General features: G+C 42.7%; 3 protein-coding genes across 13 annotated transcripts; 1 reads left to right on the forward strand and 2 right to left on the reverse strand.

Moving 5' to 3' along the window:
- The first annotated feature begins 21,974 nt into the window (after nucleotides 1–21,974).
- On the forward strand, nucleotides 21,975–42,435 carry TMPRSS2 (transmembrane serine protease 2). Of its 9 annotated transcripts, XM_039729517.1 has the most exons (14): nucleotides 23,001–23,111; nucleotides 23,972–24,175; nucleotides 29,229–29,385; nucleotides 30,586–30,656; nucleotides 31,472–31,673; nucleotides 32,004–32,087; nucleotides 33,258–33,377; nucleotides 34,731–34,860; nucleotides 35,281–35,391; nucleotides 38,988–39,163; nucleotides 40,347–40,442; nucleotides 41,044–41,186; nucleotides 41,940–42,092; nucleotides 42,280–42,435. In XM_039729517.1, the coding sequence occupies exons 4-14, from the start codon at nucleotides 30,642–30,644 to the stop codon at nucleotides 42,289–42,291; spliced, it is 1,242 nt and encodes a 413-aa protein (XP_039585451.1). In that variant the 5' UTR covers nucleotides 23,001–23,111; nucleotides 23,972–24,175; nucleotides 29,229–29,385; nucleotides 30,586–30,641; the 3' UTR covers nucleotides 42,292–42,435. The 9 variants fall into 9 exon arrangements, with proteins under 9 accessions (XP_039585454.1, XP_039585455.1, XP_039585459.1 ...); XM_039729520.1 differs by lacking the exons at nucleotides 23,001–23,111; nucleotides 23,972–24,175 and adding an exon at nucleotides 21,975–22,113; XM_039729521.1 differs by lacking the exons at nucleotides 23,001–23,111; nucleotides 23,972–24,175 and adding an exon at nucleotides 22,187–22,242.
- Nucleotides 42,436–45,635: 3,200 nt separating this feature from the next.
- LOC120511886 (interferon-induced GTP-binding protein Mx-like) lies at nucleotides 45,636–65,926 on the reverse strand. Of its 3 annotated transcripts, none has more exons than XM_039729494.1 (14): nucleotides 65,819–65,926; nucleotides 61,959–62,280; nucleotides 60,259–60,451; nucleotides 59,337–59,474; nucleotides 57,357–57,511; nucleotides 55,903–56,041; nucleotides 55,206–55,404; nucleotides 53,944–54,022; nucleotides 52,882–53,004; nucleotides 51,997–52,138; nucleotides 50,059–50,217; nucleotides 49,469–49,545; nucleotides 47,943–48,182; nucleotides 45,636–46,157 (listed from the first exon to the last, which is right to left on the reverse strand). In XM_039729494.1, the coding sequence occupies exons 2-14, from the start codon at nucleotides 62,238–62,240 to the stop codon at nucleotides 45,924–45,926; spliced, it is 2,160 nt and encodes a 719-aa protein (XP_039585428.1). In that variant the 5' UTR covers nucleotides 62,241–62,280; nucleotides 65,819–65,926; the 3' UTR covers nucleotides 45,636–45,923. The 3 variants fall into 3 exon arrangements, with proteins under 3 accessions (XP_039585428.1, XP_039585426.1, XP_039585427.1); XM_039729492.1 differs by having other exon boundaries at nucleotides 60,259–60,454; XM_039729493.1 differs by lacking the exon at nucleotides 65,819–65,926 and adding an exon at nucleotides 62,767–62,790 and having other exon boundaries at nucleotides 60,259–60,454.
- Nucleotides 65,927–81,243: 15,317 nt separating this feature from the next.
- On the reverse strand, nucleotides 81,244–92,350 carry FAM3B (FAM3 metabolism regulating signaling molecule B). The gene is made up of 8 exons (XM_039729423.1): nucleotides 92,087–92,350; nucleotides 87,478–87,615; nucleotides 86,520–86,643; nucleotides 85,776–85,834; nucleotides 84,249–84,299; nucleotides 83,511–83,598; nucleotides 82,663–82,795; nucleotides 81,244–81,377 (listed from the first exon to the last, which is right to left on the reverse strand). The coding sequence occupies exons 1-8, from the start codon at nucleotides 92,103–92,105 to the stop codon at nucleotides 81,288–81,290; spliced, it is 702 nt and encodes a 233-aa protein (XP_039585357.1). The 5' UTR covers nucleotides 92,106–92,350; the 3' UTR covers nucleotides 81,244–81,287.
- Nucleotides 92,351–102,645: the final 10,295 nt, after the last annotated feature.

Consider the following 102,645-nt stretch of genomic DNA (forward strand, 5'->3'; position numbering starts at 1 on the left):
CCGCGGAGCTGAAATATTTGATTTTTCATTGATATAATTGTGATATGAAGGGCACTCCACAGCTCAAGGCGTCTTCAGTCAGACGAGGGCAGTGTTACAAAACAGGTCAGTTCCCAGAGCTGCCCTTCCCTGCTCCTCCTCCCTGTGCAGCTGTTGGTTCTGAAATTAGCTGGGCTAGAAGTAAACAAGCTAAAAAATAAAAAGGGAAAAAGAAAGGAGGAGGAGGTTTATGCCAGCTCATAGCAGAGTTTACATCAAGGCCACACTGGCATATCTGCAGAGATGCTGTGGCCAGGGAGAGACCAGCCATGGACAAGGAGGATTTCTGAGGCAGAACTTCTCTGCCACAGGCAACATGTTTCTGCAGCCCAAAATTTGTGTTTTTGCTTTTAGGCCTGAAATTTGAAATTGGATTGATCTGGCACCTACGGCAAATTAGAATTTCTTTGTGTGTACCTCACTCTTTTATTTAAATCTCTACCCCCTTCCTTTATGTCCTTAGAAAGTGGTGGAGCTGTCCTTCACAAGTCCTTGGAGCAGTAATTTCTTTCTTTGAATATGCAAGTGACAAAGATGACAATTCCCGCCTCAGTGCAGTCGTGGAAGCCAATCTCTAGCACATGATAAATGTAACATATTTAGTGAACTTTCTTAGAGAAAAGAGGGAGTTGGTCAAATCTGACAGAGCAATCTTTGCCAACATAGAAGTGAAGTTGTGCATATTCAGGATATTTAACTTTTGTAAAAGCTAATTTATGACTAATAGTTCATTTTCAGTGCAGTACTCTGAATTTGCCATTGGTAATAATACAAAAACTGCAGCTAATTTCACAGGGAACATCCTTATTTACCAGGTTAATTCAGGCTGAGGATATTTAATTCTGCCAGTCTAGTCCTCAAGTGGCTTATTCTACAGAGGAGGAGCTGAAAAATACTGACAAGTGGCCTCAGAAGCAGTGGGTAACTGGAATACAAACTAAGGAGAATGGCAAAACTCATCTAGCACTCCTGCAATGGACTACAAGTTGGATTAGCAGGGTCCATCCATGAGGATGACACGGATGATCTGGTGTTTAGGCTGAGGTTATAGGCTGGACTTTACCAGAAACCCCTGGTCACAGTTTCCACAGACATGAATTTCATTCAATAATTGAGCAAAATCAGTTTCTTCCTCTTTCTCCCTCTTTCCTCTACACCCAGAGCCATGCTTCCAAATTCAGTTCCAAGACAGGGAAGCAAACAGTGCTTGAGTTATTAACAGTTGCTTGATCACCTCATTTTAATGTCAAACTTCATCTCAGCATGATTTTTCTTCCATGAAAGCAGCTATCAAATGCTGGAATTCAAATACTCAACATATAAAATGGATGGGATTAATACTAACACAAATAAGAAATGAAATAACAATGTGGTTGTTAATCAGAGGAATTTTTACCTAACAGTTTACTCACAGGCAGAAAGTTGTATCTGTAAATTACACAGAGGCAATCTATTAACAGTATCTCCTCCATGAAATATTGATTTGAGGTTATTTCTCCATCATTTGCCAGGTGGTCCCCAAAGGCCACCTTGGCAGTTGCTAAGGCACAACTCCACAGCTCAGGGAGAGCAGCCCTGAGCCCACTGGTCATGTGCACAGTGACATGATTTGGGGTTTATAAACATTTATGCAGTTTGTGTGCTTTCAAAAGCAGAATAATTGATTGAATTCTGTTTGGTCTGCAGATTGTGTCCAGGGTAGGTACATCAAAGGAGTAAAAATGAACATGGTTTGGATGCAAAATCCTGAAGTGATGCAGAAACTACTACACCTTCCAGCTTCCATGCACGAGAAGAATTACCAGAATTTACACTCCTCTTTGGCTTCAACAGCTTTAAGCTAAACAAGGTTACAGTATTTCCCTGGAAGTTCTAGGAGGGAGGTTTTGTTCCTGATCTTTCCCACTACTCTCCTTGGGGCTTTCTTGAATTGTACTCAGTCGGTTCCTGAATACAAAATTCCAGTGATGGAGCAGGGAGGAAAGATTCCTTCCCCCATTTGCAGGCACTGCTCCCGTTTATACTTCCAGACTTCTTTATTTTATGTTTATTTTATTTTCATAAAACCATGGCATTGCTGACTGATGCTCCACTTTTGACCTCCTGTAGACCTAGGAGTCTTTTCTATACAATTTGCCACTGTTTTGACAGTGAACCACTGCAAACTGCTCATGGCATGGCTGTCCAAGCAAGTTTTTACTTCCACTCAGCAGCAGTAGATCTAGCGAGATTAAAATAATTGAATGGATTCCCTTTGGAAATGTAATCAAATAAATGGTTAACAATAATGCAAATATGGAATTGTCATGATAAAGCAGTGCTATATCTCTGCTTGTGCCCTAAAGCAGGATATTAATCTTAAAAGAAGAAAATACGAAAAGTGTAGCATCCAAAAAATATTTCAAAAGCCTAACTCAGGTTAGGATAGAATACTAAAAGGGGGAATGAGTCCCAAATACTGGTGTCTAAACTACTTTTATTGGCTAAGACTCCACTGTACAATGTGCAGTATTGGGAGGGCAATTCAGCTTAGCCTGATGGAGCAGCTCAGCTCACATGAAGTCACCGACAGGTCAGGAAACTAAAATTTAGGCATCTGTGTCTGGAATCATGCCCAACCCCTGCCATTCTGTCTGTCTGTCAATGTCCTCTCCAAAAAAACCTGTCCCCAGTCATGAGAGTTGCCATGCAGACCTCACAATTGTTGGGTTGAAAGGTGGAATTCTCTTTCCTAAAACCCAATCCCATTCCCTGAAAATTCCAGACAAACCAAACCACTACTGAGCCAGAAGGAAACCACAAAACCAGCAACAGAAACACCAGGAGCTGATGTGTTTCTATTTAGACACACATCACCCCCATTCTTCTGGCTGAAGACCCTTGCCTTTGTTCACATCTGGAGCAATCCCCAGTGGGGATGCAAAGGGCACCAGTGTGGAGGTGGAGAAATGTAAATCCCCCCTTAACCCTCTTTTGGGAGGGGGAGGGAAGGGGCTGTGTAGGTTGAAGCAGGAAGCAGGATTTATCACCTCAGCTAAAATTCCATTAACCATTAACTCAGGGGAGAATCCAGGCTATAGGGGCTCTCCAGAGTCACAAAAAGAGGGAAAACATGGGCCCCAACACAGTTATCCTCCAAAGGGCATGGATATGGCTCCACACAGGGCTGGGCAGAGCTGAGGAAATGAATGGCATTTTGAAAATCTTTTAGCTTATTTCTTCCCCTAATATTTCTATGTTATTCTATATTTATAGTTAATATTTGCAGCTATTTTTATAGCTAGCCTGCGGTTTAAGATAACATGTTTTCCTTATGCTTCAGAGATTATAAACTATGCTATTTGTTCTCCCAATTGTGACCAGCAGGTTGAGCAGCACTGAAGGAGAGGAAGAAAAATGGAGCAGCTCCAAAACCCCAATGCCAACAGTCCAAATGTATGTGATAAAATACTGCAAGATATCTCCAAGCTTTTTTCTTACCCATTCTCCCACGCATCCATTTAGATTAAAATACAAGGGAAACCAAGCAACACTTGATGGATTTCCCAGCTTCTGGAGAGAGAACACTGCCTGTGCAGCATTTTTGGATGAGAGGTGCTGACATAAGTCCTGCTGATCAATAAGTGCTTGTTGGTGCACTGGCCACATTGGAGAGATGAAAAACCACAGCACTGCTGTGTAGAACACATGTTCAGGCCAAGTGTGGCCAGATTTCTCCAGTCCTTATCTTTCCCTTTTTTTTTTCTTTTTTTTTTTGTTAGAAGGCCTAGCGGTTCCTTATTTGTATAAAAGATAATCTACCTTGATGAAAAACCACAGCACTGCTGTGTAGAACACATGTTCAGGCCAAGTGTGGCCAGATTTCTCCAGTCCTTATCTTTCCTTTTTTTTTTTCTTTTTTTTTGTTAGAAGGCCTAGCAGTTCCTTATTTGTATAAAAGATAATCTCACACCTTTGTGTCTGGATCCTGTTTATTGTGTTTATCGTCACAAAGCCAGGCAGGTAACTACTGTCTGCTGCCCATTTAATAGCTGAGAGGAGGAAACCAAATAAAAATGAGGTCAAGCCTTGTGGAACCAAACCCAAATCAAATTTTTAGCACCACTGTAGCCCCCCCCAAGCCCCCATCAGCTGCCGTCCCTGCCTGTGTAGCTCTTTGCTGTGTCACCTGGAGCCCTTGGTCATGAGGAAGTGCAGAGGTCCCCTGCCAGTTCCAAGCATCCCAGAACTTTCCTCCTGGGCCAGAGTGAGTTTTTGCAGATCATCTGATCCAGAAGGTCGATGTAATAAATAGGTGTGATTTGTGCTGATAAAATTGAAGCAGTAATCAATATTGACACAGTAATTAATATTTGGAAATAATAAAACAGTTAAAGGTGTGATGCCAAGAAAGAACGGAAGAAGAGGGGTTCCCCCTGCCCTTCTCCTGTGGATGTTCAGAACAGGAAGAAGCAAGAGATAACTATTACTGAATTTAGTTGGAAGAAGAGGAAAATTTGCTTGGACATCCAGGAAAATGCTAATTATATAAGATTCAGTGCTTTGATGCTTGTATGATATTAGCTTTGGGTTACATTATAGCAGCTTAACGCACATGTGTAATCCAAAAGGTGAATCAAAGGACGCTGAGGAAGAGGAGAAGCCTTCATCAGGGACAACCCCCAAAGAGTGGTACAACCACCTAAAAAATGGTGGAGCATGCGTGGTAAAGGTGATGATGAGGGTAGAGATACAAGTGTGACAAATCAAAAATGGGAGGAGATGGTGATGATGTACACCATAAAAAGGGGAATTTTGGCTTGGCAAGCTTGCACGTGAGGTGACAGGGGTCAAGCCCTGCCCTCCATACCCCACACCGTTATTTTTGCTTATGTGCTATTATCAGAACCAAAATTATCCCTACCACATTATACTATCAATATTTTGAGTGTATTCAATTTCATATATTTTAAGCCACTTAATTAAAATTGCTGCTACATTTAATTTTGTTTGGTTTTCTTTTATGATGGGATAATTGGGCAAATATAACATCAGTGAGGTGGGAAATGCTGGCTGGGACGTGGACAGGGACAAAGACTTCAGCCCACCTGCTGTGTGATTTGTGGCCTTGAGTGTGGATTTTCCCTGTGCCAGGATGGTGGTTACTCCACAGGTATAAAGAGGTGCTCATTCTCTTATCAGTGACCTTCCTTGGGACATCTTTATCCTCATGTTTCTTTCCTTTAGATTGTTGCAGAATCTAGAAGATTCCAGCCCCCTTCCATCCTGCTTTCCTGGGAAAATGAAGACAAGCAGAGAGGAGAAGAGGAAGCTGAGGCCATACCTTACCCCCCTGCATGGGAGCACCTTGGCACTCACACCCACTCCTGGAGGTGTCTCCAAACACACAATCCCATGTTTTCCACTGGTATTGGTACAGTCCACTTGCACACATGACATATCCTAGTAACGACTTCACTTTGTTTGAAATGTGCATTAAATTTGTTCCCTGTAACTTGAACTGCTGTGAGCCCCAAAACCCAGCACGTGATGGGCACAGTTGGCTGGCAACATGCCTGAGAGGAACAGAGTTGTTGTGCAAGTGCTAATTATAAGATTATAAAATAAAAGCCCTTCAGTAGCAAAACAGCCCAACGGAAATGTCACTGTTCAAACTTTTGATTTATTCCTATAACGAGGCATGAAAGGGCACCTTCAACTCAGTTTTATGTTTAACTGTTAATATCCTTTATCATGTTATGGTAATTCCTTAGGCAACCAGACAGATATGAAAAACATGTTGCCTTCCTTATGGCTGATGGTGAACTTTTGTTCTCTAACAGCAGCCCACAAACAAAATTACTGTATTGAATGTGTAAGATAATATTCAAAATTATTTTATTATTATGAATTTTTTGCTTAACTTTGTGCCTAAACTGGGCTGTTAGGTGCTTTGCCTTCTTAATCAAATTAATTTGGACAGAAAACTGATGAGAAATAAAAGCTCTGGAGAGATTATAGGCTAAAACAAGAAAGATCTTCTTAGGTCCTAAAAATATAATAGATAAAGGAAACATGGAGAAAGGGATTTACTATTTTCCCTGAAATTCAGATTAGGTTTTCCTCCTATTACATTCCACAGACATGCCCTTGCAGCAAGCTCTGCAAGGAGCTCCTGTCCATGCCTTTGGTACTCTCTTGTCTTCAAATTTATGCTCACTTGAATGCATTATTTCTTGGGTTGTTCTGTGCAGGGCCAGGAGCTGGACTCGATGAACCTTGTGGGTCCCTTGCAGCTCAGAATATTCTGTGATTCTGTGAAAGGCAGGTCACTGAGTATTGCCCATGGCTCATGGGAGGGTCAGGCAGCCCTGGCTACTCAGGGCTTGTGCAACTGAGTGTTCAGAATTTCTACCCCAAAACCTCTCTGGGTCCCAGCCTGACCAGACTCATGCTGGTATCTCCTTCTTCTGGTACCTACTCAGAGATTCCAATGTTTCAACCTGTGCCCATTGCCTCTTGTCCTTGTGCCCTTCTGAGAAGAGCCCGGCTCCATCCTCTGCAACCTCCTGTGGGCTAGGCCCAGGCAGTGATAAATCCCCTTGTGCTGGGAATTTAAATTCTCTTCGGAGTTTGAACAGCCACAGCTCACCCTGACTCTTCTTGTACATCCTGTGCTCCAGGCCATTGACTGTTTTGGTGGCCCTGTGCTGGACTTTCTCCTAAAAATCCATATCTTGACCTGGGAGCCCCAAACTGGGCCCATGGCCTCACTAGTGCTGAGCCATGGTCCTTCTGAACAGCAGCCCAGTGCATTGACAGCTTCCACAGCAGGAATTTTATTGCTCCCTGTCATGCTGTCCTGGTCATTAATAAAGCTTAAACCACTCCTGGTCTGAGTATTGATCCCTCAGGCACGCTGGACTTTGGATCACTGACGGATTACAAACAATGCTCTGAGCCCAGCAGCCTGGCCACCTTCCCACCCACCTTATCATCCATTTATCCAGTCCATATCTCACTAGTTTGGCAATAAAGATATGGAAGGAAACACTGTGAAAGGCCTTGCTGGAGTTTAGGATATGGTGCCCACTCCTTTCATACACAGAGCTTGTCGTGCCATCTCTGAAAGTGTTTGGGCTGGCAGGGCACAGTCCCCCCTGGGTACATCCATCAACCTCTTGTCCTTCCTGTGTCTGGAAGTGGTTTCTTAAGAGGATTTGTTGTGTGACATCCCCAGGGACTGCTCTGGGGCTGACCATCCTCTAACCCCCCAGCTGCTCCTTGTCCTTCCTCAGGCTGGGTGTTTTATTTGGCTTTTTCCAGTCATCAGGAGCCTCACAGTGAGTGACAGAGTGGCCTTGCAGTGACAGAGGCCACTTCTCCAGCTCCATAGATGCCTCCCATGGACTTGTATATGGCTGATTAGCCAAAGCCCTGACTAATTCTGTGTTCTGGGTGTGTGGTTTTGCTCCTACAGGCTCTGATAAGAGGCTCAGACTCCTGAAGGGCCAGAGAACCAACCTGAGCAGTGATGAACCAGGCAAAAAATGGCACTGAGCACCTCAGCCCTCACGGGGCCCCAAGCCCCAGGCCAGCATCTTCCCTAGCCTTCATTTCACTGCAAAATCTACTTAAAGGAAGAACTTTTGTCCCTCTCATCCCTTGCTAGATTCAACTCCAGCTGAGCTTTGGTTTTGCCAACCATATCCCTGCACACTCTGCAATGCCTTGGGGCACCAACCAGGTGGCCTGTCCCTGCTTTCTCCTTCTGTGTACTCCCCTTTTTTTTGGTATCTCTTTGGTTTTTTTCTGGTATCTATATCTTTGAATTAAGATCACCATACTAAAAATTCGAGCTTTAAAATATTTTACACAAGCACCCCACTGCAAAATCACACAGTCAATAGAGCCTTTTCATCCCAGGTACCAGCAGAAATAAAGTTTTCTGATTTTTTTTTTCCCCATTCTGTTTCTGATTACCTCCCATCTTAATTTAATTCTGTTATTTTTAGTTCATGTCTTCATTTTCTCTAAGCCTGCTAATATCACCTTTCCCCCCAGTGTTTTGCTGCAAATAAATCCTTGTGTAATTGCATTGCCTTTAATTGGTTACCCCTGGGGTTCGTTTCATCTGGTTTCCAACAATATGAATTTACTACATTTAACTGCATCCATAATTAATATTAATAAACATACATTTTTATTAATAAACATAAATTTTTAAAAGCTTGTGGTGCTATCCAGTCTGATAAGTCTTTACCAGCTGTTTTCTTCCTATATAATTATCATTCTTCAGCATAGTTAATTGTGTAACATTTGCATTTTGGCCTTATAATTTTAGAGTTTCTGAATGTGTTACTGGATGCAGGTTTTGGGGGGAGCAGGAAAATAAAGTCCAATCTCCTCTTCCCAAAATCTCACTTCACTGTTCTCTCACACACACCCATAAAATAAATCAAAGTCTCTCCTTCCACTATGGCCTGCAGTTATTATTCTGACGCCTGTGATTCATTCAGTTCACTCATGCAACAGCATGCAGATGCATTTGAGATGTAAATGCATTAATCTTATAAAAACTATTCCTTGATAATTTAAGGACTTATGGCCAAACAAAGGACCTACAATAACAGGAGTGGTAATAGGCACAGTACTTTGTGCATCCAGCTTCATTTCAAAAGAACCATAAATAGTGTATGCAACAACAAAAGAAAAACTGAATAATGAATGACAAAGTTCACACCTCTCGCTGTCATTTTGATCATTAATTTTTATTTGCTATCAGGAGTTAGGTGGAGGCAAACCCACATACTTTCATCCTTTCAATTTTCTTTCTGCTATTAAATATATTTATGTATATTTATGCAGAAAAGCTCTTTCACTAAATAGTTTTGAGCAGTTAGAATAGCAAAAACTTTTACACTGAACCCACACACTTTGTTTTCCCTTCACAAATCTGGATCTATGTGTCTACTTCAGTATCTATCTAGGATTCAAACATGCAAGTATTTTGTCCTCTCTACAGCCCTTTTTCATATTCAGTAAAACAACTGACTTAACTTTTTTCTAAATAGCTTTCCAGTTTCAGTTTTTAAAACCTTTTGCATCTTAGGTAAGTCTTAGTACTGGTAAGTCAAAGAAACAAGAAATAAATTTTAGTGAGAAAAAATGAAGAAAATCTCACAGACTTTATTTCAATATTTAGGAATTAACCGAATGGTATTAAAAAATTACATTTCACAATTATCTTAAGTGGGTTTTGAATTAAATTTGACTTTCTGAAGTCCCTTTTCTGAGAGCTGAATCAATCTTAAGGGTTTTGACCAGAAAATGAAGGGGAGAAGGGAAAAGATACATGAAGCTGAAGTTCTCAACTTTGTAAATTATGTTCTACCTTCTAACATTTAAGACATTTTTCTGAGAGGTCTTACAAGTAGCCTGATTTTTTTTTCTTTCTAAATTTTGTTATGGCTTTAATTAAGCTGTGTCTGCCCCAGCTCATTAGCCACAGAGTCTCAGAATCATCAAGGTTGGGAGACAGCAGTGAGATTTTCCAGTCCCACTGCCAGCCCAGGGAGGTCTGGGTAAGTTTGGGAAGGAAGTGGGACCACAAGAACCTCATGAAGTTCAACAAGGCCAATGCTGCACCTGGCCGGGGCATTTGGGAATCATGGAATCACAGGATCCTCGAGGCTGGAAGGCACTTTCAAGACCACCCAGTTCCACCATCAACCCCATAATCACAGCTAAAACGTGTCCCAACGTGCCACATCCTCCTGAACATTCCAGCAGTGATTCACTGTGTCCTTAACAGGGATTTTGCTCGGAGCACCTTGGGTTTTTTGGGTATTTTCAACATCTGAAAGCACAGCCCTCATCCCAAGCTCCACATGACCTGTGCCAGCAAGATCCCACCTCCCAGTTCCCGTCACAGGAATGTCTGGCTCCTTATCTATGCCATGAAAAAATTCCCCAGGCTGGAAAGCAGAGGTCTCTGCAGGCTCACTTGACTGTCCCCTGCATTCCCCACCCCGTCCCAGTGGAGCCCCAGCCAGGGGCCAGGCTTTGCCCTGAGAAATTTCAGTTCTCAGAGCCAACATTGCAGGTATTAACTGTACCTCACCTGTGTTGCAATCAAGGGCAAAAATGCACCTTTGCAATCCTAAACTTGTGCTTTTAGGCAAGATGTTCCACCAGATTAAGTGCAGGAGGAAAGGGTCAGGTATAAACTATGCATGCTTGTCCTCACTGAGCTATGTGAGGTCAGCCTTTGCTGATAAGGATGAAGATACACTGTATTCCTTTAAAAATGGGGTGCCTTATGAAGAAATAAACTGGATTTCAAAGGAGCCAGCTTCTGCCATTTATTTTTCAGAGCATTCATTGCTGTCATTTCAGCACAGTCTGTGAGGAGCTGAGTGCCCACTGCAGTTAGAGAGCTGATCATATGAATAATCTCTAAGATTTAATATTAAAATGTTGTTATATAATAACCAAATGGACTTGGCAGAAGTTCACAACAAATTGCAAGTGAAGAGGGTTCTGAAACCCCCTGTCCTATGGACATCACACTCAGAGAGAAGCTTTCCCCCTTTTCTTGTGTTGATAGGTGTTGTTTTGTTTGGTTTTTTTAAATGGAATTACATTTTTAGGGGGGCCAGAATGGAGCAATGGTCTCGTAAATTTAAGATCAGGAAAACATGTCAGGAAGAGAAAGAGGTGGGTTAAAAGAGAAGGAAACTGGACAGTTCCATGCTGGTTTTGTTGGAGAAGCAAACGGTGGATGTGGGTCACACAGAAATGAGGGAGGTGTTCAGGTCAGCAAGCAGCTCGTGTCCACATCCTGCCAGCGCCTCTCAACCTCTGTTAACATGACAAAAAACCTCCTTTCTAAGGGATGAATGACACTAAAAGCCCCAAAGAACCAAAGTGATGCAGGCACCGGTGGTACCATGCTGTCCTGGCATCTCACACCCCGGACAAATTGTCTAAGGAAAACCTATGCAAGAGGGTCTCCTGCAACCTTATGTTTAGCAGAATAGGTAAGAAATGCACAAAAAGCTCACACTAGCTTTAGCCTCATTAACCCAGATACCCAAAAAACCAAAAACCAAACAAAAAGCCCCAGCCAAAACCAAGAAAAAAAATCTATCCCAGGACACAAAATAACTGCTTTTCTGTTTGTTTCTCATGTAGCTTTACTGAAACAAGTTTTTCAAGTCATCTTGGGGCAGACTGTTTTATGCAATACCCCATGAAATGTTTTTCATCTTGTTTTTTTCTTAGCTGCTGCACTGTCAGTATGAAAAGCCTGTTGCAACTGCCTGCCCCTTTGATGCTAATAGAGCCAGGCTGCCTCCCCAGGAGTGTGTCTGCCCATCAGTCAGTCTCTGGAAAATGTGGAGGATTTTTTGTAGTCAACTCTTTATGTCTTCCATGTCTCAAACCATCCTGCAGGAGCCCGTTCCCTAATTTCACTTGTGTATTGTTTTGAAGTCCTAATTTCACTCTTGTGTATTGTTTTGAGGTCAGATGCTCTGGGACAAAACTAAACAGAGGACACATTTGATGCAGGAGGTGTCAAGAGTCAGCAGGGCTCTTTCCTAAACAAAAAAATTTAATTTTTTCTTCCAAGATCCTGAAAGCTGTGTTTTTTTGCAGTGGTATCCACCACACATCTGTCACTGCAGATGTGAAAGGCAGCACGACATGAGATGGACCATCCATGAATGCCCATGGGCAAAAAGAGGAATTTAGCTCCCTCTTTATCCTGAGGAACTGGGCTTTAAACCAGACAATTCCTTGGAAAAACACAGGCTGTGCTTGAGTGTTCCCTTCAGGAGATCTCAGATTCAGCTGTGGGTCTCTACACACTGAACAGCAGCTGTGAGGAGAAGGAGATCAGACAATCTCTTAATTAAAACCAGGATCATGATGTACCTGAGCTTTCCCAGGCATTTCAGTAACTTTTGAAGTCAGGCCTGAGTAAATGTCAGGCTGGCACAAGGTACTGACATTCCTGAAGAACATGGAAAAGCAAGGCCAAGGATGGAGGAGCCTGCCAGCTCCACAATTGCTCTCAGACTGAACACAGCTCTTAATTTCTGGACACACTTCTTAAAAAGCTCCAGGGGCTTTACAGTGTGTGCTTTCCTGGGTGCAGTCATAAAAGCATTGGCAAAGGTTTCACACAAGCACAGAGAGTGCTCTGTGTGCCCCAGGAAGGAGAACCAGCTCCTTCTTGATTTGCCGTGGGTTTTCACTCCTGAATAGCTCGTCTGTTTTCTTTTTCCAGGCAAGGTTTCAACAGGGCACATCAGATATTCGGCAGAGTTCTTTCATGCTCAGTCTTGGGAGGAATGGGTTAAAAAGCAGAAGAGTGGAGGAGGGCTGTAAATCAGCCCAGGTGACCTTGCAGCTGGAATAACCCTTGATAAGCCTGTGCAAACAGCAGGGCCAGAGATCCCCTGGCATGGGCATGGGTTAAATGATGTCTGTGTCTCCTCTTGTGAGCCATCCCTTTGGGGATCCCCTGGTGACAGAGGTAATGGAGATCAGTTTATTATTTGTGTTTTAGTGATAAATTCGTGGCTGTTTGTGATCGTCCTGGCTGCCTGCCTGTGCTGACACACTCACACACCCCGAGCTGACAGAAGCACCACGATGCAGCTGGAATAACCCTTGATAAGCCTGTGCAAACAGCAGGGCCAGAGATCCCCTGGCATGGGCATGGGTTAAATGATGTCTGTGTCTCCTCTTGTGAGCCATCCCTTTGGGGATCCCCTGGTGACAGAGGTAATGGAGATCAGTTTATTATTTGTGTTTTAGTGATAAATTTGTGACTGACAGAAGCACCACGCCAGGCTAGGGGACAGCTCTGGATTCCAGGTTTAACATCCACCTGACTCTGAGCTCTTCCACAGCACTTCCACTGGCTAAACCAGGATTTTTACAGCTCTACCAGGCCTCCCCACCAGCTTCTGAACATCCCCTTTGGTGCAAACTTCTACCACAGGTCTGGTTTTGTAAATGACAAACCCCCCTGGGGGGGAATCCCATGGAAGCCTGTGCCATTTCCTAGCATCGTTTGCAGCAGTAATGCCACAGCTGTACACTGTGCCACTCAAACTCCTCTCAGCGTACATTTTATGGTTCAATCAAAACACTCTGCTGACCCAGAACTTGTGGGTGGCAGCCAATCACCCCGGGTGGCTCAGCCAGGAGGCTTTTGTGTGTTCCACGCAGAGCCCAGGAGGGAAAATCAAGCTTCTGATCCATAACCCCACTAGACAATAGTCTCAATGGAAGGTAATTTGCAACTCCCAGGGGACAGAAATAGTGGCCTGGGAACAGTATGTGCTGTGAGGAGTGGAGTGTTATGCATAAAAAGTGCATTTCCAGCCCTGGCTGGAACACTGTTCCTTCCAGGGACTTCAAGGGATGCCCACATTTAGGAGGTAGCTCCAGACAGCCTAAAAAAAGCATCAATGTTCTTGTGGGCACTTGACCAGAGAAAAAAAACAGAGAGAACCTTAAGAACATCAAAGTGAAATCAGGGTGCCTCAATGTATATTTTTTTTTGTCCCTAAAGAATCATACTTACACAGCTGCTCCTCATGCTCTGTAACCACTTTTCTCTGAAACCCAGGCAGCCCCTTTACATATCACAGCAACCCTTTTTCTGAAAGCCACACCAAAAAATTGCCTTCTTGCAGCTTTTAAACCAATCTGTGCCCAGGTAAGTGTCTGAGCTCCTGCTGTGAAGGAAGACTCAATCTTTCAGGCAGCTCTGAGAGGGATGCAGGTTTCCTTTTTAGCCTTTTATTATGTTCACTTTCCTTTTATTCGGGCGATGGGAGAGCAGTTGGGACATCTCTCTGAACAAGACAGCAGTGATGTGGGTGTAACCCCACTGCTTTCGCTTTTCAGTTTTAGCTTTGGGTGCATTTTGTGCACAACAGCATCCACAAGAACGGACAGACAACTTCAGGGGTGCTTCACAGGACTGCTCACCTTCTGCCCTGGGTCACGGGATGTCCCCAGGCAAGAGGATTGTCCCTCTCTCACAGGACAAGCTGGCTAAGCTCAGCTGAAATAATTTCTGCTCGCCTGCTTTCCTCCTGCAGAAGGGAGCGCCTGAAGCAGCTGTTAAGGGATTATTGCTGCTGCTCCCGGGAGCCCTTTGAGGATGAATCCAGGCAGGAACACCGGCATTAGTATTCCCTGTACACATGCAAATAGGTGAAATCCCACCACACTCAAAACCTGCTGTTCTTGCCCCATTTCGAGCCTGACAAACAGCCTGACCTCCCACCTAGGTAAGAGTGAAGGTTGGAGCTTTTGCGGTCCCCTCACACGTGCTACAATTTCAGATTACATAAAATTTCCCTTCTCTGGGTGCACAGGATGCAGGAGACCCAGTGGCCTCCTTGAAATCCTTTCCTAAGTGACTAACTCTGAGTGCCTGAAGGTCAAGCAGTTTGTGCTGATGAAATGACTCATGGGCATCTGGGCTGATTTGTCACCTTTAGCATATCTAAGAAATTCCAAGTCTTCTCGGACAGGGATCAAACAAGTGCTGAAGTACAGACACACTCCTGGTTTGTTAGCTCCCAGTCTGCCGTGCTGGGGCGTGCAATGAGATGCTAAAATCTGGCTATTTTGTGAATTCTTTGCCTTAAGGTCTTTTGACAGTTCCCAGCACTTAAAGGGTAACTTCTTCTCTGAGTCGCAGCTCTAATCTTTGCCAGGGTACCCTGGAAATTGTATTTTTCTTGTGGAATCCCACAGTTCTTATTTAAAGTGTAGTCCATTATTAAGACTGTGTAATGACTAGGCTTTTCCAACAAATCTGCCTGGTATCAAGATACACGAACTTAGGATAACTTAAGTCATCCTTAAGTTAACACTAATAGGATAATTTATAGTATAACACTTATAGGATAACTTTAAATAAGAGGGTTATTTTGTATTTAAAATGCTATAGGAAAAAAAAAAAAACCATTAAAACCCACCCAAGCCAACATGCAGAAGTGTCCACCTTGGCTGTCTTGCTGCTCTTTGAGGAATTATCCAACCCACAGCCTGGGAATTATTATTTCCCAAGGTCTGCAGCTTGTGTTTACCAGCTGACCCTCCCAGCTTTGCCACCGGCACTCCTGATAAGCCAGGCTCCCTTGGGAAGGGGCAGGGGACACCAGCACCGAGCTCTTGCATCACTCCTGGGCAGGAATCTGGAGTTATAAACTCTCTCTGCCACTTCAGCCGGTTCAAGAAGAGGTGAACTCCTTGTTTTTGTAGGACAGGCACCTCGCAGCTGTGCTCAAAGGTGTGGAAATCCTCTTTATCCGGCTGGGGTATCTCAGTACAACTAAATTCACAGGGAGCAGGGGCAGAGGATTGTTTTGTTTTGAAGCTACAAGAAGGGCAGAGAAAGATAAAACACGGTAAAGATTTCATTACCGTATAGTTAATATTAACAGCTGTCACATGTACATAGGCATGAGCACAAATTACAAAACCAGAGCCATAAATAAAGGGACAAACGAAAGGAAAATTTTAAAAATAAATTGTAATGTGCCTTCCTCAAAATCAGATGGGGGGGGATGGTCTTGAAGCAGACTTTAAAAAATAATGCAGGGAATGGAAATCCAACTGCCCCACAACAAACACAGCTCATTGTGTGTTAGGAGGCATGTAGCAGCAAAATAAAATAAAATAAAATCCCTGACTATAAACATATGTTCGTAAAATGAACTATCAGTTGGTCAGCTTCACTTACCTGACTCCCATTTATGCCATCCATTCTTTATTTTTTCCTTCAAAACCTGCCCACACACAGAGCAAGATAATCAGTATTTTGCAATGACTGACCTGACCAATTAGTGATAGGGGTAAAATGTTAAAATCTAAAGCAGAGGCTTTGTCAGCGTTGGTATTTGTGAAAATTCTCATTTCTTAGGGCCATTTTCCACAGTGCCCATGCAACGTTGTCAAGTGGTTTTTATTGCACCTGCACTTTGAGCAGTTTCATGCACAGCAGCAGGGCAGATGCCAACCCTGGCTGGTATTTATGAGACTGCTGCTGTTGTGCACACAGCAATATTTAAAAAAACAGGTCCATCACCAGCAGAAACTCGTCCCAGCCAGCTCGTACTCCTTTCCCAGGATGGGTTCAAATTACCTTCTGAAAATTACTCACCTGCTGCTTGTACAGGAGTCTGATGACCAATGTCCAACCAACCCCAGAGAAAACAAACACTTCCAGCTAACTGCTTCTAGCTTCATATAGAGCTTTGATATCTTTCAGTGTGGTTGGGTTTTGATAACAAAAGAGATCTATGAACTAAAAATCTAGAAATCAATTTGGTTGACCTAGCATGGGAATTTCCTCTTGGAAAATTTACTTGCTCAATGACAAAGTGTTGGAAATGAGGTAAAGGTTGAATTAAAGCATCAGTCTTTCACCTCTTAGAGGAAAACTCTAATGCCACAGCTCTTGTTGTTGACCAGAAAGGATCTCTTCCCTTGTGTCACCTGCTATAAAGATAAGAAATATTTTGGCTTTATTTGTGCCTTCAAATACAAGGCTTCTTTCCACAGGCAGCAGCAAGCAAACAAATTCTTTCTAAGCAATTCAAGGAGCCGCTGAACCAGAATAAAGAGAGAGTCAGACCCAAATTAAGACTGATGAAGTAAGACATATTTTAGTCATTAACGAGGAAAATGCAGCAAGAGTGACAAGAGTGTGACATCCTACTACAAGTTAATCATTTTTATACCAAGACATGGAAGAGTGGCAACTGTCATTCAGAAATAATTCCAGAAATCATCATTTTTCCTTCCCTTGAAATTATATGCATAGTGCAAATAATGTTTCATTGAGCCACTTCAGTTAAAATCAAAAAGAAAGGTAAACTAAAATAATTGAAAATATTGGAATCAAGGTGAAAAATCCTGCCTTAGTCACAAACAGAGCTGTCTTGTCAAAAGTTATGGACAACACATTTGGCTGCTTCCATGGAATGCACAGCTCCCTGAAAACTGCATGAGCAAACAGCACTTTCTCATAATCACAATTTAATATATTTGGCCCTTGGTGAATTACTGGCTTGCTGAAGAATATAGACAGGTAAAACTGAGCTGCATTTTTCCTCCTTTGTAACCTGCCTGATCCAATGAAGTGGATCAGTGCTTTGCTGGTGACCAATCAGTGATTTACAGTTTTCTGACTTCATGTGCTCCATTTATCACGGAATTAAAACAATGTCCAATTGTTGATAATAATCAAGTACTTTTATACCTGATGCAGGAACAGGCCATAAAAACTTGTCTAGCTGCAGGTAAATATAAAGAGGACACTTTATTGTTACCCTTTTATAACAGCTCAATCAACAAGTCTCCAAGCATTTTACAAATATTTGGTTAAATGTGAATATGGCTGTTCTCCTCCTGACGTTGAATACCATTAATTCCCTTTTGCAGAGCAGGAAATGCAGGCAGGCAGAACAGACAGAAACAAATTCACTGGTTATCCAGCAAATCTAGAGCTGAACTAGTATGGAAAGTAGAAAAAAAAAAAAATCCCTTGTCTTTATTATTCAGAGAAACAAAAGGCAATTCTTTTCAGATGAGATTTATCTCTGGTTATCTCATGCAGGTATTCAGAAAATTCAGATGTTCAAAAGTCTTGTTCATTTTTTAAAAAACTATCTAGCATAGAATTATTACCAAATAAATGAAAAACCACTGATCATTTGGGAGCTATAGAAAATAAGTTGGTTTTTTTTAATATGAGATGGCATGGTCAACATTCAACATTTTAAAAACTTCTTATGATTAAATGATTAGTGGAGAAAAACTGGCTTCATTAAATCAATGTTAATTTTGTCCAAGATTACATCCAAAACATAGTTTTTAGTTGCTAATTTAGAAAAAAAAAATCTTAATTTAAGATTTATTGTTCTTTGTTTATTTTTGTTTTACTAATTTGTATTTTTTCTGTATGCATCAGGAAGACTAAATGTATCTGATTCTAATTTGTAGTGAAACACGGTCCTTACTCTGGTTGTTTGAAGCCAATCACATAAGAACCGAGTAGGTTTTCTTTTGCAAATAAAAAAAAATTAAAATGTTAAGTTGAAATGCACTTTTGACATTTCTTTTTATGAGCACAGTGAGATCATTCTGCATCGAAACTCAAATTTACTGATGCATTGTAGTTGCTTCAGACCAGGCTGGCATATGAGTAACTAAAACCTGGCTTAATTGGCTGAGCAGTTTGGATTTATTGCTGCTTTGTGCTACAAGTGCAAGACAAAGCTAAACTACCAGATCAGTGGGAAAAAAAAAAAAGTTTCAGGAAAAAATCACACAATAAATGAAAGTTGGCATTCAATTTCTGTGCCACAAGAGTAGGATTATTTTAATGTGGATAGGAGGTCAAATTTGTAGGTCAAATTCTCTTGTGATATGGGAAAATGCAGCTGTATTTACATGATACACCCAGAAAAATCCAACAAAGAGCAAGGATTTGAATTTTCATTCTCTCTTGTTATACAGTAACAGAGGAGAAACCCATTAAAACAACATGAACATAAACTAAAGTGAAGGTCACTTATTACTCCTGCCTTCCCTCTGAGAGACAGCAAATAATTTCATTTTGTAACTCTAAAACTTTGCCTCTATACCAGAAAACTGAATTGGGAGGAAAAAGAAAAGAAAAAAAATTTGAGAACTAAAAACAGTCTGAGCAATCTCCACCTGTGTGGGGCTTCAAAGTCTTACAATATTTTCTGAAAGGCAGGGCGAGGAGTGAGAATTAGAAGTGAGACTGTTCACTAGGACACACCTTTCTAATCTGCAGGTCCTGAGACCCTCTCCTGCTTCCCAGATAACAGAGAAATTGGTTTAAGGAGTTCTGTTTTATCAGCATATTTACTTAATACCTTAACAAAGGACCACCTTCTGCTTCATTCAGCAGCTGGAATAACAATAATAATAATAAACATATATATATATTTGAAGATATTGGCCCATTTATCTTGATTTTAAATGATACCTGCAGCAGGTAAATTTATGTGTATGTATTCATGGTAATACCAGCCAGATGCAAACGTACTTCCAAAGTCAACATACATTCAGTTTAAGCTTAGTTATTAAATGACTAATTATGTTTCCAGGTTTGGTGTAGTTTTATGGGTGAGTGGGTACTTGTAGTTTCTGTCAACCACAGAGATCTTTCATGGTACCAAGGGAAGACAAAAAAATTCAGAGAGGACACCACCATTTGAATATTGATGTTTTTTTTCCCAGTTGTGGGTTTTAGCACCATAATTCCCTGGAGATGGCTCTAATTGTAGCTCTATTGGAATGGTAAAAGGAAGTTTTGTGCTGTAATCCCAAAGTGTCAAGGGCAAGCTCACCCTGAGTGCTTGGAGTAAGCACTGGATGTTTGGATTTAGGGAGACTTTATCTCCCACTGCCCTGGGGCTGTGATTAGACACCTGAAACCCAGGCAGAAATCAGAATACAAGGGAGCATATGGCAAGTTGGGCATTAACTGAGTGGGAAATGAACTTTGACAAGGTGCCCGCAGAAACAAAGGGAGTTGTGACAAATTACCTCATTGTGGTCTTGGCAAACACGGGGGCAGTACCCAATCTCCACTCTCGTGACCACTGAAACATCATGGGGCTGAGTCTGGACTTTGGGGTGGATTTTAGGGCAAGGTTCTTCCCCAGAGGTGCTGGCAGTGCCCAGGCTGCCCAGGGAATGGGCACGGCCCCGAGGCTGCCAGAGCTCCAGGAGCCTTTGGCCAGCGCTGCCAGGGGTGCCCAGGGTGGGATTTTGGGGGGTCTGGGCAGCAACAGGAGTTGCTCTGGATAATCCTGATGGGTCTCTTCTGACCCAGAATATTCCATGATTCTCTAAGTGGGTGGGCAGAGCTACCTTATGGAACCTTGAGGAGGTGCCATAGGAAGCCAAAAGTAACCAGGATGTACAATGTCAGGGATGCCAGACACCAAAAAGAGCAGTTTATTCATCAGTTTATTTATCAGTTTATTTATTTATTCAGATGCTTACCACCTGTGGAAAGGTTATCTTACATTCCTGTGAAGAACCAAAGAACACGTCCAAACGTTGTTCTGCTGCAGAAATACAGAGGGGGAAGTAATTTGCTAAACATTTAACTTATTAATAACTTTTATGATCAATACCATTGAGCTTACTCATATTTAAGCGCGATAAATGTGTTTGGAGCAATTGCTGGGTCATGCTGAAGGTCTCCACACCCTGAATTCTCAGCAGTAACCTCTGGGCTGCCCAGCAAGAGCTCATCCCTCTCAGCAGACACTGCCTGCTCTTCCCAAACCACGCAGCCACTCGGAAAAACCAAACCCTGCCCTGCTCTGTCCTTTAGAGCTTGGCTATAATCCATGAATAAACGAATGCTCCGCTCGATTTAAAACACAATTACACCAGCAGGGAGCAATTTCGGCTGGGGTAACAGGGACAGGAGCTCAGGGGAGGACAAGCTGGACAGACCAGGCAGCTTCTGGTGCCAAGGGGAGGCTGTGACCCCCTCTCCAGCGCTGCCAGGCTCTCCTGTTCCTCTGACCTTTGTCAGCGAGCTGAGTTAACCTCGGGGAATATTAACCCAGGCTGGGGTGGGGAAAAAAAAAAATAAAGAAGAAAGAAAAGAAAATTAAAGAAAAGAAATTTAAAGAAAATTAAGAAAAGAAAAGAAAATTAAAGAAAAGAAATTTAAAGAAAATTAAGAAAAGAAAAGAAAAGAAAAAAGAAAAAGCTTTTACTGCTCTAGAGCCCTGCAAGGCCCTTTAGTGAGCCAGATACCAGCCAGGAGAGAGGGAATAACTGGGGGAAAGAGGGTGGGAATGCCTGAGCGCTGACCAGCTCAGCCCTCTCGGAGAAGAAAAGGTGTTAACAGGGATAATCAACGAGCTGCTGGCGAGCGCCCAGACCTTCAAGGCTGTAACTAAGCAGAGCTCCATTCATTTGAGCCGAGCTGCTCTGCTGTTGTTCCCTAGCCTCCTAAAGGGTTTAAACTCCCCTGGCAGAGCAGCGCAGAGTATTTTTTACCTCCTGCCCAGTTCTTCTTGTGACGCCTGAATTGATGTCATACCTACAAAGTGGCTTCATACAGACAGACAGGAACCAGGGCATATTTTTCAAATCTCTCTCCTTATCTGTAGCCATCGTGCAAGACATTTGGACAAATCCAAACCGAGCTCCAGGATATCCTAAACTCAAAAGAAAGGCAGTTTTGAGTTGTAAGTTATTAGGTGATGTCTTGAGAGTACAAACGACTCCCAAAGAAAAAAATATATGAATTTCCAAAGAAAATAAGTGTTCAGCTTTTCTAGTAGAACTGAACAAATCTTGAGGGATTTTTTTTTTCATGATGCCAAGTAACAATTTGCAGGGCTATTTCCCCTCCATTTTGGTAAGGAAACTTAACAGGGAAATCTTATGATCAGGCACCCTACTTCAAACCTAAAACATCTCTAAGGTCTTGCTGTAAATGAAAGACAAGGACATGCCACACTGGTGGGCATGTTAGAGAACCACAGAAGGTGACACTGCAGTGCTTTGGTTTGTCTGGGATGATTTTACCTTTTGCTTCAGGTGAAATTTGAGAAGGAATTGCTGCAACTGAATCCATACTGGAAAATGACTGAATCTCACTGATTCCTTTTGGGAGCTCAGGAGCAGAAGTAGCCCCCAAAATGGTGCAACTTAAAAAACTGAGCTGAAGTTGAAAGATGTTTTAGGTAATACTCCTCATGTTTTTGTACCTAGGGTCTGCAGATTCATAGTTCTCTCTGGAAAAATACTGAAGGCACGATCTTGGTGCGCTTGATAGAATTCCTTGATATGCATTTGGAAATATAAACAAAGCCCAGACACTTGCATGCCAAACTTGTGTACTTTGCCTTATCTGCGGTCCCCCTACAGAGATGTTAAGCATAGCATGCAGCAATACTGCAGCTAAATCGGAGCTGCTATTAACAGCGAGTGGAATTTCTTCACTTGAGAACTTACTTTTCCAGCACTACTCTGAAGTTTGGGGACGTGAGTGGAAATTTTTTTTTTTTTTTGTTTAAAACATTCTTTCTGCTGTGGAGCTCAGCTTTGGCAGAGAAAAACCCTCCCTCGCTGCAGGTCTGCCTCACAGGTGGCACCACAAGCCACCAGAGCGCTGTGAGTAACGCGACCATTGAGGTGGCAGTAATTTCCCAGAGCGCCCCGTTATTAAATGACCCTAAAAAAGTCCAAGGAAAAACGGAAGTCGTTTTCCCGGCCGGTGTTTTACGAGCAACCTTTATCAGGTTCTGACCTGCCCTGTTCAGGGAAGGGCCGCGACTCCTTGTTTGCCTGCAACACCCTGAAACGGCGGCCAGCAGGGACCCGCGGGCGAGCCCAAAAAAACAGGGCACAGCCCCCGCAGGCTGGGCTGGAGCCAAAGCCGGGGGTCTGACCCGGGGGAGGGGGCGCAGCCTCCGCCTCCCCTTCCCCTCCGCAAACACCGGCGGGAGGAGGAGGAGGAGGAAGGCTGGGGTATGGGGAGAGGAGAGGGAAAAGAAAAGGGAAGGGAAGGGAAGGGAAGGGAAGGGAAGGGAAGGGAAGGGAAGCCCGAGTCCCTGCGGGCAGCGCTGGCCCGAGGCGGGTCCCGCCCGCCGCGGAGGAAGGGCCGGGCGGCGCATCCACCTGCGGGCACCTGCCCCTGCCCCGCAGCCTGGCTCCTCCCCGGCCGCACCGCCCGCTCCCGGCTCCCTCCGCCGCCTTCCATCCCCTCCCGAGCCGCTCCCGCAGCCCCAGGTAAGCGCTGCTGCTGCTGCTTCCCCCCGCAGCCCGGGAGGGAATCGCCGCTGCGAGCCGCGCCTCGCTGGATTTTTGGGTTTTAAGGAAGAAAGTTCGGCTGTGCTCTTGGGGGGGATGAGGAGGGACGGCGGCGGTGTCTGGGAGCTCCTGTCCCGCGGGTAGGAGGCGCCGGAGGAGGGAAAACAGAGGGGCGGCTCTCCCCGGTCCCCCCTGCTTCCCCCGGGGTCTCCAGCGGGAGATGCAGAGCGGTAAAGTCGCGCTGTCCCGCGGGCCGGGTGTAAGGGAAACCGGGACCAAAGGTGCACGGAGGAGGTGGATGGGAGAGCCGGGATAGCCGGGAGCAGAAGGAGCAGGGAGGAGGTGGATGAGGATAGCTGGGATAGCCGGAATGAAAGGAGCAGGGAGGGGGTGGACGGGATAGCCGGGATAGCGGGAAGCCAAAGGAGCAGGGAGCCAAAGGCGCAAGGAGGAGGTGGATGGGGATAGCCGGGAGCCAAAGGAGCGGGGAGGAGGTGGATGGGAGAGCCGGGATAGCCGGAGCTAAAGGCACACGGAGGATGTGGATGGGGATAGCCGGAGCCAAAGGCACACGGAGGATGTGGACGGGATAGCCGGGATAAGCTGGATGGGCGCTGTGGGTCCGTCCGAGGACCAAAGGAGCAGGGAGGAGGTGGATAGGGATAGCCGGGAGCCAAAGGAGCGGGGAGGAGGTGGATAGGGATAGCCGGGAGTCAAAGGCACACGGAGGCTGTGGACGGGAGAGCCGGGATGAGCTGGATGGGCGCAGCGGGGAAGGCTCGGCCGGAGCCGGCCCACCCCGCACCCTTCCTGGTGGAGCTTGTCCATCTCTTGCCCAATCTTTTACCCTTCTTCACCAGGGCAGCTTCCTCAAGGTCACAGAGAGAGTAAACCAGAACAATGTTTAGCTCTGGGGCCTCTTCAGTGCGTGTTGATGCTCTGGGTTTTAGCAAAAGCGCTAATTTCGGGTCAAAGCTGGCACAGCTGCTCAAGTGATTTAGAAAAGTAACTTTTAGAAGAGCCGTGTTGTTGAAACTTCTGTGCCAAAGCTTTGCACGCTGAGGTGAATCCAGTCCACACCTCCTTGCAGGTGGCTTTGTGTTCATTGCTTACCTGGACCTCGAAACTCAGCCTCAGCTTCCTGGGTGGCTGGGTGTCTGTGAATTTAAGGGAGCATTGTCACGCTGAGCCTTTGTCCTGAGCGGCCCTGTTTGTCCTGAGTTAAGTGACACTAACGTCTCCAGTGATTTTGAATGAGCCCAAGGAAGCAGCTTGGATTATTTGCATCATCTAGGTAAATACTAGGTGGGGAAAGAGGTGGATGTTGTGTGTGGCACAGATCAGTGACCTGGGAAAATGGCAAGTTGTGGCTTTTACCTGCAGGTGTAGATGTAGAGACAAAAGACAGGTGGGCTAAGATAAATGTTGGTGTTGAAGTAGGACTTCATGTGCTTTTTTGTCCTTCTTCCTTTCATTCTTAAACTGTTAAAATTTATTCTGGCTCATAGGACAGTCAACTTAGAGCAAATCTATCACAGTAGCCTAGCCTGAACTTGGTAATAAGTTGGAACTATGTTCCTGGATGTTGATGGGAAAACAAAGCAACACATTATTGTGGGATGCTGGTCAAAATATTTGTCTTGGAGTTGCCAGTCCTGAAGAGGTGGGCTTTTCCTCCTGTGCCAGTCCAGGGCTGGTCCACACTGAGTAGCTCCAGTGGCTCAGTGGTGCCCGTGCCCTGCAGCAGCTCTTCCCCCAGGCTTTCGTGTGTGCATCCTGAAACCCATTTCTGGCAACACGAGCCTCCCCATGGAGCGAATTCAAACCTCCTGCCAGCAAGATTTGCTTTTCACTCTTATCTGCCATAGACCTCTCAGAAGTGGTTTGCAGCTCCTCAGGACCTGTAGGTTAAAGGTTAAGAATCACTGACCTGGACAGGTATCTGAATAAATCTGGTCTGTTAACATTGCTGGGTTTTATCTTCCTGCAGTGTGGGTACCTAGTGCTACCTTATTCACATCACATTATTTGCAGCTCAGATATGGTGAACAAGTGTTCCTGAGAGGTTTATTTCCTTGCCAGCGACTTCCAGTGACGTAGACAGACACTTGAATTTAGCCAGAGGGTAATAATCAAATATGAAGATGATTAGCAAACATGCTTCTACCAGAAAGTTATTTACTTACACCTTGGAAGAAGGGCAAGGGCAGAACATGGGCTGTAGTGTAGGGGAAATAAGAATGCAAAGGCCAAGCTGGCTCTTGCTGCATCCTGCAGCTCCTCCTGTGATCTGGTTGTGGCTGCTGTGGTTTGCAGCTGCTGCCTGAACAACGGGTCCATCTCCTGCCGTGCCAGAGCCTCTGGTTTTCCTGGGCTCTTGGTCCTTTCTCATTCAGAAATGGCTGCTTTCACAGGGTCTTGTGCCACCCACCACCCTCTCGGTGAAATGAGAAAAAAGGAAAGAGCATTTCAGCCTCCTTCCTCACCCCACTGTTCCTAACAAAGCATGATGTACCTGTGACCAAGGCCGAGTTTGAAGTCAATATCTGTTTTCAGACAGATAATAATAATAATAATAAGACAATAATTTGTAGTATGAGTATGGCATCCTGTAACTTTTAAAAATATGACTGCTACCCTCAGAGATTTTCAATCCCTCCTTTTTTTTTTTGCACATGGAAGTAGATTTAATCTTGGTTTCCTGGCCTGGGGAATATTGCTGTGGACTTCAGTGAGCCACTGCTGATTGTGCTTATCAGGAGGCACTGTTTTTTAACACCTCTTGATAAGTAGTTGTACATTATAATGGCTTTTTAGGAGCTAATCCAGAATAGCTTCGAAACTATTTCTTAGGAGCTGTGAGAAGGACGAGGTTTTATTTGTGGCAGCTTTTCAGGTAAATATTTGCATAGTCTCACGGAGTTCTCTGAAATACTGGTGATGTTACTGCACAGGCACGCCGAGTAGAGCTCACCTCTGTTGAGAAGGTTTGTTGAAAGGCCAGGACCCTGATTTTGATGACTTTGAGACATTCAGTCAATTCATCTTTGATCCCTGCCAGAGGATAAATTGAGTAAATTAAAATCACTTTTTAAAAATCATCACATATAAAAATACTCAGTGCCACTTCCTGAAGAAGTGTCAAGGAAATCTCATTAATCAAATGGGATGAAAAATCTTATTTGGCTTCTTTCCTTCTTCATTCATAACTGGATATTTTTTAACTTTACTATACTTCATTTCCAAGTCATCATAATTTTTAGTACTGATTCTTAAACAGCAATCTTCACCACGTTTCTTTCCTCTTGTCCAGGTGACAAGGCAGGAGCTGTCCTGTGAAATTGCTCTGTGAAGAGATAATGAAAATTATCTGGAATCACCTCTTTGCTTGTTTTCCCTCTTTTTAAAAAATTATATTTCCCCACTAGCCTTCCCTCCAGACCATCATATCATGGAGTTATTGTGTTCACTGTTATGTTGCTGAAACTTTTAGGTGGTCATTGTGTTCACTGTTATGTTGCTGAAACTTCTAGGTGGTCATAAAGCAGCCAGAAATGAAAAAAAAAAAAAAAGAAATAATATTTCCTTTCCAGTATCATCAATGCCACAATATGTTGGCTTGCCCTTCTTTGAGGTTGAGCTTTGCACTGAAATGACTCCTTTGCTATCTCAGTGAGTTCGGTTGGTTTGCTTGGTACAGGGAATTTTTTGGCTGGGTTGCAGTGTGTTAGGTTCATGTAGAATGTTTGGATGCTTTTATGCTTCCTCCTTTTAGAAGATGAACTCGACTTGGTTCATTTGGGCTTTGACTCTTCTGTCGTCTTACATCTCTGTTTACATGTGCTTGCTTTTATGTAGGTCTATCCCTCCTAAACTAGTTTGTTGTTTTTTGTTTTTTGTTTTTTTTGTTCTGGGGTTTCTTTCTCAGTTGTTGATAGCCATCACAGGGCTCAGCAAACAGCTGATGTTGTTTCAGTTTCAGGAAATAGCACGAAACACCTATTGGAGCAATATGTAAATGCAGGAAGCAAGCTGTTGCCAGTGTAACTCTGCCTTCTTTGGCCAGTTGAATTCACAGTGTTGAATTAGGATATCTGGAGGTAATTATTCCATCCTATTGACCTGGGCATGGAAACAGCCTATAGGGATCTCTGTGTAAAAGCTTTGGAAACCAATGAACAGTTATGACTTGGTGTGTGCTGAGGAAGTCCTGTTATTTCTTGCATGGAGGGCCAGGCAAAGGCAGCAGGTCTGGTGTCATTACAAAATCCTGCTTAGACCTTCAGGGTTTCTTTGCCTTTCTTTCTGTCTGTTGCCTTTTTGGGATGTTGGTTCCTGGCCAGCAAAGGGCACAGGAGGTGTGAGGGGGCCGTGAGCTGATGCTGCTGTAATGAGGCAAAATCAGGGGCTCATTTTTGCCCCAAATTCACCAGAATTCAGGGAGGGGTTTAGGAGCACGTGGTGGTGAGGGCCATGTGCAGCTGAGCAGCACAGCTCTCCAGGGCACAGAGGGACTGTCACTGTGGTAGGGAGGAGGACCAGCATCTGGAGGGCAGAGAGTCTGGACAGTCCATTTTTGATTAAATAGGATGTTGTCAAATGAAGTACTGACCAACTGTGCTGCAACTTTTACTTAAAGACCTGATTTGCAGAAATCTGTATAAAAACATATTAAAAAATCCAAAAAGCTATTGGATTGAATTTATTTTGTATTAATCTAATATTTTTATTTTTTTATATTGTTTGGCTGTGTTCCTTTTTTGGTTTCATTTTTGACAAATTTACTGGAAATAGTGATGCATTTCTTTAATCTTAATGACCCATGATTAAGATAACATAACATTAAGATTAATACTCCTCAGGTATATGTAAGAAGCTGGATACTTCAAATAGCAGCTGCCAGCTGTGAGGCAACACATTTTGTTTTATTTGTCAGTGAACTGTGTTGTCAGTGGTGGCTTTTTAGTCTTTGTCTCTTCTCTCATTAGAAATGGGCTTTTTTCTTGTACTTTGAGTTATGAAAGTCCTTTGAGTTATGAAAGTTATGAAAGTTTTGGACCTTCTGTGTTGCTGGAGGTCTAAATGCTGGTTCTGCTCCATCCATAATGGAGTTTTTGAAATTTAGGGGCAGGACTGATGGGTCCCTTTCATTATTTGGGTGCACTTTTTCCAGCGCTGGAAGGTGTGGAGCCAACCCTCAAGCCTCTGGTGTACCCTGTGGTCCCTTGGATCCTGCTCTGGTGGGGAACTCCATCCCAGCTCCCTTGCCTGGGACCTCCAGCTCCCTTTAGAAGACTCCTGAAGTTTGTTTTTCCAGTTGCCCCCAGTAAAGTGTTACCACAGCTCAGCAGACCTCAGGAGGAATGAGGGCAGTGAGAGGGAGGGACAGTTGTGCATTCCCACTGAGCTCTCTGCACCATCAGAGTGGGTTTATGCCACTTTAAAATGGTCTATTTAAATTTGTCTGATGGGTGAGGTGAGTTAGAGGCCAAAGAATTGGACTGAGATAGGGCAGACCAGTCCCTTCTAGCTCTCTAGTTGTTGGGGAGTGTTTGACTGGTCACTTTGCTTCTCCATGACCCAGCTTCCTTATCTGAGAAGTTGTCACAGTTCCCTTGATGTGTTTGTAAAACATTTTGAAGTGTGGGAGTGATGTGAGCTTAGGAAAACCAGATTATGTCATTATTGGATGCTACAGATTGATTTTTGCCTGGAACATTTGCAGAGGTGACAGGAGTTCAGTGATTTTGGTTTCCTGCAGTTTTAAAACACTGGCAAATGTGTACATGTAATACCATGGAAGTCTCTATTTACCCGTGAGTTCCTGTATTTTATAACAGGGAAAGTGTAATTAATCAGAAGCTGGATAGGAAAAAGATTAACAAGCACTAAATTGGGAATGATGGTGGAAAACCAGCTAAGCAAGAGAGACATTTTTTCCTGAGGTCATAAAAAAACCCAAACCAAACCAAACAAAAAAAACCCCAAAAAAACCAACAAAAAAAACCCCAAAAAAACCAACAAAAAAAACCCCAAAAAAACCAACAAAAAAAACCCCAAAAAAACCAACAAAAAAAACCCCAAAAAAACCAACAAAAAAAACCCCAAACAAAAAAACAAAACCAAAAACAACAACAAAAAAAACCAAACCCGAAACCACTCCCAGAAACTCCCAAAAAAGAGTGAAGAACACTCTTCTCTGTTAATTTGCAGAGCCTTTCAAATGGTAATGTGAAAAAATCTGGGATTTTTTTTTTGGTCGCAGTACCTGTTGGCTTCCCTCAGAATCACCACTTCTCTCTGCTATCACTAAACTTCCTAAGCTTTTTCTTCCTTCTCCCTTTTAGAGAACAAGGAACAGAAATACCCTCCTGTGATTTATTTGTCCCTAAGTCTGGGCAGAGCTGCACTTCCCTGCTGCTGTGAAGAGCTGGGCAAGGATGGATGGGACATAAAGCAAAGCAGAAGTCCTGGAGCCTTAGTCACCAGTCTGATGGACTTTCAGTAAGTATGAGTAAGGCTCATTTCTCACCTGCCTGCCACACAAATAAGTGCAGTGCTGCATTATTTACATGTTTGCTAGCACTGATAAGCAAATACCAGCATCGGCCTTCCTGAAGTGTCACAAAGAATTGGCACGCTTGAGGGGCTGAGCAGCTGTTGAAATCTGCTTCAGTGACATCTGCAGTTCAGTTTTGGGTGAGATGATGCCTTGACAGAGGTTCTGAAAAACAACCCATTACTTTGGGATGAATTATGTTGTGTCTTTACACAGCTGCAGTGTGCAGGGGTTTGCTCTGCAAGGTAGAGAAAAGTATTTCTCAGTGCAGGACTGAGGCACTTTCTAGGCTTTTTTTTTTCTTGTAGAGCAACATGAGAGGACTCAGTAGACAGCAGCATTTATTAGAATGATTGCTTGTGGAGCTGTAGAGCTGCCTGTTTTAGATCTGCACCAGCAAACATTTTTGTATTTCTAGTGTCTGTGGCAATCAGTGGTTTTGCTCAACGTTAACGTTTAACTTTAAATAAACTGCTGGATGCTGGAAACATTCAGTGCAGACCCTCTCTTTTACCCTGTTTGCAAAACTTTCAGTATTGCTGTGGCACAGTTCCCCTGCTGTGCTTCTCTCCCTGTTTTTGGTGCAGTGACTACAACACACAGCCAAGAAACCAATGCTTTAGAACACGTAAGAGTGAAAAAAAACGTGGCCTGTGGGGGCTGCAGGTATCATGAATTGGTTGAATTTGTATTTCCTGGTTCTTTGCTGGTTTCTGTGTCATAAACCTCAGAGACACTTGAGTAAGTGTTGAGAGAGGGCCTGAGCATGGCACTGACACCGTGTGGGTCTCTGCCAGGATATTCTCTGACTCTGGTCCTGCCAGGACAGTGAGCACTGACTTGACCTTCTCAGTTTGTGCTGCCCTCGTGCTAATGAATAGTTGCCACTGTATAATCCTCAGGCTTGGATTGAGAGGCTGCTGAGATCTGATTTCATGCTGCACCTTAATTTGTACCCTCTCTTCAAATACTTCCGCTTGTTGGTTTTTTGTTTGTTTGTTTGGTATTTTTTTAATTTTTTAAAATTTATTTATTTGTTTTATTTCCCCCCTCTCTGCAAATCTGGCCCTTTTCCAAAGGGAAAACTGACAAGAAAGCTGGACAAAGCCTCCAGTTGTGATTTTCTTCTTTGTTTGTTTGTATAGGTTCACACTTTACTCCCCAACACTTGAATTGTTTCTGTACTGTTGACAAAGGAAAAATGACCTCTACTCTAGTAAGTAAACAAAACATTCACAATATTCCTGTCTGATTTTTTTCTTTTAATTTGGTTTTATTCCTTTACACGTAACAATCCATGGAGTGATGTCTTGTTTAACAAGCCTTTTGAAACATGGACTATTTGTTGTGTTTCCTTTTTGGCAAAAAGGGGAAAAGGTGCTGTGAGGCAGGTATAAGAGCCTCGAATTAACCAACATTTCAAGTGCTCAGATACTTTTAGGGGAGATTTATGTTTTTGAGCACATGCTTTTGATCTATTTAAGCTTGTTTTGGTGGGATAGGTTAGAATGGCTTATAACTAGTTCTTAAAGCTCTTCCAGGATAAATATTCCTGTTGCAGGCCCGCATGTGTCAGAAATAGCTTAGGTGTACCTGGTGTTGTCACAGCACGAAATGGGGCAGTAAGCATTTATCCTGGGCCTGGACAAAGGCTGCTCCTTGTCAGCATTTCTTTCTGTGCTGGCGCTGTCCTTGCTGTTTATTTCTACCCTGTCAGACGTCCCAGGGCAAGCATTTGTGCAAACAGCTTGCAAGGGCTGGGCTCAAGAATCCTTCTTAGGCTGGGCTGCTATGGAAAGCAAGATCAGGAGACTGGTTTTGTCAGGGGATTGCCAGCCCCACTCTGTGTCATTTTTCTTATTCAAACCACAAGGTTTTGGGCATGTTCTGTGAACCTCTCTCTCTGTGTGCACTGGAGCCCCTAGTAAGTGCTCTGTGTGCTCGGGGTGCCTATTTTGGAGTAGGATGTGAGATTTTTGTCCTGCTGCCAGCCTTGTTTCTCACCCTCTGCTGTCCCCTCCCTCCCCTCAGGGACCGCCGCCGCCGTACTACGAGAACCGGGGCTTCCAGCCAGAGCCCCCCTTCGCTGCCAGGCAGGCAGCAGGTGCTCCCCCTTACCCACACCAGCTCTTCTCCACCAGCCCTCCCTCCGTGCCAAGCTACATCCCAAGGGTTGCCACCCACCAGTCCACCAGGCCGGCAGCGCCCCCGCCCAGGAGAACCTGTGCAGCCAGTAAGTTTTTTGGGGGGTTTTCCTCCTGGTTTTGGAGCTGAGATGTGTCAAAGTAAGAGAAGAAAGGAAAGAGACCTTCCCTTCCAGGTTGTGTGTTGAAGGAGCCGCTTCCTTCACGCCCTTCTTCCTGTCATGAAGAAGGGATGGCTGGCTGGGCTGCTGGGGAAGCTGGGGGCTTTGGGAGGAAGGATGGTGGAATAGGGAAAATCTGGCTAAAAATGACTGATTTTCATGTCAAATAGATAGTGCTGGTGGGTGGAAATGACTGGTGGGTGGAAATAACTTTACTTCTGAACCTAATTTCTTTTCTCCTCCTTGCTTTCACTTCAGGTTTAAGGAAAACCATAATAATAATATTATCTATATTAATAGTAATTTGTTGTGCAATTGCTGCTTTCTTCATCTGGTATTTTGGTAAGTTTTTTTATTTTTCTTCTTCTTTTTTTTTTTTTTAAGAAAAGATGTATTAAACTTTTCAAGTTAGATATATCCATTCTCATTTTATGCTTTATTCTGAATTAAGGACAGAAAAGTCTTTGTTCCTTTTCTCCTAAGAGATGAACTAATGTTGCTTCTTAATGGCTCAGTTTTGTTTGTGGATGGAGCTTTTTTTTTCTTCTTTCTTTTTAATGCTGCTGTTACTTTCCAAATTCGAGCTTCACTTAATTTCAGGTGAAGGGAGGGGATTGCAATAAGTGTGCAAACCTTAACTGCAGGAGTGTAAATGGTCAAGATGCGTTTTGTTTTGCTAAAATGGGATCTCCCTTGGAGCAGAAGTCATCTACCTCCATTTATTTGTTTCTGTGGGGCTTCTGTGTAAACATTGCATAAGCCCAGCCTGTCTCAGCACTCTAAGTTGTACCATGGATGTTTGCTTTAGAAATCATCCCCAGCTGGGGTGACTGAGCTCTGAAGCAGGGCTGGATGAATTCTGTTCAACTCAGGTGAAGTTTGCCTTGTGCTGTCTTAATTTCCCTTTCAATGAAAGCTGCTTTGCTAAAAAAGCAGGAAACTAAAAATCTGATGGTTTTAGGAGCTTCTCCTTTCCATTCTGCTCAGGAGAAGAGAAGGAGAGATCTAGTGGAAGGTGTCCCTGCTCGTTGCATTGGGGTTGGGCTAAAATGACATTTAAAGACCCCTTCCTAACTATTCTGTCATTTTAAGAACGTTCATGTAGAACTATTAGGATGGCACTTTGTGTTCTTAGGGGCATTTTGTTTGGACTCATTTTGATTTAAGGAGGGTGAGTGTAATCTTGTTTTAAATGAGAGCAAAAGTACATAATTGAGGCCCTCGCTCTCTTCCTCCTTTTCCATGTGCTGACGCTTTGAAAAGCTGACTCCTTTCTGACAACTTAATGGTGCCTGATTATTCAGGGGAGGCCAGTGGCCAAAACCCAATCAGCAGCATCAGAGACTTGATCTGTGCAAAGGACAGAGCAATCCATCTCTGCTGTGGCAGGCTGGGTCCCTCCCACCTCCGCGTCTAAGAGCCGCTTCCAGCGTTTTGCTCCATCAAAGTGGGAAACTCTTTGAGAGCTGGGCTGATGTGCAGCCTCGTGGCTGTGCTTCTGTCTCCCTGCAGTAGAGAATCACTGTCTCAGCTCCCTGATCGAGTGTGGATCCTCAGGGATGTGCATGCCCCCCTCGCAGTGGTGTGACGGAGTGAGCGACTGCCCCAACGGGGAGGACGAGACCCGCTGTGGTGAGTGACAGCAGCCAAGGGCTGGGGGGACACTGCATCAACTGCAGGAGCCTGGGAGCAGACTGCCCTGCACAGAGCTTGCCTAGGCTGCAACAAGGCTGTTTTAGCCTAAAGTCCGTCTTTAAAATGGTTTAGGATGTGTGTTATGTATAGATATTCGGTTTGTTTCCAGCCTGATAGAAAAGCTGAAATAAAATGCTCAGGGGTTTGAGCTGCCTTGACTTTTAGTCAGTTTTTTAAATCTCACCTTTTAATTTGAGTGGTGTTTGTGCAGAACTGGATCTAGAATTGTCTCTGGATGGAAGTAGTCAGTGGTGACTTCTCAGTAAGCTTCAGGTGACAACAAACCTGGTGGCATTCAGTCAGGCTTGTGTTTATCCGTGTATTTTGTATTCCTTGTTCTCCCCCTAGTTCTTCAACTACTTCATCACTCATTTGTGTAAGAAAGCCTGGCCTAATTATTGCTTTGAACTGAAAAGATGCCAAGGGAAGCTTTAGAGCTGAAGGTAGAAGGTGGAAACATTGATTTATCCATTCCAGAGGTTTGGCATCTTGTATTGTGCCAGTGCCACACTGGAAACTCCAGCTGTGCTTTAAATTCCCTCTACAAACTTTTATTCAGCACATTCTCATGCAGGGTTAGCATTTGCTGGCAGCTGTTCCACTCCATTTGGTTGAATAATGGCATCTTGGAGAAGCCTGTTTCAATCTGTTCTTTTGCTTGAACTATTTTTTATTAAATTCTTGTGCAAGCAAATACATAATGGGACGTGGAATGTCAGAGCTAATTGCTCCTGGTTACATTCGTGCTTTACAGAGCACTTCTCTGAAGAAATTTGGTGTATTAAGAGATAATATAATATATTAATAATAAGAGATATTAATAAGATAATATGATATATTTTTCAATAGATCATTTTATTTATACATATACTATATTAAGAAAGATATGGTTGCATAAAGAAAGGATCAGGAAATTTTCATTATTGCAATCTTCCTCAGTAGTAGAATATAACAGAAATTTTAGCATAAAAGCTGAAATGAAAGGATGAATGCTTTTGTTCAAAAGGATGAACCCTTTTGAACCTATTTTGTGCATCTGCATTTTAAAACTGGTGGTTCTTATAAATTGCCTTACATGAAAAGAAATAAGTCATTGCCATATTTCTGTCTACTGGCTATTTACTCAGAATTTGAGAAGGGAGCATTAAATTAACATCATTCATACATGAAATGGATATTATAGGTAACTACTTCCAAGCACAAAGCTTGTAAGAGCAGTAATAATAGCATGTGGTGTTCTTAGTTTCCTTTTTTTTTTTTTCCTTTTTCCCTTTCTTCCTTTTCTGGCAGTTAGACTTTTTGGACCAAATTTTATTCTGGAAGTTTACTCACCTGTCAGCAAATCCTGGTATCCTGTTTGCCACGATGACTGGAATGATGATTATGGGAAGGTTGCCTGCAAAGACATGGGCTACAGCGTGTAAGTGCAACCTCTGTCAGCCTCTGCTCAGAAAAAGAAAGGTTGAGATTTCCCTCTTGCCATTTTTAATGTGTCATTTAATTGTGCCATTTTTAATGACTTAGCTGTGAAAATGTGCTGGCAAAGGCATCTCTTAATTTCGCCCTGTTACATGAGGTGCATGCATATCAGATAAAAATATTATTTTAACCCAGTGACTGAAGTGGAACTTGACAGATGTTTGAGGAATCTGAGACTCTGGCTGGGCTGCACCACCAGGGTTCCAGGTTCACAACAATAAAAATAAATATAGTAAACAAAAACAAAGATTTCTAGTGCTGTCATGTCAGAAGCTCTGGCTTGGCACATTGTTATCACTGGTTTGAAAACTGAAACCACTGCTGGGTTTTATGGTTTTATGGTGGGCTTTCTGTTTTGCAGGGATACATATTTCTGCAGTCGTGGGGTGGCACCTGAAGTCAGCTTTAAGAGCTACATGAAGCTGAACACAAGTGCTGGGAATATTGACTTGTACAAAAAGCTGTACAGCAGGTATCTTTGTTTAATAAAAGCCTCTCTCCTTTCATCCAGGCTCTCTCCAGATGCTGGAAGAGGTGCAGCTTCTGCCTGCAGCACAATGCAAGCACATCTTCTAGTGGGGATTGTTGGAGGGAAAGAGACTTTGCTTTTAGTCTGATTGCAGCAACTGTTCTTCCCTCTTTCTAAAAACACAGCTGTCATTTTTCCATCCTCCTTGTCCTCTTCTGAAAGAAAAAACATCTCATCCTCTGTGCTGTCTAGAAGGTTGCCATGTCAAAGGTGTTTTTTTAAGGCTCTCTGACCATCAGCAGGAGTTTTTGTGTGGTCACAAAAGCTACAAGCTGCAACACATTCACAGCAGCTGGCACAGCCTTTTTTTCAGCCACATGAACACACAGCATGCAAAAATGGATCTTCACTGTGGAATGCATAATTTTTATTATCATTAAACAGCTCCAAAGTGTCCAGTGTCAAAGCCTGTAGACTGCTGTGCCTGCAAACTTCCTGCAGCTCCTTTGTTTAGTTTTTCTGCAATGTCTTCCTAAATCAGTTCCACTTTCTCTCTTCATCTTGCTTCTCAGTAGGCTTTCAAACCTTTTGTGCTCATGCCTGCAGTCTCCCACAGGACAGTTTTGGTGAATGCAAGGCATGGTGGAGGCAGATGGTGAAGAAAGGAGGGAACCCTCTGCAGGAAGAGGAGGCTGAAGGCAGGACATGTAGCTGGAAAGGCTAGAAAGCAGCTGGAGGGTGGACTTTGCTCACCATTTCCTTCACTGAGTGCCTAAGATGCTGTTTGGTGTTTTTATTTCTCCTGCAGTGGTTCCTGTGCCTCAGGAAAGGTGGTTTCTCTGCGCTGCATAGGTAACTCACTGGCTTTTGCAAACTTCTGCTCCTTCATGCTTTGAAATGCTCTGGCTGCCTGAGGCATTAATTGCTGTTTTTGCATGAGCAAATTATTTAACTCTGGTTCCCAAATGATGCAGTTTTAGGAGAGGGTGGGAGAGGAGATAAGGTATACAGTGGATCCCCAGCTGCATTTGTCTTTGCTGCCACTGGTTCCTTTAAATGGCTTGTGGTGGAGCTCCATATCTGTCCCCCAGCAGCTGTGTTGGGATGTTTCTGGCACATTTGCTCTCCAAGGTTCAGCACTTGGGTGGGCAGTGCCTTCTTGATGGTGATTCCTGTCCCGAGGAGTTTCTTGGCTGTTCGCTGCTTTGTTGCACAGCACAGAGGTGTCTGAATCACCAGAGACTCCTGAAAGGTGGGAAGAGTTTATGGTGAACCAAGGGCAGCAGATGCCATTTGGGGTTTGCCATTTAACGGGGGTCTGGGCAATGGCAGACTTGGGATTTGGTGTCAGGACAGGGGTGTGCCCGACAAGGTGTGTGCACCCCATGCCAGGCTTCCAGCCCATAGAGCCCAGCCCAGCCCCAGCAGCTCAGCTGAGCCCTGGCCCCCAGTGCCACATCCAGGCTTTGTTAAACACCCCCAGGGATGGGGACTGCACCCCCTCCCCGGGCAGCAATTCCAGAGCTTTATCCCCTTGCTGGAAAAACTCTTTGCTGCTCTGCAGCCTGGATTCCCTGGGTGCAGTGCAGGCTGTGAGCTCTGGCTGTGGCAGTGCTGCTGCAGCCAGAGCCCAGCCCCAGCTGAGCACAGGCACCTTCCAGGAGCTGGGCAGGGTGAGGAGGGCACCCCTGAGTCTCCTTTTCTGCAGGGGAGCACCCCCAGCTCCCTCAGGGCTCCTCTCAGGGTTTGTGTTCCCAGCCCCTCTCCAGCCTCGCTGCCCCTCTGGGTGTGCTCAGTGTCCCAAGGTCCTTCCCAAGCTGAGGGGCCAGAGCTGGGCACAGCACTCCAGGTGTGACCCCAGTGCAGGGACAGTGTCCTCCCTGCTCCTGCTGCCACTCCATTCCTGATCCAGGCCAGGAGCCCTTGGCCTTCTTGGCCACCAGGGCACTCTGCTGGCTCACGGTCACTCAGCTGTCACCAGTACCCCCAGGTCCCTTTCTGCTTGGGTCTCTCCAGCCACACCGTCCCCAGCCCAGAGCACTGCAGGGGGTTATTGTGGCCAAAATGCAGGACTCTGCACTTGGATTTATTAAACCTCATCCTGTTTGCCTTTCTTCAAGCTGAAATTCAAAAATTTATTCAATTCTCCCCACTTTCTCCCTTAAAACCAAATTTCTTCCCCAGCTGGCATGCAGGTGCTCAGTGCAGTGTTTTGTCTATATTGTAAATTTGAAGTACTAAGGGAAGATTGGTTCTGGAGGAGGCTGGCTGCAGTTCATCTGTCTGCTTTCTACAGGAAGCCTTATTTTATATTTTGTCTCATTTACAAAATGGCATGGGTGATATTGAGCACAGATACCCAACCAATTTAAGATGTAAACTCAAGGCACCAAATTTAATGCCAGCCAGCACAATGTTTCCCTGAACATGTTGAATTACACTGTGAGCAATCCTAAAGGGAAACCCCCCCCCAAATTCTCAAATATCACACTGCTGTAGATATGATCAATTTAAAGATGCCTGTGCCATTTATTTCTTCATATCTTTTTGCCACAGGGTAGTAAAGTCCAAGTCAGTATTAAATACAGATTTATATCTATCCAAGGAGCACTTTATGTAGTCATCAAGAAGAAAAATAGCTGGTGCTTTGTACATTTTTAACCTATAAAAGAGAGTTGAGGGTTCTATGGTACATCAGAAAGGGCAAGAATTTGTTTAAAAGGTGGCTGCTTCTGTTGGAGGGAAAACCCACAGAGCAAAAACATTTTTAATGGTTGGTTGGCTGGATCACAGTTTGAGGCTGAGGCAAGGAAGAATATTTGTCCTTAACCTTGAGAAAGGAATGCAAGTGTTGATTTCTACCTGGAGATCTTATCCCCCCTTTGTTGTCTGGGTTTGAGCTCTGTAGTGTGCAAAAGCTTTGGGAATGGCAACCAAGCTGCAGCTGGCACAAACCTGGTTTTCAGCCTGATCTGGGTTTTTTTGGAGGTGGGGTGACTTGCAGGCACAACTGCCTTGGCACTTCTCATGGAGGGAGTTTTAACACTTGTGGCAAGTTTTCTATTAAGCTTTTGTAAACTGTGCTGGAGCCCAAGAGGCTGCTTAAATAGCATGCTTAACATTAAAAAAAAAATCCACCAAAACCCAAAACCAGCCTAAAAAAAACCCCTGGTGTTTTCAAGATAGTGAAATTCTTTCACTAGATCATGTTTTTACAAATTCTGGCTTCTGCTGATACCACTGACATGTGAGACTTCAGAAATACCTGCCTGATCCCTCAGTCATGGAAATCAAAAGGCTTCAGTGTTGCAGTCTCAGACTTAATTTGTTGTGCTGAGTGATTAAGGGGGTGGACAGTGATACTTAACCTACTGCAAAGATTTTCTTTTAATATATTTTTGGAACTAGAGCCAAGCTTTTCTCCAGTTACATGTCTGGCAATTTGTTTGTCTTGTTCTTCAGAAATGGTAGTTAAATGCATGTGCATTTTTGGTCACACAAACATTTGACTACAACTCCTGAAGATGGTTTTTTGAAGGTCCTAATCCCTGTCTTGTCACCACAGAAGAAAACCTTCAGACCTTTTCTTTGTTCTGTAGGCGACTGTCTGACCCGTACAGCTGGAGGGTTTATGCTGGGATTCTGAATCAGGATGAGATGCTCTTCAGAAGTGGATACAAAGTGCAGTTGATAATTTCCCACCCAGGTTATGACACGGACTCTAAAGACAATGATGTTGCCCTTATGAAGCTGGAGACACCACTGAGTTTTACTGGTAGGTATTCTGCTCCTCTTGAGGGAAAAATCCAGTGGGCACACCTTTTAAAACTTCTGAATTTCATCAAGCAATCCTTGTAGACACTTACTGGAAGAGCACAAAATGACCCTAGAGACAGAGGGCACAGCCTCTGATTTCCTAAGCAGGATTTATTTAAATCTATTACATGGATTGGGGGGTTGGGCTTATGTCAGTAATATGTTTTTACCTGAAGAGCACAAAATGACCCTAGAGACAGAGGGCACAGCCTCTGATTTCCTAAGCAGGATTTATTTAAATCTATTACATGGATAGGGGGGGTTGGGCTCATGTCAGTAATAGATTTTTACCACAGAATGCTCTGTGGTGCTTCAGTTTAGCATCATAGAGCATTCTGAGGTAAAAATATATTATTACACCACTGCTGTATGTGCAGACAGCTACAGGTGCAGTGCTGGAGCAGCTGATTAAATCCCAACTCAGGTCAAATGATGATCAAAAAACCCCTCAGAACTCAACATTACAAGAAGGTCCTTTCATAAAAGCAGATGTAGGTTGTTTGTAAGGAACCAGTACAAAATAGAGAACAAGCCATTATTTAAACTTGGAGTGCTTTTTGTGTACAGGCCCTTTGTGTTTCAGTGCATCAGTTTAAAGCTACCAGGAGTAATCTGAAAGGGATTTTCTGCTGCTGAGAGCAGGGAAATTGTCTGTTTCCCAGCTTTTTGTGTTGCAAACTTCTTGTCTATATCAGTACTGAATCCTGCTTGTCTTGTGATATTTTCAGCAGATTTTTGCAAAGAAAATGCAGAGCTGTAGCTTTCAGAATTTTTTCTTCTACTTCTGCTGCTCAGGAGAGCTGGTGTTAATTGTTCTGTTTAACCTGATGAATGAAGGTAGAACCATTAACTGCTTGTCCCTCACTTTGAGGGGACGATGAGGGAGATTTGAGGGGAAGATGAAGGAGATTTGAGGGGAAGATGAAGGAGATTTGAGGGGAAGATGAAGGAGATTTGAGGGGAAGATGAAGGAGATTTGAGGTGAAGATCAGGTACCCTCAGCTGGTAAACTTTCTGCTGCTTCCTGCATTGTCTGCCTGCAAGGAATGCAAAGTACAGAGGGAATGCATGGTGTGTAAGTGGTGGCCATTTAAATTTACTTGGAGTTCTGTCTGAAAATCTGTTTTCTGTGTGTTTTACAGAAACTGTGAAGCCAGTTTGTTTGCCCAATCCAGGAATGATGTTCCAGCCTAACCAGCAGTGCTGGATATCAGGGTGGGGAGCAGAGTACCAAGGAGGTAAAAAGTGCTCCTGGAGTATTTTGGTCTGTCACATAAACTAGTCCTTTTCATCCTAAGAATGTTGTTGCATGGGCTGATGAGGGAGTTTGAATTAGATAAGTTTATACATTATTTTTTCACCCGTTTTACAGCCCCCAATATTTACCCAGGGCATTCTGTCTCAAAGCAAGTTTGGCATTCAGCAGACTGCAAAGGGACCCTCAAATCAGTTCTGGGGGCCAGAAACACCCACCCAGGAGACAATTCTGTGTCCCTGCTGGCAGGGCCACCTCTCCTGCAGCAAGGGTTGCTGCGTGCCAGGCGTGTCCTGGGGATGTGGGAAAGGGCAGGAGCTGCTCCTTTCCACCATCTCAGGCTGAAAGAGAATGATCCAAGTAAATTTGCAAGACTGGAAAGAGGAAAGGGAGGGAAGGAGTTTTTTTGGTATAAGAAAGGTGCTGGGGAGGACATCTTGTAGATTTCTTACATCTTAAATTTCCATCCTGCTGCTTCTAGGAAGTTTATTTCATCTTGGCTGTTGGGATTTTTTGTAACAGCAAAGTGATGTGATGCTGATTCTGGTTTTGTCCTTGCACGTTTGTGCATATCCCAATTCTAGGTAAAACATCAAATAACTTGAATTTCGTTGCGGTGCCCCTAATAGAACGTTCGAGGTGTAATGCTGTTTATATCTACAATGGCATGATTCTGCCTACAATGATCTGTGCTGGAGACCTAGAAGGGGGGATTGATTCCTGTCAGGTAATTATTCCTCATTAATAGCTAATAATTGTATAAAAGATGAAATTATCTGTTTATTTTTGTGGCCATGCTAGTAGGTTTTCTTTCTCCTTTCCTTTCCTTTCCTTTCCTTTCCTTTCCTTTCCTTTCCTTTCCTTTCCTTTCCTTTCCTTTCCTTTCCTTTCCTTTCCTTTCCTTTCCTTTCCTTTCCTTTCCTTTCCTTTCCTTTCCTTTCCTTTCCTTTCCTTTCCTTTCCTTTCCTTTCACAATAAATCCTATGCCCCCAAAAAATTAAAAATTTGCATTTCATGTGGTTGGCCTTCTGGTTCCTTTGCTGGTGCATCCCTTTAAAGAGAAGAGCTTTTGTTTCATCACCTGAATGGCTGCCAGTGCTGAGTTCTCACTAAATTCCCAAGGAGGGTGAGGCTCCTTTTTAATGCTTCAAGGATGGTTTGTTACCTGGTACTTGGAAGTGATCAAATGCTCCTCATAACCACTGCATTATTATCATTATTATATTATTAATCACGGTGTTGTGCTTCTGAACAATAAAGCCAATAATGCCAATCTTATTTAGAGGGCTCTGGGCAAATTATTTTCATCCCTATTGGAAGCAGACATCATTTAACACCAAAATTGCCACCATATCTTGTCTTAGTGACTCCCTAAATGGCAGGTCAGTTTATATTGAAACTAAAGCTGTGTTCCTGGAGGAAATGGGTCGTGCTTTTCCTGGTGGCTGTGTCACTAACAAGGTGCTTGTGTCCCCTGCAGGGTGACAGTGGAGGTCCTCTGGTGACTTACCACCACTCTGTGTGGTGGCTGGTTGGAGACACCAGCTGGGGCACTGGCTGTGCCACTCCCAACAAGCCTGGAGTGTATGGAAACATGACTGTGTTTACAGACTGGATTTATAAAAATATGCAGGTAAAATATTCGGAATTTTTCCTTAAATTTTAAGGCCCCACATCCTGAAATGTGGTTTTACTTAAAAAAAAAAGTTAATAAAAAAATGTGACTTGCATGGTAACTAAGCTGTTTTGTTGGGAAGCATCCAAGTGATTAAGGCAGAACCTGAACCTTTGTTTTCTGCTTTGTTTTGTCTTTTGAACAGGCAAACAGATGACAACACTCTCACTGCTAATCGATGTTCCTGAGGACAAGAATGAATGAAGCCATGGGGGCCTGGGATATTTATTCGCTTTGTGGTTGATTTTATTTTTCCTCTTTGATTTTTCTTTTTAAAAGCAACATGAAGGATTGCACACTTGGTTCTGTGCTGGCTACAGTGACAGATCTTAATCAGTGAAGGATTATCACAATGAGCACCTTTCTTCTCCTTGTGGTGCCTGGCAGAGCCATTCTGTCAACTGCTTGCTGAAATGTCTCTCTTTTGTTGAGTAACTTTCACTTGATGATCAGGTTTATAATGACAATTTCAATCACAATTTGATTTCAGATTTTCGTAGCAGGATGCTGAGACAGCTGGTTTAGTAGTTTTTAAATTAAATGTTAAGTAATGTGAATGTTGAATCTCCGAGCTGCTGGTTGGCAATTTAAAAAGAAATTAATGTTTTTTGTAGTATAGAATTACAAAATGGTTTGGGTTGGAAGGGACCTTAAGGATCAACCACTTCCAACCCCGCTGCCAAGGGCAGGGACACCTTCCACTATTCCAGGTTGCTTAGAGCCCCATCCAAACTGGCATTAAACACTTCCAGGGCTGGACCATCCTCAACTTCCCTGGGCAACCTGTTCCAGTGCCTCACCCCCCTCACAGGGAAGAATTTCTTCCTAAAATCTAATGTAAATGTGCCCTCTTTCGTTCTGATGTCACTACCCCTTGTGCTCTCACTCCATGTCTTTGTCCAAAGTCCCTCTCCAGCTCTCTTGTAGGCTCATTAGGGTCTGGAAAAGGTGGTGAGGTTTCCCCAGAGCCTTCTGGAGGCTGAACAACCCCAGCTCTCCCAGCCTGTCTCCACAGCAGAGGTGCTCCAGCCCTTGGGACACCTTTGTGGCCTCCTCTGGACTCGTTCCAGCAGCTCCATGCTGGGGATCCCAGAGCTGGATGCAGTATTCCAGGTGGGGCCTCAGGAGAGTAGAGGGTGAGGGATATATATATATATATATATGAAGGGAATTTTTCATGCACTACAATACAGGCACAGAAAATAATTTAAAAAAAAATACACTCTCTATTCAGGTAGTTAAAAATCCTCAGGATCTCAACACAGCCGTCAGTCAAAGTCAGACTGGTGCAGTCTGGCTGCCTCAGACCTTACCAAAATGTGTCTTAAGCTGCTCTGAACCCAAAACGGACGATGTGGGATTTGGACAGGGATGCCCTGGACAGGGATGCCCCAGGCAGGGATGCCCCAGAGCTGCAGCAGGAGCAGTCTCAGTGCTGAGATCCCTGGCTGAGCACATTAAAAGCGATTCTGGACCTGCTGTGGAAGGGCAGAGGTGTCCAGGCAGGCTGTGCTGCACCTCGAGCTGCACACACACACACACAGAGGGACTGGATGTTTTGTACAAGGAAACACAAAGCTGCGTTTCTGCAGGACGAGATGAACTACCTCATTTGTTAAATTTGGCTTCTGATTCCTTAGAGCTCTCCTTTATGTATCCACCTGTATGTTTTTAGCAAAATGTAATTTGTATCCGAGTGCCACCCGACTGAGGATTTTGAAAATAATTTATAATCGTGGTAGAGGATCAAAAAGCCATATCAAGTCACTTTGTTAAGAAGGATAAATCTTTATTGAATGAAATGACTCTACTAGTCTTGTTTTCTCTTTTGGTACTGAAATGCAATTATTTTACGTGTAAACACTGCACCAAATAAATTGGGGTTTTTTTCTTTTTTTTTTTTTTTACAAATAGTTTTCCTTAGTTGTGCTTTATATCTGTTCACTTGGATTTTGTTTTTGAAAGCAGTTGCTGGATTCAGTGTATGAAGTGCTTTGAGAGTCTGATTAAAAAACCAAAACCAATAACAAACAAACGGGAAAAAAAAAGGGAGAAAAAAAAAAAAAAGGGGGGAAAAAAAAAAAAAAAGAAAAAAAAAAAAAAAAAGAAAAGAAAAACAAGAGGGTGATCCAAGAGATTATTTTAATTCCAACATTTCAGGTCCTTGAACAAACCCAGAGAAATAGAGCAGGATGTCCAGGAATGCTGAGTGTTTTTGGTGGCTGGGTCTGATGAAATCACTCTGACTTAATTGAATTAAATTAGAAAGTTTAGCTTGCAGGCAGTGGCTCGAGGGAGTCACACCCTGTTCTGTCATTCCCCTCCTGGTGCCTGGAGCAATGTGTCCTTGTCTCTCCTCTCCAGGTGTCAGATGGGTGTTTGCAATAGCCCTTGTGCACCAAGTGCACCCTGGGGGATGGGGGGGATACCATGAAATAACCAACCAGTTTAAAGTACTGTCAAAACAGAAATTAAAAAATTAAGTTGTTACAGGTATGAGACACTTTTGCTGTGGCCTCTTGCAGCACTGCAAGTCACTAATAGCAAAATAATGTACTGGGAGAAAGGGGAAACTGGCTGCAGTTTCATGGATGTTGGGGTGAATGCTGTACCAAAAGTCACTTTTTGGTCATTTTTTGACCAAAAGTCAGGCACCAGATGCAGTTCCATGCCACAGGGGCAAACCCTTCATGTCATACCTAGCCTGAGGAGAAGGCTTCTCTTCTAAGAAACTTGGAAATTATTACATCACACACTCGTATAAACACAATTTTTTTTCTAGCTGGATGCAGACATTACTTTTGGTTATCAAACCAAATCTTCCATGTGAAAAATGTCATGAATACACAGTGTGATCAGTTTTGCATCGGTCTTCATGAAATGAGAGAATTTTGGAAAGGTTCTCCTTGTGCTGGGAAGGGAAAGGAGAAAGGCAGCAAAACACATGCTGAGACACCCTTGTAATGTTTAACATCCTGTGAGGTTTGTTTCCTTTTGGACATCCAAATCCTGCCCATCAATCCCAACATTTCAGGTGATGCTGCAGACATCTGAGAGGAAGAGCCTCTTGGGCTTCTGCAAGAGAGCTGGGAAAGGAGACTAAACAGAGCCAATGGCACCAGTGACACAAAGGAAAATAACTTTATTTTCCTTTTGCAAATCAGAGAGCTGGGAAAGGAGACTGAACAGAGCCAATGGCACCAGTCACACAAAGGAAAATAACTTGATTTTCCTTCTAGGCTGGAAGGGTTTCATGCCTGCTGTGTGCTCTTCTCTCCCTCCTGGGCTGAGACTTAGTGGTGACACTTTGCTGAGGTGTGTTTTGGGTGATAGCAGGAAAGAGAACAACCCCAGCAAGCCAAAATCACAAAGGGAAGTGGGAGATCATCAGTGTCATGCACTAAGCTTCATGGAGGAAAGCTAGATAATTTGATTTCTACAGTTTGTGAATTGTACAGCTCCCATCATTAAAAAGAGGAAAAAAACCAAACCAACAAAACATACAATTCTCAGTGTTAGCTTTTTAATGATTATCCCAGTGGTTGCACAGAGTTCACAAAGAAAATGTTTAAAAATGGGATAATGTTTATCTAATCACAACTCCCCCAGTGGAGCTCTTTATGCAAAGGCAGCTGTTTGCATATGATTATGGAAAATAAAGAAAAACTGAACACTAGAAATTAGTATTAAAGGTCTGGGCTGATGCTACTTTTTTTATGGGATTATACAAAACTCTTCAGTAATGCTAGAAGATGAGGAGGAAAGGAAACCTTACAAAAAACAAAGAAATTACAACAAGCTGAATTCTCTCAGGTACTGGCAGGCTTTGGTGAGACGATCAACTCTTTGGCTGAGGTAATTCCTGGTTTTAGCAGCTTCAGAGTCCTCATCAAGGAGAAAGTTTAACTTCTCTTTATCTTGTAAAAGTTGCAGCATTGAGGTCTGCAAGTTTTCTCCAAAGTCATGAAGGACAGAAGACAGGATGATCAGAGGTATCTGATTGGCCAGGCGTTTGCTTGCTTCCTGGGAGATGGAGGGAAAAAAAAGGCAAAATACTAAATTGGTAAAAAGAACTGAAAAATGAAGGATCTACAGGTAATCTGGTAAAAAAAGTGATTCCAAGGCCTTAAAATGTTGGACTGAATTACTGTTCAAGAAGGGAGTGCTGCTATGAACTGAAAAATGTTTGCAACCAGTGTCTTTTGTGCCTGAAATCCAAAAATTAAGAGTAATGGGGGTGTCAGCTGTTGCTTTTCTTCCCTCAGCAAACTAAAGCCAAGGCAGACTGTCCTCTGCTCAGCTCTGTCAGCTGCCACTGGGACAAGTCACAGGAGGACATTCCTGACAAACAGAACTTGTGCCCAGTTTCTGGTGTCCAACCTGTCTCCACTGAAAGCTGACAATATGCAGGAAATCACAGAGTGATTTTTCCTCAAGCTGGTAAATTCCTCTGTCAAATTATTATTTAGATGGTATTTCTGATGTGGTTGTCCTTTTAAGCTTAAGAGAGCTTTGGAGGAAGCTTTAGCCTTGAGGGGAAATGTCCTCAGCAGAGAGACCAGACCGTGCCTACATTACATCTGTTGATATCCCATGAGATAATCTCCTGTCTGACCTGACCAGCTGCCTGGTTCATTTATGGATGCAAGCTGAAACAGGTTGATCCAGAAGAGCTTGTGGGGCCCTCTCCCCATGGACAGCCACAGGGTTTGGGGGCTCACCTGGTGCTTTAGGGAAACATGAGGTTCTAAAGATCTCCCAGCTCTGCCTCCAGCCCTCCAGGTGCTGGGTGAGCACTTCTCTAAGTGCCTGGCTGCAACTGAGAGGTGCTGTCTTTCTTTTTGTAGCACAACTTGCAAATGGCATTTGTAGGTCCTGTAGGATGTAGGCAGTCATGGACACTTAACTTCCACCTCATTCAAACTCTACTTGGCCTTGCATAAATCAGTCCCAAGGAGCTGTGGTGCCCTGGCATTTGGGGGATTGTTGAAAATGGCTCTCAGGGCATTTACAAAAATATTTAACTGCAGATAAAACATATAGCAGAGTGTGTAGCAAGGTGGGATGGACGTGATTGTGCACTTCTGACCTTGTTTCTTGTTCTATGAAAACCAAGCAATTTTTCTTCATCAGCCTGACCATTTAATTGCAGGAATTTGCACAAAGCCTGCTCTTGGAATTCAAAGTGAGCTGCTACCTACCTTTCTGAATTATGAATATTGAACTTGTTGCTTTCTGAGGGAGTTTTACAACAAAGCAAATCTTGATCCTGCATGTTGTCCTTTCTTTCTTTAACGTGCTCCTTTGTTAAAACACCCCATTTGTCTCCAGAGACTTCACTTACAGGGTGCTATCTGCAGTACAGCAGATGCACTCTGATCTCTACAGACAGCTGATATATTTTAATGCAATGTTTTATTATTGCTCCTCCTGCTGTAGTAGTTTAGGATCTGACTGCAAGCCACTGACACCACTTTCTGCTGGCTGCAGGAATGTGCAGAGTGGCTTGAGGCTGACCTGAGCCAGACTGGGAGGTAGCTGACAAGTGCTTTAGGAGCCAGATGTCACTTTGGCACCTTCAGGCTTTTCTAATCACCACATCCTGCATCCTGCAACCTGCTGATACAGCCCAGCTTTGCCCTGACACTCTCATCCCTGGTCAGATGCTGCAAGCAGTTTGCAGAGAAGCTGCAATGAGGCACTGAGACACCCCCTGGCTCTTCCCTGCACAGTGCTAGGGTGGCTGCATTGACTCCAGCAAGATCTGCTGTGGCATTCAGGGGGCAGCAAATCTGCCTGTGAACTCACAGAGAAATAGGCACTGGTGTGAGAAACCATCTCCACGACAACAGAGGGATCCTTTGGAGCAATCTGAGACTGCAGATTTTTCCCTGAGAACCCGTTGAAGTCGTTTTCTGCCTTAACAGAATTTAAATCACCAATGTAAAGGTGATCCTGGCAGTACACGATTTTCTCCATTTTAAACTGAGCACGGACATGTCTTTCAGCCTCTGCTGCTTGTTTCTCTCTAATGTCTTCAATTTTCACCTAGAAAAGAAAGGAACAAGAAGTTCTGAGACATTTGCTTCCTTTGGGAAGGTGCCAGTGCCTAGCAGTGTCCCCAGGGGATGGCAAAGTGGGTACAGTGTTCAACTGCCCTTGTGCAGCACTGTCTAAGCCCAGAACATGGGAACATGGAGAAATGCTTTGGATTGTTGTCTCTCTCTTGTGAAAGAGCAGGAAAATGTGTCAGTTTTGTCCCCTCCTTACACATGAGTGGGATCAGTCCAAACCTGGTGCTTGAAACCCAAAGGAAAAGATCTGTAGTCAACAAACCAACCCTGTCTGACCCCTCTCTGTCTGGTGCTTTTATTGCAGCCACCTGACTCTTTCTGGCCTTTTTGATATTTCCACCTAAAAGTCTGTGGGGGTTGCAGGGTTCCCTCAGTCATGCTCAAATCCCCTTAAAATGCTTTCCTAGCATCCCTAAGAAAACAGCCCATCTCTTTTCTCATGTCCAGTGTTTGCCAGAATTTCTTCCCTCTTCATTCCTCTCACTGTGTTACACCTGAAGACCCTGCCTGAACACCTCTGTGCTTGGATGAAATAATTTATTTGTTCACTGGTTGGCCTGGCAGCTCAGTAGGGTTTGACCATGCAAGTGAAATAGCAAAACACCTATTTCACTCCCATTTGCCTCTGAGTTTGCTTTTCCAGCAGTAGCCTGTGAGTGGTCTCTGTTTCCTGGCTGCCAGCATTGCTTCTGGTATTTTCCTCAATGTTTCTCATCTTTTCCTCAAAGCTTTAGGAAAAGGCCTTCAAGGACATCCCCACTACTGAACTCCACCCCAAAACATGCTAATGCCCAAACAGTGAACAGCCATCTTCTAATTTTTTCATGGCTGGATGATTTTTGGTTTGTCTGCTCCTGCTCCCTTTCAGCACTGAGATTCCTGCACTGGCTAAAACCCTGGCTTGCTTTCAGAGGGGGAAAAACAGTTCAGCACTCAACTCATTGCAGGACTTAAATCTGAAATTAATGATAAACTCTTCAAGGTAGCCACACCAGGTTTTCTTTGCATTGTATTGCAAATGTCAAGAATTGAATAGAATGAATAAAGAATGTATATATTAGATTTTGTCGAAGTTGTGCAAAATGCACTTTCATTAGTGCCATTATAATCATGCTATCATTTTCAGGCTCTTTCTTATTTTCCTGCAAGAAATTCCATACGTGCATAAGGGTAATGCAGTGAGACAGGTACCACAAGCATGGATGCATTTAAAAATGCCATTCTGTCTTTGGAGAATCTCAGGTTATAGTAGTGTCTCACCTTGGCAACTCTGCTTAGATTATGATAATTAGCAAAATTCCTTTTAGCAAGTTCTGTAAATTTCTCTTCAACCAGTCCTAAGGGAAGAACAGAGAGACAAAATAAAGTCAGGTAAGTAAGTGAGGGTTTTAAATTATTGTTAATATGAGATTGGGAGACTACTAATTTTCTCAATTCACTCAGAAATAGCTGAGCTGCTGTACTGGTGCACTCTGCCTTTATGACACATACAAACAAGCAGAAATTTAAATTTCCAGGTCCAAGAATGTGACCACTTAACAACAGGTACTTCTACTGTACTGTTTCCTTGCTGTGTTATTTATTATAGTTATTTTCTATTTTTTATAGTTATGCTCTATTTATTATACTTATTTTCTAATTTCCTTCCAAGAGCCACTGGGAAAAGTATTAACAAATGCTGGAGACCATTTGTAGAGATTGAAGGCTCTAGAGAAGGAGCAACCCCCAAGCTGAATCAGATTTATTTCCACACTCTGAAGCATCCTGAGAGCATCAGCTGCTCCTGGAAAATAAACTTGTCAGGCCCAGCAGTGTCCCCCACACAAGAGCCCACATGGGCTGGGCCATACTCATCACGTTGCTCAGGATCTCAATTGCTGGCTCCTCCAGCTCTCTGATCTGCTCTTTTACAATGTCCTCAAAAGTCCTGTAGTTGCTGAAGCCGGGGAACTCCCGCCCACGGTACTGATCTTCATACTTCCACACTTTACCAGGGACGGTTTTCTTAGCTGTAATGGTAAAACAACATTGCTTTGCTACTAAATCACTCAAAGTATACATTTCATGTTTAAGAAGGAAGTCTGTTTCTTCTCTGAGTTGTTCTTGAGAGGAAAAACCACGGAGATGATTTTTTTGTTACCACAGAACAGAGCTAACACGTTGCTGCTCTCTGGATGAGCCATCTCACACACTGACTGCATCAAGCATCTGACTGACAGAAATTATGATGGGATACAAAAATTTTGGGGTTTTTTGGTATTTTTGCCCCCACAGAAGTAGCTGGCCATTGCCAGTCACTTCTAAGTTTTAAAAAAACCCTGAATGAAAAAAACCTCCAAGCTCACTAAACACTTTTTCTGGGGAATCTACTGTTGACTAGTTATTTCTATTTAAGAAATCACAGTCAGTATTTCTTTGTTGATACTATACAAATTTGCTATTTTTTTTGGTGTGAGGTATCACCTTAGCCCAGAGCTAAAGTGGAAAAAACCCACCCAGATTTAAAAATATTAATAGCAACAATAAAATAAAAATATAAAGAGTAAAAATAAAAATTATTATCTAGATTGTTATTATTTATTACTATTCATTGATGTTGCTGTTACTTAGAAGAACAGTTCAGAATATCACCAGCAAATTCTGTTCCAGTGTCTTGATTTTATTGCTGTGCTGGGAGAAGAGAGACAAGCACTGACCTCTCTGTAATGACAGCATTTAACACAAACTGTGTCTGCGTCCCCAGGACACCACAAAAGATAGGTGCTCCTGGCTTCTTGCTCTTAATTTTCTTGGAAAACATTTACTGAAGATGCTGTGTCTGGGTTTAAAAGCAAGGGGATGGGCTCTCAGGTCAGCTGCCAGGATGGGTTCAGAGAATTCACAGAATCACTGGGTTGGAAGAGAACTTCAAGATCATCGAGTCCAACCCAGCCCCACCACCTGAACTAAACCCTGGCACCCAGTGCCACATTCTGTGGCATTCACATTCTCTGAACTCCTTCGCCCAGGGCTTTTCTCCTGGGAAGCTGAGAAGCCTCAGAAAAAAGGAGAAAAATTCTTATCTCATTTGCTTCTCTTGTGTTGTTCTCATGTGGAATGTGTTTGGAGATTGTTTACCCACAGGTGATTGTTTCATTGGATTCTGGTTTGAGTTGTTTTCACTCATTGGCCAACTGGGGCCAAGCTGTGTCAGGACTCTGGAAGAGTCACAAGTTCCCAACAGCTCAACTAAACCCTGGCACCCATCCTGTGGCATTCACATTCTCTGAACTCCTTCGCCCAGGGCTTTTCTCCTGGGAAGCTGAGAAGCCTCAGAAAAAAGGAGAAAAATTCTTATCTCATTTGCTTCTCTTGTGTTGTTCTCATGTGGAATGTGTTTGGAGATTGTTTACCCACAGGTGATTGTTTCATTGGATTCTGGTTTGAGTTGTTTTCACTCATTGGCCAACTGGGGCCAAGCTGTGTCAGGACTCTGGAAGAGTCACAAGTTTTCATTATCCTTTTAACATTCAGTAAGTATCTTTTCTGCATTCTTTAGTATAGTATAGTATTATTTAATATAATAAAGTAATAAATTAGCCTTCTGATCAGATGGAGTCCTCCTCATCATTCCTTCCTTCGTCGGTGGACCTGAATTTACAATACACCCAGTCTATTTTTAAATGCATCCGGGGACGGTGACTCCACCACCTCCCTGGGCAGCCATCCCAGAACTTCATCACCCTTTCTGTAAAAAACCTTTTCCTAATATCCAACCTATATTTCCCTTGGGACTGTTCAGTGCTTACCCCTCGCAGCACACTCCAGGAGAATCACGCCCCACATGTGGAATTCCTTGCGGATCTTGGTGAACAGTCTGACCTCATCCCCAAACAGCTCCTCCTCTCCCCATGTGCTCTGAGAGATGTCTCGGTTGAACTGTTTGATCAACTGCAGTGAATTGAACAACAAGCAGGCAATTTAGTGAAGTTTGGTTTCTTCAGAGTAACTTGTGGACGTTAAGTAAATCTGCAGTTGTTTGATGCTAAAGGAGGGACACAGTTCATAAAAAACATCCCTTTCTTACATATTTTATGCTCTTAGCTCCTGGTTTGATTGGTTTTTTATTTTTTTCCAACCCAAAATGTAACAGCTAGAGGAGAACAAACTTTATATTCTTTTGTTTTTACCCCTGTAGACTTTTAGAGCCATTTACTAAATTCTAATAGGCCAGACTTGTATGAAGTCTGATGAGCTTCCATAAACACCTCTAAAGCCTACTGAAAGCTTACTCAGGGAATAACTCTGTGAGATGAGGCATTTAGATGGACCTGCAAACCACATTTTGATATCAGGAATACATTTGATCTTATGAGTGTAAACAATGGGAACCCTTCTAAGTGTTGAGCACGCAGGAGTTTGTTTTCCCTTGCTGAGAAGCATTACTTTGACCCAATCAACCAAGTTGTTTAGTTTTCATGTCCCATAATCACAGGAAAAAAATTTTAGAACAGGCCATGAGCTCCTGTGGTCCATTATTTTTGCAGGTGTGGTTTGTCTGTGTTACCCTCACTGAAACAATGGATACCATAAACTTCCCAGTGGTCCATGCTGATGTTTTGATCATTTCAGGTGCTTCTTTTTCTCCCACAGTTACCTCCTTGCTCTGCTCTGTGACCAATACTGATACTTACATCTGTGAGGAAAAACAGCTTCTCAGACTCTGTTTGGGGTGCGCCTCTATTGTACCTTTGCAAATCCTGCTGTGTTTTATGGAGGGTGTCACGAATTTGGCTCCCCAGTGCTGGCAAAGTTTTCTGGGGAGGAGACAGTGATGAAGGACATTGAGATAGGTTGAACTTGCCTGATTTTGGAAGGAAAACAAAGTCCCTCTAAGAGTGATCTACACCTGCACGGGATCTTTTGCTGTTTTTACAAATCCAAGAGCTCGCTGTCAGTGTCCCATGAGTGAGAGTGGGGTAACACAGAAAAGCAAATATGGCCTTTATTGAGGGAACTCAGGAGCCAGGATCTCCCTGAGGGATCAGTCTGGACCTCACTAAGAGCTGGGCAGAACAGCTGCAGTCTAGGGCAAAATTTCACCCACAGTGAGCCAAAACCAATGTCCTCACAGCTTGTGCCAGGAAAGTGGTGACTGCTCAATTCCTGAGAAATACCTGATGAAACATGGCTGTTTAGTTGCTTATTTTCTCTAAATATACATAAATAATTTTTTTCTCATTTGAGACTGAATTTAGATGTTCCCTATGTTTTAGAATTGTCTCTTAATGGAATAATATATATTACCTGCAGATATATTTATAACAAATAAGAACCCCCAAGAGCCTATACACTAGTATATTAATATAATAGAAGATCTTGATGTTTTGAAGACATTTTCAGTGGAATAGAAATCACTGTTCCACTAAGCTGACAGCAGTAACTCATCACCCAGGTGATCAACTCTCATAAACAAAAAGAAATAACATGGCTGTCATTGAAAAGGCAGGAATTATGAGTCACAAATAGATGAAATAATTTGTTCATTGTTGATCTGCAGTTAAAAGGCAAATCTGAGGATAGAGAATGGGGCTTTTTACCTCTGCCTCTCAGTTCAATTTGTTCTCTGATCACTGAGTTGAAGGATGATTAAGGACATAAAGATGAAATCCAACTGCAGTCCAAGCTGAAGAGTTGAACTTGTTTTTAGGTAGCAACTGGTACAAACAGCTCAGTATGGGACTTGTGTTACTTACAATAATGTGTTTCACAAGTTCATCTGTGAGCTTCTCTGCCAGATGGGGGATAGTAGCCTTTCTTTGTTCCATAAAAACCCTGTGAAAAAAGAGGAAAAGGTGGGTTTGGTTAGCTAGGCTGTGCAGAGCAAGGAGGCAGCACTGATGCTCTGCTCTGTTTTCACTAATTCTGACACAATTTGAGTAAAGAAATGGTCTCTGGCCCTTGCTGGTGCAGATGTGGCAACTGCCCAGGACTCTCTGGGTTTATTCAAAAGTTGTTTGACAGCTACTGACTCAGCAAAGGGAAACAGAAAAATCTGCAAAAAAGCAAATTCTAACAGCAGATGAATGTGCTGTTCTATTATTTCTTCATGTGTGAAGTTCACAACCCTTGTCAGCTGCCATTCTCTGTATTATGATTCATTTCCCTGTATTATGATTTATTTACTGCTGAGTCATCTGGGCAGCCTGTGTCCTCAGCACAGCCTTTCTTTCTCATGCTGTTCCTCCATGTTTTCCAGTGAACAGAAATACTTCAGTGCCTGATTGAAGTGCTCAGATGCTTTAACTCAAATTCTTTGGGACTGTTTGGAACTTCTGAAGTTCATTGTCACAGGCATATTTTCTGGAAAAATTCCTTCGCCAGGATTTCTCTCCTGGGAGGCTGAGAAGCCTCAGATAAAAAGGAAAACAACAATTATCTGATTTGCTTCTCCTGTGTTTTGCTGCTTTGGAATGTGGTTGGAGATTGTTTACCAACAGGTGATTGTTTCACTGGTTTCATGTGAATTGTGTTTGACTTAATGACCAATCAGGGTCAAGCTGTGTTGGACTCTGGAGAGAGTAATGAGTTTTTCATTAGTATCTTTCAGCCTTCTGTAAGTATCCTTTCTGTATTCTTTAGTATAGTTTAGCATAGTATTTTTTAATATAATAGAGTATCATAAAATAATAAATTAGCCTTCTGAGAACATGGAGTCAGATTCATCATTCCTTCCTTTGTCTGGGAACCCCAAAAATACAGGAGTTCATAGCACTTCCCCCATGTATTTTGCATCCAAAAAAAACCCCCCCCAAAAAAAAATCTAAAAAAGTTTATTCGTTATGTAAAGATCATCTGGGTTACTGAAACACAACCCTACACGGGCAATGAGAAATACTGAGTATATACAGACAGTTACCTGTCTGTAACCCCTAAGTAGTTAAATCTCAGCAAATCAACAGGGAGCTTTGAGGTGACTTTAGCATGTTTTTGATGAGAACTTTTCTGTGAGGAGTACCTGAAATGCTTGTGCTTCTCAAAGAAGTTTCTCTCCTGTTGGATTGCAGCAGCCAGGGTCAGATTGTTGTGGATGTCCTGCTGCCCACGGCACTTGACAATCATGTAGCCCTTTTTGAGGGGGATTACCCTGTTTTGCAGGATATTAACAATAGCATTTTCAGTTCCCCTGTCCACCAGGTCAGGTTTTGTGAGGATTCCTGTGAAGTTAAAAGAGAAAGTTAACCACCAAGCAGGAACACTCTGTACCATGCTTTATAAAGCAATTTTTTTTTTGTATTCTCTCTCCTAGAAAGTTCTCAGCTCCCAGGCTGTAAAACTCACTCTGCAGTTGGTCTCCCACCATGCCTTTTGCTTTGCAAATCTTTCTTTAAAGGTTTCTTTTTTAAAGCAAAGCTTTTTTACCATTAACTTCAGATCAACTACTGTTAACTGAGATTTTCATCTTCTAGTTATGAATAACAGGAGTGCCAATAAGACACCAAATTAAGGGATTCTTGGAACTACTCAAGAATTGTGACCAGAAATACTTGCAAATATATTCTTTAGGCTGTTTTCTGGGTTTTTTGTTGGTTGGTTTTTTTTCCCCTCTTCTTCTAGTAGCTAATTTCACAGAACACAGAACATCAGACTTCATGGGAAGGAAAAAAAAAAGATTTGGCCTCCTTTTCAGCTCATAGCTTAAAAAATTATCTCACCTATTGTTCTTTCTCCAGTGGGGTCCACCTCTTGAGCCATTTTCAATGCTTCTGTTGTTGCAATATCCACATTACATGGCACCACTACCAAATTGACTGTCTCTTTGCAGCCAATAATTCTTTTAAGTAGCATTTTGATCTGCAATTCAATACAGCAATGAGGAGGTTCAGTGAAATCAGACGCTTGTAGATGATGTGACAATTTCTAGCAATATGAGCCACTGCCTGATGACACTAAATGCCACATATGCTGAGGATAGTGTTACATGCTAGAGGATGGCATGGAAAGGGGTCAGCAGAAGAACACAGCCTCTTTCCTTATGTTAGGATTAATCCAAACATCTGGCATGAATGAGACCAGACTAATGTTGTTAAGCTTGTCTTGACAGCTGCGTGGAGTTTAACCTCTTGTGCATACATGATCTTTCATTATAGAAATATTGAAGGTATTTGATAACTAACACACGTAAGAAATCAGGTTCTGATGTGTAGGTATACACTTATGGAAAGAAAGCAAGCTCCATTGTGCTGATAAATCTCAAATATGTATCTTTGAAAGGAGCACAAATGTGTTTGGCTTATTTTTCAGTGGAACATTTGTAGGAAAATTTTAAAAACCAAAACTGAAGATGCACATGACATCTAGCTGGCGTTTTTCTATGTTTCAATGCCAAACTAAACGAGTTCCTCATAATTTGTGTTGTTTTGGAGAAGCTTCACAGAGCACGCAGGTGCTTATTCCACAGTAAATCCAATATTTTTTTTCTCCTGGATTTTGGTAAAAATGCCTCTCTTTTCTACTTCCCACCCATCCCAGTTTCTGAACAGGCTGCAAATGCTACACACTGCAATGCTACAGAGTTCCCAGCTCATTGGAGCATGAAGACAGCTGGACAGTAAATCCAATATTTTTTTTCTCCTGGATTTTGGTAAAAATGCCTCTCTTTTCTACTTCCCACCCATCCCAGTTTCTGACAGGCTGCAAATGCTACACACTCTGCAATGCTACAGAGTTCCCAACTCTCTGGAGCATGAAGACAGCTGGGAACAAGGGAAATGTTTGGATTTTATCACATCTGCTGCTTTCTTCTCAACACAACAGAAAGATTGCTATCTAACTCTGGAATTAAATTACTCTCCTCCCAGAAAGTAAAGCCCAGACAATCCAATCTTGTCTCATTTCTATTTGGTACATCTAGTTTAGTTTGGGCTCCTCTTATTGCAAGTTCCCATTTAAAGGTATTTTAGGAGAAGCAACTCAGCTCCTGCACATCACCCTCACAGCAGGCCTTATCCTACCAGTTTTATTTGCATTTCCCAGCATTTCTTCTAAAAGCAGCCAGAGGAAGAGCAGACATCCCCGCCACTTATTCTCTTTACTTCTCTAAAGGTCTGCTGGGAGCCCTGAAGGGATGAGACCCTGGCACAGACTGGCACATGAGGCTGAGTTTTACCTGGTTCCCGATGTCTTTTGGTTGGTCCCCCACGGCCACCCTGGCAATTCCGGGGAGATCAATTAGAGTCAGATCGGGGACATCAGGGGACCGAACTTCCAGGGAGATTAACTGCCCGCTGATGGCACCTCTACGGCCGGCCACAATGTCCTGGGCTGTGGAAAGAGCAAGACAATGAATACAAGCTTCAAATGACTCATCAAACCCAAGCTGAGCACAATGACTTTGAAATGCACCAACTACCACCTAAGGTTCTTTCAGGCTTGGCGTTTTCTTTTAGATCCAGCCACACACTTTCATTACCTTAATTCATCTGGCCAGTTTCGAGAATATCCAAATAGTGTATTGAAAGGCTAATTAGAAAAAAAAAATAGAAAGAATAACTATTTATGCAAAAATCTAAGGAAATTATCATGCAGAACAAGTTGATGTGAAGTTCTGTTGGAATATGAGCTGTAATATTTTACAGAGCATATATCTATGGACTCTCATGTATGCAGACAAAATACATGTAAATAAACCACAACGAAAGGGATCAGGTAAAACACTGTGCAGTTGTAGAAATGCTTTCTCAATGACAAGAGACTTTGTAAGCATTAATTAATCCTTGAATGCTGTGAAAGAAATATAGGTATTGTTCTATATTCTTCACATTTTGATAGGGAGATTGAGAGTTAATTGCCCCAGATACTGCAACACAATAATGCTTGAACTGTGAGCACAGAGAAGCACGGAAACCCCAGTCATCCTCATCAGAGATTTTCAGCTCTTTAATTACCTTAACTCATACCAATTGCCTGGCCAGTTTTGAGAATATTGAAATAATGTACTGAAGAGCTAATTTAAAAAATAGAAAGAATAACAATTTGCGGAGCTGTGCTTGATGCCTTAAGTTTTAGCTTTCATATTTTTTAGATTCTGTACTGCCTTAGTGTGTGGCTTTGAACTTCATGTAAAGTGTTAGCAAGTTCTCCTCACAGTTCAGTCAGACAAAACAATGCTTTTCTAGCCTGAGAACCAAGGACACCACTGCAGCTTTAGCCCCAAAAACTACAAACAACAGCAAATTGAGGAGAGCAATCTGGGAGGATAGGACTGCATAACCTGAAGCTGTAATTGGACAATTAACCCTAATAAGGAAATGGACCAAAATTTACAAAAGTGTGAAAACTGGTGACCCATCATCCATCTTGGGTGTAGCCTCAGCCAGGCTCTTGTACTGCCCAAGGTGTATCCTTTGAAAGCCTTTTAATAAATACCTACTTTATTCTTTAACTCTGTCCAGCCCCTGTTCCAGGTTTTTTCCAGATTCCAGGTAGCCTCTCTAGGAATCATTCTAGTCAAGGAAGTAAGGACAATCCAACTTTCACACTTAGGGCAAGTGCTTGTTGCCCTTTGGTAAGAACGCTGATTTCTTATTCAGCATGAAATGTCATAACAGTAAAGCTGAGACATGTGAAGGGCAGTGACTGAGCCTGTGGTCACAGTACTGGCAGAAGCTCTCTGTCCTCCACTCTTGCAGTCTCCTCCAAAATAAACAGATTTCCAGCCAGAGACACTTCAAGCACTCTCTGGGCATTTGAACTGATGATAGGAACCATTTAGGTTCCATGTTTACAACTTGACAGACAACCTCCCCAAACCAGGGAACCAGGAAGCCACCACCCAGATAAGGACTCAGGCTGAGCCTTTATCATGGATCAGGAAAAAAGCATCATGGATCTAGGATGGCATCCCTGCCCGAGGCGCTGGAACTAGAAGACCTTTAAGCTCCCTTTTAATCCAGGCCATTCTGGGATCATCATCATAAATCATCTTCACCACTGAAGCACTGGTACAGCTCCCTTGAGAAAAATGAGTTTTGCTGACCCAGCTTCATCTGCTCTGAATCCAGCTCTTGGTGTAACTCCACAATCACCATGGATATGCTCAGTCTAAGAGGAGGCTGCAGAGGAGATGGAGCCAGCCAAGTCCACTCACCTTCCCTTATTGCTCCGTCCACCTCAGAGGCGTTCTGGAGCTCCATGGTCACGTTTCGGTAGGAGATCGTCCCTTGCCACGCCTGCCCTTCAGGCAACCTCTTCAGCTTGAGCTCCAAGGGACACCGAGTGACAATACCTGCAGCAGTTCCAAAGGCAGAGGTTGTGCATGAAACACGGCCTTGAGGTGTGTGGTGTACACAGGGTTGCTTGTTTCACAAAAAAACGTGGAAATGTTCCAAGAGACGCTGCCAGAGGGGACTTGTCCAACTTCCTGCTCAGAGCAGGATTGTCACCAGTGACATGAAGTCAACCATGGCTCTTCCCAGACATGCCTGGCCCTGCAAACCTCCACAGATGGAATTTTGCTCCTGTCTGGATAATCTCTTTCAGTGCTGCAACTAAATCCTATGAAAAACCTTTCCACAACTTCAGCCTGAAAGACTAGATTATGCTGTAAACTTACATGGAACTTGCAGAATTTATGTGTGCAAAAATACACACACAGGGCTGGAAAGTGGATCTTCTTCAGCTGTAATGTCTTTCATCATCTCTGACTTAAACAATGATTTAAGTAAAGATCTTTGTACACTTTTTACACATAATAATAAAAAAAGTTATCTGTAAGAAAATGTAGTTTAAAAAATCCAAACCCACTCAGAAAGCAAATTTAAAGACTGGTTTTCCATGTGAAATTAATACTCTGCTGCACTGCTGCTTTCTGGGAAATGCACAGAGTCAGCTGGGGCAATCACACTACACTTCTTACTCCTGGTCTCCTGACCACCTGGAGCATGTGCCTTGGATTTACCTTGTGGTGCCTCACTTGCACCCCCATTTCTCAGTCATGGAGCTATCCAATTCTAGACCCAGAAAAAGGAAAAAAAAAAAAAAAAAAAAAAAAAATCAATGTGAATTCTTACCATTGCCCCTGGGGAGAGCAACACCAGACAGGGCTTCGAGGACAGAGCTTTTCCCAGAGCTCTGGTCTCCAATCACAGCAATTGCTGGCAAGGACAGGTCCTTTTCTATTCCAAGAGCTCTCAGGCTGTCAACAAGGTCAATGCAGGGTCGGATCTTCTCCTCATATTGGTTGTACAAGGTGTGTTCTGCAGCCTGCTAGAGTTAAACTTACAATGAATTTTCCATAATTAAAAAAAAAAAAAAGAAAAAGTAAGAGACACATTTTATGTTCACTCTTCTTTAGTAAAAGTTATTTACTGGCATCAAGCTCTACTTCATATCACTGTGCATCCTTGCATCTCCGTGTAACAAACAGGTGTCTGTAAATATGAAAGAAACAGCTGAGGGTGGCTCACAGACCATCCTTAAATAACAAATAGTAAAAATAACAAATTTTGGAAGCCATCCTGAAAAGATAAAGAACACATTACTAAGTGTGCTTTGTTAATTTTTTTAACAACAGTTTTTTTAATAACTGCCATTTTCTTTCGCTCATCCACAGATGTACTGAAACATGTGTATGCAAATGAAGACTGATCCCAGAAATCACTGAATTTCGTAAAAAATAGCTTATTAGATCTTTGTTTTGGAGTTTGAAGATTTCGTTTGTGCACAGGCACCAAAAGAGTTCTGCTGTAACATTCTTAACAGGTGGCTGAAGTCTTTTAGATCATCATGGCTCTTCCTTCTTTGCCTCATTTTAGGCTCACATAAGGCATGGATATGAGTGGGTTGTTTTAAATGACTGATTATTGTCATTTTCTGGGTTTGATACAGGTCCAGATATTAACACAGGCTCTTCATTTATGTGAAAACAAAACAATTTCCAGTCTTTGGCAAAACTGCTCCATCTGTTGTTAAATATGCTCAGCTAAAGTATATAAAGATCAGCTTGGTCCCTTCTCCCTGTGCCTCTCTCCATGTTCCAGTCTGATTGCTGCAGTTAGAGATGCAATTTTGGGAACACCAATATGTTTCAGACATACTGGGCCAGGCACATTCAAACCTGATTTTTTGAAAGGAAGTTTTGAAGTTTCTCTCCATCACTTTTATCCAAGAAAAATACCTCCAGAAGTATGTCTATGGCTCAGATGCACTCAAACAAAGCAGATTTTTAGGTTCAGGATGAGGAAGGCAGCACACATTATTTGAGGCAGGCATTTTAAACCCTTTTTGGTAACCCCCGCTCACTCTCTTCACTACAATGTTTAATAGCTAGTAAATTCTCAAAAAACTTCAATAACTGTGTCACAGACTTAAAACCAACCTGTGTTCAGTGTTAAATATCCAAGCAGATTATTATTAACCTTTCTGTGCATTTGTGTTGAGGGTTGAAGAGCCTCAAGGGAAAAAAACCCTCAGCTTTTACGATTTCTGTTCAACATTTGTTGCTAGGATTGAAACAGACACATGTCACACATTAAATTGGCTTCTAGGCTGCAGCCATCTCTTTTTTTAGACTTGCATTATTAATGTCTGCAGATTAATTGCAGGTACTTCCCTTGCCACTTACATAAATAATTGCTAGGCCTCATCCCAAAAATTCTCCTTAGACCTCACAAGTGCAGTTTGGCCAAAGATACAAAGGAATTAATTTTGGGGCACAAAGTGAAACAACAGAGTAAGAGTGGGGAGTATCTGTGCCCTCTCCTTGCCTTACCTCGTCCAATTCACTGAAAAACTCTTTCTCCAAGTCCTGGTCATAGTTAGGTTTGCTCTCAAACAGCTTCTCTGACAGCTCAGGATCATCATCTGGTTCTGGTGGGAGAGGCACTGTAGCAGCTTCTGGAGATGATTTTCCAAAAATATATGCAAACCCCTCTTTTTTTTGGGAATTTTTGGTTCTTTCCGAAGGCTGTTTGAATGCTGCTTTCTTTTTATCCATGGCCTGGTGATTTACTGGGCTTGAACATATGCTGTCCATAGGTGTTTCACTGAACATTGATCAGTGCCTGGTCCAACCACTCTGAGCAGTGCAGCTTCTGAAACCAAACATGGGGAAGTGAGTGACTCCACCTGGCAACAATTATCAGAGCAGAGAAAATCAAACACCACTTTTACTTCCTGATCCAAACCCTTGGTAGGTACCAAGTGCCACAGCTCTTTTCAAAACACTAAAATTGCTCTCCAGGTGACAGACTTGAAACACTTCTCCCTACCTCTCTTATGCTTTTATTTTTTGGTGTTTAAAAAATAATGCCAAGGGAAAAAAGATTATTTAGGTTTTTTTGGGGAAAAAAAAAGTTACACTATTTTTTTGCAAAAAGCCAATTCTCCTCAATGAAAAAATTTGCTGAAAGGCGTTTGGAGAAGCTCAGTCATTATCAGGGCAGGATTGGAGGGAATGTGAATCCTTCACTTCCTGGGGTCAGGAGTGTAGGGCTGTGGGCTGGCTCCAATCCATAGTCTGCTAAGCACCCATCTCACCTCTTTTGTGGAAGAAATATTGTCAGGGGCAAGTCTGACACCTGTTTTTGAAGCTCTGTATCTTGGTCCCCTCCTCTATAGCTTAAAACCCTCTGCCAAAAGCATATTTGCTTTGCATGATGTTAGAGAAGGGAGGACTAGGAGGCTTTTTAAAATTCATTTCCTTGTTCAGTGTTTCCTTATGGAAAAGTTTTGTTTTCTATGGGTGACTGAGGAAATTAGTGGCTTTTGGTGTGACATCCAGGGAAGGAAATTTCCAGAAAAAGTGATTTAAGGAAAAAACCCCAAGAGTCCTTTTTCAAAGCTAGATTTTTTAGCCTCCCTCTGCCAAAACCAAGATCTGTTTAACTCAAACACTTCAGAAAACAAATTAGGAGAACCACATCTTTGCTTGAAATAACTTCCTGTTCTGTTAAAATTTTTTTGGTTGAATTAAGTTTGCAGGTTTTCTAATTTAAACAGATGCCAAAATAGGATGATCAGACACAATGTAGGTTTACACTTTCAATGTGTAAAACAAGTTTAGAAAAAATCCACACATTGTAGCAGAGCAGTTGAGAGAAGGTTGTGGGCCAGGCATGAGAAACTGGACGCAGTGACTGTGTGGGCATTTATAATTATATTTATTGCTAGTACAGTATATAAATATTGCCAGTGCAATATCAAAATAACAACTCTATAATCTATTACAATGGATTATAATCAGGTCATGGTCCTTCTGCTGAGTCACAAGTGGCACCCCCTTGCTTCCAAAACTTCTCAGAGCAGTCTAGGTGCAACCTGCTCCACTTTAGTCCCAGATTTGGTCAGCAGCCCATGTCTAAAGGGTTACAATATGAGCAGGTTCAGCTGGAAATGCACAGATTTCCAGTCCTTGGCCTTCCAGAATTCATAACTGCAAAGCAACAAAGCACCTCTGGAGCTACTTTAGGATTTTATGTCTGTATTTAGGTGGACCTTGAGTATTTTAACACCTGTCCAAAAGCGTTGAAGGGTGGCTGGAGGTACCTTTTGGGCATCCCTGGTGGGAGTGGGGAGAGAAGGGGATGGGGAGGGGAAAAATCAACCCAGAAACTTCCTGCAGCTCCGTGACACCAGTTTGCCCTGTTGGCGCAGCCTCCAGGGTCCAACATCTCAGTTCCCGATCTCTGGAATGAATAATTATGCAATACCCTCCTGGAGTGTTTACCTGGGACAAACCCCATGGCCATCACAAAAGGGATGTGGGGAGGGCTGAGGCTGCATGGGGAGACCCAAATATCTTTAGTTAACCTTTACAAACATCGAGGTGGGGTCCAGACCACAGGGTACAGACACAAACACAACACCCCTGCACAAAGATACCTGCAGTCAGTACCAGAATAAACACCCGTGTGCATTTTTGACACCCTGTCATGGTTTGACCCCGGCACAATGCCAGGGCCCCCATGAAGGGTATATTTCCAAAAATGGTTGCTGTGAGATGTGACCCGAGAACAGAACAAAGCAGGCTCCCATTCGGGGATGGAGGGAAAAACACAACACTTTATTCATTACAAATCTAGAAAGGAACACATACAAAGCTAAGAATGAAAACCTTCCAAATACATTCCTCCTCCCCCCTCCCTTTTCTCCACAGATTCACCACCCCTCAAATCAACTCTCAAATCCATCAGGGAGAGAGAGAAGTCCTCCCTTGCCTCATAGGCTTCCCCCAGAAGCACAATTAAAACCTCCTGTGCTTCTGTGTCACCCATGGCCCTACCCAGAGAACATCGGCCCTCGTGACTTCTCCCCCCCATGTCCAATGCTCTCACCACTGGACACGGGCCAGGACTGCTTTTAGGGCTCCCCGTTTAAAGATGTTCCACCCATTTCCAGAAGCAGCAGTCTCTCAACTTCGGGACACCAGTCGCCCCCAGATTTCACCCCCTGGGGCTGAGGGACCTCATGGACAGAGATCTTCCTCTCCATTGAGACAGAGGGCATCCCTCTCTGGGAATCTCCTGCTTTTAACCCCTGTGTGTTCTCAGAGGCGTATCCAGATCCTCAGTGGCCACACCACATGCCAATCTTGAATTTGGCCACTGATTGGCCCGACTTAGACCTTTCCAGAAACACATTTCTGGGCCAAACCACGACACACCCCTGGACCAGGAAAGGGCAGGTGAGTTCTGTAACCCTTCCCTGTGCCACACGGGCATAGTGATTTCTTTGTGTACTGAGCCACGACAACATCGGATGGAAGAGAGGAGGAGAGGAAAACAAAAAAAGCTGCAATTGTAAAGAGCCTTTCCACAATGGGCCAGAAAACACAGGTGAAACATGACACCTGGATGACGCCATGATACTGAAAGTCTGCCAAAAATTTCCTCTCCCCAGAGCTGCCCCTGCCTCCTTTGTTGGGACAATACTGATTTCCTTGAGCTTTACCTTTAGAATTTGCCTGCCTGTGTGAGGGAAACCTCTCCCAGCACAACATGAAGCACTCTCTGCACACCCACACTTGCACAAACACCAACCTGCCCTATGGTTCTGAAGAGAAGTTCCTTTGTTTTTCTGTAACGACCCTTTGGCTTTGCATCTGTAGAAGATGAAAAGCCCCTTCTAAAAAATCCCTTCTCAAACCCAAGGTGTAGAGCTGCAGTGCTGAACCCACACAGCTCCTGGATTTACTCACTCTCTGTCCAGCCAGAGGAGCACATGGATTTCTGGCTGATGCATCCTGTGACTTCAGGATATTTGGGTAAACCTCACAGTTTCTGTGTTGTATGATTATTAACTCCAGCTGTCTTCTCATAAAGAAAATAAAGCAATGCAAAGCTTATGATCCTGCTCATAAATAGTGCTGGCTAGATCATCTTGCTGAGTAATGGCTTTTAAAAAAAATTAAATGCCGTTTCTCAGTTGTCTCCTTTTAAAGAGGAAATAATACTAATAATTTTTCTTCTTTTTTTTTTTTTCCATCTCAGAAAAAAAAAATCCTGCTCCTGGCAACCCTGTTTAATCACACTTACTTTAGATGATTTATGCATCCTTGTCACATTAAAAGGAATGAAGATAACAGTAAAAAATTGCATTATTCTTTTTAGAAGAAGGAAGGGACAAACTTACCTTTGCAAGTGTCCTGCAGAAAGGAGAAGCAGTGACTTTCTGAAACTTCTTCAGATGCTTTTTCTTTACAGGCTCCACCTTCCCATTATGACAAGAAGGAGAGGAAATGAAACTAATGGCCTTTGTGGAAATGACCAGGCTGTTTCAAAAGACAGAGTTGCCACAAGTGGGCACCACTTGCTTACTTTGCACCTGGCTCAATTAGGGAAATGGATATCCTAACACATGAGTTGTGTCCACAGAGAAGGGGGCACCTCACAGACAGAAGTTCAGAGAGCCAGAGAATCCTAGAATGGTTTGGGTTGGAAGAACACAAAGATCATCTTGTTCTACCCCTCTGCCATGGCAGGGAAACCTACCACTGTGCCAGGCTTCTCCAAGCCCCAATGTCCAACCTGGCCTTGGACACTTCCAGGGATCCAGGGGCAGCTTCTTTGGGCAACCTGTGCCAAGGCCTGCCCACCCTCACAGGGAACAATTTCTTCTTTACATCCAATCCAAAGCTACTTTCTTTCAATTTAAAGCCATCCCTCCCCTTGTCTTATTACTACCTGCCCTTGTAAAAATCTCTCAACCTTCTTCTCACAGAAGCCTCTCAGAAGAGCAGCCACAACTCTGTGGAGCAGTTCAGCATTCAGCAGATGACATCCAGGTGAAGCTAAGCTTAATTATTGCTGGACTTTTAGTGAATTGTGAATTATTAATTAATCACTGAGTAGCCTTAGGGTATTTAGCATTTCTTCTTTACATCCAATCCAAAGCTACTTTCTTTCAATTTAAAGCCATCCCTCCCCTTGTCTTATTACTACCTGCCCTTGTAAAAATCTCTCAACCTTCTTCTCACAGAAGCCTCTCAGAAGAGCAGCCACAACTCTGTGCAGCAGTTCAGCATTCAGCAAATGACATCCAGGTGAAGCTAAGCTTAAGCTTAATTATTGTTGGACCTTTAGTGAATTGTGAATTATTAATTAATCACTGAGTAGCCTTAGGGTATTTAGCACAGCAAATGCATTTATGAAAGGCAATTCTGAATCTGTTACAGCTGTGACCTCAAAATAAAATTATTGACTTGACAAAACTGTCTCCATGAGAGGCCTTTGAGGGGCTTTGTCAGGCAAATGTGAAATTCCTACTGTTAAGGGGACAGCTTTGTGACAGCCCTGGAAATAACAATGCAATGTGTTGGGTTTTTAACTTTCATTTCCCCGCAGTGAACAGCAGAAATGAAACTCCTCACAACACAGCTGAGCTCCTCCTTCCTTGGCTGTACTGTTTAATAGAACGTCAGGGACAAATAGCAGAGGTACTTGGGAATGTTTGAGCAACAACTTGCCTTTCCTCCCCTACACAAAGGCCTCTCAGTGAGTCAGAGTCACTCACACCTGGGGCAGAACCTGCTGGTTTAAGCTGCTGTGCCCCACTCCCACAGATATTGCCTGCTGGGGATGCTGGTCCTGTGCCATCCAGGGGACCTTTTCTGCCTCCTCAAAATGCAAAAAGCAAGTGGGTGAGGGCTCCCTCCACAGGAGAAAGAGTATTTTTTTCCACCTCCCAGTGAGACTTTCTATCCTAGCCAGGGTGGCAAACCACACCACCACACACCTGGGGCTGTGCCTTGGCTGCTGGAGGCTGAGGCTGTTGGACTTGGGTGACAAGACAGCAAAGTGACACACAGTGTGATTTGTCTCTGTTATGCACTGCTTCAGGACAGTCCAAGTTGTTTCTCATGACCTTGTGGTGTTCTCTCAACACCACTAGATCACGATGCTTCCTCATCTGCTGTCGTTGTCCCCTGCCCTCATTTTTTTGTGTTTTAGGTCTGTTTTGTGTGTGTGGGGTTTTTTTTTCTTTTTTTTTTTTTTTCCTGTTGTTAATAGGCTCTAAACTGTTAAGCAACATCAGTATACTTTGTTCAGTCAGGGGCTTTGCAAGATGGATGCAGGAACCCCCTTCCTTCTCACTCCCTCTGGTTTTGCCCATTGCCTCAGCTGATCATCTGCTCTCAATTCCTGGCTGTTCTGGTGGGTTTCCAGCTGCCTTACTCAGGTCCATGGGTCTGACTGCACAGCACTCACACTTCTCTGGACCCTTTCTCCTCACTCCTCACCTGGCAGTGACTCAGAGGACTTGCTCCCAAACTCTGGCTGTGGGTGGCAGGATGCTGGGCACAGGTCTCAACAGGACACCACAGATCTAAGCTCTCCTGGACTCTTTCACCATCCCCATCCTTGCACTTAACCGTACAGGAGATGAATCTGAAGGAGATTCTAAGTCATACTCTTGTCCCAGAATGGCTTTTTTCACCCTGTGTGAAAGAGGCTGATCCTCACACCAAGCTGAGGTATCTGGTTTATTTACAGTTGTGCACAGAGAGAGGTGCTGGGTGACAAATGCACAAAGCCAGCCCAGTGACTATCAAAACTTGTCTCTATTTATACACCAACAAAGGCATTAATGTTCACTGGCTACAAGTCACAGAGTTCTCTTATTAACTAGTATTCTATCTTCTATTGATTAAATGATTCTCTCACTTTCACTAATTAGTCCTCATGCTCAGTCTTTCTCTTCTTTTGAGTCAGTGGTTGTGATCTCTCCTTGCTAAAATTACCCATTCCTGATGTGATGAGCTGGCCTTTCTTTGTTCCTTGCTATCTGGCATTTTCTTAGTTTATTCACTGTGTCCTTGGTTTGTTGGTTCAGCAGTAATTTATGCCTGGCTGCAGTTGATACATTATCTCAAGTTTCTTCTATTTTTTTTTCTTTTTCTTCTACAGCTCCTGCAATTACTGAGACGTATTAAACATAATTTATCTTTTAGGGACTTGTTCATCATTTCCTCCAGCTGAGGCTATGAAGCCACTCACTTTTTATGAACATTACACATTTTCTCAAAATTAATCACAGGGATGACTGGCAAGTCAATTGCTTCACGATTTTTTTAATGCAAATATTCATTGCTGCAATTAAGACAAAGTATAATAGGGTTAAAATTAAGAGAAAGACAACAGGGTGAAGTAACTTAGTGAAAATCCCTGTGAGCTGTTGTGATGACCTGAAAAGAGTGTCCCACCATCAATGTTCTGCAGGAATAGCAGCACCTTTCTTCCTGTTGTTGGATTTCCCCACCTGAATGTTAAGATGGTCTGGCTCTGCTCATCCTCCAGAATGCAAAAGAAAGCACCTTTTAAATCCAAAGCAGTCAAATCATTATTTGTCCATGATCATTTGTTTTATTGCTCTTAAATCCTGTACCAGCCTGTACTGCTGAGAACAAGGCTTCTTTGCTGGTGTCTGATTCAGAGTGACCTCTCCAAGCAGCATTCAGGATGTCATTCTCAGGTTCATTATTAAACAGATCCAAGCCTTCTATGCCTTTTCTTGTGAGAGACATAGAGGTTTCTGAAAAAGGATTTTAAGCATTTGACTTTCAGAGTACACATCCTGGACCCTTGGATTGGGAAGACAGATGTCCATAAACTGCCCCATGAACAGCAGAGAACTGCCCCAGCTCTGACAGATGGAAATTGAACACACACCCACAGGCACATCTTGCTTTTCCAACCCAAGACATCCTGGCATACAGAAACTCATGAGTTAATTTAGTGTCTCCAGCTGTGCATTCTGTGGGTTGTAAGAATGGCTGTAAAGCTCATTTTCCCATTACCCCCACAATAAGAATTGTAACTTAGCAGACCTTGCAGTGAGTTATTACTGAATGTCTGGCTCTGCTATCCACTAGAAATGCCTGGTTTCAGTTGATGTATTATCTTAAATTTCTGTCTTTTATTCTTTGTTTTCTATAGCTGCTGCAATTACTGAGACATGTTAAACCATAATTGACCTATTTGGGAGATATACATCAATATTTATGATTAGCTTATGAATTTGCAGCAGTGCCTTTGTTACATGATCAGTTTGGTTTTGTTTAATCCCAGGACTATGTAGCAAAAAAAGGAGGACTCTGAGCAGCATCACTTGCTGTGAACAGTGAAATCAGGGTTCTTGTTTTTCCACATGTCAAGAGTTTGGTCCTCCTATATTCTCCTGAAACTGCAAAATAAAAACTTGACCCCCTTAGTGGGAAATTTCTTAGTGTGAGGCATTGAAAACAGTTTTCATGTTTATGTAATGATTTATAACAGCTTCTTTGACTGGCATACAGTTCTACAGATTAACACAACAGAGATTCTTAAAATAGACTAAGCAAAGCTTAATTTCATTCAAATCTGAGAGCACAGAGTATATTTTGAAATAATTTTAATGGACAGAAGAAAGAGGCATGATGCAAAAGATGAATGACCAAGCATTTGTCAAAGCCATTTCACATTATAATTTAAGATGAAATCTAAATACAGTGTACATGCACTAGCTGACAGGATCATTCTGCAACATAAACCCCTAGGAAAAATCCTTAATCATAAAATTATTCAGATATTATACAGGATGTTGTCTAGTCAAACCTCATAAATCAAAGTGATTCAGACTGTGTTGCCTTGGGCTTTATCCCAGTGAGTCTTGAAAACCCTCAGGTATGGAAATTCCACAGAATGAAATTCATTCAAATGATTGACTAATGACTTTTTTTTTTCCTTCTTCATATCTGGTTGGATGTACCCTCCACGTTTCAGTTCCAGCCCACTGTCTCTTATTCCCCCACTGAGCATCTCTGCACAGAGCCCATTGCAGAGGTGCTGGGGGGCTGCTCCATCCCCACCCCCTCCCCAGTGTCCTGGCTGTGCCTGGGGCAGAGTTGATTTTCTCCCTGGCAGCTGGTGCAAGGCTGTGTTTTGGAAAATAGTGTTGATACTACACAGATGTTTCGTTGTTGCTAACTACTGTTTACCCTCAGTCAAGGACATTTCGGTTTCCCGTGCTCTGCCAGTGAGGAGAAGCTCAAAAATTCAGGAGGGAGCAGAGCTGGAATGGCCAAAGGGATATTCCACACCATGGAATGCCATGCTCAGGGTTCAAATGGGTACAATTAGCCAGAGAGGTGCTATTGCTGATCAGGGACAGTCTGGGCATCAATCAACGGGTGGTGAGCAACTGTACTGTGCATCACTTGGGCTTTATTTTAAAAAAATTCAATTAGTAATTATTACGATAACATTTCACTTGTTCCAATTATTCAACTGTTCTGATCCCACCCAGAGGTTTTTTTGTGATTTTCCTCCCCATCCCACTGTGGGGGTGATACGATGAGTGAGTTACTGCCTGGAGGAGCTTTGCAGTTCCAGTGCAAAGCTGCTTCAGCACAAGCTAGTGGAGAAAAAAAAGCAGCCCATGAGGTGGGAAGGAGTGGGTGGTGATTTTAAAGGCTTTAAAATAACTAGAGGAATGGAAAGGTCAGAGAGAAAATATAACTGGGGGAGGGTGCATTCTTGAGGGGGGGTGTGTGTGCATGAAAGGGTGTGAAAAATATAACATTAAGGGGTAGAATGCTCTCCATGGTTCAGAGCAGAGAGACAGACACTTAAACCAGAGCCATTCTCTTTAGTTCCTGAGCCTTACTCTTCTCTAGTAAGGGATTAGCTATAGGGAATTGTGTGATTTGCTGTGCATGAACACTTCCGCCTCTTCCTGCAAATGTCTCAGGTGTATTTGTCTGCTGTTTGACTTGGCTGAAGTTGGGGTCACAGTGTGTGACATGCAGGTTTCGCCCTTACAATGAGAGGAGCAATCCTGGAGAGAGTGAAGAGTGGGATGAAACCAGTCCTTGTTCATGTGACTGGCCATCACTGTGTGGCTTCCTGTCAGTCACAGAGAGGAAGCCAAGACTGCAATTTGTCTGCTTGTGGTTTGGAGAGGCCTGATTGCCTTATACTGGATATTTTTATTAAGGGGGATTTTTTTCCAGTATAAAACTACCTGAAATTTGAGAGATCCAAATTACTTGAAGCAGTGGGAGCTGCTGGCATCGCTAATACCAGAGTAATCCCACATGCATTGGACTATCCAGAAAATGGGTTTTCTATGGGTTTTCTGCAGACTCAGGTCCTTCCTGCCCTTGCCTAGTGGGTTGTGTCCTCTTCAGCTGTGTGCAGAGACTTGCAGTTCCTGTTGTCTGCTCACTGCCTGGGAGCTTTCCCTTCTTCAGCTTTCCTGCACATTTGTTATGCATCAAGTTTTCTGGGCAGAGGGGTGGTTCTGACTTCGAAGGGCAGACAGGGGAGGTTCAGGCTGAGCACCACAAAGAATTTCTTCACTGAAAGGGTTGTTAAGCATTGGAAGGGGTGCCCAGGGAGGTGATGGTGGTGTTCAAGAAATAACTGCATGTGGCACTCAGTGCCATGATTCAGTTGATACTGTGGTGTGTGGTCAAAGGCTGGACTCAGTCTTGGAGGTCTTTTCCAACCTAATTGATTCTGTGATTCTGTGATTTGTTAGACTTCAAGCAAACCTCTTTTCCAACCTAATTGATTCTGTGATTTGTTAGACTTCAAGCTTTCTGGGCAGAGGGGGTGGTTCAGACTGTGACAGTATCTCTCCTGTTTTTGCTGCGGTGATCCTTCCATCTGTCTGCCCTCCTTTCTGGCCCCCTTTCCCTCTTCCCCCCTGTAATCCTTGCACAGTCCCCCCCCACTTGGAAGTGTCCACCCCACCCTGGAGCCAGGCACATGGAGCTCGTCATCCTGGAGACCCTGAGCCCTGATCTCCCGAGGGAATCTGCAGGAAGGAAAGGGACCAGACCCAGCTGTCACCCCCAGGCTGGTGTGTGAGGACTGCAGTGGCTTCTCTGGTGGACAGAAGTGTTTCCTGCATTGGAATGTTGAGCAGTAGTTTAATCCATAGGAACAGGATAGTTTGGGGAACACATGGATCTTGGGCTCCTTTTCTGCAAGTTTTGTGGTCATCAGAAGTGATTGTGGTGGTGGGTAAAACAAAGTGAAATTCAGATTTTCTGCTTGAGAGGCATGGAAGAGACTATGGTTTATACAAATCTAATGAGGTAGAAACTTGGCATCAACTTTTAAACATAGAGATTTATGTTTGCTTTCTGCTTTATACAAAATATTTCCTTATTTCTCATAAATATTTATAGAGAGTCCTGCAGCTAGTCCCAATCTCATGTGAATTCCCAGGCTGGTTCCTTTTGGCCAGAGCTGGATTCATCAACCAGAGCAATGACATTCACCTGAAAATGCTGTAACTGTTGGCTTTGTTCACAAATTGTCATTGTTGGTGTGTTTGCCAAAGGTATTTTGCCTGTCTGGACACTGAATCTTGACCTAGGGTTTTTCTTTTTTACACAATGAAAACCTCCACTCCTGGTCCAGGAGTAGCTTAAAAAGAGTGTCTAAAGCAAGGCAGCCTGAAGTCAATCCAGGAAATGACATCTGAACTCCCTCTTTGTTGTTGTCCATGTTCCTGAGTTTGTTTTCAATTACATGTTGCCTTTTTTTCCCCTTTTTTATCTCTTTAGAAAATGATGAATTTTCCTATTGTAGAGGGACAGTACAAACTTCACTGAATAAAGGAGTGGAGATTTGCTGAGAAGCAACAAAGAACCTAAGCCACCTGATACAGGTGATAAGGTGAAGTATTTTTCTGTCTCCGAATTTCAAGGTAATCAGAAGCAAAAACTGATGTATCAAAATGAAAGAAGAGCTTTAACTGTGATACAGATTGGACACTTCTCCAAAGCAAACTCCACACAAGATTCCCAAAATTAAATAACCCCAATGAGCAGAAACTATCAAAAAAGGGGAAGAGGAAAAAAAATGAAGAAAAATATCCCCCCTCAAAGACAGGGACCATTTCTCCAGTCTTCATAACAGAATTAAAACCTTATTATCTAGAATATTAAACCTATTTGTTGGAGGGGTGCTGAAATCTGTTAATGATCATTATGAAGATGGTATTTAAACAGTTGCCATTGGGATATTTACAATCAGTGATATTTTTCTCTAACCATTTTTCTACTTCCTTAGTTCCTGATAATGAAATAGAAGAGTGTTACTGTTACAGATAAGACAAATAAAGGCAGTTCCTCACAGCTGTTTAGCATTAAAATATTTCAATATGGGTGGGGCAGGGAGAGTCTGAAACCTAAAGCACAGCATGTAGTGTGTTTGATGGTGTTTGAACTGCTCAGGTGCAACTGGCTTTGCATGACCTTCCTCCTGTCTGTCTTTTCAATCTTTTAAAAATTACAGAGATGAGTTCCTCAATTCATGTAAATTACTACTGTCAACAGGAAATCAAATGGTAGCAAAGGGTCTGGCAGAACAGTGGTGGGGGATTTTTGTATCCCTCAAGGTGAATTAAGCACATGTTTGTGCTTAAAAACAAAGAGATTTAATGAACAACATCCAGAGCAGAGTCCTGCTGCCGTATGTGGTTTTACAAGGACTGTGCAAAGATGTGGCATGGGCTGATTCCTTACATTTGCCCTGGTATCCGTTGTGTGAGCATTGGCATAGGACACCTCATCTCCCCATGGTCCAGCCCCCAGCACCAGCTCTGTTGTAGTGTGGTTTTTGTTTTGTTAGTATGCTTACTCTTTGATTTGTAATTTTGTAATTTCCTTATGCTGTCTTTTTGTCTCTGCCCTTTTCCCAGAACTTTCCTTACTCCTCCTTTCATTAAATGCCAGTTTCTCCTCAAACTTACCTTCCCTGGAATTAAATGCCAGTTTCTCCTCAAACTTACCTTCCCTGCAGAAAATTCCCTGACAGTTTTGTATTTCTCCAAACTCTATTAGTTAGGAAAACTTCCCTGTCAGTTTTGTATTTCTCCAAAATCTATTAGTTCACTGAAACTGTTCTCGCTTGAAATTCTTTATTGGTTTATCCATTGTATTCCCCACCTTGTTTTTCACTCCCAATTCTCCTGACTTGTTAAAGATTGTATCCTCCCCTGAGACCTGGCAAACAATATATAATTCACTGTTTGCCCTCAGTTCGGGGTCCTGGGACGCTGAAGAGGGGAATCTTTGCCATGGAATAAAGTTACCCCGGGACCCGTGGTGCTGCTCTTTGTTTATGCTGTGCCATCACTGGTAGCTGGGATTCAGCGGGGCTCAGAGTGGGGATCTGTCATCCTCCCTGCCACCATCCAGCTCTGCTGCCCAAAGGTGGGCCCTGAGTGCTCCCAGGCTGCAGCATTTCTTATCTCATGAGCCTCACTCCCTCACAGGGAGCAGCCCTGGCTCTGGCATCCCCACCTCCAGCCAGGGTAACCCTTTCCTGTCCTCATATCCTCCACGCCAGATCATTCCCTGGTCTGGAATTATCATTGCTAGGCACTTACAATTTGAATTATCCCTCCTGTGCCATACTAGAATACAGGCTATGGACTTAATTAATGCTTGCTTTGTGCTATGAAACCAGATCTCACTGACACATTCACTTCACTGCAGCAAAACACAAATAGAGGTGCAGACACCAAGCAGTGGACTGTGAGAGAAGGAAAATGCTTTCCCCACAGCACAGAGCTGAGGAATACAATCAGTGCAGGAGGCTCAGGGTGCAGCTGCAGGAGCTGTAGTTTGAGCTCTGGAGGGTGGGAGCCCCAGGCAAGACCCAGTACTGACCCTTTGCCCTCAAAATTCACAGGCACCTTTGGCACCAGCCAGGGAAATAAACTGCTTTAAGGATCCAGATGCCTGAGATTCTGCTATGGGAAACCTGGGCTTGAACTGCCAAGTCCACAAGCAAGCCATGTCATCTTGGGAATAAACATGGGATAACAGCATCATGAAATTTGGAGGGCCACATCTGAATTGCATCAGCTGTGCCTTACAAATGTTCAAGAACTTCAGAAACAGTCTTCTTCCAAGGAACAACAGTGATCCCTGACTGATCACATGTATGTTTCACTGTTTTCTGGTTAAATTATATTTATTTGAAACAAACCTTGTAAAACTCTAAATGCAAATTCCTCTGTGGGAAATTCCTGGGGTATTAGACATCAGTATCATCATCATTAGAAAATGATGGCTGTAATGATGTATCCATAAACAACAGTATTTATGATGCCTGAGCAGGATGAGGAAGCCTTCCTTTCCTTAGTTTTACTGCATCCCTAATGGACTTAGAGCTAGCCCAGATAGATAAGGGATATGTTGCATTCCTGCTGAGGTTCCTTGCAATAAAAACTGTGGGAAACTATACCTTAGGTAACTCTTGAGCCCTCAGTTTTAGTGTAGTGCTATGAAAGTTTTAAGATAACAACAGCAAAATAAAACCGCTTTTTTTTTTTTTTTGTCTGTGGGATGGTTAGGTAAGGGATCAGAGGAGTACACCCCTGGACTGGGGTCCTATCTGATGGGAATGTTACATAATCCAGAAGGGGAGAGCTGGGAAATTTACTTTGTTGAAGTTCCCCATGGTAATTAGCAAAGTCCTCTCCCAGAACAAGGTTATTGAAGCATTGAAGTCTGACCATCCCTCAGCCCCTCCTCTGCAGGAGGCTCTCAGCTGCCATCAGCTGGAGCTCCACATAGACATGGGGCTTGTAACAGGGAACTTTCTGTGATCCTGGCCCTCAGTCCCCGAAATGACACAAAAAAGCTCTCACAGTTCATCCATATGAGCTGTGAGAAGTGGGACTCAGTAAAGGAGGAGAGGTTGTTTTAAATCAGTTGCTGGTTTTGTGCAGAGCTGCTCTCAGTCAGGCCATTGCTGCAGTCGAAGTGAACAGGGATGCAGGGAGTTCTGGCAAACCCTGTGCTCCAGACATTTTCCATATCACTAATAATCACCAGTTGTTTATTTGTGCAGGGGCTGTAGCTGTGTCCCCAGTCCTGTCTGTCAGACTGAGCAAGCAGTTCCTAAACCAGGTCTAACTATAACGTACTTGCACATGCACATACACAATGAGTTATAAGTGAAGGAAATGAAAAGCTCGATCAGGAAATCCTCCATGTCAGGAGAAAACAAATACCACAATAAATGTCAGATTCCCTGATCTTTAATATTGGACAACTGCAGCTACGGGGTGTGTCTTAAGACGATAAAAGACAGACTCGTGATGAGTCACACATCAATGACCTGTGAAGGGGAGGTGAACATTTGTTTTTTTCATTCATCTGTGAAAGGGAATTTACTTTCAACATATCAGCTCCTGCAGCACAGTGAGGGAGGACTGATTTACTGTTCTGATTTATTTTTGCAGCGTTCACTAAAATGTAAAAATAGTGAAAAGCTTTGATAGTCGCTGTGCTGCCTTTGTGGATTTGCCACCCAGCACCTCCTTCTGTGCAGAACTGTAAATAAAGGAAACAGCTGAACTCTGTGTGGGGATTGGTTTCTTGCATGGGGTGAAAGGATCCATTTGGGACAGCAGCTTTGCCATGGCCACACTGATAAAAGATGCTGCTTTTCCAGCAGGCTCAGCTGTGCCGGGCCCATCTCGGGAGCCCGACGGGCGCAGGCAAAGCTGCAGAGATCTGAAACTCGGCGGCTGCGCGGTCGCTGTGGCCGAGACAATCCCACCTCAGCCACGAGAGCCCCTCTGGGAACGAGCACCAAATCCCAGAGGACTCTGCCAGCCGGCTCCCCGAGTCCCTGAGCCCAGAAGTTGTCATCCAGGTGTTTGGGGAATCTCCTGGGAATCTCCTGGAATCTGTTTGGACCAGCTGTGTGGTGTTCCCAGTGAACACCTGGCAAGTTGAATTCCCCCACAGGAACAAGGGTGGCTGGTTTGGAGGTGTCCCCTTGGTTCCTTAAAGAATCACTTGTTGGGGTCATCGTCCTGGTTGTGTGGCCAAGAGCAGCCTCCCACAAAACACTGCCAGGGAATTCCTAGGAGATAAAAAGCACAACCACATAGGATTTAGCTGAGAAGTACAAGGTTGAAATGTGTATTGCTTTCAGTTGAAACATAGGTAATAATTTTTTTTTTTTTTTAATGAGACCTGCAATGGAGACAGGGACAGGCCAAAAGGTCTGTTCTTTGGATAGACTTTGGAAAAAGAAGCTGCTAGTGTAAAGTCTGTGTTTTGGAGGAGTAGCTACATTTCCTTTCCTACAAAACCTTTCCTGGAAAGAAAAACAAAACATGAAACCAAACCAACCAACCAAAAAACAACAACAATCCCCCTCAACCCAAACCAAAATGAAAATACAGCATGAAAAAAAACCAACAAAACAGAGAACTGAAATCAAAACTGAAATCAAATCCCCAGAAATGAAGAACTTCTGTCACTCAAATAGTATTAAGCCACCCATCTCAATCCCCCAAATTCTAGTCATTGTTCAGCATCTCACTGCAGCTACAAGAGATCACATAAATCACAGTCATACATTACTTCCCTCCAGGCATTATGCTTAAGTAAAAGCATCAGCTTCTCTTTGCTTGTCTGGGTGGATTGCTCTTGGTCAGAATTTTCCTTTAAGCACAGCCTGCCTCAAAAAGAGCATCTTTCACTTTCTTTTCCTGTCTTGTATTTTTCTTTTAAGTATAGTGGAAACTCGACACTTTGAGTTAGATAACACTACACAAAGAACATGAAACTGAAAATGTTACCTATTATTTGATCAATATTTTCAATGGCTGCCATTAAATTGGACTGCCAGAGATCCAGGAATTTTTAAGAGACATGTCAGGACCCTGAAATACTTCTCATGCTCTTAAATGGAGACGTAAAAAAGGAACTTTGTCGAGGTACTTTGTTCTTTATGGGACTGGTTGTCATGTTAATATAGGAGATAAAAATGGGAGCATCTAAAATGTGTTTCTACATGGGGGTACAAGGGACCTCTATGTGCTGAATGCTCTGCTGGGGATATTTGAAATTTGATATTTGAAATGTATTTTCTACATGGGGGTACAAGGGACCTCTATGTGTGGAATGCTCTGCTGGGGATATTTGAAATGGGAGCCTGCCCCTGGCAAAATGTAGGAAAGGAAGGTCTGGCACGACAGGGGCAGAGCTGCTGGTGTCCACCCAAGGTGACCTCCAGCCTTGTCTGTGGCTTCCAGCGTCTGCCCAGGAGAGGTAAGCACTGGAAGGTTGGGCACTTCTAGAAATGCAGAGGATGTGGAAAACCACTGCTACCACCTGCTGTGCCATCCCACTTCTAAATCCACAAACCCAAACCCCGAGTCATGCCACAGCCTAAAGCTCATGGCTTCCCATGGGATCAGCCTACTGGGGTTAGAAAAAGATGGATTGCTGTGCAGGCTTTTACCTTACTGCATGGTGGTGGCCCCACGTGTGTAATAAGTACCCAGAGGTATTTCCCAGCACTTTCACAGCTCAGGAGAATGCAGAACATCACTTCCTACCTGCTCCTTGTGGCTGGCAACACCACCTGGCATGGAGAACATCAACCTCCACCACTGCAGCTGTTGTTTTCCCCCCAGATTAATTTTTCAGAATTAGGATACCATGGAAAAGCTTTTCACTTCTTCCTAGGAGGCAGTTCCTTTAAAAGTGTTCAAATTACAGGTGCAAAGTCAAAATCCCACTTTCAAACCAACTCTGCAAGATTGCTTCTAATCTGAATAGTGATTGAAAAAGTGGCAAGTGATCACTTTTCCACGATTTCTTCAGATCAGAGGGTTGTCAAAGTACTTGAGAGTCCTCTTGCCATATTTAAATACTGTGTCATGAAAAAATGATAACAAAGCTCATGGTGGCTATTGAGCACTGCAGATTATCAACACACTTCAGTCTAGTCCAGAATACTCAGCTTCATCTCTGTAAAAGTGGAAACACCATGGAGTTAAAGAACATTTTACAGGAATTTGTGCTGTGAAAGGTTCTCAGGGTGATTTGATCTTTGATTCAGATGACAGAGGTGCAGCTTTTACTGTTGCAAAGGGTGGAACACTTGCACAGAGTGTGAAGAACAGAGCAAATGTAAAGCATGAGAATGTTGTACTTCATGGTAACTGCTAAACAGAAAATAAAGTAAAATTTAATTGTAATTGATGTGAGATTAATTGTGGCCTGGAGCAGGAGGCAGTGGCTGTCAGACTGCACAGAGCTTGAGGGCTGTCCCAGAGCTTGGCACTCTTGAGGACTGCCATTAGCACTGTAATTATGTTATTTTTATAATTCAGGCATGTAGCAAAGGGTGATTATGATGCAAAGGAATAAATGTCCTGCCAGTAACACAAGAACCACCCAAAAATTATTATTATTATTATTATTAAGAAGAATGACTTAATGTGGAAAAACATTGAAACAGCTATTGAAATACTCAGTTTGTATCCACCTCATCAGCAGCAAGCTGCTAAGGAGTAATCACTGAGTCTGCCAAAGTCAAATTGAGTCAGATTAATTTAAATGGGGTTTTTTTGGCAATGTCCCTGGGCTGTCGAGCACTTTGCAAACCAGTAGCAGGAAACTTTAGGGACTGGTGAGAGACACAACACCAGAAAGCTGCTGGGAGCACAGTAGTGACTACAAGTGGCAGCCAAGGTTGGAGATTTGAAGGTTTCAAGCTTCATTTGAAATTTCAAAGGGGGCTTCAAGCAGGAACCACAGAACTAATGTTTTAATATTGAGGAAAAAATGTAAGGAAAGATTAAAACAGGTGGGTTCAGTCAAGGGAGGAGAGAGTAGATGAGGACAATCATCAGATACATCATGGAATAAAAAGAATAGCAATGAGTTATTCTCCACGTAATTGGCTTGGTCCTTTTGGGTTAATTCCATATGGTTGGGGAATAATTAGAATAACAGTGGAATGCTGCAGGAAGCAACTTAATCAGCCATATGGGAGATGTCTGAACCACAGGGGACCAAACACCACTTAAGACCAGTCCTGACACATGCTGTGCTTTAAAAAAAGGGAAGTTGAACAAATGTTTCTACAGCTTCCTTTCAATCATGTGCTTGATTCTATAGTTAACATGAACATTTACGCTTGCATGAAGTCCCTACATTTTTTTATGTAAGTTGAACTTAAGAAAAAATAATTAAATCAAACTATGTAGTTTGCAGCTTGAATTTGGCAAAATAATTAAAGTAACTGGATCTTTACATGTTAGCATTGCTATTGTGTGTTGTCAACATCACTAAAAGCAGCTCAACAAATGTGCCTGGTCTTGCCATATTTTCTCTGAACAGAAGAAATGTTATTAATAAATTGACATCAAAGTAATTTGATATATTGCAAATGATTCTGTATTACAATTTAGACTAAGTTCTGTTTGTGTATTAGTAATTTAAAGGGAACCAAAAGAAAAGCCACACTAAAAAGAAACAAGTAAAACCAAACTCCTAAAAGTATTAATGACAATCTATACTCACTTTCAAAAATCCTGGCATTTAATGACTGAGCTCCTTAATATTGCATTTCCAAACCAGACTATTTTATTTTCACTTCTTATCAAAGTACCTGTTTGTTTTCAGATTAGGATAAAACCACAGAGAGCAACGATAGTTTAAAAACTGTGCATTTGACTTGCTGTATAATTGGTGTTCATATGCTTATTGAGTTCTGGAAGCAATTAATTAGAGGCATAGGTATAAAAATATAGAATTGTCTTTATTAATGAGGTATGCCTTTGTTCAGATCAGGTTTCTTGGGATACAGCCCTCTATTTGGATTTCAGCTGGCCAGCCTTTATATCTGTTCTTCATCTGGTCAGAGTGGTTTATCTGTAACAATAAAATAAATTTTAAAAAAATCAGTATTTAGTTTTTTCTATTTGTATACCAGTTTGTCAAACTTTATACAAGAGGAGGGGGTAATGAAGGAGGAGTGGGAAGCTGAGGAGAATGTTGCACATCTTGCTTAACATAATGGGTGAAGATTCTGCCAGTTTCTCTCTTACACAGAGTGCTTTATTTATTTCACAGATGGCTATCATGATATAAACGAAACTGATTATCTTTGTCCAGCAGAAGCTCTGAAATGTGAAGAATATTGTAAAAATATTCTGCTCCAGCACAAGTTGGAGATGACCTGCTGGAGAAAAGCTCTGTGGAGAAGGACTGGGGGTCCTGGTGGACAATGAGCTGTCCCTGCCCAGCAGAGACCAAAGAGGCCAATGGTGTCCTGGGGGGCATCAGGATGGGCATTGCCAGCAGGTCAGGGCTGATCCTGCCCTGTGCCCAGCCTTGGGGACACCTCTGGGTGCTGTGCCCAGCTCTGGCTCCTCAGCACAGCAGGGACAGGAGCTCCTGGAGCTGAGCAAGGGCCTGGAGCAGCTCCGTGCCCAGGAAAGGCTGAGGGAGCTGGGGCTGCTCAGCCTGGAGAGGAGCCCCAGGGAGAGGGGCCTCAGCCTGCCTGGCCCTGTGTCTGTCCCTGTGTCTGTCCCTGTGTCTGTCCCTGTGTGTCCCTGGCTGTCCCTGTGTCTGTCCCTGGTGCAGAGCTCAGAGCAGGCCCAGGCTCTGCTCCAGGCCCAGCAATGGCCCCAGAGCCACGGGCAGGGCCTGAGCCCAGCAATTCCCCTCCCAGGAGGCACAACTTCTGCCCTGGGCAGTGCCCAGCCCTGAGCAGAGCCCAGAGGGGCTCTGGGGGCTCCTCCCTGGGGACATTCCAGAGCCACCTGGACACAGCCCTGTGCCCTGTGCTCTGGGATGGCCCTGCTGGAGCAGGGAGGTGGCACCAGCTGTCCCCTGTGGTCCCTTGCAGCCTGACCCATCCCGTGATCCTGTGATATTCTAGGAAAAAGAGCCCCACCGTGGAAGTTGTGGAAGGAATCAACATCATCAAGGGACCCGAGCTCTGTTTTGGGTTTTCTTATTTCTGTCTGCCTCAGTCACACGATGAGCACAACTGGGCTTACACAAACTCAACACAGCGAGGGCACAGATGGAAACAGAAATCTCTGTGAAAAACCATATCTTTAGTCCTCCTGCAACCTGTGGGCAAGTTATTACCAAAGCTTTTTGTTTTGATATACAGACAAGTATAAAGTGAAAATGAAACAAATCTGACCTTTTCTTTTTGGATATTATCTGGCAGCTTGAAGCCTTTGGCAGCTATAAAAACCCAACTTGATCTGAACTTAATATTCTTTATTTCTTTACTTCCCAGTTCTTCTACTAATTTTTTGGCGTTGTCTTTCAACCTAAGAAAACATAGTGAAAAAATGAGTGTTAAAAATTCAGGATGTCAAAAATGATGAAAAAGATCATGGCTGATTCATGCTTTACATTCAGCATTAAGCCTGCAGAAGCAGAAATGAGATTTAAATAGTCCTGAGAGCTGTGGTAGCAGTATGACATTGAATTCACAGAAAGAATTGAATTTATAATTTTTTTTCCCTTCTCAGTAAGTTCCTGATGTTAATACAACCTGTTTGTAACAGCATAGCAGAAAGAAAAATGTATATTAAATACTGTCTGGTGCTTCAGTCCCTCCTAAATAAGGACAAGGGTGTCAAACATGGATTAAATATTTTCCTGGATAATTACCATATCATGAACTCAGCTAAAAACCCCCAAAGATTCAAAAGCACCTGAAAAATCAGATTATGATGGTAGAAGGAATGCAAACTAGAGACATCATAACTGGAGGTGTGGGTAAGTAATATTTCAGAGTCAAGAAGGTGACCCAGATGTAACAGCAGCGCCCTTTGGAGTGCTTTTAAACAGTATAATATCTACCCATCCTAGGGAGCACCATGTGCAATCATGGAAAAGACATGGAATTCAAACTTTTAGACAAGAAGTGAGAGAAAAACTCTGAGCACAGAGTGGAATTAACCATTCCTTTACACCAATTCCCAACAGTAATTTTCCAGCTTTTCACCTCTCTGCCCCTCAGGCTCCATAACCTCCTACCTGGTGCTGCCATCATCGTGAGTGGCCATCAGAAGGAGGGTCCCTTCTGGTGCTTTCCTGATGAAATCCATCATCTCCCCTGAGTGGTCTGTGGAGGCAATCACACAGCTGGTTATTCCTGGACACACACCACATTCCTGCTCATGCACCCACGGTCACGAGCATTTTTAAGGAGTCAGGGAATCAGCTCCCAGTGTCTCGGAGCATTTTGGTTCTCCTCACTAATGAGTAAGGAAACTCGCCATTCAAAACTTAGAAAATGTGTTAAAAGTTGTTCTTAAAGTAGATAATCTTTACAGCCATGTGGAAGGATGTTAAGAGACAGATAAGCAAATTTCCTATGATTATTTTATAACTAAAATAGAACAAGATGTGTCAGGAAAAGGAATTTTGATGAGTGATGTATCTGGATGTCATATCTGGTTAAGTGCCATTCCTGCCAGACTGCAATAATGGAGACCAAAGAAAAAGACAAAACAAAAAAAAGGGAAGAGAACAAGATAATTTAACAAAAAATATCATTAACTGCCTCAACCAACGGGAGAAATTCAGGTTTTCAGGCAAAATTTGTCATCATATCTGGCCAGAACATATTTTATGAAGACAGCAGCTGTTTGTTTCTAGCTGATCCCTGTTGAGAATACAAAGTCAAACAGGAAAGAGGAGGATAATTACATGAATCTGTCTTTACTTAATGCAGAAACACTAACAAAAGCTCTATTGCACTCTTTTCCTTACCTTCTTCCCACATTTCAAAAAAATTTATCGACATGAGTTTTCCTGTTTTATCTGTAATTAAAAAAAAAAATCGAAATATGAGCAAATATTATTTTATTCAATAGACAAACATGGGATTTTCAGCTAAAGCTCGGCATCCCTAATTTTGAGTATTATTTGGCTTCTTTTGTTTCAGTTCTTAAATTGGAAGAAATATGAAATAACAACTTTAAGATTTGGGGAGAATATTTTGTTTCATGTAGTCTGTGAATCGTCAAATGGGAGTAAACAATTTTTATCACTTCTTATTTTAAAGAAAAAATCATTTTTGGTGTGTGCTTCCACGTTTTTATATCTAAATATACTATACTAGGTCACAGCTAGAGACAGGAAAATTGGTTAAACCTAAGACTATTTGAATGAGCTTAATCCTATTCTGTGCAGTGTTTGAAATGTTCAACATTTCATCCATAACTTATTAAGAATAGTCATTATGTTGCCTGATCTAATTAGTGGACATGTAAAAAAATATGTTTTGCTACAGATTGGTGCAGGATAATGGACAGATTTACCTGCTCCTATTTGCCACCATCTTGCTTGTGCATTCAAGATGAGTATTTCTCCTCTTACTCTCATTTTAAACTCATTTTTATATTTTATACCCAGTAAAGATTTTATGATTGTTGGAAAAAAAGGCAGTAGTTAACTGGGGAAAAATTTGGAACAGATTCTTGTCAGTGGAGAATGAGCATTCTATAATCCTCAGCAAATCACACAAGTTTAGACAAAGTCAAGATCTTGCTTAGCAATAGTGAGACAAAAAAAATTCAAATATAAGTGTTTTGTGATCAAAGCCAGCTTGATTGTGCCTGTGAACTCCCTTTTTTTCCCTCCCCCACAAGATTTAGGCATTCATTTTTCCCTGGACCATTTATTGTTATACTTCATCACCATTCCCATTCATCTAAATCAAAATTTAGGATTTAGGTGCCTCCAAACCTAGAATAAAGCACACCTGCTGCTTCCAGTGGCTTTTACTATAAGCAAATGGCAGTTTAATATTAATTAAAATTTGAATTTGTCTTTCTGTATCCTGGGCAAGTCTGGAAAAGGAATTTGCACCATGGCTACATCTTGAGGCAGAACTGCAGCTCTCAGTTCCTGCCTCCCCCTTATCAGTGGAGCAGCAGATATATTTTATCAAGGACTGAAGCTGAAAGCTGAGTCCTACTGCTGGAGATCACAGATATTCTGGCTGTGCTACAAGTCTTTTGTCTAATAAAATACACCACAGCTTTGTGCACATTTTCTATTCTATTTTCCTGTATTGATTAAGAACATATTTCTTTTGTTTACCCAGAAGATTGTTTTTATCACACAGATTTGTTTTTCTTACATTAACATGAATCAAGTTTGCAATATTTTCCTTTCCCTTCCATACTAGCTGGCAAAAAAACCCCACAAAACAAAATATCCAAGCCCCCCAAGAACACTGGTAATTTATTGCAGTACAAAAGTATGTGTCTAACATTTTTTTCTCTTACTTACAATTCACAATGGCAATGTTTATACCACTTCCAGCTTCATAATTCCCTTCATTTATAAATCTGGAATTGAAATAAATACAATATCAGTAAAATGCACCTGTCCAGCAGCTCTGTTGCAAAGTTATGTTTACCAATGCTAAATAATTTTCTGATATTTATGTTTTCTTCAGTTATTTAATTCAAAACTCTATTGTAAATGAGCTTAAAAATCTTGCACAGTGTATCAGTCACTTTCCTTCAAAAATGACTCTTTCAAAATGAGCCAGATCAAGAAAATATTTCATACATTTGCAGCCAGAAAGATAAAGGAGGAAAAAAAACCCCAAAACAAACAAGATGAGGTGGTTTTGTGACTGTACTTTCTGTGGATTATGTCTCCAGGAAAAGTCACTGCAAGGTTTTGAAGCTATTTCACCTGTCCAGTTTGAAAAGCCATAAAAGAACCTGACTTTCAGAAGGTGCTGAGCAGTCAACATTCTGTAAATCTGCTATCCTGCACCATGAAAATAAAAAATCCTGCTGAGAACTAACAATCATCTACAGCTTATATAGAAGAACAAAGAAAATCACTGGAGATTAGGTTAAAAAAAAAGACAGAAGAAGAAGAGTTAAATATCATCAGATAAATTCTGAAGTTTTCCACCAGAATAGGAGCCCCTGGTAGGAGCTCAGTTGCTGCAACTGAGCCAAACCCAAACACGTTTACAAAGCACTTGCTTAGGTGTAAAGTTAGAGTGGTACTCACTCCTCATCCTCAAAACAAATTTTAGGCCTCCTCTGTTTGCCACCGCCGCTGAGGATGCGATAGACGAAGCTCCCAGGTGGGCAGGGGGACCAGAGGTCACACTTCTGCCTTTTGGGGGCTGGGGCTGCAACAGCAAAGACGAAAAAATGTTTTATTGGATGCTGCATGAATGATTTTTACATGGGATGAATCCCCTAAAGTGAACAATTCTGAACACAGAACCCAGGCAGCTCTCTGGGATCATGGCAACATCATCACAGGTTGGTTTGGGCTGGACGTTATCACTGATTTCCAAAGAGGTATAATTAAAAATAAGGTAATTATAATCTTTATTCCACATAACAGGAAACCAGGGCTACCAGGATGAAGGTTTCCCACCAACAGCTTGAAGTGAATAGTTATCATTCTTATTTTAAGCCCCTTTTTTCACCCAATAACTTACTCATAGAATGACAAAAATATACACATTAAACCACCTGGTCAGAGTAGAGCTAAAAAATAATGAGAATTTACTCACAAAGTTTAGTTAGTGGTTAAGCTGTTTATCATAAATATATGTAATAGAAACAAAGCTGCAGCTTTGCACTCTTTTGCCTGCAAACAGATGTGTTCTTACATCACTGTTCAAATAATTGCCTTTGTACACTTGCAAAGATAGGCTGACATTGTGTTTCTTCAAAAACAGTGTCTAAGAAAAGGTTTAGCTTTGCTTTACATCACTGTTCAAATAATTGCCTTTGTACACTTGCAAAGATAGGCTGACGTGTTTCTTCAAAAACAGTGTCTAAGCAAAGGTTTAGCTTCGCTGTAATTAACTTTACAGTCAACTTCATTCTTATAATAGAACATTCCAAATAATTTCTTAGCTAACAAGCCATTTGTTATTTAGCACATAAATACACAATATCAGATATAGTATAAGAAAGGGGAAAAAAAGGAAATAAATACAACTGCATACCTCTCAACACTGGTTTCTTGCCAATCTCTTGAAGTGCAGCAATAGATACTGTATTTTGGGGTACATGAGCAGCAACAAAGTATCCCAAATACCAAGCAGCCAAGGATGTCAACAGGAATCCAAATAATCTCAGAACAACTGCAAAGGGGAAAATAAAAAGAAAAAAAACCCCACCCAACAAAAACATAAAAATGTTTTCATAGCAACACAAAAAAATCTTGTCATTTTTTTTTTCTGGCATTGCAACCCAAACTGGCTGTTTTTTGTCTGATTCACTGTGCTAACCACAGCCTCCAGAGATGTGGCAATAGAGTATTTGGTGCATTCCTATCTCCAAGGACAACCCCTTTTGTTTCTAAAACTTCAAGCAGAAAATTCCCCCAGTCACTCTCTTCAATCCACAACCATAATACCTCAAAGAAACACAAAATTTAACTCAGTCCTAGTAGGATTCTGACTCTGAAAAGTGAGTAGCTGGTACTACAGAGGTGTTTTGCTGTTAATATTGATTTTTTTGACACGTGCAAACACTCCAGGAATGGTTTTAAATGCTGACCAAGCAGGGAATTCCCTGCACCCATGTTTTTAACACGCTGGGTAAAACCAGCATAGCCCCAACAATCCCTTGCACACAATGAGCTCTCACTGCATTCACAGAATCACAGAATAATCTGGGTTGGAAAGGATGGTTCTTTGATGGTTTTAATCTAATTTGACCTCCCTTCAATGAGCAGGGAAATCTCCAACTGCATCAGGCTGCTCAGGGCCCTGTCCAGCCTGACCTTGGGTATTTCCAGATATGGGGCAGCCACAACCTCCCTGGATGACCTGTGCCAGTGTTTTACTCCCCTTGTTGTGAAAAGTTTCCTCCTCATGTTGAATATCTGCTTTTCCTCAACACCAGAAGTGCTGATGGATTTCCTGATAAAATGCACCACCTAATTTATGATGCTAAATGAGGAAATATCACACTGCAGAAGTGGAACAGGTTGTTTTAAAGGCATGAATCACTTCCTGATCTGCAAAGAACCATCCTTGAAAACAAGGGTCTGTTAAAGTGAAAAAAAAGAAAATTATTCGTTTTATAGTCCTGAAAACTGAGTTTAACAGGACCAATGTCCAAAAATATGCAGTATGTTTATTTTGCCAGCTCTGTAGAAAATATCTTGTATTATCCAATCTGAATCTTCCTTATAACAGTTTAAACGCATGAGATGGTTCTCTCCTTTCCTTCTTTGAACTGCTTTTTAGAAACATTAAGATTTCTGCCCTACCCTTTCTCTAGGATAAGGCCAAATTCTTCACTTGCCCTCCTCAAATCCTGTTTTGCAAGTTCTGCCACTCCTGTGAATTCTGCCCAATTGGTCTGCATCCAAATTGTGAAAAATTCTGGTTTTTTTGGTTATTCATGGCAGAAGGAACTTTGATTTTTATTTTCCATAAGAGCAGACTTTATTCACACAGGTTCTGTTGATAATCCACCATAAAGACTGAATTTTTCCTCTCTAGCTACTCCCTATTTGTATTTCTCCACGTGGTTATTCCTGCATTCTCCCAGCTTTAAAAATAAAAGTCCAAAGAAACATTGCAGAAACATTTGTGCGACTGCAAGGAAAATATTGTGAAAACTTGCTGTGTTTTCATCAAAGATTAAAATTGAGAAAGTTATGTAATGGATCTTCAGATATTATAAATTTCCCTAAGTGTTACCCATGAGAAATCTCTCACTCCACCACAAGCAGTTGTGCAAACCCACACTAAAATAATACTGAAATTACTCTGACTCTTCATTTGTGCAGTGATGTGAACATGAACACTGACAACGTCCACATGCACAAATCAGGAAGCTGCTGGAACCAAGCAGAATGACACTATCCTTAGTTCTTTTTCAATATTAAAAAAAAAAAAAATTACCAGATTTATACACAAAATATATTTAATTCATAGAGGCCAAGTCACAAGTTTCAAAGACAAAACCCCAGCAGAATGAAGTGAAAATGACAATTTTATTGAGAGATTTCAGTGACTATTTTTGGGGAGAGGATGGGGTGTGGCTCATTTCAAAGATTTATGAGAGCACCAGTCAGGTTTTGTTTTGCTCATTCCACAGTTAGCTTGGCAGGTTTACCTTTACAATGTATTTGCACTATTTTTCGTCATTACTATGGAGCAAGTCTGTTGCAAAACAGACTCAACAGTGCAGTATTTTATCTAAATAGAAGAGAAAGCACAGTGTCTAACTGCTGTTTTGCCTGATGTTATTCCCTGGTGGCTGGGAAAATCATGGAACAGATCACCCTGATTGTGATCACGTGGCACAAACATGATAACCAAGGGATCAGCAAGGATTTCGGAAAGGCAGTTCCTGCCTGACCAACCTGATCTCCTTTTAGGACGAGGTGAACCCCTGGGGGATGAGGGGAAGCTGTGGGTGTTGTGTGTCTGGACTTCAGCAAAGCCTTGGACACCATCTCCCACACATCTCCTGGAAAAGCCCAGCCCAAGCTTGGACATGTGCATCTTCCCTGGGTTAAGAATTGTCTGCTCAGAGGGTTTTGGGGAATGGTGCCACACCCAGTTCTGAGTGGTGTCCCCCAGGATCAGTTTTGGGGCTGGTCAGGTTCAATGTCTTTATTGATGATCTGGGTGAGGGGATCGAGGGCACACTCAGTTTGCAGACAACACGAGGTTGGGTGGGAGTGTTGATCTGCTGGAGGGCAGGAAGGCTCTGCAGAGGGATCTGGACAGGATGGATCGATGGACTGAGGCTTGGATCAGGAATGATGTGGCCACAAGAGCAGGACCCACCTGTACTGGGCACTGAGGCCACACCTCGAGTCCTGTGTCCAGTTCTGGGCTCCTCACTGCAAGGGGGGGCTGGAGTGGGCCAGAACAGAGCCGGGAAGGGGCTGGAGCCCCAGGAGGGGCTGAGGGAGCTGGGAAGGGGCTGAGGCTGGAGCAAAGGAGGCTCAGGGGCCCTTGTGGCTCTGCACAAGTCCCTGGCAGGAGGGGACAGCCGGGGGGGTCGGGCTCTGCTCCAGGGAACAGGGACAGGAGCAGAGGGAACGGCCTCAGGCTGGGCCAGGGCAGGCTCAGCTGGGCCAGCAGCAGGAATTTGCCCATGGAAAGGGTGCTCAGGCCTTGGCAGGGGCTGCCCAGGGAGCTTGGCAGTGCCCATCCCTGAAAGAAACATCTGGATGTGGCACTCAGTGCTACTCTCTATTTCACACGATGGTGATCAATCAAAGGTTGGACTTGATCCTGGAGGATTTTCCCAACCTAAATAGTTCTGTGAACCTATAATACATTCTGTATTTTATTTAGAACACAAGCTTCTTAAATGTTTTTTGAAATATGCCTTTTAAGGCTCGAGGAATACATTTCCTAACTCTCCTGCATAGTTTGTACCTGGTTCTCAAAACTCATGGAATATTTTCACTGTCAACCAACTTTTGGTTTTGCATTCTGGGACTCAAAAGGCATCAAGAGACCTCACTGACATGAACTGCTGGGTCCAGCTGGCTCTCTTAGGTTTACTGAGGTTATTTATCCTGCACACATACATTCATTTCTGGGTTTCTCCACAGACACGTGCAAACCTTTACACCGTTAACAGCGAAGCCGTAAGCTCAGACAAAGTTAAGATAATCAAGAGAGCTTGATATTTGTGATTAAGCACTTAAGAGTAATAAAGCACAAAGTCCAGCCTACATGCTGGAAAGTCAGCCTGTGCTTTTGCTGATATTGGAGGCTGTGGTTGCTCAGCACCAAGGAGCAGTGTGGGGATGCTGAGCTGCAGAGGTGTTTCTGTGCCTCCCTCACTCCATTTCTGCCACGGGGGAGCTCCCTGAGAGTTCCAGCTGTGACACTGTCGTGAGGCAGAGACACTCACAATACTCACAGTGCCAGGAAGAGGAGGTGGCAGAGAGAAGCCAGGAGGAAGGACAGTCAGGATGGAGGCGCGGCAGGACATGTAAAATAGCAGAGCATAAGGAAAAGATGACAGAATCACAGAAATCCCGAGTTTAAAGGGACCCACAAGGATTATCCAGGACAGGACACTCCAACAATCCCACCCGGTGCCTGAGAGCATTGTCCAAACCCTTCTTGAGCTCTGTCACGTTCAGTGCTCCCCACTTCCCTGGGGAGCTGCTCCAGTGCCTGACCACACTGTGGGTGAAAAACCCTTCCCTAATATCCTAATATCTCCTCTCCTAATATCCCCCTATCCTAATATCTACTCTTCCCTGAGAGAGCTTCCTGCCCTTCCCTCGGGTCCTGTTTAAGCATTCCCACCTTTCAGCAGCTCCCAATTTCCTTTAACCCTCAGGTGCCTCTTGGCAGCAACTAAATCACTAAATGTGAGCCCAGTATTGGGTTATTCTGTGTTTAGCTGATTCTAAAGCCCCACGCGGCCACACCTCGCTAATATACACACCCATCCGCACGCAGCTGGGCTTGAACAGAGGAAAAAAACTAAAAAAAGAGAATATATTTAAGACTTGAGCATGAATTATTCCAGACTAAGAGCATCAGCCCTCTCGCCCCTTCCCCTTGGCCATGGGGGTCTCATCCCGCCCGGAGCGGCTCCGGGGCGCATCCTACTCACAGTGCCGGGTCAGCTTCATTCTTCCTCTTCCTCCTCCTCCTCTTCCCTCTCCCAGCCTCCCCCTGCCAGCACCGGGAAGACAGCGGGAAGGGGAGCGGCCGCCTGTAAGCGCTGCACCGCCCCGGCTAAACAGCTTTAAACTATCTCTGCAGGGAGCACCCAGACAGCCCGCGGGACAGGAGGGGAGTACATATGCCACTTCTCTTTTTTCTTTTCTTTTCTTTTCTTTTCTTTTCTTTTCTTTTCTTTTCTTTTCTTTTCTTTTCTTTTCTTTTCTTTTCTTTTCTTTTCTTTTCTTTTCTTTTCTTTTCTTTTCTTTTCTTTTCTTTTCTTTTCTCTATTCTCTTCTCTTCTCTTCTCTTCTCTTCTCTTCTCTTCTCTTCTCTTCTCTTCTCTTCTCTTCTCTTCTCCCCCTCTGGAACCAGAGGCTGAATCCAGTCCTCTCCTCTCCTCTCCTCTCCTCCTTTCCTTCCTTTCTTTCTTTTCCTCTTCCTTTTCCTTCTGTGGTGTGGGTCCTTACAGATGATCAGCTCCCAACTCCACTGCCATGGGCAGGGAATGTCCCCCTACATCAGGTTACTCAGGCTTTGGACACTTCCAGGGATGGGGCAGAGCCCCACTACCCTCACAGGGAAGAATTTCTTCCTAGTATCCAATCTAAACCTGCTCTCCTTGAGTTTGGATCCATTCTTCAGGTGAACCAGTTATTTTTGAGACTGTTGAACCCATCCCAGGGCGTTTTCCATTGGAGACCCCTCCTCCTTTTTCCACCCCTCGTCACAGCTCTGGGATGACACAATTTCACCATGAGCTCCAGCCCACCCTTGGCTCATCTTTTCTTGTGTACCAGGAGTCGTGCACCATCACCTGGGGGCTTCCTTCCTTCCTTCCTTCCTTCCTTCCTTCCTTCCTTCCTTCCCTTCCTTCCTTCCTTCCTTCCTCTCACTAATTATTTAGAAAACCACTCAAACTGCTCTGTGATTCTGCAGTTGCCCTTAAAACCTCTCAGTTTTAGTTTCCACTAAGCTCTTTCATTCCCTCTGCCTCTAATGATGCCCAGGAATTATGTTTAGCTCAGCAAACAGATTAATAAATCCTGCAGGAGGGCTCATACAGAAACTGCAGCCAGAGTGGGCCTTTGCATTCCTCCCAGGACACTGCTGAAAGCTGGAAATGTTTCCAGTCCCTGGAGGAGAGGTGTTTCTTGTCCTTGTCTGTGAGTGGTACATTATAATACCCTGTAAATTGCAGGTAAGACCTCAGGGAGTAATTGCTGCAGGTTATTTTCAAATGTCCTGGAGCTTGCAAATGAAAAAGCATCCCACGGAACCTGGGCGTGTGAATAATTAAAGAGGTACCGTGGGACAAATAAACCTAAGCAATGAGAAGCATTGGACAGAAAATAAAAAGAGTTATGAGATGGCAAGAGGAAGTTAAGGACAACATTAATCTGACATACTTTTGAAAATATGCAATTATTTCTGCAGGAAGTGTTAACCTGCAAGCTGGCACATCAGAAAATGATGCCTGTGTTAATAAATGATTGAAACTGTTGAAGACTGCACTTTCAGCCCTTAAAGTAACAATAATACATCTCTAAACCCAAAACACTCTGTGGTAACCAAATGAAAAAATTATCTATTTTTATTAAAGCAAGGAATATTAACTAGCAGCTGGGATAATTTAATTTTGAAATAAGTTATTATATGAGTAGTTTTGGGTCACAGATTTCATAGGGAATATTTTAAGCCCTTAGGAACTTTGTCACCACCTCAATACAGTGAAAAACCCACTTCACTGGCCATCAGTGTCCATAGGAAAAAATGAAATTTTACCTGCTTTTGCTCACAAGAAAAGTGTAGCAGGTTCCTTTTCTGCCTGAACTACATGGAACAACAGCCAGGCATTTGCTCCAAATCCTGGTTTTCTGGCTTGCCAAATCCCAGGGATCCAATGGCTAAGGGGATTTTAAGTGCCTAAGGAAGGGGAAACTCTAAAATGTTTTACTTCAGGTATATCTTTTGTATCTGCAAAAAAACCCAAGTGACGCTTCTTTCTTTAGTGATTAATCAAAGATGTGGGATGCAGAACCCCTCTGAAGGATCACTTCTGATTTCATCCTGCAGACATTCATTCTGTAATTTGAAATCTTAGAGGAAAAGCTTACAAAATAATAATCTGCACTCTCAATTCCTGTGAGACTGTAAGACCCTTTGGTGATACACAGGACAAGAAATCTACTCAGGACACAAATGACACCGAATGGAGCAGGTGAATGCATCTACAGGGCCTTACTCGTCTTATCATCACAAAACCCAGTCAGCAGAGGAAGTTTATGTCTAACCCAGTTAAAACTACACCAGCAAGTTCCTGCTTGCCCCTTGAGCCATGCCACCAACAGAGATATTTTCTGCATCCACCTCACTTGACTAACAAATGAGCAGAAGTGTCATTACAGGCCTTGTAAGAATTTAATTTGTGTTTTCTGCTTGCCCACAAATGGCCAGCAGTGGATTTTCCTGCCAGGACAAGTTCAAAGAATTTAATGATTTAAAATGAAGGCAGAGTTAGCAAGGCAGGGAGAGAATGTTGGACTAAATCTTTGATTGTAGAGCTCACAAGAACTTAAGAAAATAGACCTCCTACATAAAGTGTGCAACTGGAGTCTAATTTTACCTAAGACTTGGGGCAGACAAGAATATGCACATGGATAACAGGGGCAGCAGTGTGGAAGAGCAGAGAATAATTTATCATGTGCCTGTGCCTTAATTTAACTCACCCATAATTCACCAGGTGCCTGTGCCATAACTCAGCATCCTGTGTGGTGGTGACATGAGGGGGAACATAGAGAAATAGAGATGGAAATGTCAATTGTAATAAAATCACTGTTGATTTTTTGTTAGTTGGTTTTTTTTCTGATTTTTGTTTGTTTGGGTTCCCACCCCCCCCTTTTTTTTTTAGTGTATACTTTTGCTGTCTTTTTGAAACCCAGGAGAATATACTTAAGAACTTTTAGATACTTCTTTTGTGGATATAAAGGATTAAAGTCACCTTTCCCAAGATATGCAAAAATGGATCATTTAACAAAGGGCAAAAAGCAAGCATTGATTACTTTCAGCTGATAAGCTGGAAAATTTGTAAAGTTTGTGAGTCTGGGGCATTTCTGGCCTGCTGAACAATACAAAGGTGGGGCTAATTTGTGTGTTTTTCTTCTGCTTTGTTAAGCCAGAGAAACATGTGGAGAATATATTTAACTGCACTTGATCCAGATAGAGGATAGATACATCAGCAGTCAAAAATAAATCAGCAGTTAAAAATCAGTATAAACCACCAACCTAGAGAATGTTCAAGTTGTCCAACAATAAAAAGAATCTCATTCAATAAGAATACAGAAAGCTGAAAGTAATGTTAAATTTGCAATTAAAAAGCACTCAAGGGAAAAGTAAATAGTATTCCTACTCATAGTACTTCAGAACAATTCTGGGTGCATGAAAAGAAAGAATTTGAAGAAACATAATACCTTGTTTATTCATAGAAAGCAGTCTCATCTAGCTAACAGCTGTAAAAATCCAATACTCTAATATTTGTGTAGGCACTGGCAGCACAGATCCCTGTATTCTTCACAATAACCTGTATTTCTTGGGGAAAGCTATTGAATTCCCTAGCCAAACAGATGATGAGTCAAGGTGTAGGCAAGTGGTACTTGTCAGCCTCTACAAGGAAAAAAAAAAAAGAAATCACAAACCATTATTTTTAAAGAGTTTGTTTTGGTGGAGAAAGGGGAGAATAGTAAATGTTTACTGTTTAAGCGGCCATCAGAATTACACATTGTACTGGAAAATTACACAGAGCACTTGCATTGCCAACCTTCACGTATTTGTATACACTGCACTGTCATTATCAAAAAAAAAAAAGATGTATTCTTGCAACAAATTCTTGCTTTTGTGTTTCACACACAAACGTAAAAGCTGTTTTGTCTAAACAGGCCGGTTTTCATGGGCAAGGATGAGAAGGAAGTGTGAATAAACAGTTTTACAGTTTTGGATTCAATGAGCCTGAAGTCTGGAAGGTGCTCTGAAGATGATGGTAATTTCAAGAGCATAAGAGAAGTTTAAGCACAAGAAAAAGAATGAAAAGTTGTGAGCAGAGCTGTGTAACAATGGGGTCATGGAATGGTTTGGAAGCGGATTTTAAAAATCATCCAGTTCTGACGTGGACAGGGACAATTTTCTCTAGAATGGGTTGCTCAGAGCCCCCTCCAACACCTGAACATTTACAGGGATGCAGCATCCACAATTTCTAGGGGACACCTGTGACAGGACAAAAATAAGCAAAACCTGCCAGCTTTGAAGGAAAAATAGTAAACAGTTGGTTTAATATTTTAACATTAGTCAAGTAACTCCATGTTACTTGACTAATGCCCTAAATTTACAACATACACAATAAATACACTGGAGGTGCTGCCTCTAAAAAGCTCAGGACTTAAAATAATGGACTTTGTAAAGAAGTGTTCACATGGAGGGAAGAGGGAGATGATAAACAATCAGAAGACCCTAAGCTAAGGACCTTTGAGGTCGGATATTCAAAAAAGAAAATGAAAGGAACTTTGAAGGGAATTCAGGCAAAAAACCAGAAGTGCTGAAAGGGCAGCTAAGGACCTTTGAGGTCGGATATTCAAAAAAGAAAATGAAAGGAACTTTCAAGGGAATTCAGGCAAAAAACCAGAAAGTGCTAAAAGGGCGCTGGAGCAGGAATTGTTTTGTCTCCCTGCTCTGTGCACAGAGCTCACCATCCCAAAATATGAAGCTCAGACCCCACACTAAAGCAGCACAGGATCTGAAATACATAAAAGCTAAAACCTGAGGCATCAGGTTTCCAAGAGTAGGAAAACGCCGCTTGGGCTCCATCTGGCGAGGAAAGAGCGCGGAGCAGGGACTGGGGACAGGGACAGGGATTTGTGTCCCTTCCCCATCCTCATCCTAGGGCAGGAACAGCCCTGAGTATGACCCGAAACCATCAGCAGCTCCACCTTGTCAGCTTCATGCTTTATCTGCTCGGTTCTGCCCCGTACTGAAATGAAAAGTTGAAGCAGGAACATCTGTAATTCGGGAATAAGCAGGAAAAAAATCACCTCGGAGCTAAACTTGGCTGCCTCCCCCTCCTGCCAGGGTCAGATGGGATCTACACAGCCAGAAGTTGGAACTGAGAGTCACAGGAGGAATTTGGACGGATATAATTGATCAGCTTGGAAGTTCTTCTTAACAGGATTTAAAAAGACACACAGAATAGGTTGAAAGAATTAATCATTTATTTTGCGCAGCATAAAATCTGATTTTTTTACATAGTGTTTATCTGAAAATGGCAAGACCTGAAAGTACAAAGTATCAGTTTTTGGAAAATTGAGTAATGAGGCTTGACAGTAAGTGGGACAGAGATCATAACTTAACCTGAAGATTGAATTAGAAAGACTAATACCCCTTTGTTCCAAAGTTTGATCCCATTTTCTTTTCAGTCAATGTTAAAAACATTGTCTAATAAAAACAAAACAAAACAACAGGTGAAGAAATGCCTCTGGAAGTTGACCTTAAAGGTGAAACCCTTTCCACACTTCCTGAATAACATAACAGTTATTGTAGTGTTAAAAGCCTTAAAAGATCTCTGCATCTCCATATAAAATTTGCAATAAAAAATGTGAACTACTTGTTTTCAGGTGTAATTCTTAAACACTGAACTTTGTATAGTTTATGCACACACAGAGTATTAGCTACCAAAGGAATTTTTTCCAGCACATATTGCAGTAATCCACACCTTTGTGCTATCCAGAAATTATTATTTGTCTTTTTATTACCTCTAAACATTCTCAGCTCTGGTTTGTTTTTTTTTTTTACCACAGAATTTTCCAAAGGACAACCATGCTGCAAATACAGCCATTTAAACATTCAGCTCCATAATCCCTCTCTGAAAACACAGGAATAAACAAGCCCTTTGCAGGTTTGACTTGGCCCTGTGAAAATCCCCCTCATCAGAGGGGGACAGGATGAGAGGATTGTTACAATGTCCTTTATTCAAGTGTTTTGCCTAAATACACATTGCTGTAAAATCAGAGCAAACTCAGTTGCTCAGCTGGAGTTTTTAGGACAAAAAATGTCATGGATGGAGCTCTCACAGCTCCTCGTGGTTCCCCTCTCCACCTCTGTACTTCCTGAGGATGGAGAAAAAGGAGAACATACAGGAGCAGGGCATATTTCCAAGTGGGATGTGAAAGAAGTCCAGGGATCATAATCAAATGCACAAAGGAGCTCTTGGCACACAGCAAAATTCAGGGACCATTGGCACAGGTAAAGTTCTGGCTCCAGTTCTTCTCCTAATGGCACTGCGAATATTTTCAGCCTATAGTTAATTTTTAAAACATTAAGGAACTGCTTTAAAACAGGTCTGTGAATGGTAAACAAGAAAAACATATATTTTGTTAGAAAGCTAAAATTGGAAAACAGAGATTTTGATCTTTTAGCAACGTTTTTTGGGGGGGGGGAATGAGAAGTGCACATAGAAGTGCCTAGAAGAAGTGCCTAGAAGACAAATCAGAAGTGCCTAGAGAAGTTTAAAACAGGTCTGTGAATGGTAAACAAGAAAAACAGATATTTTGTTAGAAAGCTAAAATTGGAAAACAGAGATTTTGATCTTTTAGCAACGTTTTTTTGGGGGGGGGGGAATGAGAAGGGGTGAATGGCCTAGAAGACAAATCAGAAAAATCAGATTTACAACCAGCGAATTAGTAGGACAGCAACTATGCTAAAATATGTTTACTTTAAGTGATTTTTATCAATTAAAAAAAAAAAAAAAAAGAAGGGGAAGAAAACATTTATTGAGGGTTACGTCTTTTTAAATTCCAAAAATTACCTTTTGTGTTTTACTTTTTGGCTAAAGTAAAATTCCAAATTCTGCTTGTGCCTTCATGGTCTAATCTAAAATTCCCAGCATTTCAAAGACTACCTGACCACAAAGATCCAGCCAGATACAAACCATTCTTATATTACTACTGCACAGTCACTGATATCAGCATGTTTTATAATTTCCTGTCCTTTCCTTTTCAAATGCCACTGGGGGTGAGAAACAGCACTGAGTGACATGGAGAGGGGAATATTCAGCAGCTGGGCAAGGATCCTCCCTAAAGATGATTGTGTCCTGTGTTTACCTGGGAGAGGATAATTCCCAGTAGCACCAAAAGGCACCTTGGAGTGCTGGTTTCCAAAATATCCAGGCAGGTGGAGCCTTGCCAAAGGAAGTGGGGACTGTTGGATGTTGCACCTGCAGCAGCTGCTGACTCCCTGTGGCTTTTGTGTTTTGGATCCACCTCACCCAAGGGTTTGGCTGAAGGCAAGTATTTCTGCCAGCATTCCCAAAGAGCCATAACCAGCATGCTGGATTACTCCCAAGCCTGGATTAGCACCTAATTGAGCCTGAAAAGCCAGCAAATCTAACTGGCTCAGAAGATTGCTCCTATCCCGTTACCAATCTGTCTTCACTTCCCTCAACAGCAGCAAGGACTTCAGCAGCCAGAAATGAACAATTTATCAATCACAGAGTCAAGTTTGACAGGAGCTAATGTCTTGGTAAAAAGTACTGCTTTTTCTGAAAAGGATCAATCTCATGCTCTTGCAATTCTTAATAAAGCTGAAGGCATCCTATTTATTTTTCTTTCTGTAATTTCTTTTAATTGCACCTCCACAGGTCACTGTGCCAACACCTTTCATTACATCACTGATATTGCTATTTCTATTTGTGTTTGAGATGAGGATATGACAACCAACACCAGCCCAGTTGTTGGAAACCCCTATGGAAATCAAAGAAACTTCCAGCAGCACAATCATTTTTTAATAGTGGAAAATTTAAGGATCTCTCTTTCTCTCTTTGGAAACGTGCAGTGCTATGCACCTCTCACAAGCCTTTTAATATTTAAAAGGAAAAGCCTGGTAGACAAATGGCTCATCCTTCAGTAAGACAAAGCCAGCCAATACACAGCAAGAAACAGGATCAACTCGTTGGTTGATTTTTGCTGATGAATTTTACAGCTGTTGACAACAGGAGATACCAAACCCCCTTGATACATTGCATTTAGGGTGATTCAACACAAACACAATCCTTCACCTCAAAAACGGAACAATCCCCTCCACCTAACTTCATTTACAGCACCTGAACAAAAGCCTTATTAAAATGCTCCATCTGTTTCCCTTAGCATTTAAATTGCTCCAAAAAAAATAATATTTCTAAAACTTGTGAAGGCAGCGGGATAGAATTAACTTATTCCCAGGGCTGGGCTCAAGTTTAACCACTGGAACTCCAACCACACCCCCTCCAATCCCTGGCGATGGCACCGATGGTTTCGAATTACCTGCGAGGCTGCAGCCAGGGGAACGCAGCTTTCTGACACTTTCCAGGGATGTGGTGTTACATTCCCATCAGGGGAGAGCTGGGTCAGCAAGAAATATTGATATTTCTTACAAGGGATGGTTTGGAGGGCTGTGATTTGAAGCATCCTGTCTTTCATAACAAATAAAGGATATTTTTCTGTATCATCTTTATTCAATGCTCTGGTTTTTTTCACTCCCCTTCCCTCCCTTTATTTATTTTTTTCCTTAAGGTGTGGTTTATTCTTATTCTAACCTGAAGCTGGTTAACAGGAACATAATATATCTCACAACATATGTATATTTTTGAAATATATCAGGGAAAGAGATCATTATGAGTTACCAAGTGACTACACTTGGTTATAGTGTAGTCTATCACTGTGTTTCATCTTCCATACAAAACTGCTCGAAAGCATTATTTTTCTTAATGTATTGTAGGCTAAAAATGAACCCTCAAGGGTTTCCATTGCTCTCCTTGTTGCCAGAGCAACAAAGCAATGCTCACCTGAATTTCTGCCACTGTAAGTATCAATTTACAAGCCCAGATGAAGTTTGTGCTGCTCACAGGTGCCACTCACAGCAATTTTACTACAAGACACATTTTTAGTGTGAAGGAATGCCAGGAAAACTCCAGAATATATCAGCATTTCTACTTGGTTATTGCTCCTCTTAATTCAAGTGTTTCCCTTAAAATATCTTGACCAAGGATATTCAAAGGGAAAGGGCAATACTTAAATCTTTTATATGAAAACCAGTGCACTAAGAAGACTGTTCACCAACTCAGAAGAAATCTCATAAAAAAGCCCACTCAGAACCTTTCCCAATAAATTCCTTCCTAAAACTCTTTGTGGTGAGGAGATAGGAGGTTCTGAGGTGAGGGAAGCAGTGATGAAACTTTTTAAGAGCACACAATTTGTTTTCACTTTCTGAATTGAAAGAGGGTTTATTGTTTAACACTACCCATCCAAAATCCAAACTTGTTTCTGTTTGAAACAAGTGACAGAAGCATAACTCCTCTTGCCATACTGTAGAAAAAGGAGGAACACAACTCTGAAGTTATTTGTTATGTGGAAAACCACAGCCAGAAGGACGTGGAACTCTTAATTAGAAGATGTTAATAAAGAGATATGGAAAATAGAACACTGAGAAAACAGTTAAGCTCTATGGCTTATTTAATGTAATTCACAATTTTTCTCCTCTTAGAAACGAAGAGGCAGAGGAAGAAGGAGACAATCTCAAAATTCCTTCCTGTCTCCAACTTCAAATTCCACAAGAAATCATTTTCAGACGTTGGATCACAGCATCAATTATTTCACTCTACTGAGCCAAGCAATCTGAAAGTGCAAGAATTGAAAAGAAAACCACAGGCACTTCCAGTTATGACATGAAAGACATAAGTTAGTTAAAAAAAAAACCCCACAGTGTTTTATTGTCACACACACGACGTGCACCTCTGTAAATGCACCATTCCTGAAAAAAAAATAAAAAAAATCTTTCCTTATTCCATGCAGAGTCAGATGCAGAGGCAGTGTGAATCACAGAGCTATATGAAGGGATTTTGGGCAGAAAATTGTCTAGGCAAGGGATTGAGAAATTCAGAGCTAAGCTTTTTTATTTCTTCATTTCCCATACAGATATGCAAACTGCTCTGCTATCAAAATGAAAAGGAATATTTTTTCCTTTTTTTTATGTATAAAAAAAATCCTCAGCCTTGCACTGTTTCTCTTTCCAATCCAAACTCTTAGGCCAGTGTTACAGAGAAGCCTGCAACTAGAGAAAAGAGAAATTGTCCTATCTGCAAAGAAAACACCTTGTTCTGACCTCAGCATGATGATCTGCTCTTGCAGAATGGAAGCCTGGTCAAATACATCCTCCCCTGCTCTCTCCCACTATTGTTTCCAGTCCCACCACGGGTTTGTTTTCAGCCAGGCAGGACACACACACTTTTCATTTGATGATTGATGCCAAACTGAACACCTCAAGCTGAAAAACAAGACAGCATAAAGACTTTCACTTCACAGCCTGTCCATAAAGACAGGTACTTCTCCTTTGAATTTCTAGGTTGCTGAGCTCAGCCAAATTAAAACAAACAAAAAAGTTGTTGTTTTTATATTGTTTTCTTTCTGTTACACTCTCTCTAGAAGTACAGCA

Source organism: Passer montanus, unplaced genomic scaffold, assembly GCF_014805655.1.
Source record: "Passer montanus isolate IOZ18808 unplaced genomic scaffold, ASM1480565v1 scaffold69, whole genome shotgun sequence".
Taxonomy (NCBI): Eukaryota; Metazoa; Chordata; class Aves; order Passeriformes; family Passeridae; genus Passer; species Passer montanus.

Excerpts from the sequence above, each read along its gene's own strand:
- FAM3B (XM_039729423.1), bottom strand. Across the intron at positions 85,835-86,519 it reads ATTTGTTTTGAGGATGAGGA|ATTTATAAATGAAGGGAATT; the intron begins GTGAGTACCACT and ends TTTCAATTCCAG. Across the intron at positions 84,300-85,775 it reads AAACATTGCCATTGTGAATT|ATAAAACAGGAAAACTCATG; the intron begins GTAAGTAAGAGA and ends TTTTAATTACAG.
- LOC120511886 (XM_039729492.1), bottom strand. The coding sequence starts at position 62,240 with ATGTTCAGTGAAACACCTATGGACAGCATATGTTCAAGCCCAGTAAAT. Across the intron at positions 54,023-55,205 it reads GAGAAGCACAAGCATTTCAG|GGTTTTTATGGAACAAAGAA; the intron begins GTACTCCTCACA and ends CTTTTTTCACAG. Across the intron at positions 46,158-47,942 it reads ACACCAGTGCCTATTTCTCT|GAAGCAAGCAAACGCCTGGC; the intron begins GTGAGTTCACAG and ends TCCATCTCCCAG.
- TMPRSS2 (XM_039729520.1), top strand. Across the intron at positions 35,392-38,987 it reads TACAAAAAGCTGTACAGCAG|GCGACTGTCTGACCCGTACA; the intron begins GTATCTTTGTTT and ends TTTGTTCTGTAG. Across the intron at positions 41,187-41,939 it reads GGGGGATTGATTCCTGTCAG|GGTGACAGTGGAGGTCCTCT; the intron begins GTAATTATTCCT and ends TGTCCCCTGCAG.